We start from the raw sequence: 141085 nt of genomic DNA on the forward strand, positions 1-141085 counted from the left end.
CTTTCCATTTCTCTAGTTCAGCCACACATCTTTAGCAATAAATAGCTCTATATGAAGTGCCTACCAAGGGTTTAATTAAAAATACATGTCGGGCTGGAGAGATGGCTTAGCGGTTAAGCGCTTGCCTGTGAAGCCTAAGGACCCCGGTTCGAGGCTCGGTTCCCCAGGTCCCACGTTAGCCAGATGCACAAGGGGGCGCACATGTCTGGAGTTCGTTTGCAGTGGCTGGAGGCCCTGGCGTGCCCATTCTCTCTCTCTCTATCTGCCTCTTTCTCTCTCTGTCTGTCACTCTCAAATAAATAAATAAAAATAATAAAAAAAAAAACAAAAAAAAAATACATGTCATGGGCTGGAGAGATGGCTTTGCGGTTAAGCGCTCGCCTGTAAAGCCTAAGGACCCGGTTCGAGGCTGGACCCACGTTAGCCAGATGCACAAGGGGGTGCATACGTCTGGAGTTCGTTTGCAGTGGCTGGAGGCACTGGAGCCCATTCTCCCCCTCTCTCTATTTTTTTTGCCTCTTTCTCTCTTTGTCTGCCACTCTCAAATAAATAAATAAATAAATAATTTTTAAAAAATGTATGTCAAGATGGCTTCGCAGTTAAGGTGCTTGCCTGCGAAGCTTAAGGACCCAGATTCAATTCTCCAGGTCCCATGTGAACCAGATGCACATGGTGGCACATGCGTCTGGAGTTTGTTTGCAGTGGCTGGAGTCCCTGGTGTGACTATTCTCTCTCTGTCTCTTTCTCTCCCTCCCTCTCTCTCTCTCTCTGTCTCTTAATAAATAAATAAAAATAAAATCTTTTTTAAAAATGTATGTCACAACAGCATAGCATAGGAACTGACCAGTCAGTAGCTAGTGTACTTACAGCAGGCGACCCACAGGTACTGGGACACTATAAATCTGACGTCTAATCTTCACAGATAGAAAGATGAAGGTTCATTCAACCTCACCCACCTTGGAAGACTGGATTCAAATGTAGACTTGCCTCGACTCCATAATGTCCCCCTTTTCATTGCATGTCACCCTCCTCCTAGGGCACCCTTGTCATAGGCAGCCTGGGGGGAACAATTGTTGATGGAGCATGAAAGGCAGCAGAATATATGGCCACAGCAGCCCTGAGCTGGCAGCTGAGGGCTACAGAAGTCAGACCCAGGCTGCTCAGCTTGTAAGAGGCATAGATGGCACTGTGCCGGGCTCACCTGTAATTCTGCCCGAACCATGCAATTTAGGCTTTAATTACATGCTGTCTTGCATTGGTTACTAATTGTTGCATAGGTCAATCTTGTGTTTTCAGTTATCATTCTCCATTTAGTCAACAAATATTCTAGAGCAATTGGCACATTCCTTGTCCAGCAGCCCTTGTCCTCCCCAGCATGGAGAGGCAGGCTAATTCAGACAACCAGGTAGTGGCCTGCTAATGAGCAAATTGATGACGGCAGGTTTCCCTACTTTTTTTTTTTTTTTTGTTTTGTTTTTCAAGGTAGAGGCTGACCTGGAATTCACTCTGTAGTCTTAGGCTGGCCTCGAACTCACGGTAATCCTTCTACCTCTGCCTCCCGAGTGCTGGGATTAAAGGAGTGCGCCGCATGGGTTTTCCTACTTCTAAACCAATGGATTAAGTTATACTTTCGTTCTGAAACTCTTTTCAGATAATGCCTTAATAAATAAAGGCTTTACATATTCAGCAGTTAGAATTTTAAATCATAAAGTGGAATTCACTAAAATGTCATTTTTTTATACCTCTTATCAAGATAAAACACCTGTATTCACAACATTAGCTTTGAGATTAGGAATGTATACAAAATCCCATGTATTAATTAATTACGGTTAGTAGTGAAGTTTGGTATCTAGCCTTGAATCTTAATTCAAACATCAGAACTCTATCCTCTTACAATGTACAACCCTTAGACTCTAATATGAACTACAATTAGCAAGTTACCTAAGCCCTTTGAATGCACATAGATTTGTGTCCTTGAAAGACCCAATAAAAAAATTCCTCAATAGTTTGCCAAAATTCAAGCAGTTTCAAAACGTGCCTCTTTTTTTGTTTACTTTTAGCACGTGCGTGTGTGTATGTGCATTGCGTGCTTGGCTTTTGGGTTCGTGTGTGTGTGTAGAGGCACATGGGTATGCATGCCCACGTGGCACTTTAGTTTTTTTTTTTTCCAGGTAGAGCCTCATTACATAACCAAGGCTAGTCTAGAATTCCCGATCCCCCCTTCCTCAGCCTCCGGAGTGCTAGAATCACAGACATGTTCCACCACACCTACCATAAATGTACCTTTATTATTCTAAGAGTAGCCTAGGATTCATGAAACAGCTATGAGAAAATAGCACATAATACACTGTTTGGAATGAGTACCAGAATTGGTTGTTAGAGATCTCAGGCAAGTTACACAATTTTCCTTATCTGTAAAATGGAGAAGATTGAATCTATACCAAAGAGTTGTTATGAGACTCAAAACAGAATACATATACAGACTCCAGCTGAGGCTGGGAGAGGAAAGTGCCCAGTCACCATTAGCTTATTTCTCAGAGGGCTGTTGGAAAGGTTAAAGATCACAATCACAATATAATTGAGTTCTCCTAGTCAGCAATTATTGTTCAACTCTCACACTTGAGTGCTGTGTCCGCTGAATACTTGACACTTGTTTTCTTTAGCTGGCAAGTACAAGCCTCCAAAAAAAATGGATAATTCAATCATGTCTCCACTTGTGGCCTTATGTTCAATGATGTCATTGTTATTTTGATCAAAATAACCCAAGAGATGGTAACTGGCACCATTGGAGCACAGTTTTGCAATACCAACCCAAAGCCTTTAAAATGCTGGATCCTATCCATTGACCCAAAACTCTTTCTCTTAGAAATCCACCCTTAGGAAATAATCAGAATAAAAAAAGATTTATGTAAGATGTTTGGTCCACTTCAATGCAGGATAATATACAAGTAAGAGCTGGGAGTGGTGGCGTACCCCTTTAAATCCTAGCACTTGGGAGATGGAAGTAGGAGAATCACCATGAGTTTGAAGCCAGCCTGGGCTATAGAGTGAGACCACACCTCAAAAAAACAAAGCAAAACAAAAAAAAAATAACGCAAATAAAAGCCACTTAATGTATGGCAAAAGAAGAATAATTAGACAATATCTCTTTCTGTGTCTGCACATGTGAGTACATGTATGTATGCATGTTTACATGTGTGTGGGTACGTGTGTGTATCTGAGTGAGGAGGCCAAAGATCAAAGTCAAGTGTCTTCCTTAATTGCTCTCTACTTTTTTTTGTTTATTTTTATTTATTTATTTGAGAGCGTCAGAGAGAGAAAGAGAGAGAGAGAATGGACACGCCAGGGCTTCCAGCTACTGCAAACAAACTCCAGACGCATGTGCCCACTTGTGCATCTGGCTAATGTGGGTCCTGGGGAATCAAGCCTCGAACCGGGGTCCTTAAGCTTCACAGACAAGCACTTAACCACTAAGCCATCTCTCCATCCCTCCATTTGTTTTTTGAGACAGGGTTACAGGAGTGTGCCACCACATTCAGCTTTTATATGGTGCTAGGGATCTGAACTCAGCTCCTTATGTTTGTGTGGTAATCACTTTATCTCCCTAGCCCCAATAACCTCTCTTTTGGTAGAATAGTTCACAGCTGTTTTAGGCAAACTTTGAAGAAGATTCAAGGTAAAAAAGAAAATAATCATGTTTGAATGTTAAGCTTAAAAAGCAATATGTCAAAACATACTCAATTTGGAAAAATATAAAAGTACCAGATAAATCAATAAAGAAATTGGATCCTGCCTAAATTACCAAGTGCACAAGGAAAAAAAAAAACTAATATAGGGGCTGGGAAGATAGCTCAGCAGTTAAGGCACCTGCCTGAAAAGCCTTATGACCCAAATTTGATTCCCCAGTACCCACATAAAGCCAGATGCACAAAGTGGTGCATGCATCTGGAGTCTGTTTGTAGTGGCTAGAGGCTCTTGCTCCCACCCCTTCTCTGCATGCAAATAAATTTTAAAAATATTTTTTAAAAAACCAATACAAACATCTAATGAATGTCTCCAATTCCATTGCTCTTTAAATGTCTTCCAATTCTAATTAAATGAAAAATCATGTACTTAGCAAGAAGTATGTGTTTGTATTGGTGAGAACCAAAAGCAAGCAAAAAAGTGAGTAAAAACAGAAACACTTTACTGTGTTAGGCATTTTATCCTCTGACTGTAGGCTTCATGGGACTCTCCCGTCCTGCATCTATGCTGTTCTGCATCCTCTGAGCTGGCTTTAGTGCGCATGCTTCCTATGCAACAAAACAAGTTGATATTACAACAAAGGAAAAGTTCCTGTCCTTCTTTGTATACACCTTAGTAGTTTTCTAGGCACAATCTCCTGTAGGTATTCTGTTTATGTCACAGGATGTCCACAGTGCCCCCGAGAAGGGGCAACATGTTTTTTTATGTCACTTCCCAGAATTCTTTCAATTTATTTTGTACAGCTTACTGACAGTGACCAATAGAAACTGCAGTCCCTGCCCACTCTCTCCATTTCCAGAAGCATAAATGCAGTGGCAAGTTCCATATTAATTGCTTTTCTTTTTATCTGGGTGGGTGCCCATAAAGTCCCCCTCCACACACACACAACAGGATGTCAGAGGTGAACCACCGTGAACAAAATGGGGAATAGCCAAGAGTATCACACAAAGCTCATGTCCACCTCACTGTTCTGCTCCAGCTGGGGTGCTGGGGTAGCCACCCTGTGGGAGAGGATTAAAAACTAAGAGGAAGACTACGAGAGGGCAAGAAGCGTGATGCAGTGGGGAAGAGTTCTGAGGAACAGGTACGGTGTGCTTCTGACAGTTGTAATAACAAACACTATTGCATCCACACTAACAACCATAGAAACAACAAACAATCTGAGATGCCAACAGTGCTTGATGCTGGTGGCAGAATTGAATCCTCTCTGTTACACTGTGATGTGCATTCTGTCTCAGTTATAGTGTAGGCAAGCAGCCATGCTGATCAGAGGAGCAAGGGTCCCTCTCCTGGATAAGTAGCATTGATAAGAACTGACAGTGTGGACCTAAAGACCAGAGTGGAGAAAATGGGGAATCCAAGGAGAAAGACAATGTGAAGGAGTAGAGGACATCTTTGCCATGTTGAGCCACGAATCTGCATGTGTAGGATCTCAACATTGCCACTCAGAGTGGTATCTGGAAACCATCTTTAGAAAGATGGATCCCTCGCTTGAGGCTCTAGAGAGAGGTGGTGTTGGCACAACACTGGAAGACGGGCATACCCATTTCCTTGTGGAATTAAGAGTTCTGTGCCCAGGGTTGTCCCTGAGCCATGTAGTCCTGAATTGTGCCACAGAAGGAGGACCGACCGTGGGGTAGCAGAAGCTAACAGTTATCCTTGAATAGGGAGAAAAACCAGTCTCAGGATACTCTAAGAGCTGGTTGGAGATTCAAAACAGAAGGAAAGTGGAGGGCGGGGTGTGGGTGGGAGGTTCAAAGAGGGCATTCAGAGCCTCGATCTTGTCAAAAATATCCCATCATGGAGCTGGGCTAATGTAAGAGCGCTTGCTGTGTAAGCATGAGTTCAATTCCCAACACCTACCCTGGGGTGACTCCAGGGCTAACCGGGAGGTGCGTAGTGGACTGGAGGACTGGTAAGCCAGTTCAACTGAGAAACAGGAAGTTCCAGGTCCAGTGAGAAACTTTGTCTTAGGAAAAAAAGGCAGAAATGTGAGAGAGGAGGAGGGTGTCCGAATTCCTCCAGCTTCTGCACTCATCCGCACACATGGGCATACGCTACACCCACCAAATAACTATAACTATAACTATAACTATAACTATAACTATAACTATAACTATAACTATAACTATATATGTGTGTGTGTGTGTGTGTGTATGTATGTATATTCATCCACCTGATCCATTTTTGGCACAGGCAAAATAATCCAGGCACATGGAGTTGGATTTATCTGGAACGTATCAGCTAAATCAATGTAGAAATCATCTCCTGCTTTAGTTAACAAATGCAGGACGAACTGAGTGCTGTGAAGCACTGAGTAGAATGCATTCCATTCACCCTCCTTTTCTCCCTCCTCTGGCCTCTCTCCCTCCTTCTGTCTGATTCAATTAGAATCATATACTCAGCCTAAAGTTTGTATTTTTACTGAGGGGAACCCAAACAACAGAAAACAAAACCATTGCCCATGAAGGTTAAGCGACTTTTCTCAGAGTCACATAATAGCTTTTCCAAGTCCCACAGAAGCTATTTTGCCACACGGGGAAGGCAGCACGTCCATTCTTCCTTCCTTTGCATTCCAGGCCCACTCCAAGGGTGGCCTCCTTGGCGCTCGCTGACAGGGAACACCTGATATAACCAGTCTAAGTTAGCCCAGTGTAAGGGCTAATGAGCCTTCCCTAGCTAAGCTAGATGCCCATTTCACTGTCACCAACTTAGCATGTGCCTTCTCAAGACTTCTCTATAAAAGTGGGTTTAAAAACTATTTTATTTATTTGAGACAGAGAAATTGAGAGAGAGAAAGAGGGAGAGAGGAAGGGAGAGAATGAATGGGGCATGCCAGGGCCTCCAGCCACTGCAAAGGAACTGTAGATGCATGCACCCCTTGTGCATTTGGCTTACGTGGATCCTGGAGAATCGAACCGGGATCTCTGGCTTTGCAGGCAAATGCCTTAACCGCTAAGCCATCTCTCCAGCACCCCACCGCCTTATTTTATTTATTTATTTTTTTAAAGAAATGTGGACAGTTGGTTGACAGCAACTTCAGATCTCCTGGGAATTACACAAATTTTCGCCCAGCCTAGACCTACTGAATCAAAACATCACGACCCAGAAATCTGCATTGTAACAAATTTTCCAAAGAGGTGCTTAGCTATACTCCTAGTGAGAGTTCCTACATTGACTATTTTCTGCCCACGCCCTAACTTCTCTGTGTGACCACTGTCCCCTCTCCACCCTAACATGACGAATAGAGGTCAGCGCGCTGTCAGCCCAGGGTAAGTGGTCCTGGCAAACCCTCCCCAGCTGAGCCAGGGGCTCTGGGAAGCCAGCCTCGTGGCTTTGTTGAGATACGTTTCCTTATTTCTCAATTTAACCCTACCTCTTTTTTTCCTTTCTTTTCTTTTTGAGATGGAGGGTCCTGGGAGGTTAGTAAAAGTTTGCTCTTCCTGATTTACCCAATAGTTTGTTTACAAAAATAAAAGTGACGTTGAGAAGTGGGTCCCAGAAAGGGTGTAGGGAGAAGAGGCGACACCCCTAACCCCAGGAGGGAAGGGTCGGGTCCAAGGTGAAGCAGAAGTGGGTGTGGGGAGCCCCTGGAGTGGAAGAAAGACATTTTTGGGGTGGGGAAAGGAAGGAAGTTGGAGGAGATCGCGAGTGTAACACGCGCAGGAAAGTGGGTGACTTAGGGAAAAACCGTCCTAAAGTTGCGGGGGAGAATATAGTTGTTTTTTTTTTTTTTTTCTTCCCCAGTTTCCTTTCCAAGACTTTTTCTTTGCTCCCTTGCGCTCCTCCCCCTCCTCCCCGCCTCCTGGGCTCCCCGCCCCCCCTCCTCCCCCCCCCACCGCCTTCCCCGCGCGCGGCGATGGGAGGGCTCCGAGGCTGGAGAAGCAAAAGGAAGGAATTGTTTGCGAGCTCAGTCATCCAAAAAGGCTTCTTCCATATGGAGGGATCGGCGTCCCCTGCCTGGTCCTCCTTCTGCTGCCGCGGCCGCCGCGGCTCCCGCTTCCCGCTGCGGGGACCCTGAGCCCCGGCTCGCGGGTGTCAGCCGGGGGCGCACGGGTGCGCGCGCGCCCGCACCTCGCCCCACTCTCCCCGGGGCCCGGCAGCTTCTCGGGTCCCCCGGGCTCTCCTGTTGCTCCCGCCGCGGCCTCCCTCGGGTGCGGCGAGTCCCCCGCGTGTCACCGTGCCGCTGCGCGCGCGTGCGGAGCGCCGGTGCGGCGCCGGGCCGAGTGGCCACGCGGGTCCCCCTCCCCGAGCCCCAGCTCAGCTTTCCCAGCCGCCGGCTGCAGCCGAGGTGAGTCACGTCGCCCCAGTTTGTTTGCTTTTCATTAAAAAAAAAAAAAAAAGTTTTGTTTATTTGTTGGTTTGGGGAGAGGAGGGTGCAGGAGGCGGCCCGGGGCTGGGCGATGGCGAGTGCGCTCCGGAGAGCTGACGCTGCGGGGATGTGTGGCACGGGCTCCGGCCGGGAATCAGGGCTCAGGGCTCCAGAGGGTGATCGGGGATCTGGGCTGGGGTCCGGCGGGGATAGGAGCTCAGAGCTCCGGCCGGGGATCCGGGCTCGGGGCTCCGGAGGGGGATCGGGGATCCGGGTGCTCTGGGCTTTGCTGGGCCCAGGGCCGCGGCGCCGAGCTCCCTGGCCGGGTCTGGGTCGTTTCGCGCCCGCAGTTGCCGGAAGCGGCTACAGAAGAAGGAGGGCGCGGACACTCTCCCAAACTTGCCCCCCGAAAGGCTGACTCCGTGCCACGGCTCCCGAGACAGGCCTTGGGGGACAAGCCTGCCACGGGGGTCGGTGATTCCGTTGAACATTTAACACCCATTTGCCTCAGTGGGGTTGAAGTTTCTAATGACATTTTAAAAGGACAAACCTGAAACGAGGGGCCTTTGAACACCCTACCTCCCTGGGCGGGTAGATGGGCAAGGCTGAAGTGTCCAGTGCCCAGAGGGGTGTCTGTAGGTTTGGGGCGCATCATCAAGAGGGAAGGGGTGTGTGTGTGTGTGTGTGTGTGTGTGTGTGTGTGTGTGTGTGTGTGTGTGTGTGTGTGATTTCAGCATCCCTCTGGAAGGCTTATTCTCTTGGGGGTTTGATTTGTGTAACCGTGAGAAGGTTGTAAGTGACTTTCTGGGACAAGTGGGAAGGAGTTTTGTAGGGAAGGTGGGGAAGGCAGGCGGAGGAATTTTCTGCTGGACTTTTGAAGGGCCTGCTTGACTTTCAGGTGCTCAGAGTCCGTTTGCTTTTCTAGGTGACAGGAGAACTTTGAAAGCTTTATGGTGCTGGTGGTGGTGGGGGCAGGGGTGCAGGCCGACCTTGAGAGCCTCCAGGGGCCAAGGAGGTGGGTTATGTTGTGTTTTGAGGGTGGCAGAGGTCGAGTCCTTGAAACAAGAGTCGTGTTACTCCAGAGATGTGGCAGTTAGAGCTAAGAATACACAAACCACACACCAGCAATCCCAAACAGGCACTTTTGGGTGTGGTGAGGTGTTTTGCCATTCTCTGTCCCGTCCCTGCAAGCCTGAGTAAGTTCTGACCCCGAGTTACCTCTGCATGGACCAAGTTTTGGGGTCAGATCCATGGGCCACCTCCAGACACCCCTTACTAGCACATTTGTCACCTAGTGCTCTGTTGCCCAGAGCTTTGCAGGCACAGGCCATTTAGTGAATATAGTTTTAAAGACTCTTGAATATGTAAACACTTCCGTTTTTGTTTTTTTTTTCCCCCCCCTGCCACTATGTCTAAGCAGTGATGCATATAGGCAATAAATCTGTCTCCATTTTCTGCAGGATAGCATGGGAAATATTAGTCTACAACGCTGTTAGACCAAAGTGGGTGGGGGAGGCTGGGATGCTCATACAATCTGGTTTTCAGTGATTTCTGAGCACTACTTAAAGCAAGTCTGAGGCAAGAGGCTGGCCATTTTGAGGTGTGTAACAGGTTTCCCAGGAGCATTTCTGAGGTCTTATAATTGGTACTTTTTTAATGGTCACATAATTGAGACCCAGAAGGTTCCCATGGTAATCTTGAAGCACTTTGGGGTCAGCGGGACAGAGCCAGGATGGAAACAGCAGTAGGGTTAGGATTTTCCTTCCAGATGAGTTTTCGGAGTTTAGTTTTGTGCAAAGAGGTCAAAATGAAAGAAGTTCTGGCGGCCACCCTGTGCCTCCTTATTGACACTGACTGCCTGGAGATCAGTTAGGCAGGCTTTAGTCCTCAGGATGCTGGAGACTGCTGACACTTGAGACCTCAAACACTTCCCCTCTTACCCTCTTTCAAGTTATCTTAGAAACACAACATTGCAGGAACCATCACTCAGGAAAAGAGACTCATCCCATAGGCAGTTTTGGGCAGAGGTTGCAAAGGCCAGGATGGGCAGGTCTTGGACCATAGCTGGGGAGGAAGGGAAGGAAGAAGGGAGGAAAGGAGGGTGTGAATGGAGGGGAAACAGAGTGGACCTTGCTTAGCTGCTAATTGGCAGGCCAATTCATGATAAGTCGTGTTATTTATGTTCCTCTCCACCCCCCAAATGGGCCCAGAGATTTTACTTTCTTTGAAGTGCCTTTTCAACTGTAAGGAGATCCTCACTCTCCTGGGAACAGGGGGCTCTGAGGTCTCCATGGCCTATGTTGAATAGGAGATTTTACTCATGAAATCATTCTGTTGACTTCCTCACATACTTCCAGGGTTTAAGAAAGCAGGGCAAGAAGTGAACCTGAAGACCATAGTGTTCCAAAGCCCCTGCAGGGGGGAATCTGGGTTCAAATTTGAGCAGTCACTGATAGACTTAATGAATGGAGGGTTAGCTCTGTGTCTTTCAAACAGCAAGGAAAGATCCAAGTGCACCAGCTAATTGCTGTCTAGTTTTCACTCTCTGAGTCAGAAAGTATTAATTTGGCACCCAAAAAATATTATGCATTACAAGTTTTCTTTCTTTTCTCCAAACTCTAAGACCCCCTTATTATCTGGGAAGGGAATGGACATGGGGGAAGGGGGAGGAATGGCAGTGACATGGTGCATTTAGGAAACCTGCTTGCTCTTGCATATGGAACTTCTAGTCACCTCCATACTTCATCTCAACAGATATTTGTGGTGCGTTAGACACCAGGATGGGAGTTTTCCTTGTGTCAGTTCTCCTTTAATTTCCACTTATTAAACAAGTATTTATTCTCATTACAAAAGCATTTTTGCAATTATCCGTAATCCTATCCTATAACATACCTTTGTGTGGTTTATCCATGTGCACATGTACTCTTTATAAGCTATGATTTAAAAAAAAATGTAATCTGTAGTCATCAGATAACTCTGAGGTATCTCTCTAAAGACAGAAAAGATAAATATTTAACTTTGCTGCTGTGGGGTAGTGAGCCAAATTCTATGTGTGCTCATGGATAGAGTCCTAACATGTAGTATTTTCATAATTGGAACCCGAGTCACATATTTGGGGCTGAGGAATGTTTGGGTAGAGCATGCTATGTTTGAGTCTAGAAAACCTGACTTACAAAAGCTTTCCTAGCCGGGCGCATGCCTTTGATCCCAGCCCTTGGGAGGCAGAGGTAGGAGGATCACTGTGAGTTTGAGGCCAACCTGAGACTACATAGTGAATTCCAGGTCAGCCTGAGCTAGAGTGAGACCCTACCTGGAAAAACAAAAGCTTTCCTAGGGAAGAATATGGCCTCCTTGAAGCTCTTGGCATTGGTCATGGGTAGAGGAGGGAAGGAGCAATTCAGGAAGGAAGGTTGAAAGGATCCATTGCAGATAGCGATGTCCTTAGTGTTAGATTGGAGCACCAGTTCTGCCTCTGGTGTCCAGTCACACAGCTTCCAACCACTACACTCATCTATCCCTGCAGCCCCACGGAGTGAGACTCCTTCCCCAGACTTGCCTAGTCTTCCCCGCTTGCTATGCCGCCATCTGCACCGTCCTTTCCATTCCCACTACCACTGTGCTTAGTGATAGTGCCCTTGACAGTTGCTGCTAACACATGGCTGAGCCCTACTGTCCACCTGTCACCACCTCACTTTCTTCGTTATAGATACATCACATGGAGTCGTCACATTAAAAAAAAAAAAAAATCCAAATTTCTCAACCTTATATGTGGCTCCATCCCACTTCACAGTGACACTGCCTCAGTGTAAGTCTTCTGCTCCAGGGTGACCCACGTAGTAGGTGGCCTTTGATGGCTGATGGGTCCATTCCTTGCCTATTGCTCAAGATTCCTGCCCTCTAAGCCCACTTTATTGTATATGAGGGAGAGCTGTTGATGTGTCTTTAAGAAATATTTGGTGGATATTAATAAAGGTACACTGCTATAAATGTAATCCTGGTCCCTTTCTGTTTATCCCAGTTCTAGAAAGGAGGCAGGCATATGTAAAGGGGCCTATGATCATAGAAAAAATATTTTTTTCTTTGTTAATCTTATTCATAAAATGGATTATTAATAAAGGATTACTTTGGCTCATAGTAATACACTTTATAAAAAGCATGTACTTGAGAACTCGTTTATTTTGTTGTTCAAAAGATAAAATGGTTCTCCTTTTCTTCAGTCTTGGCACAGGCTTCCTGGAACCTATGACCAATGAAGTCTTGTCAACATTCGCACCAGCTGAGGGTAGCAGCAAAGAAATAGAAGACGTAGGTAGGTTTTCTGCTCAGTCTGCCATCTGCCTGTTGAGTCAGCTGTTGTTTCATGCTACATGTTACCACTAGAAAACAGTGTTTCTCATCCTCTAGTGTCAGAGGAGCCCAGCTGTGACTGGAATCTGGATGCTGGGTTGGTTCTAGAGGTGGATCTCCTTGTAGTCAAAGCCTGTGGTGGCCATGTAAGCCCTCATACCCCGAGGCAAACTCTGGCAGAGGTGTTGGAGACAAATCATTAACTAAGAGATTTGGAGCCTAAGCTCGCTGTGGAAAAGTCCTGCTTCAGTTTGAGCGAGGAAAGCCTAGTGTTTATGTCTCTTTCAGTGGTATTACAGCAAATGCCTTGTGGTCTGACGTACCAGGCATTGTTTATCTCACACAAAAAAACAACCGGAGGAACTCCACTTCTTACCGTCTTCTGAAATATAGCTGAGGAGTAACTTCTCTTCCTAATGGTGAATTTGGCCTTATCTTCAAAGAAAATGTTTTTGAGATTTTGGCTCATTTTTATTTATTTATTTATTTGAGAGTGACAGACATAGAGAGAAAGAGGCAAATAGAGAGAGAGAGAATGGGTGCGCCAGGGCCTCCAGCCACTGCAAACGAACTCCAGACGCATGTGCCCCCTTGTGCATCTGGCTAACGTGGGTCCTGGGGAATGGAGCCTCGAACCGGCATCCTCAGGCTTCACAGGCAAGCGCTTAACTGTTAAGCCATCTCTCCAGCCCTTCAAAGAAAACTTTTGATGTCTGGGATAGGATTACTGGGCAGTAAGAAGAAATCATAGCAGAAGGACCATAGCCAGCAGCACACAGTCGACTTAATCCAGTTGCCAGAGAAAATATTGAGAAACTACGTAGAACACAAGCAGGATAAGCGGCTCTGAAGTAGTACTAAGCAGTCTGAGGCCACAAAAGGAGCTCAGCAGTGGAAAGTATAGCAAGTGAATGCTAGTCTTCTAGGAGATGAGTTTGGACAGCGTTGGGCAAGATAAGAATGAAGTGTGTGTAGGCTGGACCCTTCATCCTTTCATCAGGCCTTTATGGAGTACATGCTGTGAGCCTGGCATCATGGCATGAGCTGGCAGAGATCAGTCCTAGAGTCCAAGGCATTCAGAATTCCATTGCTGCTAGGAAGGGAAGTGTGGGGCAGTACCATCCATGCGAACTCTAGTGTAAGTGTATTTGTGGTCCTGGATCAGTTGACAGAGACTTCCTGGGGCTGGGAAGCTGGCTCAGTCGGTCAAGTGCTTGCTGTGCAAGTGCAAGGGTCTAAGCTCACGTCTCTCACACTCATGTGGAAACTGGGCACTGTGGTGTGACCTGCTATCACAACACTAGCTAGCTAGTTTAGCTGAATCACTGAGTTCTAGGTGTAACAAGAAATCCTACCTCAAAAACATAAGACAGGGATAAAGAGATGGCTTAGCGGGTAAGGCGCTTGCCTGCGAAGCCTAAGGACCCATGTTCAACTCTCCAGATCCCACATTAGCCAGACACACAAAGGTGAGGCAAGCACAAGGTCACACATGCCCATTAGGTGGTGCAAGCTTCCGGGATTTGATTGCAGTGGCTGAGGCCCTGGTGTGCCAATTCTCTCTCTGTCGCTCTGTCTTTCTAGAAATAAATAAGATAGAAAGTAATTGAGGAAGACACCCAGTGTCTTCATGTGCACCCCACGCCAACATAAGAACATGTGAACATGCATTTACATGCATGCCCACCACATGCACGTTAAAAAAAAGGAGGAGGGCAGGAAGAAGAGAAGACTTACTGAGAGAGGAGAGAAAAAACTTAGAGCCACAGATGGAACCAGTGGCTGAATGTTCTTCTTGTTGGTGGTGTTTAGAGGTAAGGTCTCACTCTAGCCCAGGCTGACCTGGAACTCACTCTGTAGTCCCAGGGTGGCCTCAAACTCACAGTGATTCTCCTACTTCTGCCTCCCAAGTGCTGGGACTAAAGATGTGTTTGTTTATTTATTTTGTTTTGTTTTGTTTCCTCAAAAAATATGGAACACCTCATGAATTTGTGAATCACCCTAGAATTTCTTTATAAACATTTTTATTTGTTTACATGTATGTGTATTGTGTGTGTCAGCGTCTGTGGCCACTGCAAATGAATGCCAGGTGCCTGCACCTCTTTTTGCATATGGTTTTACAGGGTGCTGGGGAATTGAATCTGAGCAAGTAGTCTATGCAAGCAAGTGCCTTTAACTGCTGAGCCATCTCCCAGCCCCAAGACCTAGAATTTCCAAATACAATGCAGAATCTCAGAAGTCTGAGTCTTGGACACATTTCCAAAAACAGTTGTTGAATAGTTTTCAGAGGGAAACAGAACAGTGAGTGATTATTTTTTTCTTTTTCATTCGGCTGAAAATTTTAGAAACCCATGTCTGAATTCAGGCTTTATTTTATTTTTGCATTTTAATTCTATTTGTCCATTGTTCTATTTTTAAAGTTTAATTTAATTTATTTACTTGAGAGAGAGTCAGATAGAGAAAGAATTGGTGTACCAAGGCCTTTAGTCACTGCAAACAAACTCCAGATGCATGTACCACTTTGTGCATCTCACTTATGTGGGTCCTAGAGGATCAAACCTGGGTTCTTAGGCTTCACAAACAAGTGCCTTAAGTGCTAAGCCACGTATCCAGCCCACACATCATTCTTCTGTTTGCAGTACGTTTGGGTGGCTCTGAAATCATTCCTAGAGTAGCAGATGAAAGATGTATTTCAGGGGCAGTCAAGTCACGGAGCTTTCCAGTTGTCCAGAAACCTCCAAAGCTGCTAAGAGGGAAACACAGACTAAAAGCTGCAGGTAGGGAAGGAGGGCTTCTGGGAGACCCAACACCCATGCTAGGCTGGAAATGAATTTTTTTTATTAAAAAAAAATTTTTTTTTTGAGGTAGGGTCTCACTCTAGTGCAGGCTGACCTGGAATTCACTGCATAGTCCCAGGCTAGCCTCAGACTCACAGCAGTCCTCCTTCCTCAGCCTCCTGAGTGAGTGCTGGGATTAAAGGTGTGCACCACCATGCCCAGCTTGGAAATGGATTTTAAAAAGTATTTATTTATGTACAAGCAGATAGAGAAGAAAGAACGAATGAGAGGGGGGATGGGCGGGGCCAGGGTCTTTTTGCCACTGCAAACGAACTCCAGATATATGTGCCACTTTGTGCATCTGACCTTATATGGATTACTGGGGAGTTGAACCCGCACCATCAGGTTTTGCAAGCAAGCAAGTGCCTTTAACTACTAAACCATCTCTCCAGCCCTGGAACTGGATTCTTGAAGCGAGCCCTTCCCCACCCTTTCCTGGCTCTGCCAATGTTTTTCCAGAGCCAAGAGCCTTTACTAGTCTGTATTTTTCTAACATCACAGTCTCAGCAGGTTTATTAGGTGTGGGTCACAGTTAATTGGAGAGGAAAATTTGGGGGTTCTGAGTTTATTGGTTTTCTGTGAAAGCAGAGGCTGCTCTTATTTATTTCACAAATCATCTCTCTCACTCCACTGTCTTTCTACACTGTACAGTGGGGCTCTTCCTTTTCTTTTCCATAGCTTGGCCCACGCAGGGGAAGGTTTATTAACACATCGGTGAGCGCCTTGCCTTCTTTTGCCAGTGTGACTACATACAGTGGTGGAAATTCACAACTGTTTATCTTTGGCATAATGAAGCAGTGTTTTGTAGTGAGCAAGTTATATACTAATCTGCAAGCATTGGATTCTAATGCATCATCCAGTGGGCAGGTGCCTGCAACCCTTCCTTGAGACCTTTGGTGGTCTGGCATCTACCTGTGAAGGCTGAGTCAGCCCCAGGTGACAGCCCCAGCCAGGTGAGTTTCCTTCTAGTGACTTCTGTTGCAGACATGGAAGCTGGGAGTGTGGACTAGGCCCTCCTGGACTGTGGCAGATTGCCAACAAGTTTTAGTGAGTGGTCTTTGACCAAAAAAAAGGGGGGGAGGGGGTAGTGAAGGAGCTTAGCTCTCCTCCCCCAAAAGGGAACAATATGGAGCCTTTTTATTTTAAATATATTCTGTTTATTTGTTTATTTGAGAGAGAGGAAGAGAGAGAGAGAGAGACAAAGAGAGGGGAGAATGGGCATGCCAGGGCCTCCAGCCACTGCAAAGGAACTCCAGATGTGTGCGCCCCCATGTGCATCTGGCAAACGTGGGTCCTGGAAAATCAAACCGGGATCCTTTGGCTTTGCAGGCAAACACCTTAACCGCTAAGCCATCTCTCCAGCCCCATGGTGGCTTTTTATAGGTGGGTTTCTTGTCACTGAAACTCCATCCATGTCTGGAGTGCAGTTGAAAAGAGTGGAGAAAATTGCCTGCAGGTGACATTAGGGTGGGTTAATTTCTGTGCCCCTGAATTTACAACGAGGTGGCAAGCCTCCTTTGTCTGTGCCGGCAGCAGGTGACCCTTCATTAAGTGACAGAAAGATTGTCGTTCTGCTCGGACAGACACACCTCCTCCCCTAGCTTCTTACCTCTCTAGACCTTGCAGTGGGCAAGAGGAGGACAGGCCTTCATCTCAGTGTCTCCACCTCCTTCCAGAGGTGGGCAAAGTACCAACTGCTGTTGAGTGAGCACGCACTGTGTGCCAGGCCCTGGGTTAAGCTCTACAAGCATTATTCCCGCACCCTCCTAGCCTCACAGGCCCCATGAAGGTGGGCACCTTCACCCTACTCTGTAGATAAGGGAATTGAAGCCTATATATTTGTACTGATTTATTCTGGTCTCACAGCTGGTAAGGAGCCAAGGTTTCATTTAGTCTGCTGACTAAAGCTCCAGTCTATGAACAAACAAGTAGACAGGCTCTTCCTCAGAGCATAGCCCCTTGACATGGGAGAACTGTGTTGTTGTTTTTTATTAAAACTTTTATTTATTTATTTGAGAATGACGGGGGGGGATGGGCATGCTAGGGCCTCCAGCCACTGCAAACAAACTCCAGACGTGTGTGCCCCTTGTGCATCTGGCTAACATGGGTCCTGGGGAATCAAGCCTCAAACCCGGGTCCTTAGGCTTCACAGGCAAGCGCTTAACTGCTAAGCCATCTCTCCAGTCCATTTTTTTAAATTTAATTAATTTATTTGAGAGAGAGAGAATGGGCATGCCAGGGCCTCCAGCTACTGAAAACATACTCCAGAAGCATGCGCCACCTTGTGCATCTGACTTATGTGGGTCCTGGGGAATCAAAACCTGGGTCCTTTGTTTTCGTGGGGAAGTGCCTTAAATGCTAAGCCATCTCTGCAGCCTGAGAGCTGTTTCTTTTGCAACCAACTGTAAGAAAGGGGCAGGTGAGAGTCTTAATGACACTCTCCTTAAATGATATAAATATAGGGTTAGTGCTAGGAGGGTTTTGAATGGCTCAGCAGTCACAGCACCAGGAAAGCCAGGCTTTGTGACGCTGGCCTTTGTAGGCAGTGGTAAGAGGACATCCACCCGGGGTTTTATCTTAGAACATGTCTTTCGATACTTTTCCCCTCCTCTGAGACACTGTCCCATATCCCAGCTCCCAAGGCCACTGCCAGGTGAATCCATTTGCACCTGGGATCTGTGCAAGTCTGATCAAGCAGGTCCTCTGTGCCGCTGGCGGGGTGAGTGGAACGCAGCAGGGTGCGGTGGGGGAGCTGTTTGGCCCAGTGGATACATTTCCTGGTCAGGAGAAGTGGCAGCTTGTACAGAAAAATACCCTGGGGAAGGAAGTAGCAACTTTGACAGACAGGTAACTGAAGGGAGAAGCTTTCTCGCAGGCAAATACTCAGAAGGCAGCCAGCAGAAAGAGAGGGGCAGGTACCTACCTGCAGAAGCGTGAAACACCCCTCTCCCTCCAGGCTTGGGGTTATGTTGGAAGTTTAGTTCCAGAGGATGTGGAGTCACTCACTCTCGTCCTCTGTTTTTCTTCGCAAACACACGGAATGCCTGAAGCCAAGCTCTTCTGGTTCTGGGTTTAAGATGTGATGCTGTGACTAGACAAGGGAATCATAGAAGCAGTGTGTGTGTGTCCTTACAAGCGGACTTCTCATGGTATCTCTCGTGTATTCCGTGTATTCCGTGACGTGATGCAAAGGGAGCACTTAGATTGAAGATGTTCCTGCTGCCTGCAACATCAGTGCTCACCTACCATGCATTAAAAGAAATGTTCTGGGGGCTGGAGAGATGGCTTAGCAGTTAAGGCACTTGCCTGCAAAGCCAAAAGACCCAGGTTCAACTCCCCAGGACCCACATAAACCAGATGCACAAGGGGGCGCACGCATCTGGAGTTCGTTTTCAGTGGCTCAAGGCCCTGGCTGCCTCTCTCTCTCTCACACACACTCTCTCTCTCTCTCCCCCCTATTTCTGTATCTCTCTCTATCTCAAATAAATAAATAAAAAGAAAATATTTTTTTAATTAATTAATTTATTTATTTGAGAGTGACAGACACAGAGAGAAAGACAGATAGAAGGAGAGAGAGAATGGGTGCGCCAGGGCTTCCAGCCTCTGCAAACGAACTCCAGACATGTGCGCCCCCTTGTGCATCTGGCTAATGTGGGACCTGGGGAACCGAGCCTCGAACCGGGGTCCTTAGGCTTCACAGGCAAGCACTTAACCGCTAAGCCATCTCTCCAGCCCAAAGAAAATATTTTAAAAGAAAAGAAAAGTTCTAGGGTATTTGTCAGTGGTCAGACTCTGGGTAGAAAGGGATGTACCTGCTTCTGTGGGTGTGTTTTCCTTCCTTCTTTCTTTCTAATTTCATTTATTAGAGAGAGTATGGGCACACCACGGCCTTTAGCCACTGCAAACAAGCTTCAGATGCATGTGCCACCTTGTGGATCTGGCTTATGTGGGTCCTGGGAAATCAAACCTGGGTCCTTTGGGTTTGCAGGCAAGTGTCTTAACTGCTAAGCCATCTCTCCAGCCCGTGTTTGTTTTGTGATTGCAAGATCGTAGGTAGAAGGCGATTTGGTGGTGCTGTCAAAACCTCTACTGGCTCCCTCCAGACCACCTTTCTTTCCCTCCCTTTTGAGAAAAAGACAAGGAAGGGTCTCAAGGTATGGCAGAAGTTGGACAGGAAAAGAACCCTGGCAACAGAATTCTAGGTAACCTATTTCATTGAAGTTGGGTGGGGTAGGAGTCTAGCACACTTTTGGGGATCCTATCTGAGAGGACACATCTTCAGGAAATCTTATTAGAAGGTGATGTGCTAGAGAGAGGGGGAAAGATAGTTTGCAGGGGTGGACAGTGTGTCTGGAGTCACTCCAGGAGTGAGATTGTGTGGCGTCCTGGAAAAGGCAGCCAACTTGGGCTTAGCTGTGGCTTTGCCAATCGCTCAATGTGTGACCCTGCCTGCACCCCAGTTTCTCAAGGTTGGTAAAAGAAACACAAGGTGACCCATGTACCCCCATGGAATGTGGGTTGGAGAGATGGCTTAGCGGCCAAGGCTCTTGCCTGTGAAGCCTAAAGACCCATGTTCAACTTTCCAGATCCCATGTAAGCCAGATGCACAAAGGTGAGGCAAGTGCAAGGTCGCTGTGGTGGCTTGATTTAGGTGTCCCCCATAAACTTAGGTGTTCTGAATGCTAGGTTCCCAACTGATGGAGATTTGGGAATTGAATCCTCCTGCAAGCAGTATGCTGTTGGGGTCGGGCTTATGGGTGTTATAGCCAGTGTCCTTTGCCATTGTTTGGCACACTCTCCTGCTGCTATGGACGCCTTATGTTTGCCAGGGGGCAATACCCACCTTCTGCTTATGCCATCATTTTCCCTGCCATTGTGAAACTTCCTCTCACACCCCTAAGCCAAGATAAACCTCTTTTTCCCACAGCTGCTCTTGGTTGGATAATTTCTGCCAGCAATGCAAACCTGACTGCAACCGTCACACATGCCCACTAGGTGGCACAAGTGTCTGGCGTTCCATCGCAGTGGCTGAGGTCCTGGTGCAACAATTCACTCTCTCTCTTTCTCAAAAAATAAATAAGCAAAACCCCATAGAACAATCTGGAGCCACTCAGTAACAGTGGCGTTATTATGAGGAAAATGGAACAGAAGGAAAGGGGAGAAGGATGTCAGGTGGAAGACTGCTGCCATGGAGTCTGCTGACTACAGGTTTACTGAGGGGAAGGAATGAGGGTGATGAGAAAGAGGAGCGCAGTGTGGGGTCATGCCTGCTCACTGAGTGGATAATCCTCCCACCAGCCTTCCTCTCTTGGTCCTTTCCAACACAGAATGTCCCAGACTACCGATCAGCTATACCAAAAAGCTTGGCGTCATCTTTGACTCTGCTTTATCTCACACTCCACCTTATTTTTATTATTTATTTATTCATTCGCTGTCTATCTGCACTTCTGGGGATGGAACCTAGGGCCTCACACATGCTGGGGGAGTGCTGTACCATGGGGCCACATCCTCAGCCTTGATACTCCACTTCAATTTATCAAATAATCCCTTCAAGTATTCGTAGGATCCTGCAGACAAATACCTAATGGCTAAGCCATCTCTCCAGCCCTTTCCTCTGTTTTAAATACAGCTTTCTCTCTCTTTCTGGGCCCCTATGCATATCTAGCTAGGGAACGAGGACTGGAAAGGCAGGCGCTCAAAGCACTGGGCTTTGCAGAGGGATGCCTAATAGCTACTGAACTTGCCTGACCTTCATGCTACCGGCGTTTAACTCAGGCTGGTAAACTGTCAGGAGCTGCATGTGTTTGGGTTCCACATCTGGAAGGATCAGCTGTTCAGACCTTGCCGTCGCACGTGTAAACAGAGGGAGCGCATGGGCTGTCTTCTTCTTGGGAGTGTGTTTTCCTTACCTTGGAGCTGCATGCCAGTGTGGGGAAGCGCTAGTCCAATGCCCTTGCACACTAGCGTCCGTCAGCACCACCCAGGTTCCAGTTTTGTCGGTCTGCCCCCAGAGTGATGGAGCCTCAGGCCTCTTTTGTGGTTACTAAAGAGGAAGATCAACGAGACTCAACGAGGACATTTTTCCTGCTGAAAGGGACTTCTTCTTGAGTCAGCCTTGAACACTAGGATTCCTGGAGAGCAGAGCCTCCAGTATTCAGGACACTCAGCAGTTATTCCAAACAGTAAGGCTTTTCTGGGATTGATTTTTGTTTTGTTTTGGTTTGGTTTGGTTTGGTTTTTAGAGGTAGGGTCTCACTCTAGCCCAGGCTGACCTGGAATTCACTACATCGTCTCAGGGCAGCCTTGAACTCACAGCGATCCTCCTACCTCTGCCTCCCAAGTGTTGGGATTAAAGGTGTGCGCCACCACGCCCAGCTTGTTTTGTGTTTTGAGGTAGGGTCTCACTCTGGTCCAGGCTCTCCTGGAATTCACTATAGTCTCAGGGTGGCCTTGGGGCAGGTGAGCGGGGCAACGTGTATACTACCTGAAGCAGGCTGACACATTCCATGGGCCGAGGAGCCGAGATACACCAGGCAGGGTGAGTTCCAAGCCTGGGGAAGAGGGACTTAAATTTAGATCCTGGTTTGGCTCCTAATCCTGTTTGGAATGGACAGAGAGCTGATAACGGGCTGGTACTTTCTCATGTTGAAAGATGCCAGCCAGTGGGTCAGGTTCTGAACCAGGAAGTGAATAAGACTCCTGAATAAGTGAATAAGATGTCCTGGGAAGTCAGCTTTTAGACTGGAAATCCCATGCTGAAGATCTACACCCCCCACCATCCTCCTTCTGGTTTTCCTTCCTTTTCTGGTTCACATTCCTATCTATAGCTCGACCAGTGACTGCTTCCCGAAGGCCTCTTGTCCCGCAGTGCTCTGCCTAGTCGTCTCTTGTGCGTTTGGTCTAGTAAAACCTGTCCAAGCTCTGTCCCTGAGACTGCGGGCACTAATGCGGTGCAGCATGTGAAGTTATTAATTTTAGGCAATTCTCTGTGGTCAAACTGTCCTTGCTTCCTCTGATTGTTAATTATAGCTCCTGGACAGAGCCTCCTGGAATGTCTTCTGGGGTATAACTCCAAAACCAGAGAGCCATGTAGAAGCCCTGGCCTTTGCATCAGTTTGCCTGGGGCTGTAGAAGATAGATCTGTAGGCCTGAGTATATGGGACCACACACACACACACACACACACACACACACACACACACACACACACGCAGGGAGGGAGGGACAGTAAGAATGCTGAGACAGCATCCAGACTAGTTTCTGTAGGTATATGCCAGTTGGTCTGTGTCTACAAGCAGGAGTAGCCTTTTCTTTTTATTAAAAAAAAAAAAATTTAGTTGTTCACATATGTGTGTGCGCATGCATGAGTGTGTGTATGTGTGTGTGCAAGTGCACACATGTGTATGGGTGTACCAGAGCCTCTCGCCACCGCATACATATGCTGGTCCAGCTTTGTGTGGGTGGCTGGAGAGTCAAACCAGCAGGCTTTGCAAACAAGGCCCATTAACCACTAAGCTATCTTTCCAGCCCCCAAGGACTACCCTTAAGGACCCAAAAGAGTAATGCATGATTTGACAAAGCATTTGGTTTCTATTCTGACGTTGGTGTATGTGTGAGAGAGGGGAGAATCTCAGAAAGACTGACTTTATGAATTATTAGGTGATAACATTACAACTTGCCTTTAACACAAGGCACGGTGGGACCATTCCGGATCCTCTTGATGGTACCCTGTGGTCAGAGGTGCATGGTGGCACAGGGTGGACCTTCCTCCACACGGAGTGGGTATGGGAAGGATGTTTCTGGTGTGGTCTGAGGCTTCTCCCTTACTTGTGTTTTCATAGCAATCTGCAAAAATGGAGACCAAGCTCTCAATTTTACTTCCCATTCCCCACCCCTCTCCCAAGAAATCCACCCCCCCAGGACAATGCAACAGAGAGGCTCCTGGATAATTAAGTTAGGAAGTGAAAAAAGGACTTGTGTGGCCAATTGAAATGGAATCTTAGGCAGGCAGAACTAATTTTTCCCACACTTGAAATTAACCAAAAAAAGAAAAAACAAAAAACCAGGATAATGCCCCCCTGGTTTGGGTGGGGAAAGGCAGAAACCTTGATCTTCTTCGCCTTTCGGCCACAAAGAGGTGTGTATCCCTCCCCAGGCAGGGGCGTGCGTGGTGTGAAGAACTTATGACCCCCACGGTGGCCTCACTCTGCAGTCACTTGAGGTTTCCCACTGACTGAGCTGTGACCGCTCCCCCCCGTCCCCCGCCCCCCCCCCCCCCGCCCCGTGTCCACGAAGACTTCCCACAGCGCACACGTGCCCCTTCCAGTGTTCATCAGAGCGGCCTTCCAATTGTCAGCCAGCAGACCGTCATTGAGGAACTGTGTCTCCTGTCCGCCAGATGCTTACACCCCGTGCAGATTTCCGAGTCAAAACGGGTTTATTTCACATTATCCACCTTAGTTCCTTACAGAGTGCTCAGCGTGGTGCGTGAGTCTGTATTTGCTGTGACAAGATAGTTGACATACTTGCCGGGCGTGGTGGCGCACACCTTTAATCCCAGCACTCGGGAGGCAGAGGTAGGAGGATCGCTGAGTGTTTGAGTCCACCCTGAGACTCCATAGTGAATTCCAGGTCAGCCTGGGCTAGAGTGAGACCCTGCCTCTAAAAGCAAACAAACAAACAAAAAGAAACACTCAACTTGAAAGGAGAAAAGGTTGAGGGGGATTGGCTTATCATTTCAGAGGTGTCAGCCTGTAGTCAAGTGTCTCCATCACATCAGCCTACGGTGAGGTAGAATGTCGTGGAGGAAAATCTCTCACCTTGTGGTGGCCAGGAAGCAAGAAGCGAGTGGAAGCAGCATGGGTCCCAAGGTCCTTTTCAAGGGCAGGTGACCAATGACCTAATTTCCTTCTACTAGGCCTCAATTCCTAAAGGTCCCCCACTTCCTGCCAGCTCCACCTTTAGCATATGGGCCTAAGGGGAATTTTAGGATACCAACTGTAACAGACACTCAAACGGCCACCATTCTTCTTCATTTTCTCCTCTTCCTCCTCTATCATATCATCATCATATCATACCATATTGTATCATATCATTACTGCTTTGGCCTGGGATGGTTCACTAATTGAAAATGATCTCCCAAGAACCCATATTCTTGGAATATCTGGCTGCTTACAGAGTTTTGTTAGTTGACAGTTGGGATCACCTCAAACTAAAGCAGAAAGCCAACTGCACAGCAAAGGAAACAGCCAGCACAGGGAAGAGGCAGCATGCAGGAAGAGAGAAAATATTTGCCAGCTATTATGTGACACAGGATTAACCCAGAATAGGAAGGATGCAAAAACAATGATAAAAACAAACAATCCAACCTTTAAAAACAGGCACATGATCTACAATGGTAGAAAGAAGAAATACAGCTAGCCAATTGGTATATTTAAAAAAAAAAAAAAGGCTCAGGCTGGGGAGAATACACAGCTGTTACAGGCGTGTGTTTGCAAGCCAGCCGGTCTGAGTTCAGTTCCCCACAATCCATGCTTCTATGCCAATGAGAGGCAGAGCCAGGAGAATCCAGAAGCTCACAGGCCAGCTAGACTGTGAACGCAGCCATAGAACAAGAGACCCAACTCAAAACTGCAGGTGGGAGGGCTGGAGAGATGGCTTAGCGGTTAAGTGCTTGCCTGTGAAGCCTAAGGACCCCAGTTCGAGGCTCAATTTCCCAGAACCCACATAAGCCAGATGCACAAGGGGGCGCATGCATCTGGAGTTTGTTTGTAGTGGCTGGAGGCTGTGGCACACCCATTCTCTCTCTATCTGTCTCTCTTTTTCTCTGCTTCTTTCTCTCTCTCAAATAAATAAATTAAATTAAATTATAAAAGCCCAGTGTGGTGGCGTGCACCTTTAATCCCAGCAGAGGGGTTGAGGGAGGGCAAGGGAAGGAGGATCACCATGAATTCGAGGCCATCCTTAAACTACAGCATGAATTCCAGGTCAGCCTGAGCTAGAGTGAGACCCTACCTTGAAAAAAAAATTAAAATCAACAGTTTTGTTAGTTATGATATGCTTTAGAATTATATAGACAGAGAAGTGAAGGCCTGTGGAGAAGTGGCAGGCTCACGTGTCCCAACTGGCTGGTTTCCTCAGTCTACAAGGCGGGCCTTGAGGCCTGTAACTTGGTTCTGCAGTCAGAGCAAAGCCAACCAGAGATGGTGACATGTCACTGGTGAGGTCTTCTCAGGGTCCTGGGTCAAGTCCTGGCCTACACAGGGACACTCTCGAAAGGAAGAGTGTGTGCACGTGTCATGGGCAGGAGGCAGCTGGCTGTGGTCCAGGGCCAAGGGGAAATGGTTCCTCGGGGGCTCCTCTGGCCGTGGTCAGCAGCTGTGGTCCCAAGGGATGGATCTGCCTCTTGGCCTAATGTACCCCCGAAAGGTCAGAAAGGGTGCGTATTCTCCGCACCCCCCCAACACCCACACACCTGAGCCTGAGCGTTGGATGAAAGCAATCTGGCAGTGCCGTTTGCTTTAACTGAGACGAGAGGACACTGGGTGTGTGGGAGTTCCTAGAAGGCTTGAGAAGGCATGACAAGAGTATCTTGCTTAATTATCCGATTCATATATATATTTTAATTATTGTTATTTAACAAAAGACAGAAGCATGGAAAAGAGTTTCAGAGTTTATGACATGCCTCAGAGAACTAGAGGATGATACTCAAAGAGAGCTGAACCTTAGATTGTCACAGGTAAAAGGCCGTGGCTTCCGGGAGCAGGCATGGGCTCTAGAAGGCAGGAGAAAAGATGTGCAGCACGTTGACCAGGGGTGGTCTCATGCAGATAAAGTCTCCAGGCAACAGCCACCTGTGGTTAGCTGTGTCTGAGCAGATGTTAGACCCCAGCCTCTTCTTACGGGTGGTAGGAAGGGAATGGGTAGAATATAGAGAGGCTCATGCCTGCATCTGCCATTTACTGATGTAGACAGAAGCACCTCCTTTTACGAAGGGACAGCTTTGTGAGGCATGGCAGTACATACCTGTCATCCCAGCCCTCCAGAGGCTGAGGCAGGCAGATCAAAAGTTCTAGGCTTGCTTGGACTGTGTAACAAGGTCCAAGTTGTAGGCCACCCTGAGCTACACAATGAAGCAAACCCAACAAAAACCAGGGCGGCTTTGCAGAGCTATTTCTCTGTCTACAGATGCCCACAGTTTCTCTGAAGAGCTCACTTAAAATATACCAGGCATCTATTTTGGGGTGGAGTATCTTACTTTCCCCTATGCCTATCACCCACATTCAATAGTTATCAAGATGTAAGCCGGGTGTGGTGGCGCACGCCTTTAATCCTAGCACTCGGGAGGCAGAGGTAGGAGGATCGCTGTGAGTTCGAGGCCGCCCTGAGACTACATAGTGAATTCCAGGTCATCCGGGGCTAGAGTGAGACCCTACCTCAAAAACAAAACAAAACAAAAAAATAGTTATCAAGATGAAAGTTATTTTTTTTCCTTTTCATATATTGCTCTGTTGTTACTGTGTTCTGTGTGTGAGATGAGGCAAGGATGAACACGGGCTGTGATACAGTCTTTCCACCTCCTGACCTAGGAGCAGAGAGGGTAGAACCTCGCCCTAGGCCCTCAGATGGGATTCTATACCACTGGTTCATGCTAATGGTTCTGTTTCTTTGAAACATTTTTATTTTTATTTTTTTTTTATTTATGTGAGAGCGACAGACACAGAGAGAAAGACAGAGGGAGAGAGAGAGAATGGGCGCGCCAGGGCTTCCAGCCTCTGCAAACGAACTCCAGACGCGTGCGCCCCCTTGTGCATCTGGCTAACGTGGGACCTGGGGACCGAGCCTCAAACCGGGGTCCTTAGGCTTCACAGGCAAGCACTTAACCGCTAAGCCATCTCTCCAGCCCGGTTCTGTTTCTTAACAGAGGCTGAGCCTTAGCTGAGGCGAAACTTCAGCTGTGGGTGAAGGGTCCAGGACTTAACAGGTGACGTAGGAGCACTGGTTGACTTGTGAGGCCAGTAAATCCAGGAGATGGTGGGTTTCCTTTGGACAGGTATAAGCACAATGAAAATTTTGAATACCAGAAAGGTGAGGGAGGGCCACTCTTGCAACCCTACAACCATGGGGGATACCAGGTAGAAAGAATGGGACCTCAAAGACTCTTATGGTTCCCAGAGCAAAGCAGCAATTCTGGTCCTAAGATTCAAGTTGTCTGCCTCCTGGAGGAAGTGGGACAGGATCCTGAGTCGCGGCTCCATCTCCAGACCTGTTTTGCCACCTGGCCGCAAGCCGCTTGTACCACCGGGAGCCACGTGCCAATCCAGCACTGTCTCATTCGTTTTGGAGTAAGCAAGGAACAGAGCTCTTCCAAGTGCTGGGGGACAAAGATCTGGTTCCTGCTTGTGCAGGGCATGCAGCTGGGCTGCCCGGAGCCCCTCTTGGGCAGAGCTGGGTGGGATGGACAGTTGACGTATACAAAATGGGGGGTTGGAGAGGCAGGAGCGGGGGTCATACTTCAAACACCTCTCCTCAGCTGTGACCCTGGGATCTACACAGCAGGCAGAGAGCTCAGGCATGGTGTGCCAGCACCAGGACTGCCCTGAGGAGTCATCTCCAAGCCCTGGCTTTTAGCGACCAGCCTGTCCCTCCGCCCCCTGACTTGTCTTTTTCTGTTTAAAGCTCCAGCCTGATCCTCCCTCCCATGCATGTACGAAGTGTGTGTTTAAATTTTTACTCTTGGCAGGAGTTAAGACACAAAATGGATTTGGATGCAGATGAAACCAATCTGGGTATATGTTGGGCAGCAGGCCGCTTCTTTCTTGGAGTGGGAGGGCTTGGGGGGGTGGGCTGGGCTGCACGGGGCTCCAAACCCCTTATGGAAATGGGGACCAAGAAAGCCAAAGAAGCTGGGCGTGGTGGCGCACGCCTTTAATCCCAGCACTCGGGAGGCAGAGGTAGGAGGAATCGCCATGAGTTCGAGGCCACCCTGAGACTCCATAGTGAATTCCAGGTCAGCCTGGGCCAGAGTGAGACCCTACCTCGAAAAACAAAACAAACAAACAAACAAACAAAAATAAAACAAAACAAAAAAAAGTCAAAGAAATCTAAAGGCTGAGTTGTTAATTTTCTGGACTGGCAAGCCCAGTTCCAGGGGGACACATGGATAGCCGAAGCCCGCGGCACTTCTTAGGGGGTCTGTGGACTCCCTGGACAAGTCTCCTCCAGGTTTGTGAAGGGAGTCGTCATGGTTTCTTGGGCTTTAAAGAGCAAGCATTCAAATTTGCTTTCATATGCTTGGACACACATCCCTTCCCTTCTGAAGTCTACCTGGGTGCCAAGCCCCCATGCTCCCAGAAATAAGTAACTGAGACTGGCTTGAGAATCCCATCCTGACCCCAACGTGGGTACTCTTTGCAATGGTAGCATCTTCTTTGATATTTATTTGGGTGAATAAGAGACAATTAGGAGTCTGAAAGCACAGAAAATAATCTGGGGGAAACAAGGAGAAACTTTTAGAGTGGGGAGGAAACTTTCTTCTTCGCTGAAATGTATTGAGAAATTCAACTTGTGGAAGGAGAAAAAAGTTACTTTAGCTTTAAAGTTATACAAATTTCCTGGGCCTGGAGAGATGGCTCCGTGGTTCTGGGCACTGAACTGATGGCCCAGGTTCAATGGTGCCCAGAGTGGCACGTGCAACTGGAGTTTGTTTGCAGTAGCCAAAGGCCCTGGTGTGCCCATTTCACTCCCTCCCTCTCTCTCCTCGCAAACAAATAATAAATAAAACATTTTTAAAAAAGAGTTTCTTATCAGCCTGGAAGAGTGAGACCCAACCTCGAAAAGCAAAAAAAAAAAAAAAACCACAAATTTCTTTTAAACATTAAAGCAAGGAGCATCTTTGGTCAAAACTCTATGTCAGTCAGTTAGTCCAGTGCAACCAAAGCTTCTCTGGTATAGACATTCTTAACTAAAATGGCCCCAAACCCATGCCAGCAACACCAGCACAGGGTGCCCAACACAGGCTGCACACCGCAGTTGGCAAAACTGAAACCTCTGGTGCCACGGTGCCTCTCCCCTAGGGCTGGCATTTGCCTGAGGTGCTGCCCAGACAGTGCTGTGTTTTGTTTTTCTGTGTCCCCAAAGCTGCCACCGTTAGCTAGTGCTATGTAAGAACAGAATTAAGAAGAAATGGGAGCTGGAGAGATGGCTGAGCCATTAAGATGCTTGCAAAGCCTAAGGACCCAGGTCCCATTCCCAAGGACCCATGTAAGCCAGATGCACAAGGTGGCATATGTGTCTGGAGTTCCTTTGCAGTGTCTGGAGGCCCTGGTATGTCCATTCTCTCATTGTTTTTTCTCTCTCTCTCTCAAATAAATACAGTTATAAAAAGAATTGCATTGTCTGTCTTGTTACCTCCCTGGGCATATGACTTGGAACTTGGGCTCCACTCAGTGCTGTCAGGGTTTGAACTGAATCTAGGTGGGATGGGGAACTTTCAGATGGGCAGGTAGACAGCACAGATGCAGGAGTTTGGAGGCAGAGTGCATCATGGGAATCTGTCAGACTCCTGCATCCTGACATATAGTGGCTAGTGCGTGTCTCCAACTCAAATTTAACTTTGACCCCCCAACCACATAGCCAAGGATGGCCTTGAAGTCCTGATCCTTTTGCCTCTATCTGAGCGCTAGGATTACAGGTTAGCCTGCCTGGCTTTAGGCAGTGTTGGGGATCGAACCCAGGGCTCCATGCATGCAAGGCAAGCACTCTGCCCACAGAGCCATATCCCCAGCTCCAAAGACAGCCTTTGAGTGCTAATAGTCTCAGCCTGACCGCTTCAGGAAAATAAGTACTATATGGTATATTTCATACAGAGTAAAGGATCTTTAAAGTTGATCAGCAAAAGTATCAAGCAAAATGTTTTCACTTGTTGCAAAATCCATGGCCACACTGTGTGAAAGCAGTGGCATATTAGAATCAGGGAAGTTATTTTATAGTCAGAAAGAGCTGAATGTTGGAATCAGGCACAGCAAACTCCTTGATGTGACAAAAACAAACAACAACAACAAAAACAACGTTTTGTGATCCAACAGGTTATTGGGAAGAGAAGCCATGAGATCTAGGGAACATAGAAGACCAGTGATGACAGAACAGTATTTTACAATAGTTTTTTTTATTATTATTCTTTGATATTTATCTTCTTGGGGATGGAGAGATTACCCAGTGGTTAAGGCACTTGCCAGCAAAGCCTAATGACCCTTGTTCAGTTCCTTAGTACCCATGTAAGGCCAGATGCATAATGTGACGCATGCATTTGGAGTTCATTTGCTGTGGCTGGAGGCCCTGGTGTGCCCATTCTCTACCTCCCTCCCTTCCTCTTTCTCTCTCTGTTTCTCTTTGCTCTGTCATGGCCATTATCTCTGTGTGTGTGTCTCTCTCTCTTTCTCTGTTTCTCTTCTCTTCGTCTCCCTCAGCTTGCAAGTAAACAAATAAAATATTTTTTAAATGTCTTCTTAATTAAAAAGTGATAATACAAATGCACCTTGGCTATTTCTTTTTTTAAATGTTTGGTTTTTATTTGTTTATTTATTTGACAGAGAAAGAGGGAGAGGGCGAGAGAGAGAGAGAATGGCTGCACCAGGGCCTCCAGTCACTGCAAACGAACTCCAGATGTGTGTGCCCCTTGTGCATCTGGCTAATGTGGGTCCTGGGGAATGGAACCTGGGTCATTTGGCTTTGTAGGCAAGCGCCTTAACCACTAAGCCATCCCTCCAGCCCCACCTTGGCTATTTCTAAAGTGTTTGGAATGAAAAGTAAAAATCCTCTCATCTTCAGAGATAATTGATCTTAAAACTTGTGTCCTGAATTTTTCATGTGACATCCAAATGACTATATACAACCAACTCATGTGTAACTTTTTTTTTTTTTTTAATTAGGCTAGCATTTCCAAAAGTGTATCTGGCAAAGTTCTCATCACAAACGCTACTCGGGGTGGTTGGGGGGATGACACTGTCAGATGATTCCAGGCTCATGGGCTTGTAAGTTCAAGCTTGTGGTTACAACTCATGTCCCTGTCTTGGTGATTTGTGCAGTATAATAGCTTATTAAAGGATCCAAGAAGGACTGCAGTACTGAAAGCTGACTGGGTTTTCGTAACATAACATTTCCCTAAGTTATTTTTATAGCTCTGTACCATCTTTGAACATCTGGTAGGTTTTCTGAAGTGTTGTCTTAGGCAGTCAGTCCTCATTAACCCTCCCCACAACTGTCCCTCACCGCCCACCAGTTTGCAACCTCGTGGGACAGGCAGGAAAACAGCTCATCCAGTCAAGTCATCAGCAGATCCACACTGTGCTCCTGCCCTGTGCCACACACTGTGCTTGCGCTGGCTGGTCTACAACGAGACAGAGGCAGGCTGTCTGCCCTCCAGGACATGCACGGTCTGCCTGCAGCATGGAGATGGCATTAGTCACAGCCACAAAGGCTTGGTGCCCTGCCTACACCTGGGAGTGGCGGAACCTATGCAGGGGGGTCCTCTTTGCAGGTGGTGGAGCCGAGGTGCAGGAGGCTGGAGTTACCCCACCACCTGTACCCTTCCTTTCCTCACTCTCCTGGACCCAGCCAGTGAGATTCCTGTTTATTTTCACTCTGTGTGCCAGCCTTGCCCCAAAACCTCTAGAGGGACTTCGCCAGTTTGGGGAGAGCTTGGTGGAGGCTGGTGAGGAACTGAGGGTGACTGGCCGGCAGTCTGCAGCATGCATTACATTCACACTGTTATTTATGTAACTTTAAGGGGTGGTTTCAAAGTTTGGAAACTGAGAAAAGTAAAAGGGGCAGTGGGGTGGAAACTCTGTGTATTTGGGGTTCCGGGACGTGGTGAAGAAAGTGGATTTGAATGGGGTCAGATAGGAAGGTAAACTGTCATGATTCTAAAGCATACTTCCCAGCTGGAGCAACAGCTATTTGCCCTCCCCCCCCCCCCGTGTGTGTGTGTGTGTGTGTGTGTGTGTGTGTGTGTGTGACTACAGATATGTCTTAGAGGCAGTGGGTGCGCACATCCAAGATAGGATATTGCAGATGCTGGGCTATAATAATTTAAATGTTCCTCACTCTGGCCCTAAAAGGAGTTATTCAGACTTCAAAAGTCACTATTGGGGGCTGGAGAGATGGCTTAGTGGTTAAGCGCTTGCCTGTGAAGCCTAAGGACCTCAGTTTGAGGCTTGATTCCCCAGGACCCATGTAAGCCAGATGCACAGGGTGGCGTATGCATCTGGAGTTCATTTGCAGTGGCTGAAGGCCCTGACACACCCCTTCTCTCTATATCTGCCTGCCCCTTTCTCTCTCTGTGTCTGTTGCTCTCAAATAAATAAAAATGAAGCCGGGTGTGATGGCGCACACCTTTAATCCCAGCACTCGGGAGGCAGAGGTAGGCGGATCACCATGAGTTCAAGGCCACCCTGAGATGACAGAGTTAATTCCAGGTCATCCTGGACCAGAGTGAGACCCTACCTCAAAAAACCAAAAACTAAATAAATAAATAAATAAACATGAACAAGAAAAAAATATTTTAAGTCACTATTGGGCTGGAGAGATGGCTTAGCAGTTAAGCGCTTGCCTGTGAAGCCTAAGGACCTCAGTTTGAGGCTTGATTCCCCAGGACCCATGTAAGCCAGATGCACAGGGTGGCGTATGCATCTGGAGTTCATTTGCAATGGCTGAAGGCCCTGACACACCCCTTCTCTCTATATCTGTCTGCCTCTTTCTCTCTGTCTGTTGCTCTCAAATAAATAAAAATGAACAAGAAAATATATTTTTTTAAAGTCACTATTGGGCTGAAGAGATGGCTTACCAGTTAAGCGCTTGCCTGTGAAGCCTAAGGACTTCGGTTTGAGGCTCGATTCCCCAGGACCCACGAAAGCCAGATGCACAAGGGGGCGCACACATCTGGAGATTGTTTGCAATGGCTGGAGGCCCTGGCACACCAATTCTCCCTCTATCTATCTGCCTGTCTCTCTCTTATCTGTCACTCTCAAATACATAAAAATAAACAAAAAAATGTCACCATCATTGAACATCTACTTTATGCCAGTCTCATAACTCTACATGTTTTACTAATATAAGCTATATTTCCTTCAGCGTCCTAGAAAGAGACAGGCTCTGTGCTCCTAGCCTGAGCTGCTCCCTCTGTAAGTTCAGGGAAAGGAGGACAAAGGCTTACCCTGACACAGGGAGGTAGGGTGTACGCTCCCAAGAGTGGGAGCCTTCGGCGCCTTGGCCATTTTACACGAAGGCTTTGCTCTTGGTTTGAACGCACCAGATTCCCTGCACACTTGTGCACGGCCAAGTCTGCTCATTAGAATTGGGGTAAGGGGCTTGGGGCTTACTTCGCCTGGCATTTGATTGAATCTGCCCCAGAACCAGAGAGGTCAGGAAGCGGGACTGATCCTCATTCAGTGTGGGTCACAGAACCCGAGACCTCTCTGAGTCACGTGGAGGGTTTCAGTGTGGGTCTGGCACACTGGCTGCCTAATCACCATGAGGATGGGCCACTGAAAATGACTGCAAGTGACTGCCTAATGAGAACGGGGATCATTATGCTGTCTAAATAACAGAGTCGGCGTCTGTGATTCCCAAATCTCCCTGATTTTTCTGCTTCTGCTGAGGAAACGGTCCTTGAGAATTCGTCTTAGGGCCTTACTGGTTCACTCCACAGGTGTCTGCAAAATGCCTAGAGATGTTTCCAGGCTGCAGATGGCCTTGTGATTGACAGCACCGCGTCCACGGACGGTTAGTCTAGCAGGCAGGCAGACACGGATGACAACAGGCGTGGATGAAGGACTCAGGAGGAATGAAGGGCTGGGTCCCTCAACCACCTTCTGCACAGCACCTGACACAGGACAAGAACTCGGTTCTTGGGGCATACCTGTCCTCAGGCTCCTACTTCGCTTTCTTTAAATTTTTTTTTTTATGTTTATTTATTTATTTGTGAGCAACAGACAGAGAAAGAGGCAGACACAGAGAGAGAATGGGTGCGCCAGGGCCTCCAGCCATTGCAAACAAACTCCAGACACATGCACCCCCTTGTGCATCTGGCTAACGTGGGTCCTGGGGAATTGAGCCTCGAACCGGGGTCCTTAGGCTTCACAGGCAAGCGCTTAACCGCTAAGCCATCTCTCCAGCCCATCCTACTTCTCTTTATGTTCTCCTCTCCCCACTTTTTAAAAATTGTTTATTTTTAAATTTTTTTTGTTTTTTATTTATTTGAGAGCGACAGACAGAGAGAGAAAGAAGCAGATAAATAGAGAATGAGCACACCAAGGCTTCTAGTCACTGCAAAGGACCTCCAGACGCCTGTGCCCCTTGTGCATCTGGCTAACGTGGGTCCTGGGGAATTGCGCCTCGAACCTGGGTCCTTAGGCTTCACAGGCAAGCATGTAACCACTAAGCAATCTCTCCGGCCCCAAAATAGTTTGTTTTTATTTATTTATTTGAGATTGAGAGAGAGAAAGGCAGATAGAAGAGAGAGAAGGAATGGGTGTGCCAGTGCCTCTGGCTGCTGTAAAATGAACTCCAGACACATGTGCCACCTTGTGCGTCTGGCTTACGTGAGTCCTGGGGAATCGAACCTGGGTCCTTTGGCTTTGCAGGCAAATGCCTCAACCACTAAGCCATCTCTCCAGCCCTCCTTACTTCTTTTATAAGCCCACTCACCACCTGTCCTAGCTGATGGACTTGAATGACTCTTCAGTACCGGGGAAGGGATGAACATGGATAATAGAAAAGGGGATTCTTTCAGGATTTATGAACGTGGTGACGTTGGAGAGCTGTCTTGGCACATCTCTTCTTCCCTTCCTCCCGTGCTTTGCTGGTGGAGCTGGTTCCTGTGCTTAGAGACTAAAGCTGCAGTTTATCTTGTGACTCAGCTGTCCTTAAGCCGTACTGGACTTTAAATTTGACGAAAGAAAAAGAGGGCAGAGTTCAGCCTATGCTCTCGGGGAGCTTGCCCTGTGTTCCACCTCGGCCCTGGGTGTGCACACACCCGTGGGGGCTCGCTGTGGCTTCAGGGTGCCCACAGCGGGTCTGTCTCCTCAGCATGTTTACCAAGCAGGATGCCCTGGCTTTCCTGCTTCCTCCCTAAGCCACGCCCTGAGGGCCTTCTGGACAACTTGAGCGGAGCACCTTTTCTGGGGTCCCGTGTCTGGATGTAAGCAGAATGCTGGCTTGATGAACTCCAGATGCATGCACCCCTTTGTGCATCTGGCTTATGTGGATCCTGGAGAATTGAACCAGGATCCTTTGGCTTTGCAGGCAAACGCCTTAACCACTAAGCCATCTCTCCAGCCCAATATTGAGGCTTTAGAGGTCTGCCTGAAGTTCAGGTCTTGGACTAGTTTGTACCATCTACCCAGACTCTGAGATAATTCCTTTCTCACTGCTTGTTTTACCCACTCCAAACACCAGAAGGGTTGGAAGTATGCGTACCTCTTTCCTGTCCAGTCATGACCTAGTGATTTAATTTGTGTTTGCGTGATGCATGTGGGGACATCCCTGGTCACAGGTGGTCATTGGAAACAGGGAGGTGGACGAGGCCAGGTTTTTTTCCTCGTGGCTGTGGGCATTCCCTGAGTAAGGTCAGGATTGAGCTCCTTTCTGTAGCTGGGAGTGGAGTTGGGAGCAGTTACAGACATCTTTTCCATTCTGTAAACACTTCACCAGAACTTCTGGTCCCGAATGACTTACTCTTGGATGGGTTATCTTCCCCTTTCTCCCTGAACAAGTAGAGACACACTGGAGAGAAATTATGATCATTATTGTCATTATCATCATCAAGAGTGTGCTGCAGAAAGGCGCTAAGTGAGGGAGGAGGTCATTAGCTTAAAGTTATATTAGATGTTGACTAGGGCTGGGTGGAGATTGAGCATTAAAAACTAAGCCTGGCCACAAACTTGGCAACCCCATGGCACTCTCCAGGGATTCGAAACCAGGGTCCTGTGAGGTTCGGCAAACCGTATAAAATGTATTGCTTATCGTTTGGAGATCCCTCCTTGACCTTCAGGTACACAAAATCTGCCCACTGCGTAACTGTGCACCACATGCCACAAAGAGGAAACAGGACATTCCCCAGTGTCTAGAGTTGTTCAAACGCAACAGCGCGTCTTGGGTCTAAAGGGACAGTAATTGAAAAGCCCACCAGGTGGCAATGCCACTGCAGGAAACCAGATCTCCACTGGTGCTCAGTAGAAAGTTCACGACCCCACACTGATTGCACGGTGGCCGTGCCAGGTCGTGTTTGCACATTATCTCATTAACTCTGTTTAGTGGCTCATCAAAGTGCTCATCCCCAGAGAGTCAACCGAGGCTTGAAGAGATTAAAAACTCTCCTAAGGTTGTCTTATACAAAGGGCAGAAGCAGCAGAGCTCCTAGCTGAACCTAAGCGTTGACCACTGTTCAGTACTTGACCCTGCTGCAAACCAACTTTGTCAGTGACTACAGAAGTTTCCCTTACAGTACACATTGGAGATGAGACCTGAAGTCTTGCCATGGCAAACTGTCATGGAGGCTTTTATTTAGTATTATTATTATTAATTATTTTGGTTTTTCGAGGTAGGGTCTCACTTTTGTCCAGGCTGACCTGGAATTCACTCTGTAGTCTCAGGCTGGCTGCAAACTCACGGCAATCCTCTTCCCTCTGCCTCCCGAGTGCCGGGATTAAAGGCGTGCGCCACCACGCCCGGCTTCCACGGAGGGTTTCCGTGAAGCATCCACGCAGGCTGGAAGAGCTCCACTGGTGCTGGAGATGGATGTGAAGCGCCCAGGACTGGGGCTCAGAACGTTTAGCTCACTTTCCCACATCTCCGATCTCACCCCCTTTCCCTCCTCCTGCACTTTCCTGGAATTAACTCCTCAGGCCCAGACCTGTACTTCTCTGTCTGACTCAATAGCTTTCTTGTTTCTCTCCCTTCCCTCTCCACCAGTCTCCTTTCACCCATCCTGGAGCTGAGGGCGCAGGGCCGGTGGCACAAGCATGTGTCAGTCCTAGACCAGATTCTGCCTAGCGCTGCAACAGGCCCTAAGCTGACAAGGAGAGGACATGAGAGGGACGACAATTGAGGCTCCTTGAGGGAGGCAAGCCGCAGAGGGACAGTCTCTTTCCTTAGGGACTCAGAACCACCTGAGCACTCAGCTCCCTCCAACTATGGCCATACTGGCTGGAAACGATTGGTGGTAGAAAAGAATGGCCAGGGCTGGAAAGATGGCTTAGTGGTTAAGGCATTTGCCTGTGAAGCCAAAGGACCCAGGTTCGATTCCCCAGGACCCACATAAACCAGATGCACAAGGGGCACATGTGTCTGGAGTTCGTTTGCAGTGGCTACAGATCCTGACATGCCCATTCTTTCTCTGTCTGTCTCTCTTCTCTCTATATCTCTCACTCTCTGCTTGCAAATAAATAAATAAAACTTAAAAAAGAAAAAGAAAAGAATGGCCAGGTTGTCGTCATTTCCTCTCAGAAAAATCCCTTGGTTCCACCACTGCTAACAGTGTTTGCCTCTGTGTATCCATGTCCACGAGTCACATTAACTTTCTTCTTCAATCTCAGATTTCTTTAAAATGTTTTTTTTTATTTATTTATTTATTTATTTATTTATTTATTTATTTATTTATCAGAGAGTGAGAGAAAGAGGCACACAGAGAGAATGGGCATGCCAGGGCCTCCAGCCACTGCAAACAGACTCCAAACACATGTGCCACCTTGTGCATCTGGCTGACATGGATTCTGGGGAATTGAACCTGATCCTTAAGCTTCACAGGCATAAGCCTTAACTGCTAAACCATTTCTCCACTGCCTACCCCCCTTAAATCTCAAATTTCTAACTGGGCTCAACTTTGTCTTTCAGCAAATATGGACTATGGCTGCAGGAAGTACCAAGGGATATCAAGATAAATTGGACCCATTCTGGCCTTGAGGAGTTCATAGTTTTAGGTCAGGGGAAGAGATGTGCCAATGCATTAAAATGGAGTTTGCTGAGAATTTAGAGCAGATGGGAGGAAGTCAGGAGAAAGGTTGACTGGAGGTCAAGTATAAAGATCAGGAAAGGTTGTGCAAAGGCCTTTGAACTTTTTTAAATTATTCTCAATTGGGGAACTATCAATGGTGAGTCTGCTCACCCATTTCCTTTTGTTTTCTTCCTAAAATGAACTCAAAAGGGTAAAAACATCATTCATAATTCCTCTGCATCTTTTGACAAAATGGAACCTGTATCATTTTCCTGCCTCATGAATATCTATTTTCATGTTGCAACTTGGTTTCTTGATCTTTATAGTTATATTAATGGCTAAAATCATACAGTCTATGGATTCTTATGCCTTAGGTAAAGCTTCTTTAGTGTGAAAACAAGGCAGGCCTGGTTCGATCCTGGCAGTGAGGTTTACCATCTGGATGATCCTGGACAAGATATTTAATCACCCTGAGCTTGAGTTTCCTCATCAGTAAAATAGACTCACCATGCCCCTACCGCACAAAAGGCCATTCTCATGAGAATATCAAACTGAAGAAGTGCTGACTGTAAACTCCAGGAGGCACCTGTTTAACAAATGTAGCTGGTCATTTATCATCATTCACCGTTTGGGTGAGCTTGATCTTGTGGAAACAAGGTGGATGGAAGCAGAGGCCGATTAGATGGGGAGAAGAAGAGACAGCCAAGAGTGGTGGCACACGCCTGTCATCCCAGCGCGTGGGAGGCTGAGGCAGAAGGATCACTGAGCCTGGGATTTAAAAAAAAAAAAAAAGCTGGAGAGATGGCTTAGTGGTTAAGGCACTTGCCTGCAAAGCCAAAGGACCTCGGTTCAATTCCCCAGACCCACGTAAGCCAAATGCACAAAGTGGTCCATGCATCTAGAGTTCATTTGCAATGGCTGGAAGCCCTGGCGCACCCATTCTCTCTCTCCCTCTCTGAAATAAATAAATCAAAATATTCTTTAAAAGCAAACAAACAAAACAAAAACCCTGGCTCAAGAAAACAAAACAAACAGAAAGATGAGAAGAGAGATTCACGTAGCCATACTGCAGGCTCTAGACTTGAACTGAGCCACCAAGCAGCCACTTGACCGTGTGGCTACTGAACAGCTCAAAAGTGACTACGCTGCACTGAATTGAGTGCAGCAAATATAACAGAAAGACTGAGAGGACAGGATAAGACGTCATGTCAGTGCATTTTATTAATAAATTGTGCCTATTATTTATTGTAATGATTATTTTGGATATACCGTGTTAAAAGGTACTTATTTTCAGCTGTTTTTGTTTGTGTTTGTTTTGTTATCGAGGTAGGGTTTCACTCTAGTCCAGGCTGATCTGAAATTCACTATGTAGTCTCAGGGTGACCTCAAACTCATGGTGATCCTCCTAACTCTGCCCCCCGAGCCTGGGATTAAAGGCATGTGCCACCATACTCGGCTCAGCTGTGTTTAAAAAAAAATATTTATTTATTATTTATTTATTTATTTTTGGGTTTTCGAGATAGGGTTCATGGGCTGACCTGAATTCACTCTGTAGTATCAGGGTGGCCTCGAAATCATGGTGATCCTCCTACCTCTGCCTCCCGAGTGCTGGGATTAAAGGTGTGCACCACCACACCTGGCTTAATATTTTTATTTTTATTTATTTATTTGAGAGAGAGAAAGACACAGATAGAGAATGGGTGCTCAGGGCCTCCAGCCATTGTAAACAAACTTCAGATGCATGCGCCCCCTTGTGCATCTAGCTTATGGGAGTCCTGGGGAGTTGAACCTGGGTCCTTTGGCTTTGCAGGCAAACGCCTTAAAGGCTAAGCCATCTCTCCAGCTTTCAGTTGTGTTTTTAATATCAGAAGAAAAGTGCATATGTAAATGGAATGACATTTCTTTAAAAAAATACTTTATTTTTATTTATTTATTTGAGAGAGAGAATGCGTGTGCCCAGGGCCTCCAGCCACTACAAACGAACTCCGGATGCATGCGTCCCCTTGTGCATCTGGCTTATGTGGGTCCTGGGGAATTCAGCCAAGGTCCTTTGGCTTTGCAGGCAAACATCTTAACCACTAAGCCATCTCCCCAGCCCTGGAATGGCATTTCTATTGGACAACACTGCTCGTGATAGCTAACCATGATTGCCAATTTGATGGGATTGGGATGCACCAAGGGCTTGGTAAGGCACATCTGCTGGTGTGTTACGTTCTCTGACCAAAAACAACTTAAAACAGGAAAGGGTTTAACCAGGCTTACATTTTGAGGGAATCTGCTCCATTATGGCCAGGAAGGCATGGAGAAGAAAGTGCGGGCTCGTCACATTAGAGAACAGGAACCAGAGTGACAACAGGTCAGAGGGCCAGGTAACAAGCCTCCATCTCCTAAAGGTCCAGACTTCTCCAAACAGCAACGCCAGTTTTCCTACTGGTAACATGACTGCACGGTGAATGGTGGAGCCTAGCTGGAGACAGTAGCTTACTGGAGGGTGTCTCTTGCTCTTTCCTGTCTCCCCACACACCCCCCCCCCCCACACTTCCTGTCTGCTCTGCCCTGATGTTCTGCCCAAGTGCATGGGAGCCAAAACAAATCTTTTCTCTCTTGGGTTGCCTCTTGGCATTTTGTCATAGAAGTAGGAAAAATAAGGAGTACACTGCTCATGTCAAGAGTTCCGAGTTCAGGGCTGGAGAGGTGGCTTAGCGGTTAAGCACCTGCCTGTGAAGCCTAAGGACCCCGGTTCGATTCCCCAGGACCCACGTTAGCCAGATGCACAAGGGGGCGCCCGTGTCTGGAGTTCGTTTGCAGTGGCTGGAGGCCCTGGCGTACCCATTCTCTCTCTCCCTCTCTCTCTGCCCCCCCTCTCTTTCTCTCTCTGTCATTCTCAAATAAATAAATAAGAATGAACAGAAAAAAATTTAAAAAGGGTTTCTAGTTCAGATGGCTGATCCAAAACGTACTGGGGAGCCAGAGATAGGCAGGAAAAGAAGTGGGTCCAAATCCAGGTAGCTGAGTGGGGGGTGAGCAATGCTCTCATGACTGGAAGACAGGAAGAGTAGCTGAGTTTGAACACATGTTTGCACAAAAGCAGATCGTTAAAGACTGTTTCCCAGGCAGCGGCTTGTAGAAAGGCACAGATCTAGTCTAAACTAGAGACCCTGCTGTCCCCTCTAAGTGGCTTATTCTAGCTCCCTTCATATCATGGATTTATTCCGATACACTTGTTAGGTCCCCTTCACCCACTCCTGGTATGTTTAGGGTCCACATGGCTGGCATGCACGAGGTTCAGAGCATCCATACTTTTAGAGGAGAAAAGAAAAGAGAAGGAAGGGAAGATTAAAAATAAAAAGGGAGAGGAGAAAGGGAAGGAAGGGAAAAATTGAGAAGGAAGACTTCTCCAAGGATGGAAAGGCCTCTCTTTCAGAGTCCTTAAGACTGCTCCAATATATAGACCTTCATGTACTCTGGCTTTCCAGGATTCTGGAACTCTTCAGGGAGAGAAAAAGAATGGGGACCTAAGGTGGACATCTGAGTAAGACATTAGGTAATCCAGTGCTTCTTGGGTTTTGAAATTGTACCTAACCCTTGAAATATCCAATGTACCATTCCCTACCAGCTTGTCGAGATATAGGACCTTGAGTCGAGCACATTGGTGATGGCAGGAAGGTGAGTGTCTCCCGTAGGGACATTCCTGAACCATAATGGTGGCAGTTCTGCTACAGCTAAAGCCATCTGCACCCAGCCCGCACTGACTCTGGTTGTCAGGTGGTTTCGAGATCTTTGTTAGTAATCGTGAAACTCCATGTCAGAAGCCACCTTTTGAATTTCAATGATGGGAGAGTATACGAAAGTTCTGAGAGGTCTCCTTTGCTTTATACCTTGACATTTTGATTGCTTTTATAGTCATGGAACAAAAGGGTTTATGTATAATAGGAGAAAAAGTTGATGACATCAAGATGAAAGAGAGACTTGATTGAGAGGGGCAGGGAATATGATGGAGAGTGAAGGGGAAAGTGGGGGCGAGAGAGGGAATTATCAGGGTTTATTGTCTGTAATTATAGAAGTTGTCAATAATAAAATAAAATAGTAAAAAGAAAGCCTTGTGTTCTGCAACTTATGAAACAATCTTTGGGCAATTCTCCCGTATCATAGTTAGCACTTTTCTTTCTCTGTCAAATTAGGAGAAATGTGCTTTGTTCTTTTCCTACATTCCTCGGCCCTCCTTATTTGGGGAGCTCCAAGAGAAAACTCCTCTGACCTCTACGAGCTCCAAGCTCTTGGGGCAAGACATAACCTGCTGGCCCACCCACTCCCTCAATGCAGAGGCCCATTGGGCCCTCAGTTTGCCTGAGGAGGAAGTGGGCCAAACTTGGCTATGTGGTGAGCAAGGGACGCACCTGAAGGAGATTCATCCCACCACACCTGTGACCTTTCAAGGGAACCTTGGGAGTCAGCTCGTTCTGGACACCCTGACAGAGGCGTCATTGGCTTTAACGAGTTCAAAGTGATTGAGATTGCGATGGACTGGGGTGGGGGCTCGCAATACCTAGGCATAGGCAGCTGAATAGATAACCAAGGTTTCTGCCCTCCAAGGCCCTGACAGGTGAGTGAGCCTACATGCCCCCCACCCCTGCCTTACATGTGTGCACACGCACACACACACACACACACACACACACACACTCAGGCCCACACACATGTTCTCAGCCATGTCCATGGCAGCTCACCCCCCACACCATCCTCTAACTCACTCCTAAGCCGCCCAGCCTTTCCTGTAGCCCAGGCTTCTCCAGATTAGAGCTCTCTGGAGACCAGGCCTTTTTTTGAAAGGAAGAGAGAAAGAAAAAGAGAGGGGAAAAAGAAACCAAAAACCAGAAAGTGGGAACCCAAAGAATGAAACCAGAGAAGGGGCAGTGGTGCCTCCAACTCCCTCAGTACATCACAATGAATATGGACTCTATTAAGCTCCGTTCTGCCTGTTAGTGTCTCCCCGGGCAACCCAGCCCCCATATGGCAAGCATGCAGCAGATTAGGGGAGGCCCCCAGGCCGCATGGAAGGCCAGGGGCTTGACTGGCAGTTGAACCCCCTTCTCCTCACACTTGACACTGCCTGTGTTTATCTAAAGCAAGGAGGTGGGGGGGCGCATTGGGAAGGGTTTTGTCCCAGCTCTGAGAGATGGGGTGGAGGCCAGAGGCTGGGCGGGGCAGGAGGTGGAGGAAGGGAGGAGGGAGGAGGAGGGGCAGAAAAGTGGGGGGAAGCCTGAAGGAAGGGTTCATGAATATTCAGAAGGATCCCTGAATGGGGAGAGAAAAATAAAGCAGATGGAATCCATGTTAAAGAACAGCACAATCGCCCTGTTTTGAGCCCTCCAAAACAAAACAAAACAAAAAAAAAAAAGAAAGAAAGAAAGAAAGAAAGAAAAATAAAAGAAAGAAAGAAAAAGGAAAAGGAAAGGGAACGGCTTCTAGGAGTGTAGGCGCTGCGTTTATCCAATTAGCAGGGTTGTCAAATTGAATTTATATGGAATAGGGTTGGGGGAATTGAGAAGGGAGTGAAGAAAAAAAAAGTGGTTTTACTATCTCTCTTTTCCCAGTTTAGCAGTAAAGTCGCTTCCATCCCCCGCCCCCCATGCGTAGATATTTTTAAAGTTCTCTTTAGAGAAATGAGGCCATTTTCAGGAAGCAGTATGCGTGACAAAGAAATGGAACTCCCTGGTAACGTCTTCCTTTGGGCCCAGAGCTGGGAAACGGAGGCTTGCACCCATGCATCTTACTTATTACTTACCCAGAGCTCAGAGGACAAATCAAGAGATGGGCCCCTCCTTTCTCATAGGTGGGGGTGAGGGTGGGGGAGGAGGCTCAGTCTCTGGGGCGTCTCCCCAGAGACACCCACCCAGATGCCTTTGCTTTCTGCTTGCTGCCCAGAGTTTCCTGCCTACGGGGAAATCACCTCTGTTTGTGAGCAGCTTGTTATAAATTGTGGCCTCAGTAAGTGGAGCCCACGCACCTTAATCTCCTCCACCTATCCCTTAATTATATATTCTGTTGCTCAGAAAACCCATCAATAGCCTCGCTCTGTCTTCGTGTTAAATTCAGACTCTTTTCTAGAGTCTTCCATAGCGGGGACTCAATCTCACTGTCCCACCTGTCGCTTCTTAGTCTCCAAAATGGGGGTGCAAACTCCCAAGGGAAAATTCGAGCTCTTCCATGGCGGGGAAGGAGGCTGGAAGCCAGCAGTATGGAGTGCACATTTCTTTCTGTCCATCTTTGAGTCCATCTTTGCTTATACTTAACACAGGAGCGGGCTGCGGTGCCTTTGGTGTATCAGGCCAGCGTGAGTAAGGGCTCAGTAGCCAAGACATTTCCAGAGTCCTACTCACTCTTTCATTCACTCTCCCCATTTTTCCTGTTCTCCTGTAAGTGGATTTTCAGATTATATTATTTAATGAAATTAACTCTCACAAAAGAATAAGTGGCTTAAACTGGGTTGAAGAGACCTCTGATAGTCTTAAATTCATGCAAGCAGGGAGGGAAAGCAGAGCTGACCCTTTTAAGGCCATGGTAAGAGCTGAACGCTTTGACAATGGAATCACAACTCTGATGAAAAGTCAACAAAATAATTAACATCCAAGTGGACTGTTTGAAAGAGATTACATCCATACTTAACAGCAGTGATCCTAACCTCAAACAGACCTCGTGTCTTCTGGTATTAGCTAATGATTAGAAAACAATCATGATTAACTCATTAAAGCGCCTGCGGAGATGGCTCAGTGAATGAAGCGCTTGGCCTTACAAGCCTGAGGACCAGAGTTCTGACCTCCAGCACCCATGTAATTACTGGGTGGGTGTGGCTGCGTGTCTGGAATCCTGAAGGCAAGAGACAGGGGATCCCTCAGGTAAACTGGCCATCCAGAATAGGGAATCTGCAAGCTGTGGATTCAAGTGGAAAAACCCTGCCTCATCCAAGACACCCAAGTCAATCGCTCGCCTCCACACACATGCACAAGCACCCACACACATGCATCCACATACATGCACACATACAGGAGTCAAAAAGAAGCCATTGGGCTGGAGAGATGGCTTAGAGGTTAAGGCACTCACCTGCAAAGCCTAAGGACCCAGGTTTAATTCCCACGTTAGCCAGATGCACAAGGGGATGGACTCGTCTGGAATTCATTTGCAGTGGCTAGAGGCCCTGGAGCACCTATTCTCTCTCTATATATATCTGCCTCTATCATTCTCTCAAATAAATAAAGAAAGAAAATATTTACAAAGAAAGTGAAAAGAAGCCATTAATAAGATTTTGAAGTACTTTTTGGTTCAGCACAACATCAATTTAATTAGTAAATGAACAGTATTAGGAATGGTTGCTTCAAATATCTTCCCCATAAGAGAATATATCAGAAACACACGAGGATCGCTGTTGCAGACAGGCTTCTGCAGTTGCAGTGTCCTGCAACGTGACCCCACTTTCCCACGCAAGCAGAGCGACCTTCCTCCACACCTTCCTTCTCCCTGCGCAGATGCACCCCAGGGCCCAGGGCCGAACTCTCCATACAGAAAGCCTTTCCCGCTTCTCTTATCACTTGCTGCCTCCCATTTGTGACTGATTCTCGGCCACAGCCAAGCATGAGGATAGAGTGCGGAGGGTGTTAAATGAGAACAATCCCAAAACTTTGGAGGAAGGGTGATTTCTCCTAATCTCTTCCAATTTGAGGCTGCTTTCTTCCATTTTGTAGTTACGCCTTCAGAAACATGTTGACACGTGGTCACCAAATTGAGAGAGGGAGAGATGAAAGTGGCTTTCTAGTTCTTCGCTGGCCTGTGCCAAGAACTGACACATGACACGTGACTTCACTGGCCAACACAAGTCACACGGCCTCAAGTTAGCTGCAGTGGAGGCTGGGAAATGAAGAGGAACTTAGCGATGTTTGCTGTGAAAATATGTACTAGTGAGTTCATGTCAAAATTGGCTTTAATCTCCTAAGTAATAATATAATCTATGTTCTGTGACTAACAGTGTCTGTATATAGTCTTACAAGTGGTAGATCACAGTCATATTTTTTCTAATAATAAACCTTCATATATGTCAATTTTTAAATATTTTACTTTTATTTATTTGACAGAAAGAGGGAGAGGGAGGGAGAGAGAGAGAGAATGGGTGCTCCAGGGCCTCCAGCCACTGCAAACGAACACCAGACTCATGTGCCCCCTTGTGCATCTGGCTAACATGGGTCCTTGGGAATCGAATCTTGGTCCTTTGGCTTTGCAGGCCATAACTGCTAAGCCCTCCCTCCAGGCCCATGTCAACTTTTAATAGAAAACTTAGGCTTTGCAAGCAAGTGCCTGTAATCACTAAGCCATTTCTCCAGCCTCTATAGTGTCTCTTTAAATTAGCTCTGTGGATAAAGTACAACTTTTTAAGTAAAAATAAACTTTTTTACTATGTATTCTTAAGGGTACATATGTGATGTTTTGATAGTGTTTTAGAATTTCTAAATCCATCTAAACTCACATATTCACCTCGCCGAGAATTAAATTCATATATTTTCCTAATATCTTCCCAAGGGCCCCTGTGTGCAAGAGTTGCCCACTCTTGAGGCCTGGGGCTGGCAGCTCTTCACCCAGCCACTGGGCACCCTCAAGGAGTCTTCACAGACCATTGAGAGAAGGGAATCTTACTCTATAAAAATGGAAGCATGTAAAAACATGTTCCTTGAGGGGGCAGACATACTTAATTTTTTTTTAGGTAGCTGGCCTCTCCAAGCTGGTGGAACAAAAGGCTTGCCAATCAGAGGATGTTTTCGAGAAGGTCACCCCGCATGCTGCTCAGTTCATCTTGGTCCTTGGTTCGAGGGCGAGCTTTGAGGTCCACAGCCCCCAGAGCAGTGGCCTGGCAGTCCCAGGAGGACGCTGTGGACTTGCAGCAGGCTGCTCTCTCCACCATGGAGTCAGCCAGCCCAGCCCAGCCGGAGGGGAGTGGATGGATCAGGCTCCCCCCTGAGGACCAACTCTTGGTTGTTTGTCATTTTCTCAAAATAAATAAATAAATAAATACTCCAAGGCTACAATTTCTCAGGCTTGGTCTCAGCCCCAGAAGTGTGTGTTGGGCTGTTGTTTCTGGAAGGTTCCAGCAGTGTTTGTTTGCTGGCGATTACTTCAGTGGCAGAACATGTGTGTCCGCAGTGAAACATCTTGGACAGTATTTTCTTTTCCCTTTCCTGTCCAAATTACCCTTAAAAATGACAAGTACCTAGACCTCAGTGAGGCATTCATGGCAAGAATTTGTTTTCTCTTTGCTTTTTTTTGTTTTTATTTTTTCTAGGTAGGGTCTCACTCTAGCCCAGGCTGACCTGGAATTCACTATGGAGTCTCAGGGTGGCCTCGAACTCACAGTGATCCTCTTACCTCTGCCTCCCGGGTGCTGGGAATAAAGGCGTGCGCCACCACGCCCGGCTTTTATTTATTTATTTATTTTTGACATCTTCTCTTTTTCTGAGACAATGCAGAAGAAAATAAGGACTCAGGCATGTTTTACATCGCCAAGAAAAATACAACAGACCTTATTTTTGTCTTCGCCAACTTTGCAGTTGTACTTACATTCACTTCACTCTCAGAGTCACACTGTGACTAGACTGTCTGACTTACGTCTTGCCTTAAGCCTTTGGCAGGGCTGAAACAGGAGGATTGCTGTGACTGACTTCAAGGCTAGACAGTGAGTTCTCGGACAATTAGACCTACAGTGTGAGACCCTGACTCAAAGACAAAACCAAACCAAGTAACTCCAAAACCCTGTCCCCAACTAGTAAGTACCTTTAGTGGCATATACTTTTACATTTTATGTCTATTTTTTTTTTTAATTGTTGCCATACTACTTGACATGAATGAAACCCCAGCACGCTGCCTGGGGTCTCATCTTCCTGGGAGGTGGCAGTGAAAGGGAGTTAGCTCTCTGTTCCTGGGGGATATCTGCTTTCCCTGGCCTCTTGTCACTCTCCCGCGACGTTCTTTTCTCCTTGTTGATTTGGAAAGCAGGCTGGTGGCTGGCAGCAGTAAGTGCCATTTCCACTTGGAACCTTATAAATTACCGAGGGTGCCGAAGTAACAGGAATTGTTTGTGTTGCCCTCGTTAAGCAGGAGGGGATCTGGCCTAAATTTCCTCAGTAAAACCTTAGTTCATTTTACAACCCAAACACCTCTGCAGCCGCCTTGCACTCAGATGAGAAACAGCCCTCTCTGCCTTCCTTGTCAGCTCTTCCTCTTTTTGTGTCACGTTCCTTCTCCTTTCCCTATCTGTCTGCTTTCCTTTCACCCGCTCCTCTGCCTCTTTCCTAGGGGAGCAGGAAAGCTGGTATCAGTCTCCATAAGGATCTGGGGAAACTAGGGCACGTCAAGAGTAAAGAATTTCCTTAAAAAGGGGTAAAAAGGGAGCTGGTGAAATGGCTCAGTAGTTAAGGCATTTGCCTGCTAAGTCTAAGGACCCAGGTTCGATTCCTAAAGACCCACGTAAGCCAGATGCACAAGGGGGCGCATGCGTCTGGAGTTCGTATGCAGTGGCTGGTGGCACTGATGTACCCATTCTCTCTTTCTCTCTCCCTCTTCCTCTCTCTCTCAATTAAATAATTAAAATATATTTTAAAAAGTAATAGGTAATCCCAGCACTTGGGAGGCAGAGGTAGGAGGATCACCATGAGTTTGAGGCCACCCTGAGACGTCACAGTAATTCCAGGTCAGCCTGGGCTAAAATAAGACCCTACCTTAAAAAACTAAAAAACTGGGCTGGGGAGATGGCTTAGCGGTTAAGCACTTGCCTGTGAAGCCTAAGGACCCCGGTTTGAGGCTTGATTCCCCAGGACCCACGTTAGCCAGATGCACAAGGGGCGCACACATCTGGAGTTTGTTTGCAGTGGCTGGAGGCCCTGGCATGCCCATTCTCCCCCCCTCCCTCTCTCTCTCTCTCTCTCTCTCTCTCTCTCTCTCTCTCTCTCTCTCTCTGTGTCTCCTTCTCTCTCACACACACTCAAATAAATAAATAAAAATGAACAACAAAAAAAATTTTTTAAAATGCATCATCTCAATGGAGAAGAGAGTAAGAATTAAATCAAGTGTCTGGAACATTAAGAGGATGTCGGAAGCTTCCTTTGGGGCATAAATGTTTCCTCTGGAAATGACTGTCCTATCTCACCTGTATTCCAGCATTAACACCCACCGGGTCTAGATCCCTGGTTGATCAAGCACTGTTGTCTCTAGTGGCTAAAAGCACAGTGCTCTGGAGTCAGCCCAGCCTGGGTTTCAGTCCAGGCCCACAGTCAGTCTTTCACTCATGGACAAAATAACCTTCGGAACTCAGTTTCCCCACCCGTACAAGGGGGACAGTGACTCCCACATTGCAGGGGTAATGGAAAGTTGTGAGACACCTTGGGCAAATTTCTCGATGGGCAGAGGGCCTGTCTGTCTCACACTGCTGCCTTCCCTGGCTGGCTGGACTCGCCTCCTCTGTGGCTTCGTGGGGGTCATGTGGCTAGGAGCGCAGCCAGCCCTGCCCTGTCGGCCTATGGGAACGTGAGCAGAAGCTTTCTCTTCTGCCAGCCATCATTGGAATTGCCTGGGAGAACTTTTGAAAACCTTGTTGAACATTTTTCTTTTACAACCGAAAATGTCCCCTTGGCAGTTCCTAAGCTGATGAAGGGATGTTGTAAACCCTCCCAATGTCACAGTCATGAGGCAGAAAGTGGGATTAAAAATCAAAGGAGGAGCTGGAGAGATGGCTTTGCCTGCAAAGCCAGAGGATCCAGGTTTGATTCTCCAGGATCCACATCAGCCAGATTCACAAGGTGGTGCACGCATCTGAAGTTGGTTTGCAGTGGCTGGAGGCCCTGGCGTGCCCATTCTCTCTCTGCCTCTTTCTCTCTCCTGCCCCAGGCTCTCTCTCAAATAAAAATAAATAAGTAAACAAATAAATCAGCTTAAGGGCGGGAGGAAAGGGTTTTCTTGGCTTACAGTTCATGGTTACAGTCCATCACGGCTGTATGGTGACAGGAACATGAAAAGTCTGGTCATATTGTCTTCATGGTCTAGAAGTAGACAGAGAGAAATGCTAGAATTCAGCCAGCTCTCTCCTTCTATGCAGTCCAGGACTCCAGATCATGGAATGGTGCTGCCCACAGTTAAGGTGGGTCTTCTACCTCAATTAAACTAATAAGATAATCCTTTACTGGCAAGCCCAAAGGCTAACTTCATCTAGATATCCCACACAGGCATGTCCAGAGGCTCTTTTCTTAGATTAGGGCAGGTCCTGTCAAGTTTACAATCATACAAACATCACAGACAAAGAGTCTCTCATTGGCTTACAGCTCACCTAATTAAGCTAGACTGACTTGCCAGTGAATCCTAGAGATCTGTCTGCCTGTCTCTACCACCAACCAGTGCTAGGATTATAAGCACACACTACCTTGATTTCAGGCCCACATGTCTGTGAGGCAAGCACTTCACTGACTAAGCTATCTCCCTAGCCCAGCTCTAGGTATTCTTTTTTTTTTAATTATTAAAATATTATATTTATTGAGGGGTGTACAGAGCCAAGGAAAGGCATCCATGTGGCTAGAAATCCCATGTGGAGGGCTTAGAAAAACCATGGAAAGAAAAGAAAGTTCAAGGAGCTCCTGCCATGTGGGGATAAAGAACCCATGTGGAGAATGAGGGCTAAGGGGGTTCTCCCCTTGGCTTAACCCCACTGGGCCTGGGCCAAGCCAGCCCAGGCATGGCAGAGGGAAAATCTCACCCATAGCTGGAAGTTCCCAAGTGGTCAAAGAGCATGCCCTCCCCTTGAAAAGGTATTTATAGCCTTATAGTGGCGGGCTGTCTTCTAGCTCAGGTGAACTAGAGGGACAGCTGGTTGGTTAGGGCTAGGGGCTGTCTCAGGAAGAGATTAGCCCTGACACCAAGTTCCAGGGACTGAATTTGACCAACAACAATGTTTAAATCCTATGAAAGACGTCCCTCCCAGGAGAGGGTCCTGGTTGTTTATGAAAAAAAAAAGTCCAGGGAAGTAGGCAAGAGTTAAGAAATCAGATTATCTTTGATTTCTAGCAAGTGCAGACTTTCTTGCCTTTTTCCTTTCCGGGGCCAGTCACCCTAATTAACTATACCCCTCTCTCATGCGAAGACACTCTAGCTGCTGTTAGAGGAAAGGGGACGATGATGTAAGATCTTGAACTACTCCGGCTGAACAGGGGTGTAGAAATATGGCAGTTAGAGAGTCCCTTCCAGAGAGGGGAGGTATTCTGAAGGACCCCGAAAGTGTACTGACAGAGTGCAGGAAGATGGTTTTGGCCAGCATTAGCCTTCTTGCCACAATGAGAGTCACCTTTTAGCACAGGGTGTGGGTAACTTAAGATGAGGCTTTATTAGATGAGAAACGACATGAGATGGTTCTTTGGGTTTTCAGTGGTACATCCAGACCTCCACTTTGTTTGTTTGTTTGGTTTTTGGTTTTTCAAAGTAGGGTCTCACTGTAGCCCAGGCTGACCTGGAATTCACTATGGAGTCTCAGAGTGGCCTCGAACTCACAGCAATCCTCCAACCTCTGCCTCCAGAGTGCTGGGATTAAAGGCGTGCGCCACCACGCCCAGCTAAGACCTCCACTTTGAACTCTGCCAGAAGATGTAATGGAAGTGGGTTGAGGGACGAAGCCCCAGGCATTCTCACCACGGCCATTGTCTCCTTTCTCTCACAGCAGTGTTGCAGGGGACTGTATTATCTCTCGAGTGTCACCTGTGGCCTATGGGACATTGGCTTGGGACCCTTTCACACACCATGCTGCGTGGGACCATGGCTGTGCACAGAGGAGAGAGGCTGGTGGACACACTGCTTTGGATCCTCCTGGCCACGGCAGGCTGCCTTGCTGACTTGGGTGAGTGTCTCTTTCTGCTCTCAGCCTGCCTCTCCTAGAAGAGCCCTTTGCCTTCAGGTCCTATGGAACCTGAATCACCCTATATCACTCTTGAGAAAAGAACGAACACAAGATGAGGGAAGGGGTGAGGAGATGGTTCAGCACTACCATGTAAAGACTAGGCATGGCAGACGGTGCATACCTGTAATCCCAGCCTTGGGGAGGCAGAGACAAAAGGATCCCTAAAGATTGCTGGCTAGGCTGGTCTAGCCAAACGGGTGAGCTTGGAGTTCTAAGAGACCCTGTCTCTTGGGCTGGAGAGATGGGTAAGTGGTTAAGGCACTTGCCTGTGAAGCCTAAGAACCAAGGTTCGACTCTCCAGATCCTACATAAACCAGAGACACATAGGTGAGGCAAGAGCAAGGTCACACATGCCCACTAGGTGACTCAAGCATCTGGAGTTCGATTGCAGTGGCTGACACTATGGCACACTAATTTTCTCTCTCTCTCCCTCTCTCTTTCTCTGCCTCAAAAAAATTAGGTGGAGGGGCTGGGGAGATGACTCGCCACTTACTCTCAAAGTCTGCCAGCCTGGGTCAAATCCCCCAGTACCCACATAAAGCTAGAAGCACAAAGTGGCACATGCATTTGGATTTCGTTTCCAGTGGCAAGAGGCTCTGGCATGCCCATTCTTATTCTCTATCTCCTCGCAAATGATTAAATAAGCTATTTAAACAAGGCAGACATGGAGGCACATGCCTTTCTTCCCAGCACTCAGGAGGCAGAGGTAGGAGGAACGCCATGAGTTTGAGGCCACCCTGAGACTACAGAGTGACTTCCGGGTCAGCCTGGGCTAGAGTGAGACTCTACCTCAAAAACTAAAAAAGGAAAAAAAAAAAAAAAACAGTGATCAGCACAACATGATATTAGCTACATTTCTGTATCTTAGCCATTTAGAAATGGAGGAGGAATAACAGTTCCCTTTCCGTTTGTGCATTTATCATATGAGACCAGAGCAGGCCATTCACACACACGGTAAGCCTCAAAGCCACGCTGTGACTCCAAGCATAACTACTTTCAGTTTATAGATAGATGAAGAGGCCAGGGTTATATGGCTCAGAAGTAGTGGCCCTGTGGTTCATCCCAGGTCTGTCTAACTCCGGAGCCTGGATGGAGCCTTGACAGCACATTACCTCTACAAGTTGACTTTCTGGAAACAGACCTGACAGGGCATGGGCAAGGGCCACTGAGATACTGGGAGGAAAACTGACTCTCCTAGCAGCTCCACTCTGGAAGGCTGCCTGGGTACTGTGCTTTTCAAAAGGTGTCCTTGGTTTCTTAAGGGCATAACTTGCTACTTCACTGTTTCCTTCTGCAGTTGAGGTCCCTCAGGTCACCGTCCAGCCCGCATCCACTGTCCAGAAGCCCGGAGGAACTGTGATCCTGGGCTGTGTGGTCGACCCCCCGTGGGTAAACGTAACCTGGCGCCTCAACGGGAAGGAGCTGAACGGATCAGACAATGCTCTGGGTGTCCTCCTGTCCCACGGGACCCTTGTCATCGCTGCCCTTAACAACCACACAGTGGGACGGTACCAGTGTGTGGCCCGGATGCCTGCGGGAGCTGTGGCCAGTGTGCCAGCCACAGTGACACTAGCCAGTGAGTCACTTAGTCACTTTGTGTGGTACCTTCTCACCTCCTATCTCTCACTTTCTCCCCCCTCCCCATTATTCATACCCTTCATTAGTCATACCATAAAAGGGGACCCTAATTGCTAAAACTTCAAATCAGAAGGTGGCAGCTACCCAAGGTCCCCAGTGGTAGGGGACACGGTGGTGCCCTGGGGAAGCTCCGGTCTGAGCAGAAGTGTTGGATGTCTACAGAGGGTGAGCTGTCCTAGGGTCCAGAGCTGGCCTGTGCCTCACCTCTCCACTTGGTCAGCTGTGTTTTAGGTGAGGTGTGCTGGCTGCCCTCCTGGTGCCAGCCACCTTCTTGTTTGTTCTTACATTGATTTCAGTCAGCGAATGGAGGAGAGTTATGAACAGAGCCTGCCCACCCCAGACCAGACCTTAGCACATTCCAAACACCAGGGACATACATTTTTGAACTCAGTGGAAAGGAAGCTGTGTGACAAAGGGATAAAGAGAAACGAGGAAGAGATTAGGTGACAGTGTAATCTAAGACCACCCCTCCCTCCATTGTGTCGTTACCCCTTTCTTCTTTCCTTCCTTTCTCTCTTTCAAGTTTCACCTTCCTTTTATTTATATTGTTGTACTCAGCCTCAGAGAGTTTAATTGAGATCCCTGTACATACAGATTCGGCTTGTGATACAGAAAGTGTTATCTCATCTTTATTTTATCTGATTATCGCATAACAAAGAACATAAATCCTCAGGCCAACATATGGAAACCACAGGCCCAGTGGCCTCTAGGGTCCCTCCCAAAGGGGTAATTCGGGTAGATTCAATTTCCTGGTAACTTCCTGCCAGATGGTCTTCATAACCTCTGTATTTCTCTTATGCCTGTGGAAAGAGAGGTATGGTTTTGACAAAATCATTTAAATATATGAGGATCCAAGAACCATGTGGCTTGACATGCACATCTGGAAGAGGAACCTTATCTGGGGCAGATACTTCTAATGCCACTGTGTGTACCCTTCTCCACCTGTTATGGTCGGCCAGGTGGGAGTGGACCACGTGACACACTACCTTTGTATAATTGCCACATGGTGTGCAATGTCCCATGCACCACAGGCTCTGCATGATCTGATTTTCTGTTCTGACGTACGGGAACTTGAGACCACCTGATCCAACATTTCACTGAAGTCTATAGAATAGTCCCTGCTCTCAATCTTATATGCTGAGCTCAAAGCCAGGAAATGCAAAAAAAAAAAAAAAAAAAAAAAAAAAAAAAAAACCCTTCCAGCTTTGAGCCTGAAATATAGGAAATAGAGAAAACTCATCAAGACTTTAATGGCATTTGGATATAAACTTTGGATGACTTTCGGGCATTGTTTTCTCATGACTTAGTTGTGTCCCCTGATCTCTGACAGCCTTTTTTTGGGCAGCCATGTCACCTTCATCACCAGCCTCCAAGAAGGGTGCCAGGAAGCAAATGTCCCATGTCGCAGGTCCTGGGGTGGCAGCGGACTTATGCATTATGCTTCTAGCTGCAGTCTCTGGGGTGTGTGAGATGTGAGTCCCAAAGGAGAGTGGCAAGCAAAGGGGACGTGGAAGAGCAAGTGAGGAAAGCCCTCTCTGTCCTAGATCCCTGGAGGAAGTTCATTCAGAGAGAGACAGAGAAAGAGAGAGGGAGAAATGGAGGCTGCAGCCTGCTCCTGCTTTCTGGGGAGGTGTTAGGCAGCTCTGCTCTTTCCTAAGGGGATAGGCAGAGCCACCTTCCTCAGGCGTCAGGGGGAGTCTGAGGTGCAGCTGGGGACCAACACACTGGAAGCCAGTCCTTCCCTCAGGGCAGAAGGAGCACCGTTGAATCCGGGTGCCAGACCTCTGAGGACCATGGCAAGCACTGGCAGAAGGCAGCTGAGTGCTTCTCTTTAGACCTGATACTGGGAGGCTCCCGAGAAGAGGCTCAAGGTGGGGAGGGCTCGTCTCATCAGGTCAAGAAGGCCTGAGGGCAGAATTGCCCTTCCTAACATCAGGGACTTCCTGCCTCTATTGATATCAATTTTGGGCTGTGTGTGTGTGTAGTGTATCTGTGTGGGTGCAGATATATGTACCCCACAAGCACATAGGTGGAGAAAGATGCCTGGTGTCCTCCTCCATCACTCTTTTGCCTTCCTTCCTTGGCCCAGTGTCTCGCAGCGAACTTAGAGCTCTCCGGCTTTCAGCCAGGCTGTCTGACCAGTGAGGACCAAGGATCCTCTTTGTCTTTGCCCCTTAGTGCTGAGTTACAGACACGCACAGTCACGCCCAGCTTTTGATGTGGGTGCTGGGTTCGAACTCAGGTCTTCATGCTTGCTCAGCAAGTGTTCTTACCCACTGAGCCATCCCCCCAGCGCCTCGATTTTTTAAAACTAGAATCACACGATAGAAAGCTTAGGCTTCTATACACAGCAATGTCTCTCTTAAGTCTGCCATCCAGGCATTGCCCACACCTATATGTTTACATTGTTCTTATGATGCTACTGATGTTTCTAATTTTATTCTCTGTCCCCCCAGTGGGAAAGAATTTTATGATAGGCATTTTCATCAACTATATGATAAGTTAATTCATCTCTTTGGATGGGTACAAAGTGCAAAGTAAAGCACAGAAAGTGTGTTCATCTCAAGTGAACAACCCAGCGGGTTTCTCCATATGCACATCGCGTAACCGTCACCCCAGTGCGTCCCATCATGCCCCTTGCTAGCCAACCCACCCTCGGCCCCCAGCAGAGCATGATCATAATGGCTGATGGCCCCAGAGCATCCCCAAGTGGATGTGCTAAAAGCTCTTCCCACTGCTGGGCAGCTAACTCACTTTTGGTGCTTGTTATCACAAACACAGTGCACATTTCAGCACCTTTAAAGGCATCCAGTGGAGATCTCATCTGTGGGGGTTAGCACATGTCTGTGGAAGCTCAAGAAACTAGCCGGGCGTGGTGGCACACGCTTTTAATCCCAGCACCCGGGAGGCAGAGGTAGGAGGATCACCATGAGTTCGAGGCCACCCTGAGACTCCATAGTGAATTCCAGGTCAGCCTGGGCTAGAGTGAGATTCCTACCTCAAAAAACCAAAAAAAAAAAAAAAAAGAAACTTCACAAGCACTCGTTCATCTTAATGAGGAGCCAGGCTGCCCTGCTCATGATCTGGAGAAGGAGGAGTTGGAGAGGGGCAGGCTGACTTTGGATCCCAACTTTTGCTTCAAGGTGTATTTGTGCAAGGAGAGACACTTTATGGCCTTTATTTAAACAAAAAGAAATTCCTGGCTGCTGCTTCATCTGGCGCTTGAAGGGATGCATGGTTGGCGGAGAGGACAAAGGAAGGGTTTGGTCGCAGCCCATGAAGGCACCGTGTGAGAAGGAAGGTGGGCAGGAGGGGAGTGGGTCTCGTCCAAAAGCCAAGAGCTCCTGGCTTGTCATTCAGACATGAATCAGGAGTGGGCTGCTCGGGCCTGACTAGAAGGGAACTGGAGAGAACAGGCTGGTGGGGAGGTCCCCCACAGAAGAGGGAGTTGGTGGAGTGGAACTGAAGTCTGCAACGCCCAGAGGAGGCAGCGCTAGAGTGGCGGGAAAGCAAGAGAAAGGGGTGCTGTCTTTGGGCTAATGCCACTGGCGGATTTGGCCCAGACTCAGCAGTTAGATTAAGTTTCTGAGAACACATTCCTGAGCAGAATGGGGCTGTGTTTTGCTGGTTGGCTGGCATACAAGGAGGCCACTTGGTAGATGGGATTACTGAAGGCACGGTCTGCATTTAGAGGAAGGCTGGGCAGCAGCATGCCAGTGCACATGCATGCCCACCCCACACACAGCAGCCAAGGCCCGCTTTTTCTCTGCTCTCTCTTGCAGGCCTTTTTTCATGTTCGTCTAATTGCTGCGTGGTCTACCTGACAATGTGTCGCCTCTGGCCCAGCCCTAGTAATTGCTAGTAATTGCTGGAAGCTTTGGGTTGAGGACCTGGCTTGGGGGTCGTGTGGGGAAAAAAAAAGGCCCTGGAGAACTTCCGTGGCCTGTATTTATTCCAATGTTGGGACTGGGAGAGACATGGGAACCTTATCCTCACCTGGTATTAACAAGTCAAGGGCCACTAGATGACTCACCTGTGCCCTCTCCCACCTCCACCCAGCTGTTTCTGCCAGGAATAGGGTCATCCTCTTTCACTGTCCTCTATGGACTTTTTCTTTTCTATTTAAAAGAAACTTTTTTCTTGGTAACTCGCTCTTACTGCTTGCGCCTCACTTCAGATCATCCTGTGGAAAGGATGCTTCCCCTTCCATCTTCTTCTCATTCTTTTCTTCTCACAAGCTTGACATCAGGTGGTTCACACGTGCCCACTGTGCTCCTTAACCATCAACAGATGCCACCAAAGGGTCCCCAGACTCCTTACCAAACCCCTGATTCTACCTGGCAGGCTCTCAGCACAGCAAGTAGTCATGGTGGCTGCTGGGAGGAGCCAACGTGCCCCATGAAGGCTTCTTTCTATCCCTTTCCTTAGTAACCTGCCATTGAAATAAACTGATACAAACCTTTGCTTTCACCATATTCTGTTTGTTTGTTTTTAAAATTGATTCTGCCAATCCTTCCATCATCCTTAGCTCCCAATATAGTTGGGAATGAAAGAGGCAGTGTCTGGGTCATTACTTAGCCTATAATTCTTTTTTTTTAACTTTAATTTTTTTTTATTTATTTGAGAGAAAGATACAAAAATAGGCAGGGAGAGAGAGAGAGAGAGAGAGAGAGAGAGAGAGAGGGAATGGGTACACTAGGGCCTTCAGCCACTGCAAATGAACTGCAGACACATGTGCTACCCTGTGCATCTGGCTTACATAGGCTTACCTGGGTCCTTTGGCTTTGCAGGCAAGCACCTTAACCACTAAGCCATCTCTCCAGCATCCTATATGTGGGGATTTTTAGTGTTCTAGCTGACACTAAGTCTTAAATTGAGGCTGAGATAATTGAGAGGATACTTGTAGCCCTCCTTAAAGCCTTCAGGCATGAAGACTAGGCATAGACTGCCACACAGTCCCTTCTGTGGCTTCAGAGATTAGACTGTAAAGAAGCTGACAGGAAAGGGCTCCACTTAGGCAACTGTCGCCATGATTCTGTGACTTCAAGGAACGGTCAGAAGAGGAGGGTCCCTTTGTTACCACAGTTAAATTTAATCCACTTATAAAATAAAAGAGTAGGGCTGGAGAGACAGCTTCGTGGGTAAGGCATTTGCCTGTGAAACCTAAGGACCCTGGTTCGATTCCCCAGGACCCACGTAAGCCAGATGCACAAAGTGGCACATGCGTCTGGAGTTCGTTTGCAGTGGCTGGAGACCCTGGTGTGCCCATTCTCTCTCTCTCTCTCTCTCTCCTTATTTTTTTTTCTCTCTCTCAATAAATAAATAAATAAATTTTTTTAAAAATAAAATAAGAGTAAAACTGTAGTAAGGCACTTAATCTCTAGGGTTGCCACAACAGTAACTATTACGTCACCAGGCTCTTTTTTATTTGTTTTTATTTTTGGTCAGATGAGAAAATACATTGGTAGCATTACCCCAGAGCATTTTCGAAATTCCAGGCTTTGTTTGTTGGCCCATTTGTTGAGCAGATATTTGCAAAGCATCTGTCTGCAGAAAACTGTGGGCCCTTGATCCAGTTCTGTGCCACCCACTCCACCCTGGGGACAGCCCTCAGAAGATACCAGTCCAGGGCATTGACCAATGTCTAATCATCACCACAAATAAGAGAGAAAGAGAGCTTGCCCACTTCCAGGGAATTTCTCAGCTGCCTGGACTTGGTGTTCTCCAGCCCAGAGTCCCACCTGAACTGCTTCAGGACCAGCTGCACTGTCACCGTGGAGACTGGTGTACCCCCAGAGCTGCCTCTGAGCTCTGTGCTGCTCTACTCCGTCTTTAGCACTGCACTGAACAGCTGAGCCGACAGCCGACATGGCCCTCTTACAGCAACTCCTACAGACAAGCCAGATTTCTCGGCTGAGCACTCTCAACTCTCATTCCTAATGACATACTTGTAGACAGCTGATATAGTACATGATATACAGTTATATAAAGAGAGGATGTTGTTGTAAAGAATTGGCCCACTTACACTGGAGATCCAGGTAAAAAGGTGTGGAAATCTTGGATCTGAAGGCTAGAACACTTGGACAGATTTTTCTAGGAAACCTCACGTTGCCTTGGATGAACCCCCACTAGGGAAGACAACCTGGTTCGCTTGGTCGAATGATGGTCACTGCTAATCACACATCTAGAAAAATTCCTTGGGGCAGGAGAGATGCCTTAGTGATTAAGGCACTTGCCTGCAAAGCCAAAGTACCCAGGTTTGACTCCCCAGAACCCACATAAAGCCAGATGCACAAGGAGGTGCATACATCTGGAGTTCATTTGCAGTGGCGAGAGGCTCTGGTGCACCTGTTCTCTCTCTCTCTCTGTATCTGCCTCTTTCTCTATCTCTATTAGGTAAATAAACAGACAACTAAATAAAGGATTTTGAAAAATACCTTGACAGTAATATCCAGACTAATGTTTGACCAAACGCTAGTAATCATTGTCTATTGAGGTTGACACATGAAGTCACCCATCAGAATTGCCCACTGACCACGTCAAATACACTATCTGTCTGCCATGGTTTGGGAACATGTCTCTTTTAAAAAAAATTTTTAAATCAATTTTTTGTTAACATTTTCCATGATTATAAAATATATCCCATGGTAATACCGTCCCTACCCCCCCCCCCGCCACTTTCCCCTTTGAAATTCCATTCTCTATCATATCCCCTCCCCATCTCAATCAGTCTCTCTTTTATTTTGATGTCATGATCTTTACCTCCTCTTATGATGGTCTTGTGTAGGTAGTGTCAGGCACTGTGAGGTCATGGATTTCCAGGCCATTTTATGTCTGGAGGGAGCACGTTGTAAGGAGTCCTACCCTTCCTTTGGCTCTTACATTCTTTCCACCACCTCTTCCGCGTTAGACTCTGAGCCTTGGAAGTTGTGATCGAGATGTTACTTGGTACTCCAGTCACTTTTTTCCAGCACTATGATACCTTCTGAGTCATCCCAAGGTCACTGTCATCTGAAAAGATTCTCTACCCAAAGTGAGAGTAGCATTAATATAAGAGTATAAATATTAAGAGAAGTGCTTACTGGGCAGTTTGATAAGCCTAGTATATACATTTTCCAGACATCAGCCCATGTTACACCTCTAGGGCTCATGACTACCCCTGATTTAAGTTTTCAGTATCAAGGATGTGTCCCCCTTGCCATGGAACGGGCCTCCAGTCCAATTGGAGGGCAGTTGGCTTCCACCATGACAGACTTGCCACTATTGGGAACATGTCCCTTGAGAGGCATTGTAAAGAAATTAGATTCCCTTAAGTGCAGCTGCCAGAATCATAAATGGCTCTTTCAGACCAAGGTGTTTTCGCTCTGCCAAGGCAATGGACATTCCTTGATCTTTATTGACCCGTGAGCCTCACTCAGCACGTGGGGGATTCTGGATTTCAGCCTTGGGTGCAGATGAGTTGGACCATCAGATATACAGTCTTAGAGACCCTATTTTTTCTGGTCCCCCCCAGAGGTTGTGGGCACCAGCTTCGTGCAAGCCCCCTTGCCTTGGCACCTGTACTTTGTCTGCCTTCACGGAGAGGGACAGTGACAGCTCCTCAGGCAAGCCAAGGGTTGGAAAAGGAAAGCTGGCTTAGTTTGAAATTTAATGGTTTTAGTGATAAATTATGTGTATTTTGCTTGGCCAGGTGGGCAAGAAAAATTATTGGAAGACACATTAAAACTGAAAGAGGCTAAGTAGATTATATATCTTAATATAAAATGAACAAATGCCTTATAACTTTAGGTCAAAGTCACATAAATCCTGTCTTCTATATGCAGCAGAAGTTCATAGTCTCCTAATACTCTGGAGACATCTCCAAATGGTGCCAGCAGCATTAATTCTATCAGATCTGGCGAAAGAACCTTCACAGATCTGTGGTCTAAACTTCACAGGCGCCTTACTTAGCAGTAAATATCTGCCCCAGCCAGCCAGGGGTCCAGTTTTGTAGTGGCAGTAGACATCATTTATCAAGTTTGTGGTCTTTCTTCAACCATGGACGCATCAAAGAACCCAGCTCCCCTCCTCCATCCATTCTTGGCACACAGTCACCTATTTACATAGATCCTAGGTCCATTTTCTTTAAAAAGAAAAAGGTTTTATTAGCATGTTAATTATATATAATAATGGGTTCATTATGACATTTGCATACATGTATATAAAATGTGCTTCGAGCATATACATCCCTGCCACTAATCTTTCTTGTCCCTCTCCTACTAATAAGATCATTTTATAAGGTAGGAAGAAAGGGGAGGGCAACTTAGTGTGCTTACTGGAAGAGTGGGATGAACCTGTTGTACTGAAGATGAGGGGGAAATTGTTTGGATTAAAATCACTGGACCAGCCAGGCGTGGTGGCACACCCCTTTAATCCCAGCACTTGGGAGGCAGAGGTAGGAGGATCGCCGTGAGTTTGAGGCCACCCTGAAACTACATAGTGAGTTCCAGGTCAGCCTGGGCTAGAGTGAGACCCTACCTCAAAAAACCAAAATAAATAAATAAATAAAGATGAAAAGAATTGATGAGTGTCTTTACTCCTCATTTTGGCATGCATGCAGAACAGTTCAAGATTCCTGCATTAATACTGGTTTTAGACTTTTGGCCATTTAGGGATCTAGTGCTATTCCAAAGAACTAGAGAATACATCAAAATTAAAGGTCAGAGCCGGGCATGGTGGCGCACACCTTTAATCCCAGCACTCATGAGGCAGAGGTAGGAGGATTGCCGTGAGTTTAGAGGCCACCCTGAGAATACATAGTTAATTCCAGGTCAGCCTGGGCCAGAATGAGACCCTATCTTGAAAAATAAAAATAAAAACAAAAGCTGGGCATGGTGGCGCATGCCTTTAATCCCAGCACTCGGGAGGCGGAGGTAGGAGGATTGCCTTGAGTTCAAGGCCACCCTGAGACTCCATAGTGAATTCCAGGTCAGCCTGGGCTACAGTAAGACCCTACCTCGAAAAAACAAAAAAAATAAAATAAAATAAAATAAAAAATAAATAAATAAATAAAATAAAATTTAAAGGCCAATCACTTAATAGTGAGGAAAAACTGTAGGAAGCAGAAGGAAAACAAAGAAACCCCAAATTCCACTCATCTGCTGAGACAAACCCAGCGTTATTTATTTTTCGTTTTTTAAAATTTATTTGAGAATGACAGACAGAGAGAGAAAGGGGCAGAGAGAGAGAGAGAATGGGCACACCAGGGCCCCTAGCCATTGCAAACGAACTCCAGACACGTACGCCCCCTTGTGCATCTGGCTAATGTGGGTCCTGGAGAACTGAGCCTCGAACCGGGGACCTTAGGCTTCACAGGCAAGCACTTAACCACTAAGCCATCTCTCCAGCCCCAAACCCAGCGGTTTTGTACAGAGAGAAGCTGGTGCTTCATTTAGAGTGACTCAGCTTCTTTCCACTTATAAACCATTTAGTGACTCCAGGAATCAGAGTGTTCGTCCCAAGCTCCAGGGCGGGGGGGTTCCTGGGGGGTGTCTTCCGCATGTCAGCCCGGCTTCCATGTGGCTTTTCCTTCCCATTCCTTGCCTATCTCCATGAGTTTATTTTTAAGATGATTGTCAAGTGTCTCTCTAGGAATCTTTCCTTAGCCTCTTCACCTTCCTCAACTTAGGACTGGGTCTCCTCATCCCATTTTCCTCAGCTCCCTGGGTTTACTTCTAGAGGCTTTTGATCCCATGGTCTATTTTGCCCAGAGGGTAGCAAGTGTCACGGCTTGCGTCTGTGTTCACAGAGTTGTACAAAGTATGCCCTTGGTGGAGGTCTGGAAAAAGGAAGTCTCTCAGATCAAGAGGGTGTGACATATGGAAGGCTGAAAAGAGCATGCAATGAAAAAGATGTCGAGATTTCTTCACCAAGTTCTGATCTAGGAAAAATTATGTGCGATCATATGTGGAAATGCCAGAATGAAACCCATTACTTTGTCAGCTAACTTTTAAAAAAGATAATAAAAAAGGAGCTGGGGCTAGAGAGATGGCTGGTGGTTGAATGCCTGCCTGTGAAGCCGAAGCCTAAGATTCAAGACTCAATTCCCCAGGAGCCAAGTAAGCCAGATGCACAGGGTGGCACATACATCTGGCCTGTGTGTGCAGTGGCTGGAGGCCCTGATGTACCCATTCTCTCTCTCTCTCTCTCTCTCTCTCTCTCTCTCTGCCTTTCTTTTTCTGTCTCTCAAATAAATAAATAATTTTTTAAAAAAAACTTTGAAGATAAAGAAAAAAGGATGGAGAGATGGCTTAGCAGTTGAGGCACTTGCCTGAGAAGCCTCAAGTTCAATTCCTCAGTACCCACATAAGCCAGATGCCCAAGGTGGCATAGGCATCTAGAGTTTGTTTGAAGTACCCATTCTCTCCATCTTCCCCCACTCTCTCCCTCTTTCCTTCAAAATAAGTAAATAAGTAAAATATTTTTTAAAAAATATAATAAATTGCTGGGCAGGAGAGATGGCTTAGCGGTTAAGCGCTTGCCTGTGAAGCCTAAGGACCCCGGTTCGAGGCTCGGTTCCCCAGGTCCCACGTTAGCCAGATGCACAAGGGGGCTCTGGAGTTCGTTTGCAGAGGCTGGAAGCCCTGGCGCGCCCATTCTCTCTCTCTCCCTCTACCTGTCTTTCTCTCTGTGTCTGTCGCTCTCAAATAAATAAATAATTTAATATATATATATATATATATATATAATAAATTGCCTAACTCTAGGGAAAAAAAGTGTTTGGGAAATAAGAAAGAATAAAGAAGGGAACTTACATTACAATACAGAAGGACTTAGGAAAATTGACAGACCTCAGAAGAATGAAAGCCGATTTAAAGGAAATGGATATGTTCATTGGAACCTAATAGTAGCAGCCCCCAGATGTGTGGGTAGGGAGAGTGCGGAACCCTGTGAGCCCCCTTGGCCCTTGGACAGAATTCCTGCCTCTCCCACCTGGACTTCTGTTTACAGGGGTCATGCCAAAGATCCCCCCACTCGCCCCCTGAGCAGCTTGGCCTTCATTTCTGCCGTCTCTTCCTGTGCAGGCCCCCAGCCTTGCTGAAGGCCATGCTGGGATCCAGCTTTGGCCCTGATGAGCCTGGACCACCAAGATTCACACGGCTTTTCCCATTGCTAAGTTTATATTTGTATTTATATTTGGATGATCAGAGAAGGATGTGTGATGTGGGTTGTTGGCAAGTAAGTCCTTTTTTTTCCCCCCCTTCAGTGTTTTTTTTTTTTTTTTCAAACTGTTTCATTCCTTCTACAAGTCCAAAAGAAGCTGCCAGGCTTTGAGAACAAGCCCTCAGAGTAGTAATGCATTCAGATAAATGAAATGCTCACAGACATCTCGGCTCATCTGGCTGCCAGACTCGGTGGAGACATGGCTCCGTCTTCGACTTGTCTTTGAGGATTAATCACATTTCTCATTCTCTTATGTCTCAAAAAAAAATTTTTGTAATTGGCTCAAGCCAAGAAATTCCTGAAGCCTTAGGCCCATTTATTGCAAATCATTTAATGGCATTGCAAAATGGATTCTTTTTACTCTTTCCTTCCTTGCACACTCCTCCTTCATCTCTTCTCTCTTCTCCTGTCCACTCCCCCTCCCTCTTGTCTTGACTTTGATTTCCCTGCCTTCATTCTTCCCATCCAGGCTCTTTCTTTCATGGCTTTTTCCACCTTTAAAATCCCGGCAAAAACCTTAACCTCAACCAAAAAGAGAAGAAAAAGACATGATTTGACAACTAATGTGTTTGGCAGAAGCAAGGCAAAGTTTGTTGTTGTTGTATTTTTTTTTCTTTTTTTTTTTTCACCCTCCCCATGGAAGCTGTTTTTATTTAAATGAAAGACAGCATGCATTGCTTTCATCAGCAAGTGTGCTTGTGAAATTTCATGTCATGTTTCCGTGGCTGTCAGGAGAGAGCTTTGTTCGGAGCCAAAATTTATATTTTTGCAATTCGACTGGTTGGGGCTGAGGAAGAAATCCCAAAGAGAGCAGACATATTTCCTGTCCTGGTCTACCAAGTGAGTTACAGAGCTTACTCCCCCCAAACTTCCTTCCTAAGTTCTCTGCAGCTTGTGATGGCCTCGGCTTACCCATGGTGGAGGAGGTGAGAACTGCCCTGGGGGCTCTGCTAAATGGCTGTGTCCTGCCTTGCATTGCCCTTACCTGTCTTGTCTATTGTCTGTTAGGGGTGAGTGTGTGTGTGTGTGTGTGTGTGTGTGTGTGTGCGCGCACACACGCGCGTGAGCATGTATGTGGAGGTCAGAAGACAATCTTGGGTATCAGTCCTTACCTTCCATGTTCTTTGAAGAGGTTTCATGTTCACCATAGCATAAACCAGACAAGAGGGCCTGAGAGCTTCCTGGAGCACTGGGATGGCAGCCAGTCATATTGCTGCGCTGGGCTTTGCACGGGTTCTGGGGATCTGAACTCAGGTCTCCACTCTCATGCAGCACTTTGACCCTTGGAGCCAACGCCCCAGCCAGGAGCTGTGGGCTTGTTCCTTTATGTCTCCTGTGGTGCCCAGTGCCATAGAAAATTCTGCGTCCCAGGACGGCTGAGGGCCAGCGTCAATGGTGCCTGCAGGGATGGTACTACATTGAATACCCACAACATAATACGCTGGTTTTGACCCATCTTTGTGAGCTACAGTTAGGTTTGGCTTTAGTGGGCTGCGTACCATGGCTACTGGCTGGGAAAGGCCTGGTCATTTCCTGCCCAGGCCATGGGCACTCCATTGCTGTCCAGGTGCCAGGCTCTCTGACCTCATCAGCTCTGCTGTGCCATTATAGTTGTCCCCCATCCTTAGCAGATGATTTTTGTGGTTTTCTACTTGCAGAGCACTTTGCTTCAAGGACAAGCGTGTTGTTCCAAGCTATGGGTTCCTGCGTGATGTGGACGTTGAGGGCAGTGTGTGGACCTATGTCCAGGGGCACAGGAAAGCCCTGCTCTGCCAGAGGCCACTGAGGGAGGCAGTATGAGCCCCTTTACTTTCTTACACTCCACATTCAAGTCCTTCATGGAGCTGGGAAGCAGGGGTTCAGCTGGAGAAAGGCCTCAGGAGCTCTAAATTGCTGCACATGGGCCATATTCCAAAGTGACCGAAGGACAGGGAAGACACACAGGCTCGCCGTACCGCTGAGCAGTGCACCATCAGCAAAACATGGTATCTTCCAGAGTCTGTAACCTCAGCAAGCTGCCACAGGGACAAGTTGAGACTTGGAGGTCCTGAGAGTTGGGGAATCAAATTAACAGTAAGCCCAGAAACTTGCTGATGGCCTCAAGGCTACTGAGCCATCCTGGCACCATTGCCAAGGGCTCCCTCCCCATGCTGAGCCCACAATCTGGTGGATCCTGTCCAAGCCTCCGCAGATGAGTTCAGGCTTATCCTGTCATCTCCAAAACCATGGAATGACACTTGCAGATCCAAAATATCAAAATTGTTTTGAATATTAGCTTGGATCATGAAGATGAGGATGTTGATGACTCCCACAGCATCCAGCAAAACAGCCATCTTTCACTGGGCGTGGTGGCGCACGCCTTTAATCCCAGCACTCGGGAGGCAGAGGGAGGAGGATGGCCGGAAGTTCAAGGCCACTTTGAGACTGCATAGTGAACTCCAGGTCACCCTGGGCTAGAGTGAGACCCTACCTTGAAAAACAAAACACAAACAAACAAACAAAAAAATCTTTCTTAACTTCTTACCCAAACCAAAATCGCTTGGATGTTCAGTCTAAGGGAGGAGTCAGGGAGAAGACCCGAATGAGGAACCTTTCTGAAAGTGGGGTTTGCATAACTTTAGTGACATTGCGCTGAGACCACATGTACCCTGTAACTGGACATGTAAGGGTCACGGAAATGGGGAGCTAAGCCTTCAGTTGAGATTTGGCATTTGAGAGTTTGTCTTGAGGTTGTGCAGGCATTTACCGCATGTTGCCATTTAATTCACAGTTCTACTGAGATTCTTACCGAGCAACATACCATGGCCTCTAGAAAGTGGGCAGAAAAAGCGCAAAGGGACTCAAAATGAAATCTGTCCACTGGGCTGGAGAGATGGCTGAGCGATTATGGCGCTTGCCTGTGAAGCCTAAGGACCCAGGTTCACTTCCCCAGGACCCACGTAAGCCAGATGCACTGGGGGTGCACACATCTGGAGTTCATTTGCAGTGGCTAGAGGTCCTGGTGTGCCCATCTCTCTCTCTCTCTAGTAAATAAATAAATTATTTTTAAAAATCTGTCCATGTGTGGTTTGACATCTGATCCTGGTGAGGGCAGCCTTATCAGAGAGGAGTTTGCTTCAATAGTCTCTTATATTTTTCTTTTTTTAACTCATGGCCAAGAAAATATGTGCCTAATGTACCCTTCACATGGGTACAGTGGGAGGAGGAGCACAGAGCACCACGCATGTGTGTTTGAACAAATCCCTTTAACTTGTGCGTCTAAGCACGCTGCAGAAGCCATCCACGTCTTCCCTTTGGAAGTTGAGCTCTTAGGAGGAAGGAACCAGGCAGCACTCTGTCTGGGGTTTTTCAGGCAGTACAAAGTTTCATTACAAGAAGGCTAGTAACTTCAGAGGTGGCCCCAAAGACCAGGGGCTTCTGACCTGAGGCAACAGTGGGTCTATTGGCATTTGATTAATGTGGACAAGTTCATGAAGTAGCTGGAAGAATGCAGGAAGAGAGGATGCAGATGGGTGTGAGGGAAGGTAAAAAGATTAATAGTGGAAAAAAAAAAAACACTCTTCTAAATGCATTTCTCAAACACATCAGGCAACGGGCAAGGGCAGGTGTTCTGCCAAACCATTTTCCATGAAACCCGACCCATCCTTCTTCAGCAGAGACCTGCTAACCCCATTTGTAACTGAGGGGCCAGCCCCCTTGTTCCCAGTGAGGCACTGTTGAAGGCCCCTGGACTCAGCCAGGAAACTGATTTGCAAAGCCAGGGCCTGGGAACTGGCTGCACACCTTCATATGCCGCCAAGCTGATCGCGGTTATTGATCACCAAGTCTCCTCCCCCCTCAGGTTTCCTTCCTGCTAGAACCACTATGAAAGGGGGCCCTGATTTTTAGATCATTCATCACTTCAGTACTCTGCCATCCTCAATGAAACTCAAGTTTGGCTCCAGCAGCCAAATTGGGAGTGTTTGTAGCTAAGGCTTAAAGCCTAGGAGGCACCGGGAGGCGAGAGGTGGAAAGACCCAACTGGCTGCTTGTTTTGAAGCCAGGAAGGCTGCCAGTTGGCTCTTGTGGGGAGCTGGATGCCCAGCTGGGGTGTCCTGGACCCTGCCTACACAGGCTGTGGTGCACATGTTGGCATCAGGACAGAAAAGTTGAGCTTGCGTGACTGACCAGGGTTCAGTTTCCTGCCTCCCCTACTGCCCAGCCTTCTGTCTCCACCCTAGCAGTTGTCAAAAGAGCTGTGGGAGCCACAGGGGGCTTAAGGAGGCCCTGGACTTTAGCTGTCAGTCAGTGACATGGTGCCTAATGGTGAGCACACTCCACACCTGGCTAAGCCCTCAGTTACAGTGGGCAGGAGCCCGGGGCCATTGAAATGGAGACGTGAGTTTCAATGCGTGGCCAACCTCCTTTTGCATGCTCATAGCCTCCTAGCACAATTATCTGCTAGCTTTAAGTATATTCTTGCTGGAGGCTAATTTCCTTAGAATGAGGTAAAGAAAAAGAGAGGGGGGAAAAAACAGTTCTTGGTGGAGCAGTTTTGGACTTATTAGACCGTGGAAGAGAGTGCTTCTCAGTGCCTGAGGAATTTTCCAGATGCCCCTGAGGTACACAGTTGCTCACAGCTCGCTTTGTGGGGAGCCTCCTGACTTGGCAGGTACAAGGCGTCCTGGCTTGAAGGAGGATTAGGCCCTTTGCCTTTTTAAAGTGAAATACTTCTTAAAAGCATTTACAAGTTATCGATATTCAGCCACAGTACTGAGCTCAGGCAGTGCTTTCCCATAGTTCACATGCTCCTCTCTTCAGAGAGAATGCATACAGTCTTGTTAAGAGGCCCGGGCAAGTCTAGGCTGTATCATTTACAGAGCTCAGAACAAAATGAAAACATAGGATCCTTTTTCGCAAGTGATTGGGCTTTTTTTTTTTTCAGTGCTATTTTATTTTAACAGATTATGCCCTCTCCCCTTTTCCCTGGGACCCTCCTCTGTGGGGTTAAGGGTCTCACTGTGGGGTCATGAAGGCCTCAGTCAGTCCCAATGGGATAGTGGGGGGACCGTGCCTCTGGGTATTTCCACCCACTTTGTGGTTCTTAGAATCTTTCTGGCCCCTCTCCCTCAGTGTGTCATGGGCTGCAGCATGCCTGTTGGCATTCTGATTTAGTGTTGAGTTCTCTGTGCCCTCTGGATTTCTGCTTTCACAGGTTGTGCTTGATCACTGTGTCTGTCACCCCCACCCTGGAGCTAGTTGTCAGGTTGGCAGTAAGAGCAGTGTTCATGGCACAGCTTCCACTGTAAATTCTCCCGAGCCCTGGCAGGTGTGGAGGAGGGGGCAAGTCTTGTGGTGGGCAGTCGGTTATCTTCTTATCTTACAGCACAGCACAAAACAAGCTCCTTCCAAGGACAGAGGCAGGTTGTTCATGAAGTTGGCTGTGCTCCCCAAATGAATTATTCTGAGTGGATTTCTTTTCTTTTTGAACCATTTTTTAATCTTCATTTTTTGTTTTGTTTTGCTTTTATTTATTTGTTTATTTATTTACAAGCAGAGAGAGAAAGCAGATAGACAGACAATAGGTGCACCAGGGCCTCCATCCACTGCAAACTAACTCCAAATGCATGCACCCCCTTGTGCATCTGGCTTATGTGGGTACTAAGGAGTTGAACCCAGCTCCTTTGGCTTTGCAGACAAGCTCCTTAACTGCTAAGCCATCTCTCCAGCCCCATTTTTTAAAGCTTTTAATTTTATTTATTTATTTATTGGGGGGGGGGAGAATGAGTGCACCGGGGTCTCCAGTCACTGTAAAGGAACTCCAGACAAATGCACCACCTTGTGCATCTGGCTTAAGAGGGTCCTGGGGAATGGAACCAAGGTCCTTTGGCCTTGCAGGCAAACACCTTAACCGCTAAGCCATCTCTCCAGCCATCTGAGCAGATTTCAAGAACGCTATATACTGTGGTGGGGGCTTGAGGTGGGGGTGTAGAGTACAAAATAAATAGTTTTCTCATTAGAAATGTGTATCTTAGGTTTAGATTTCACATGCACAGATTGAATAATGATAAAATAAGTAACTGAAAGCCCAGGAGCCCTACACCTCCACAAAAGGAGCACTCAGTGAGCCCTCACTTCAACCCACAGGCCGCTAGTGAATTAGCCAGTGTGTCGCTGCTTTTGTTACGCTGCTCAGTGAGTAGCATGCGTTTTATTTCTTACTCCACATTAACTTGATACAATTCACTTCTTTTCTAGAATCCAGATAGTCATCTCCCAAGAAACATTCTATTTGCAAAATAGTTTTCCTGGGCCATAAGCTGCTCATGGTGCTAAGTCCTTGCACCTGAGTTCACAACATACGCCACACTCAGTCGAGGAATTTGCTTTTATAGTTTGTTTAAATGGACATCTCACACCTAACTTGTGGAGCTGAGGTTGCCCAACATTTCCTGCCTACTTGGGTCAGGATCTGAGTTAGGCTCAGAGGATAGCATAACAGGTCTTGGCCTCTGCCCCTAACAGCACACAGCCTAACACTGAAATACAGGGACAGCGATCCTGTCATAGAAACAGCACGGATTTCTTTCTTTCTTTCTTTCTTTTTTTTATTAGTTCTGGACATATTTAGTATGTAAACAATACATGTTGGTACTGTCCTTTCCCTCCTCCCTACCCCTTTTCTGAAGGGACCCTTCTCACTGGGGATGCTGGTCATCTCCATGGGGATTGTGGGTTGTGCATTGTGCGGGCAGCTGTCAGTTATGGGGGAGAGGCAATGTCTCTGTACATAACATCCCAACTTGTGGCTCTAACAATCTTTCCACCGCCCCCTTCTGCAAAATTCCCTGAGCCATGCCAGGAACATTTTAAGTCTACTTCAGTGATGGGCTCTTAGGATCCTCTGGACCTCTGGTCTGGGAGGTGTTGAGTGTCCTCAGTGTCTATCTCCTTCACCCTTGTAAAAGCAGGGATTTCCTCCCTGCAAGGCCCGAGAGTTTCAGAAAGTTCCACAAAGTAGGCAACATGTTGACCTTGCGGAGTACCTTGATCATCAGGCTCTCCTGTGGTGACAGTCGCTTGTTTTTCCACAATTATCTCTTATCTTCTGTGGGAAACCTGATGCCTGCCTATTCCTGTTACCTTCTCTGGGTCGCCTGTGGAAATCACAATACAGGCAGGTGGGGTCTTGCAGTGAAATTGCTAGAAGCCCGATGCTATCAGTCGTTAGAGGTTGGGCAGAAGTTGAAGTGGTCAGCATTCTGAGCGTGTGCCTCCCAGGTTTCCTAAGTGCTATCTGGATAAAGTGCTTTCATCCCTCTTACTTTATATTCCATTAGTTTTATTTCTTCTCCTAAAATAAATCCAGCTACAATCCCAAAAACCAAATTTCCGGTTTGGAATGCAGTTTTGTTGTACATATGGCCCTTGGTTCTCAGCAACATCAGTTATTTGGCTCATATAAAGAGAGGTTTGTTTTCTGGTCTTGGGTTGCTTTGGCAAAACATCCTGTTCTTGCTCCAGATGGGTCTCCATCCTCTCTAGTTTGGATCTGCTCTTCTCCCTACAAAGCCAACAGAAGAAATGACCATGAGTTTTCCAGACTCTGTAGCCCTTGGTTCCCCCAAGTTTCATACTGTGCTGTTGTCCTGGGAGAACCATTAGAGCATGTGCAGGGTCCCGCCCATGTCCCCAAGGGAGGATTAGTGAATTTGGAGAGTGTGTGCAGCAATTGGGTAGCAGGAGTTGGCCTTTTGGTCTTAATCAAGGCTAGCAGTTGAGTGGAATCCCAAACCTGTCATTTTTAAAAAAATATATTTTTTAGCTGAGCATGGTGGCGCACAACTTTAATCCCAGCACTCGGGAGGCAGAGGTAGGAGGATTGCCGAGAGTTTGAGGCCACCCTGAGACTATATAGTGAATTCTAGGTCAGCAGGAGCTGGAGTGAGATCCTATCTCAGAAAACCAATGTATGTATGTATGTATGTATGTATGTATGTATGTATGTATGTAGATAGATAGATAGATAGATAGATAGATAGATAGATAGATAGATATAGATATAGATATAGGTATAGATATAGGTATAGATATAGATAGATATATATATATTATTTTTTGAGAGAGAGACAGAGAATGTATGTATTAGGGCCTTCAGCCTCAGTGAACAAACTCCAGATGTGTGCACCCCCTTGTACATGTGTGCATCATTGTACATTTGTGTCCCTGTGCATCTGGCTTACTTGGAACCTGGAGATTTGAACAGGAGTGCTTAGGCTTTGCAGGCAAGCACCTTAAGCACCTAAGCCATCTCCCCAGCCCAGGTCTGTCAAGTTTTACCATGGATATCTGAGAAGAACCTGTGAGGCTATAAGAAGACATCACCATTCCCTCTCATCATTCTCTTCAGTCTCTGTTAGCTGAACCTTCTAGAAGCTGTGACAGAACTTTGTACCCCGAACATGGCTTATATCCAGGGAAGCTGGGCAAGGCCAACTATCAGGTCTCAATGTCACAGAAGAGGTTGGTCTATGGGAGGGAGCCAAGCTTATGTCCTATAGACATGCCACGTATATAAGACATGCCAGCCATCCTTATCAACCCTTGTGGACAGCCAGGCGCTGAGGAAGGTCTTTGCACCCTCTGATGGACCCAGAGTGAGCCCTGAAGCTGCTTATTGTGACTTACAACGCCAAACCCCCTGAAATATCATAGTGCCCTTCTCCATCCGGGCTCAACCCACACCTTTCTTTCTCTCCGCAGACCTCCAAGACTTCAAGTTAGATGTGCAGCACGTGATTGAAGTAGATGAGGGGAACACGGCTGTCATTGCCTGCCACCTGCCAGAGAGCCACCCGAAAGCCCAGGTCCGGTACAGCGTCAAACAAGAGTGGCTGGAGGCCTCTAGAGGTGAGAAGTAGGTAGGAGCCTTGAGAAACTGGCTTGTGACTGCTGCCAAATCATGCCATGTGGTGCTGTCTCCCGGAACCCCACGATCACATGGGCAGCGCCAACCTCAGGCTGGCCAGCTGTCCCCTACCATGATATTTAGTCCCGAAGGATCCAGGGGAGGGGCAGTTTCCTTGATGGAGTTCTCTCCCCTGTGTCACGGAGACTCTTCATTCTGTGAGGCCCTGGAAGATGCCACTGAGCTGCTGCTGTTTGATCTGGCCCCTCAGCGCATGGCACCAGATGCCCCCTGTGCACTCTCCTAACAGCACAGTCTCACACAGAGAGGCTGCCTGACCACCCGAGTGTCCCCAGAGCTTCAGCATTCCCTGGTGGCAGGGAATCTTCCCCAAATGACAAAGCAATCTTTTAGTTGTACCTCACTGCTCTCCCTGTTTGCTGGGAGACTGTGGTGATATCAGATAGGACAGCCTCATGCTCAGGCCATCATGGATGTGACAACTGGCCCAAGGGAGGCCACGCTTGGGTCCACAGAGTGTCATGAAGGAGAAGAAAGTCCCTCAAGATGAAGTTAGCCTCCCCCACGACCGACCACTGCACGTGAGGCAAAGTTGACCTGACTTCTTGTGACCCTGCAGCTCCACATGTCTACCGGTCATTCTATAGGGTTTGTTTTTTTCTGGTTATTTTTTGGTTGTGAAATTAATGTACATTCACAGTAGAAAACTTAGTGGCGAACTTTCCAAGAGGCCAACACCCTGATCTTACCATTCAGAAATATGGAGAGGAGAGAAGCTCTAATCCCTGTGCCCCCAGCAGAAGCCTGGCAACAGCCTTGCCTGGGGGCTTGCTCCATCTGGCACTTGCCTAAGCAGCTCACACCTGGGTGGCCCAGCAGCAGGCAGGCACCAGGCTTGGTGACACCACGAATCCCGGGGGAAGCCCTCAGGACAAAGCTCCAAGCTGACTGACAGCCAGGGTTATTATTATTATTTTTTTCATGCCAGGGAGCTGAAGGCCACCCCAGTTGCTGGGCTGTCTAGAAGCTCAGAAGCTGCAAATCTATTTATTTGCTGCCTAAAGAACCTGAGCTCCAGGCCCCACCCACAACATTCCTGGACCAGAAGTAGACAAAGCAAGATAAGGCAGTGGTCCACAGCTCAGGGTTACCATTGCAGTCATGGCAATGGCGGTGGCTGGGGGCGGGGGACAGAATATTTCTCTCCAGTAACAGAATTCAGTAACGAGGTGGCTCCGAGCAGTGACTATAACATAGATGGGTGGGAAACGCCAATCAATTCCTTAGGATCGGATCTCTCCCATGTGTATGGGGGGGGATATGGGTCCCTCAGTGCTTGAGACAGCAGGAGCAGCATGCTTTATGCCTTTTTAAAAAAAAAAATCTTAGTTTTTAAGATTTATTTTTAGTTATTGATGTATTAGAAACAGCGAGAGGGGTAGGAGGGAGAAAGAGAGAGAGAGAGAGAGAGAGAGAATGGGCGCTCCAGGGTCTTCAGCCATTGTAGACGAACTCCAGACACATGTGTCCCCTTGTGCATGGGGCTAACGTGGGTCCTGGGGAATTGAACTTGGGTCCTTTGGCTTTGCAGGCAAATGCTTTAACTGCTAGGTCATCCCTCCAGACCTTAAATCTTTAAGATTTATTTTAATTAATTAATTTATTTGTTAGAGACAGAGAGAGGGTTAGGAGGGAGAGAGCGAGAGTGTGAGAATGGGCAGGCCAGGGCCTCTAGCCACTGCAAACAAATTCAAGATGCATGCACCACCATGTGCATCTGGCTTACATGGGTCCTGGAGAATCAAACCTGGGCAAGCGCCTTAGCCGCTAAGCCATTTCTCCAGCCCCCTTATGCCTTCTTACCAGTGAGGCAGTGGGATCCAAAAAGGTCGATTAACTTGTTCACGATTACATAACATCCCGCAGATCTAGAGCTCAAGGCCAAGGTCTGGCTGATCCCAAGCGTCGTAGCCTCTTCACTCTCCCTGGGCCCTCTTGAGAGTAGCAGAACGCACCTCGCAGACATATGCTAACTCAGGGGCAGTCTGGTCAGCCAGTGGAGTAGCCAGTAGGCAAGTTAGTCCCTCAGCCCCTGGCACTCTGTCCATTTGGTGCAAGGTGTTAATGAGATCAGCATTTTAGGCTGGTTCCCTCCAGGGCCCCACACTCTGTGGGAACTAAGCGGTACAGTAATCTGAGACAGAGTCCAACTTTATCCCATCTTCCACCACCACCCCTGCCTCCTTCTCCATAGATAACTACCTGATTATGCCTTCGGGGAACCTGCAGATTGTCAATGCCAGCCAGGAGGATGAGGGCATGTACAAGTGCGCCGCCTACAACCCAGTGACCCAGGAAGTGAAAACATCCGGCTCCAGTGACAGGCTGCGCGTGCGCAGTAAGGCCCGGGCCCCCTGGGCATGGGGTTGTGAAGAGGGCTCAGCAAAGTGGGCAGGAGATCTGAGGACACCATACATCAAGCTTGGAGTGGCAGGGGTGGGGGTTCAAGGCAGTGAGATAACCTCTCTCTACCCGAGGCCCACACAGGCCCCACTGGCTGGCTGTTTATGTGCAAACAAAAGCCACCTCTTCTGAGCATTCCCCCTCCCCCAAATAATTGGTGGAGTGACACCACAATAAGCCCTGTGCCCAGTGAATACCAGAGGTGGAGTTTCCTCAGGTAAGGAACCTAAACTTCAGTGCTCCCTCTCTGGCCTAAATTTTTAAAAATTTATTTGAAAGAGAGAAAGAAGATGGGCTTGCCAGGGCCTCTAGCCACTGCAACTCCAGATGTATGTGCCACCATGTGTATCTATCTGGCTTACATGGGCACTGGGGAATTGAACCTGGATCCTTAGGCTTTGCAGGCAAGTGCCTTAACTGCTGAGCCATCTCTCCAGTCCTGGCCTAACTTTTTAATCTATTTTTTTTCTTTTTTTCTTAAAGACAGTCTTCCAAACTGCTTCAGGGTTTATAAAACCTGGCCTTAGTCCCGATGGGCACATAAAACAGAGTCACACCCTCTACAAGCTCTTTAAGGGCCCTGAGGGAGGCAGCAAGCTGGAGAATACAGCCACTGTGCAACCTGCCCCCCCATCTTCATAAAGATGGCTTCTTCCTCCACTGAGCACATGATGAAGGCACTGACTTGCAATATAGGAAATGTGTATCTTTAAGTGAAGAATTCCACGGAGCTCAGTGGGACGCCCAGGACACCCCGTGGTGGGATTAGAACCCGGCAAAGCTTTGTCTCCCATCTCTTCCTTAGCCTCAGAGTCCTGTGTGAGGTCAAGCAGGAAAACTCCCTCCTGGCAGTTGCTTCAGACCCTTTCTGTCTTTACACTCATCTCTCTGCCATACCTAGAGTTAAAAAGACCCAAGTGTTTCCTCTGCAGCAGAAAGCTTTATTTATTTATTTGCAATCAGAGAGTGAGAGATAGATAGGAGAGAGAGAGAGAATGGGCACGCCAGGGCCTCCAGCCACTGCAAACGAACTCCAGATGCATGTGTCCCTTGTGTATCTGGGTGGGTCCTGGGGAATCGAACCTGGGTCCTTTGGCTTCACAGGCAAGCGCCTTAAACCGCTAAGCCATTTCTCCAGCCCTGGAGAAAGCTTTTAAGTAGACTGTTGTGCTATAGACACATTGTAAGCCTCAGAAGGGCTGTTGGACCTCAAGTCTGTGCTTTCTCGGACTCTCTAAGGCCTGGGTCACCTGAGGAAGAGTGGAGCAAACACAGTTCTCACCTTGTGTGTCCCACCCCATCTCCTTTCTCCAGGGTCCACTGCAGAAGCTGCCCGCATCATTTACCCCCTGGAGGCCCAAACTGTCATTGTCACCAAAGGCCAGAGTCTCATCTTAGAGTGTGTGGCCAGCGGGATCCCACCACCTCGAGTCACCTGGGCCAAGGACGGCTCCAGTGTCACTGGCTACAATAAGACCCGCTTCCTGTTGAGCAACCTGCTTATCGACACCACCAGTGAGGACGACTCGGGTACCTACCGCTGCATGGCCAGCAACGGGGTGGGGGCGCCCGGCGCAGCTGTCATCCTCTACAATGTCCAAGTGTTTGGTGAGCATTTCTGCGGACCTTCTTCTTAATCATCCCTCTGACCTTAGAAGCATATAATCTGGGTCAGAATTACGTCTGTGAAAGGCCATCAAGGAGGGAGGCACACTGGAGGGACAGTGATTCTCAGATCCCATAGCTAAGGGCTTGAGTCCCTGGTGTAGTCTTTATTTAGTCCCTTTCCTGTTGGGACTGTAATGGAAGCGACAGTTTGCCCCCTCCACTCCACTCCTACCCCTGTGAAAAAAACCAATAGCCAGGTACAGGAAGGAGCCACCCCATGCTGTGTCCCCTGACAGCCAGTGGTGGAAAGATCCAACCCCACTCACTGCCACTCTGGTTTCCTCCATAGAACCCCCTGTGGTCACTGTGGAGCTGTCCCAGCTGGTCATCCCCTGGGGCCAGAATGCCAAGCTCACTTGTGAAGTACGAGGAAACCCTCCTCCCTCCGTGCTGTGGCTAAGGAACGCTGTGCCCTTAACCGCCAGCCAGCGCCTCCGGCTGTCCCGTAGAGCTCTGCGCGTGGTCAGCGTGGGGCCCGAGGACGAAGGTGTCTACCAGTGCATGGCTGAGAATGAAGTTGGTAGTGCACACGCTGTGGTCCAACTGAGAACCTCACGGCCAGGTGAGTCCAGGCAGCCCAGGAGTCTGGGATTCCAGCTGAGCAGGTACATAGCCTCCCCCCCCCCAAAATCCATCTTGGTGACTGTTAGTTTTAAGTTCAAAATTACTTGCTTCTCAATAAATGTACAAGTTTTTCTTTTCTTTTTTCTTTCTTTTTTTTTTTTTTTTGGTTTTTCGAAGTAGGGTCTCACTCTAGCCCAGGCTGACCTGGAATTCACTATGGAGTCTCACGGTGGCCTCGAACTCATAGCAATCCTCCTACCTCTCCCTCCCGAGTGCTGGGATTAGAGGCGTGAGCCACAAGTTTTTCTTAATGAGAATCACCTCACTTTTTAAATGAACTTATGCATTTGCAAATCTTCCCACCTCAGCCTCTTGAGTGCTGTGGGACTAAAGATGTGCACCACCACACCTGACTGTAGTCTGTCACTTTTTTTTTTTTTTTATAAATCATTCTTTTGTTATTCCCTTTAAAAAAAAACATTTTATATTTATTTATTTATTCGAAGGGGGAGAGAGAATGGGCACTCCAGGGCTTCTGGCCTCTGCAAACAAACTCCAGATGCACATGCCACCTTGTTCATCTGGCTTTATGTGGGTCCCGGGGAATTGAAACCTGGGTCCTTTGGTTTGGCAGGCAAGCAGCTTAACCACTAAGCTATCTCTCCAGCCCTCTTTCACTTTTAAACTGAACCTCCCACAAACTCTTAGGGGATGGACTAAGTATAGACAAAATGTAACATCCATGGTTTCTAATCCAGTTCCCAGTAGAGGTCTTATTTTCTGAAACCTCTTCTGCAATCTTCACTGTCCCATTCCCTGCAGCATTCTGGCCTCCTGAGATCCCACCTGAATCACACATTACGTCCTACTGACCCACAGCTCTCTGGGGCTTCTTGACCAGTCAAGGGCAAACTTTTCCAAACTCCTCCCACAAAGCAGTTCCAGAGGCTTAAGAACCATGTGGTGGGTTTAGTCACAGCCATGACACCACTTCTCTGGTATCAATTTTCTATTAGTTACTTTTTCCATCACTGTGACAAACAAAACAGCTTCGAGGAAAAAAAAAAAAAAAAAGCTCAAGAGGAGAAAAAAACAACTTCAGGGAGGAATTATTTAGTTTGATTCATGGTTCCAGAGGTTTCTATCCAAAGTTCTTAGTTCCATTGATTCTGGGCCCATGGTGAGGCAGCGTGTGGCAAAGGCTCTTCGTTTGATGACAGACGGGCAACAGAGAGAGGGAAGAAGGAGCTGGAATCGTGCAGAACCTTCAAAGCATGCCCTCGGTGACCTATTCCGTCCAGCTAGCCTTCACCCATTTGCTCAAGTTTCTACCGCCTTCCAAAATCGCACCATCAGTTGGGAACCAAGCACTCAACACACAAGGGAAGATTTCATATTTAAACCATAACATCACTCAAGACACCTGAGAGACAGATGGACAGTGAGCAGGTGACCAAGAGCTTGTCTGCTGCCTCCAAAGATGAATCAAGGGGCCTGGGCCCAGTGCCCAGGCTGTCTGAGCCTCCTGGTGGGGCAAGGACACCAGCCTCCTCTCTCTTCCGCAGAGCCTGGCTCTGTGTGTCACCGACTGGGTGGAGGTGATCGCGGGTCTCTCTTGACCTTGTTCTCAGTGTTTTCTCCCTGGAGAATGACCCAGGGTCGCTAACACCTTCTTCCTTCCCTTCTCCCTCCTGCTTGGTCCTCAGACACGATGCTGAAATCCTGGCAGGATGCTGGGCCCCTCGCCGCCACACCTCCCGTGCCACCCTCCAGACCTGGCAGCCCTGACCAGATACTGAAGGAGCAGCCCGGGCTCGCCAAGCCGCCGACGTCAGTGCAGCCTGCCTCCCTAAAGTGCCTGGGAGAGAGGGAGCAGGTGGCCCCTGCTGAAGCTCCGGTCATCCTTAGCTCACCCAGGACCTCCAAGACCGACTCATATGAGCTGGTGTGGCGCCCTCGGCACGAGGATGGCAGCAGGGCGCCCATCCTGTATTACGTGGTGAAGCACCGCAAGGTGTGGCCCTGGTATTGGGGTGCTGTCTCCCTGAGTGTCTGATTTGTAGGTGATATTGTTTCAGTTTGTTTCTATATATATTTTCTTTCTTTCTTTCTTTCTTTGAGAGAGAGAAATAGGCAGGGAGAGAGAAAGAGAGAGAATGGGCACGCCAGGGCTTCCAGCCACTACAAACGAACTCCAGACATGGGCGCCCTCTTGTGCATCTGGCTAATGTGGGTCCTGGGGAATCGAACCTGGGTCCTTTGTCTTTGCAGGCAAGCGCCTTAACCACTAAGCTATTTCTTTTTTTTTTTTTTTTTTATAAATTTTTTTTATTTGAGAGCGACAGACACAGAGAGAAAGACAGATAGAGGGGGAGAGAGAGAATGGGCGCGCCAGGGCTTCCAGCCTCTGCAAACGAACTCCAGACGCGTGCGCCCCCTTGTGCATCTGGCTAACGTGGGACCTGGGGAACCGAGCCTCAAACCGGGGTCCTTAGGCTTCACAGGCAAGCGCTTAACCGCTAAGCCATCTCTCCAGCCCCCACTAAGCTATTTCTCCAGCCCTCAGTTTGTTTCTTAACCAAGGCAAGCTCTGCGTGGTGTATACCTGCAGGAATTCTGGCACAGCAAACTGTCCCTCCAGCCAGGAAAACAAATATCTGTAAACAAGTGTTCTCCCTGTGGACTATAGAATTGCTCCTCAGTTCTCAGACCTCCTGTCAACTCCAGTGTGACACGCAGGCTTCGGAGATCCCAACCCGTCTTGGAGTTTAGACCTCAAGTATTTCTTCTTGACAGAGGGGAGCTTGTCCTGGGGAATGTTGTGGAAGCTGTTAGGGAGGGGATCTCTTGGGGCCATGATGTGACACTTCTGCACACACTGTTCTGTGAAGTGGGCCAGGGCCTCTAGGCTGCCACGCTCCTTCACAGCTGTGCAGAGATGATGATGTGATAATCCCTGCACCAAAAACGTCCTTGAAAGCATTTCTGTTCACCTCAGGTGCATGCTGTGTTCTTTCTAAGGTCATTAGATAGTAGGAAATTACTGGTTTCTTAATGGATTAAAAATTTTTTGTTGTTTATTTTTTATTTATTTATTTGAGAGCAACAGACAGAGAGAAAAAGAGGCAGATAGAGAGAGAGAGTGGGCACGCCAGGGCCTCCAGCCATTGTAAATGAACTCCAGATGCGTGCGCCCTCTTGTGCATCTGGTTAACATGGGTCCTGGGGAACTGAGCCTCGAACAGGGGTTCTTAGGCTTCACAGGCGAGCACTGAACCGCTAAGCCATGTCTCCAGCCCTGGATTAAAATTTTTATTGTTTGTTACCTTCCATAAGTTCCTGAGTTTTATGTTGAAGTTATGTTGTTTTTGCTTTTTAACTATTTTATTTATTAATGGGTGGGGGAGTGTGTGTCTGACAGAGCGAGCATGCCAGAGCCTCTAGCTACTGCAAATAAACTTCAGACGCATGTGCTATCATGTGCATCTGGCTTACGTGGGTTCTGGAGAATCAAACCTGTGTCCTTAGACTGCAGGAAAGCACCTTAACCAATAAGTCACCTCTCCAGCCCCAGGTTTGCTTTTTTTTTATTAAAACTTTTTTAGGTTTATTTTTATTTATTTATTTGAGAGTGACAGAGAGAGAGAGAGAGAGAGAGAGAAATGCCAGGGCCTCCAGCCACTGCAAATGAACTCCAGATGCATGCGCCCCCTTGTGCATCTGGCTAACGTGGGTCCTGGGGAATCGGGCCTAGAACTGGGGTCCTTAGGCTTCACAGGCAAGCGCTGAACCGCTAAGCCATCTCTCCAGCCCCCATGTTTGCTTTTTAAAGTGCTAGGTGCACTTGGTAGAAAATGCATGAAAGTGGAATAAAAGTCTTCATCCACTTTTTCTTCTCCAAAAGCAAACAATGTCTCCCTTGCACAGTTGAAGGCTGTGCAAAAGCCATGTCCTGGCTGTAGACCCCACTCACTCCTCATGGTCTGTCCTTTTCTTTTCCTTCGTTTGGCCTACCAGATGACTTGGGGATGGCACAAGTTCACAGAGAGCTAAGGCAGAGCCATCGCCCCGTTGTCCCTGGAGTGGGCCAAAACTCAGCCCTTAACCTGTGGGCTGCCTTCCTCACAGGAGAGGCACAAATGGCATTGTGATAAGAAACAGCCTGGCTCAGCTATGTTCCAGGGCACGACTGGGTCCCATCCTTATTTTCCCCATGTAACAGGACACCACCACCCCAAGCTGTAGACAGATCAGGAAAGGGCAAAGCTCCACAGTCCCCAAGAGACAACAACCAGCGCAAGAGCAAGAATAATATTTGTCAGGCCAATAGGTGGCCACAAATCTACCCCACACAAGTTGCAGGTTGGCAACGGCTAGGCCGGGGCAATCCGGAAATGCCAGGCTGAGGTTGTATTCACCCTCTCGGTGTGTGTGTGTGTGTGTGTGTGTGAGAGAGAGAGAGACAGTGACTAATTACCCTTACATTTCTTGTTTTCATTTTTTGGCCCAGTGGAAGTGGGAGGCCAGTGCTGGGAGGGCAGAGGGAAGAGGGGGTGCAGGGAAGTGAGAGTCGGGGCAGAGCCCCTGCTAAGTCTGGCTTCCATTAGGCTCTGGCCTGTGGGGTGCTTGGAACTTGGAGTGGACGCTGCCAGGCAGAAAGTGTGTCTGGGAAGTTGTTCTTGCTTGCGGAACTAACACATCATAACTATTCTTATCCAAGAAGGATATTTTTTTGAAAGCAAAAGTTAGCGTCTGCATTGTGTGTGTGTTTCTTCATCCCTTCTTTTGTGGGAGATTGGGAATTATCCGGCTGATTTTCACATGCACAAAGCAAGTTTTATTTCCCGGTCCACTGTAGACCCTGGGCTACTGTGTTTGGGTTTCCAACACCACTGGGGATTCTCAGTTTGTGAAAGACTCTCCCCTTGGAACAAATCCTGGAAGGCTGACATTAATGAGCCCAGACCATCCCCTTGCTTTGAATGGTAGGTTTTGTTCTAATTTGGAATATTGTGCTTGGGGAGAAGAGCTTTCCCCACCAGCTGTTCTCTTCCTTCATCAAACCTCAGCTTCCTGTTGCAGCAGAGTGCTGAGATGCACAAACCAGGCCCCCAAGTCCTTGTCCCAAAAGCTGGTGGGTGAGTTGATGTCATCTCCCACAGTCACCTGTATGGATCCGGGAGAATTCTTATTTTTTTTTCTTTAGATTTAGAAAGCTGCCCATTAAAAATTCATTTATAACATTAACATTCATCCCATTTTTAAGTTCTAAGCAAGGACAGAGGACAGGAGCAAAGAAAAGGAGAAGTAAAATGAGAGAAATTGGGCTGGAGAAATGGCTTGCACTTTATTTAGGTACTTAACTTGCAAAGTCAGAGGACCCAGGTTTGATTCCCCAGGACCCACGGAAGCCAGATGCACAAGTTGGCACATGCGTCTGGAGTTTGTTTGAAGTGGCTGGAGGCCCTGACATGTCCATTCTTTCTCTCTCTCTCTCTCTCCATCTCATTTTGTCCCAAATGAATAAATGATAAAATATTTTTAAAAAGAGAGAGGGGTGGAGAAATTCCTCAAGGTGAAGGGTAGAGCAGGTCAGGGGAGGGACCAGGACTTTCTGCTCCCAGACTGCCCTTTCTCGAAACATTCTGAGCATGCTCATTGGCGCGCTTGGGATTCCCGTGACTCTGTAGCTGTGAGCGGGTTCCTCATGGCTCAGCTTAGCCTTCGTATCTGTGATGTGGGCGCAGCAGAGACACGGACCGCTCGGGAAGCTGTGAGCGCTGACGGGGAGAAAACGGCTTCAAACACGGCGAGTTGGCCCTGTGCCTCTCACATATGTGAGCGCTGACGCCGTTCCAACCGCCACAGCAGCGTCATTGTCACCTTGGTCTCAGAATGTAGAATACCGAAGCACCGAGAAAAGCAGGCGTGGAGATGGGGGGGGGGTACAACAGAAGAAGGGGCTCTGGCAGTGTCATTCAAGCCTTCTTCTTTAAACTGTTGGATCACTACCCGAGGGACCAGGAGATAAGTCAGAGCTACCTGCCCTCAACATGGTCCAGGCCCCCCCCTCCTGCCCCATCAGGCTCAGCTCTGCCCTGCTTGCATGCTAAAGTCCACCCACAGCCCTGGGGGGGGGGGCAGGGGAGACATTCTGGTCCTTATCCCAGTCACCTCCCCCAGCAGGTCACAAACTCCTCTGACGACTGGACCATCTCCGGCATCCCAGCCAACCAGCTCCGTCTGACCCTCACCAGGCTTGACCCTGGCAGCTTGTATGAAGTGGAGATGGCAGCCTACAACTGTGCCGGCGAGGGCCAGACGGCCATGGTCACCTTCCGGACCGGTAAGAAGAGAGCCTATGCTCAGCTCCGGTTTTCCATGGGCCTAAGCAAGGGATTCCAGGTGGAGATGCCGCCGGTCCTTCCTCCTACTTCTGCCTCCCCAGGCTTTGTGTGCCACCTGTCACCAGAAAAGGGATTGGCAGGCCCTTCGGCATCGCTTTGCCCATGCATGCTTGCACAGAGGCCAGTGACACCACAGCAGAGCTGGGCACTGGCTGGCTTGTATCGCATTGGCCGAGGCCTCGGCAGAAAGACTTGGGGATGGGAGAGCGCTCGTGCGTACTCTCTTCCTTGCTGATCTCAGCTCACTGTCACCCAGGACGACGGCCCAAACCTGAGATCATAGCCAGCAAGGAGCAGCCGATCCAAAGAGATGACCCCGGTGCCAACCCCCAGAGCAGTGGCCAGCCGGACCACAGCCGCCTCTCCCGTAAGCTCAGGGGCAGTGAGGGGCAGGCCAGGATCAGAGGCTGGTGCTTCAGGTTTTAAGGATTAGGGGTTCTGTAGGTCCAGACATCCTGATGACATTGTCTTGGCATCTCCTCAGTGAACCACAGTGAGAAAGCATAGATTGAGTTTTTCAAATAAAAGCCTGGGAGTGGGCTGGAGAGATGGCTGAGCAGTTAAGGCACTTGCCTGTGAAGCCCAAGGACTCAGGTTCGATTCTCCAGGTCCCACGTTAGCCAGATGCACAAGGTGGCGCATGCATCTGGAGTTCGTTTGCAGTGGCTAGAGGCCCTGGTGTACCCATCCTCTCTCCCTCTCTCTGTATCAAATAAAAACAAATTTTAAAAAAGATGTTTTAATTTAAAAACAGAACTGTGAGTCAGACCCCAGAATTAGTCCTTGGGTCCAGGAGAACAGCTGCTCTCCACTTTCTGCCTTTGCAGAAGTGCAGATCAAGAGGTGTTAGCTTAATGCTTTCTTCCCAACGGCGGGGGGGCATTTGATGCAACCCGCAAGTGGGGAGGTATGGGCCAGCTCCAGACAGAACACAGCATCCCACCTGACAGTGGCCCTTCCTCCTTGACCTTGTATCACCATGTACTGTCTTTCTAGCCCCAGAAGCTCCAGACAGGCCCACTATCTCCATGGCCTCTGAGACCTCAGTCTATGTGACCTGGATTCCCCGTGGAAACGGTGGCTTCCCAATCCAGTCCTTCCGTGTGGAGTACAAGAAGCTAAAAAAAGAGGGAGACTGGATTCTGGCCACCAGCGCCATCCCTCCCTCGCGGCTCTCTGTGGAGATCACAGGCCTAGAGAAAGGTGAGGGTCGGGCCTCATTCCTGCCTCATCCTTATTTTTGGAACAAGTGCAGAAGAGGGGAGGTGTGCACAGGAGGAGAATGAGAAAAACCAGAGGAGAAGAGGAGGAGGAAGGATGTAGACCTTTCTGTCCATTCGCTCTCATACCCACCAGGGGTCCTCAGGCTTATGCAGTTCATGGACTTGCCTCAGCACCCCCTGGCCGCCACCCCACCCCAGGTCTCTTCCCCGCTCTCTCCAAAGAGAATCCTGGACCACTTGCTGGGTGGCTTCTCTCTGATGAGGACAGACAGGGGTATTCTTGTGAATCCTAATGGGACTTGCTTTGGGGAAGAGCTGACCAGTCTCTAGGGTGGTCCTTGGTGGCCAATGGAGGAGAATCAAAAGACATGTTTCAGGCTGGAGAGACTGCTTAGTGGTTATGGCACTTGCCTGCAAAGCCTAAGGACCCAGGTTCGATTCTCCAGGTCCCACACTAAGCCAGATGCACAAGGTGGCGCATGCGTCTGGAGTTCCTTTGCAGTGGCTAGAGGCCCTGGCATGCCCATTCTTTCTCTCTTTCTGTCTCTACTAATAATAGTATATAAATAACAACAATAAATAATCTTTCTGTCTGTAATAAATAAATAAAAATAAAAACGTTTTTACAAAGGCAGAAGAAGACATGTTTCTTGAGAAAGAATCTCTCTCACCAGGCACCTCCTATAAGTTCCGAGTCCGTGCTTTGAACATGCTGGGGGAGAGCGAGCCCAGTGCCCCATCCCGGCCATATGTGGTATTGGACTACAGTGGCCGCACGTACCAGAGGCCAGTGGCTGGCCCTTACATCACCTTCACTGACGCAGTCAATGAGACCACCATCATGCTCAAGTGGATGGTAAGTGACCTTGCCACCGACACCATGGGAAGACGGTGCCCAAGGCTCCTGTTGGGCAAGGAGGAACCATTTCCCTTGCCTCTGTCTTCCCCTATGAGGCCTGCCAGGATTCTCCCATGCAGTGCACAACCCCCCGTCAGCCCCGGTCTGGTGGATCTTGGAGGCTGTTGGGAGCCAAAGTTGCAGTTAGTAGTCTCTCATAACCTGAGGGAGCCCCCCCGCCAAGCTGGTGCCCACTTCAGATGACATACCAACTGTCCTCCTGCCCTTCCCCAGGCACCACAGGGATTTCCAGCAGAGCCAGACATATGATCCTCATGCTTCCAGGGAGGATCGTCAGGGTGTGGTTCCTGGCTGCCCTGGGGCTACTGCGCATTGGTCTCCCAGAGGTGTCCAGGCATCTGTGGAGCAGGGCCTTGAGTGGCCATGAATACGTCAGGAAGAAACACCCGGGGGGCTGTGTCAGAGGACAGCTCGTTTGTTTGTTTGTTAGGGGAATGGGCTTCTAAGCATTCGTGTAGTGGAGGGAAAAGGTACAGGTCAGGGTCACAGGGGGATTGGCTGTGTGAAGGCTGCTGGCTGATACCTCATTAACATATAGGGACCTTCCCGGTGAGGGTCACATGGCCACTGGGAAACCAAACCTAAGTCTTACCAGGCCGTCCAGGTGCCTCAGGCGAAGGGAGGGAGCAGCCCATTCCTGCCAGATTACTGAAGTCTAGGCCTGCTTCCACCTCCTGTGGCCTGGGGCCCTTAGCAGTGGCTGACAGCTCAGGCCTGTTTAAACCTCCAGTGACTGGGGCCCTCAACTGTGCCTGACACAAGAGGACAGTCTTTGAAGAAATATAGCTTGTTTCTTGTCTCCACAAGTTTGGGGTCCCTCCAGGCAGAATAAAGCAATGCCTGATCTCTGAAACCTTCTAAAGAGAGCCTCAGGGGCATCTTGAATGTCTGCCAGGGGCCCCCACGAAATTCAAACTGTGGACTGAGGACACACTTGCACAGCCCAGCAGTTTTGCTTCGACGCTCATTTCTCTGCTCCGCTAGCAACGTGTCTGTCTCTCCTCCATTCCCCGTAGTACATCCCAGCCAGTAACAACAACACCCCAATCCATGGCTTCTATATCTACTACCGACCCACAGACAGTGACAATGACAGCGACTACAAGAAGGACATGGTGGAAGGTGAGCAGAAAGATGATACGACTTCCCACTCTGTGAAGGGGTTCTGGGTGTCGGTGAGATCTGGGGACTTATGAAACCTGGCTCCAGTTTTAACACAAAGCATTCTGTGCCCCATGTCATTGGTTCATTCATGACACACCTGGAGCCATCTAGTTAGAATACCCACAGATGGGCTGGAGAGATGGCTTAGCGGTTAAGGCACTTGCCTGCAAAGCCTAGGGACCCATGTTCGACTCTCCAGATCCCATGTAAGCCAGACACACACAGGTGAGGCAAGCTCAAAGTCACACGTGTCCACTAGGTGGTGCAAGCGACTGGCATTCAATTACAGTGACTGAGGCCCTGGCATGCCAATTCTTTCTCTCTCTCCCTCTCTCTAAAATAATAGTAATAATTTAAAACAACACAGACTTCTTTCCCATGATCATGAACTGGACTATGCGTGGCACCTAGAAACTTCCCTCCCATGTTTCCCCCGCCTTCTCACCCTAGTGTCAGAGTGTCAGCAGCTTGGACAAATGGCCCTGCCTGTGTCTGATTGTGTTATGCGGGGGGGGGGGGGGGGGGCAAGCACACAATGTGTGCATCACCATGGCAACTCCTGCTGTTCCTCCCAGGGGACAGGTATTGGCATTCCATCAGCCACCTGCAGCCAGAGACCTCCTATGACATCAAGATGCAGTGCTTCAATGAAGGAGGGGAGAGCGAGTTCAGCAACGTGATGATCTGTGAGACCAAAGGTGACCCTCCCTCCCTTCCTGAGAACCCCCAAAGTGGAGGGCAAAGCCAGTCTTCTGCACCATGCTAGTATCTCTTTTCCAAGAAGACCTCTTATTTCCCAAGTAGCCCAGACTTCACCGTTTGTCACCCTTGGGTGTGTCCCTCGTGTTGACGTGAATGGGTTGCCACTGGGATGGCTTTAAGGACTTGGACATTAACCTACCCATGAATTCATTAGGAACAGTACCTATTCTTTTTTAATTTTTAATTTAATTTTATTGTTATATTGTTATTATTATTTTTTTTTTTTTTGAGGTAGGGCTTTGCTCTATCCCAGGCTGACCTGAAATTAACTCAGGGTGGCCTCAAAATCACAGTGATCCTCCTGCCTCTGCTTCCCAAATGCTGGGATTAAAGGTGTGTGCTACCACACCTGGCAGAACCCATTCTTAAGCTGGAAGCATTCTCTATGTGCTTTATTCCTTGGTGTTTGGTACTTACGCTAACTCAACTACAGCCTCATAAGATGGGGGAAAACTTGAGCGGCAGGAATGATGTATCTTGGCCAAGCCTACACTAGTGGTAGAGCCTGCTTTGGACCAGGATCATCCAGCTACAAGCCCAGGTCATTCTCTGCACTAAAACCTGTCACACGTATGCATATGATATGATAACTTGTTGATATCTGCACACTGGTTACATGGGCAGGCATCATTGTTTCTAATTCTTAAAATGCTCCAAGGCTCATTGCCAAGGACATAATCTGAAGCTCACAGAGGAACTGAGAGCAAACAGATCTCTCTTGTCACTGGGGCAACACCATTCACACCCACTTTGCACTGCTCTCAGTCACGTCCTGGTAAATACAGGGGGTAGGGGTGGAAGGGGCGTGGTGGTGGAAGGTTAGCAAGCTCAGGGAGGAGGGTGTGAAAGAGTTAACCATGCAGGCACACTGGCAACAGCAAATGCCAGGGAAGGCATGCAATTTAATTTATAGCTTAGTGGTAGATCATCTGCCTGGCATGCGCAAGGCCCCAGGTTTGATCCCTAGTATGGGGAGAAAGAAGGTGGTAGGGTTAACTTTCCATCTTTGAATTTGCATGTGCCCCTTATTGTCTGTTCCTCTGAGTCCTCAGATGTTCATCTTCTCTTCAGCCAAGTTACTGGTATACTTCACGTCCCTTAGTCTGACTAGGAATAGAAAACCCGTGGGTACATTCTTCCACTCCCAGTTCTTTTGCTGGTTTCACAACTATATTTTCTTTCCCATGTCCAGCAGTTACTCTTTCAGAAAACACTGTGCCACCTCTTTCCAACCCAGCCCAGTGCTTGGCTCACAAACATCACTACAGAGTCTCAGGGTGGCCTCGAACTCACAGCGATCCTCCTACCTCTACTTCCCGAGTGCTGGGATTAAAGGCATGCACCACCACGCCCAGCCCAAACATGTTTTATTTTGAGGTATAAGGTTCAGGTCACTTCAACAACCACCAAATTTCACATTAGATACCAATCTCATGCTGAATGTGGCCTGGATTCAAATAAAGACCCTGTCTTGTGCATTTGGCCGCGGTTCCTACGCCGTGGTATCAGGGTATTTTGTTTTTCTATCTGCTGTGAAGAAAGTGTCCAAGAAATAGACATTGAAGTGAGTTTTGTCCATAATTGCAGCTCGGAAGACTTCCAGTCAGCCTGGTCGAATCCCACCCCCAACTCTGGCCCTCCCACAGCCACCACCTCCAGAAACCATGGAACGGCCAGTGGGCACTGGAGCCATGGTGGCACGTGCCAGTGATCTACCCTATCTGATTGTTGGGGTCGTCCTGGGCTCCATCGTTCTCATCATCGTCACCTTCATCCCCTTCTGCTTGTGGAGGGCTTGGTCTAAGCAAAGTGAGTATCTCTCCGCAGGGCACAGGGAGAAGGGGTCCCAGCCCACCTTGGAGGCCTGCACCCAGGGCAGGGCTGGAGAGCCAGTGCCGCACCCTCAGCTGTTCAAACTTCTGGGAACCTGGGGTTTCTCTGAGTCACAGAATCTGCCAAGGGCCCTTCCCTCCTGGTTCATGCCCCTCCGTCAAGGGCAAGGCAGAGAAGCAGATGCCAGTCTGTCCCGCAAATCTGTGGAACTTGGTGCATATTTGGCTCCATCCTCTGACGTCAGAAGCTGCTTCTCTGACCTCATGTTCAGACTGGAATTACTCCTTCCTCTTCCCTTAAGCACCTCCTGCTCTTCTCTCCCTGAGGATGCCTTGAGTGCTCCCCGCATTTTAAGCTAAATTGACTTGCTCACTAATTTCATATTTCTCTCTCTTTCTTTCTTTCTTTCTTTCTTTCTTTCTTTCTTTCTTTCTTTCTTTCTTTCTTTCTTATTTGCGGGGGAAAGAAAGAAAGAGAGAGGCAGATAGAGAGAATGGGCGTGACAGGGCTTCCGACCTCTGCAAAGGAACTCCACACGCTTGCACACCCTTGTGCATCTGGCTTATGTGGGTCCTGGGGAGTCGAACCTGGGCCCTTTGGCTTTGCAAGAAAGTCGTTTTAGCCACTAATCCATCTCTCCGGCCCTTGCTCACTAATTTCTGCTTCAGATGGCAACACCTCTGACCAACTTCCCTCACCCAAATAACAACCCTTGCACTCACTACCTGTCCCCCAAACTGTTGCCCCAGCATGTCTAGGGGCACTGGGTGACAGGAAGATTAAGAGAAAAAAGTCTCCATCGCTTTGACAGTGTTGTCTCCCTACCTACCTCCTGGGCCCTGTGTGGTCAGGAGAGTGGGACTTCTTCAGCTGCTTGCAACTTCCTTTGCCCAAACATCCCTCTGCCCTTCTGTTTTTTTGTTTTTTTTTTTTTCCAGAACATACAACAGACTTGGGTTTTCCTCGAAGCACCCTTCTATCTTCCTCCTGCCAGTACACCATGGTGCCATTGAGAGGACTTCCGGGCCACCAAGCCAACGGCCAGCCCTACCTGGGTGGCATTAACAGTCGAGCCTGTGCCAGCCGGCTGCATGGGGGCAGGGGCTGTCCTGTGGCTGCCATGGGCTGCCCAGGTGCAAAAGCTCAGCAGCAGTGCCCACGGGAGCTTCTGCAGGTAACATGCGCCGAGGCCTGGGCCCCTGACGCAGAAGAGCGGTCGGCCACTTCCTGGGGCTTCTCCCGTCTTCCCCCCTTGGGTTTGTGGGTCAGCTACTTTGAGTCAAGAGGCCTGAAGTGTTCCCCGGATCTCTCACGTGCCTTTTTCATCTCTCCGTCCTTTGAGCAGCGGGACAACACCTACAGCCCGTTGAGGAAGACCACTGTTGCCAATGGATGTGACCCCCAGAGCCGCCAGGTTGCCAGGTGACCACGCCTCTCCCACCTGCTTTCATTCCCAAGCCCCAAAACCTTCCTTCTCTTGAGCTCCTTTCACCCTGAGGCGTGTGACCCAGAGCTGAGCAATGCTTCACTCAAGCGTCCCCAAGCATCCCAGCTGCGTTCCCCAGGGCCGTTACCATACAGGCAAGGTGCTCTGTGTCGCTTCTCCAAATGCTCACCTCACTGCGTGGCCCAAACCACACGTGGCTCTGCCGGCACGCCCCTCACCATCCGATCACATCCTCCCACACGGAGCAAAGCCCATACTGGGTGTGATGGGTGGGAGAGAACTTCTCCACGCTCACAGGGTCGCTAGCAGTGCCTGCCCTGAGCGCTGACCTGCACGGATGCCCTCAGACAGAGGAGATGCCAGGGCAGCAGGAAAGTCCAGGCCCACCCTTGCCTCGCCTCACTTCCCCCCAACTTATCCCGTGTTATCACAGAGGTCCCACATCCAGCCCGGACAAGGGCTCTTGCTTGTACACGCTGCCCGATGCCTCCACTCACCAGCTGCTCCAGCCCCAAGACCGCTGCCACCTGCAGGAGCCACCTTCAACCACGTGCCAGGCAGGACCAAGGAGGACGCCTGAGGGTCCTGGCCTCAAAGCTTCATGGGACCCCCCGTTTCACACAGGTCAGCCGGGGGCAGGGTGGGAAAATGACACCCATAACCCCGTAAGTAGTCTTTGAAGGAGGTGTTTGAAAGTGGGGGTAAACTGCTGAAAGCCTGCAGGTCCGTGGGGGTGTCCCAGACTGCTGCCCAACACGGCAAGGGTGGTCCTGGAAGGCTGAGAGAGAAGACCCCCTCCACTTGGGAAGAAGTTCATTTGGTCTCTGCATTTCATAGCCACTTACAGATTCATCGCACTAAGACATCTCTACGCCCTTGCATTGCTGGGTCTTGTCACTCAGTTAGACAAGAGTCTCATCAGCCTTCAGGGATCCAGTTTAACACGTCACGGCATGGCTGTGCTTTCATAGCACTTGTTTTCCCAGGGGCTGGGGACCCTCAGGGATCAGCAGCGTCCTAGTTGGGGCACAGGCCAGTTTTCAGATCCAAATCCCAAGGTACATATGTCCATCACATGACCTTGGACACTGACCCTGGGGTCATTAAATTCTAAAAGATAGTCACTCCTAGAGCATACCCAGCATTATGAGAACTGGATTCAATTGGACCAGGAGAATCAATTGTGATGTGGACTTGGCAGCCTGAATCTCGAAAGAGCCAGGCTTGTTGGGCATAGCGGGGCATGCCTTAAATCCCAGCAGTCTGAGGCCACCCTAAGACTACGTAGTGAATTCCGGGCCAGCCTGGGCTACAATGAGACCCTACCTCAAAAAACAAACAAACAAAGGAACAAAGCAAGAGCCAGGCTCCCTTCATGGGCACAACTCATTTCATCTGCCTCAGGGCACAAGGCAAGTTGTTGAGAGAGTGAGTTCTCAGGCCCTGGCTCAGGCACTAGCAAGGGACCCTCCCACCTCAGCGGGGCCCCTCATCCTGGGCCAGGGTGAGCAGCGCCTACACAGGTAGAAGAGATGAACCCGAAGACCACGTTGTCAGTCTGAATTTTTAACATCTTCCACTTTCTTTTTCCCACAGGGCCCCAGTGCTGCTTGGGCCTTGTTCCGGTTGAAGAAATGGACAGTCCTGCCTCCTGCCAAGTGGTTGGAGGAAACTGGTGTCCCCAGCACCCCACGGGGACCTACACAGGACAGGAGCCTGGGATACGGCTCTCTCCCAGCCCACCAGCCCATGCATCTTTTGAAACGCCACCTCCCACAATTTAGGTTGAAGCCGATATCCCAGAAAGACTATATATTGTGTTTTTTTTTAAAAAAAAAGAGTCAGAGAAAGTTGGTATTTATTTTTCTATTATAGCCATATTTATATATTTATGCATTTGTAAATAAATGTATATGTTTTTATAATTCTGGAGAGACACACAGAATCCTCACATTTGAGGTTCAAAGAGGGAAACAAGTGCTGAGGAAAAGAGTCCAGCAGGAAAGAAGAGCCAGCTACAGGCACCGTGCACAGAGCCTGCTGGAAGGGAGACACCAGGCCTGCTGTTCGTGAAGACCAGGAGGGAAGAGGCGGAGGCTGTGGCATTGCAGGCCGAATACGCCCCTGAAGACGGCCGGGTCTGGTGGCACAGGACACATTTTCAAGACGGCATGGGGCGGACCCACATGTGAACAGCACTATAAGCATTAATGAACCTTCCAGAACCAATATCCCATGGCAATATATCTCTGTACAAACAAACACTGTAACTTATAAATAAATGTTTAGTCTTCCCTGTAACCTCCAACTTAGTCATGCATGAGTCAGCATTTTCTTTAGCCATTAAACCAGTCAGGGTAGCTTAAGAAAATAGCCACTTGTGATGTTTTCATATCTATCAAGCGATAAAATGAAAGCAGATTTTTTTCCTATATATTTTTTGTTTTTTGTTTTGTTTTTTGTTTTGTTTTTCAAGGAAGGGTCTCACTCTAGCCCAGGCTGAACTAGAATTCACTATGTAGTCTCAGGGTGGCTTCAAACTCATGGCAATCCTCCTACCTCTGCCTCCCGAGTGCTGGGATTAAAGGCATGCGCTGCCACGCCTGGCTGCAATGTTTTTCTTTTTTAAAACATTGAACATTCTCGATGTTTGGACTAGTGTAGAATTCATTAATGACTTTAACCCGAGAGGGAGAAAACATGCAATAGACAAAGAAGAGCAGATGTAAAGTTCCCTGACTGCACTTAAGGTGAGCTTTGATCATAACATAGGAATGAAACTATTAGCGGTGTGAGTGTGTGTGTGTGTGTGTGTGTACATGCGCGTGCATGTGTAGACCAAGTATTTCCTCCCACAGACTACCTGGTTGTGATATACCTGAACTTTGGATGTCTGATGAATTCACTTCCCTTCATGCTGAAGATATCTCACCATTACTAGAGTAGTTGACTCACTTAAAACCAACATTTATTTAGAATTGTCCCATCAAAGGGCCATCCCTATCATCCATAGTTGTTTTTTGTTTGTTTGCTTTTGTTTTTTTTTCTCAGTTGAAAATCTAAAACCTTCATGTGTAGAACAGGGCCTAGAAGGAAACTGAAGCTTACAATGGAACTCTTCACACACTTTGAACTTTTGAGTGTGTATTGGGGGAGGGGGTGATGAAGGAGGACAAGGAGGAATTTTATAGATTTCAATGACGTTGAGAGTTGAAACGCCACTTTAGACACTTGATCTCATTAAGCGTCCCTTTGCTTCTATTCGTAAATTGAACAACAGATTGACTGGGATAAGTCTACCCCCTACTGGCCACAACGGGTACTGCACCCGCTCTTAGCTGTGCAACTTTTGCCATAAAAAGGTGATGTGAGAAAGAACTGTCATCAAAACACAACGTGGTTTTTAGGAAAGAAGTATATTTAAAATATTTATTGAAATATCTGCAAGGAACACAGAATCATAGGAAAGGAGGAATGGGGCCGGGGAGAGAAGGAAGACTGATTTCCAACCCTGGCATTCGATGTCTGGAGGTGACTTCCGGGAGCCGGTGGAGCTAACATTCCCCATCTTTGCTTTGATAACCCTCGTATCTGAGCTGTAGCTCACCTCTCAGTTGGTTAGAAGCTTTAAAAAAAAATCATTTCTTTTTGGTGATGATCAAAGTGGGTTTATATAACGTATAAACTACCTACCTTTTACACAGTATTAGAACTGTAGTTACACTGAACAACCTTATCTGTTTAAAAAAAAAAAAGGGCTGGAGAGATGGCTTAGCGGTTAAGCGCTTGCCTGTGAAGCCTAAGGACCCCGGTTCGAGGCTCGGTTCCCCAGGTCCCACGTTAGCCAGATGCATAAGGGGGCACACGTGTCTGGAGTTCATTTGCAGAGGCTGGAAGCCCTGGCGCGCCCATTCTCTCTCTCTCCCTCTATCTGTCTTTCTCTCTGTGTCTGTCGCTCTCAAATTTAAAAAAAAAAAAAAATTAAAAAAAAAAAGTTCTGGTAGTGCGTGGTTTAAAGTCTCAAACATGCTATCAAGTGGGAACGTGGGCCTTAGAGATGGCTCTGAGTAAATCAATGCATGCAAGAAATAGATACAAAGACAAACCTCTTGATTTTGCATATCTGGCATCGAAATATCCAGATTTTAAGCAGCATGTTCAGATCAATCTGAATGGAAGAGTAAGTCTTAATTTTAAAGACCCTGAAGCAGTCAGAGCTGTGACTTGAACTCTCTTAAAGGAAGACTTTGGACTTTGTATTGATATTCCACTGGAGAGACTAATTCCCACAGTTCCCTTGAGACTTAACTATATTCACTGGGTGGAAGATCTGATCGGTCACCAGGATTCTGACAAAAGTACTCTCCAAAGAGGAATTGACATAGGCACCGGGGCATCCTGCATCTATCCCTTACTTGGAGCAACCCTAAATGGCTGGTATTTTCTTGCAACAGAAGTGGATGATATGTGTTACAATTATGCCAAGAAAAATGTGGAGCAAAATAGTTTATCTGATCTCATAAAAGTGGTTAAGGTGCCACAGAAGACACTCCTGATGGATGCTCTTAAGGAAGAATCTGAGATAGTCTATGACTTTTGCATGTGCAACCATCCATTTTTTGCCAACCAGTTGGAAGCTAAGATTTCCTGTGCCATGTTATCAAGACAGAAAGCATAAAGGAAAAGCAACAGATTGGGCTATATAAAAAGGGGGTAAATTCTCGGAATCCTCGAAGACCTCCACCTAGTTCTGTAAATACAGGAGGCATCACAGAAATAATGGCAGAAGGAGGTGAACTAGAGTTTGTGAAAAGGATTATCCATGACAGTTTACAACTTAAAAAAAAGATTAAGGTGGTACAGCTGTATGCTGGGGAAAAAAATGCAGTCTGGCTCCACTGAAAGAAGAGCTTCGCATCCAAGGGGTTCCTAAAGTCACCTTCACTGAATTCTGTCAAGGTCAGACCATGAGATGGGCCTTAGGTTGGAGTTTTTATGATGATGTCACAGTTCCATCACCTCCAAGTAAATGCAGAAAACTATAGAAGCCAAGGAAACCCATTACATTTGTAGTGTTGGAATCTGTGATGAAGGAATTATCCCTCAAAGCATCAGCTTTAGGTTCCGAAACACTGGAAGGCATAGTAGTTGTAACAACATGGATAGAAAAAATTCTCACTGATCTGAAGGTCCAACATAAACGAGTTCCCTGTGGAAAAGAGGAAGTTAGTCTTTTCCTGACAGCCATCGAAAATTCTTGGATTCATCTAAGGCGAAAGAAAAGAGAGCGAGTAAGACAACTGAGGGAGGTTCCTCGAGCTCCTGAGGATGTCATCCAAGCCTTGGAGGAGAAAAAGGCCACTCCCAAAGAGTTGAGTGGTAGCCAAGGTGTGGCCCAGAGACCCCAGGAGAGCACCTTGTGTGGGCCTACTGTGCTTGAAGGCGAATCTGTCACTGTAGGCAGCCAGTGCCCAAGCCAGGAATTACTGTCCCAAGAAGAAACCCCGGAAGCTATGGAGGATGAAAGGAATGAGGAAACAGGAGGGGTGGACAGCATGGAAAATTGTAAAGGTTCTAGCAATGGAGCCCAGGATGGAGAAGCTTCTGAGCAGTTCAGCCACTCAGTGGCTGAGAAGGGGAAGCACCTGCAAGGAATGGCTGGACAGTACCTGTTCATGTGTTTGATCAATGTTAAGAAGGAAGTGGATGATGCCTTGGTGGAAATGCATTGGGTTGAGGGCCAGAACAGGGATCTGATGAACCAGCTTTGTACCTACATACGTAACCAAATTTTCAGGCTTGTTGCTAGTTAACCTTGAACTTTGTTCAGTCAGAAAAATGTCTATACAGGGCTGGCAGTGTAGCTCAGTGGCAGTGTGTGTGCTTGGTATACAGGAGGCCCTGGGTTCAATTCCTAGTATCAGAAAAAAAAAATCTCTAAACCTTTTGCTTTGGAAGCTTCTGTGAGGCAGCAACAGGAATTCAACATTGTTCCAGTAATAACATGTGGAATCATCTTAAAAAGCAAAAACTCAGTTGGCCATGGTAGCTGTTTGTACTACCGGTGCTCAAGGTCAAGGCTGGAAGATTGCTGTAAGTTCAAGGCCAGCCTGAGCTACATAGTGAGATGCTGTCTCAAAATGAAAAAGAAGAAAAGAGAAAAAAAGAAACAGAAGCAGAAGTGAATCCAAACTAATAAATAAGCCCCAAACTCCACCCCCTTTTAAAGTTGCTTGAAGTTGTAGTATAGTAGGAGGAATTCAGGAGAAGGAGTTAAGGTTATCAGCAACAACAAAAAGCCATTGGTGAACTCAGGAGGAAATTAAAGCTAACTGAAGGTCGTCACCTAGCTTAAGGGTGATGCTCTGAGACCAGAGGTTGTGGCATCTATCTGGGTCAATGTTGCCTAGGGCATCATGGGTCTCTCACCCAGTGTTGCATGGTGAGGAGGTTAGGGTTAGGACTCGTCCTCCATCAGAGGCAGTACAGCTGAGCAGAGGCCTGGAGTTCTTTTTTAGACTCCTTTAAGACTTAACCTGTCTGTATTGGGTATCGTTGATCAACCCAGTCCCCAGAAAGAAACAGGCCTCAGGGTATGTGGCTGGATAGTCAGGGAGAGAACTCTTAGAGCCATGGACAAGGGCCAGTGTGGGGAAGAGCACACTCCTGACTCAAGGCTGTTCTGATGTCCATCTCAGAAGCAGAATTAGGTAAGCAAAACTTTGAGATATGGGTGAGACACAGCAAAATGGACCCATACCAGGGAAGAACAGGACACGGGGGGTCGGAACTGGGGGCAGCTGGGAGGTCAGTTGCTGGCTCACAAACCTGAGGGTGGGTGCCCTCTGATCCCATGGGCTGGCTGTAAGAGTGTGAAACTCCTTTTACTGTTAGGTGATGGCCAGAGGGCGGGACTCTGTGGTGCTTTTCCTCCAGTGCTGGGACGGATGGCGCTGTGGGCAAAAGTTAAAATGGCCAGAGTCCCCTTGACCATTGGTCCCCAAGTAACTCAACATGGGTCAAGTGTGGCCTCGCGCTCAAGGTGAGGCTGCTTCCCCTAGTACAGTGAGGGGAGAGGCCAAGAATGCCCACTTGGGAGCAGGACTGGCTTCTCACAGCCACCTCCTGCCCAAGCAGCACCCTGGTGGGCTTACTGTGTGTATGTGAGGTGTTTAAATTCCCCAAGACTCAGTATGTACTCTTATCATAGATCCAAGACTGTATCTATAAAAATCAAACAGAACTGAAGCTAAAACTTTGGGCCCATGCTGTCTAAGTCAAGATGAAACAATGGAGCGTTAGCTGTGTTGTCAAATTCCAACTCAAGTGGTGTGGGTTTAACTATGGAGTCAACAGACTTAATCCATACTTGGGAAGAAAAGTCCTTGTTGGTTTTACTGTACAGTGAAATCTGCAAAAACTTATTGAGTGGGTTTTCTGTCTCTTCACTCTTGTTGCAATCAGAATCCTGGAGTTTCAGACAGGGAAGGAGGCTCTGGGCTTAACCAGTTGCTTACTCGTAAGATAATACAATGAAGATTTATGTAACCCCTCTGGCTCTCACACCTAAGAAGTGTCTCCTTATTTCCAGAAACCAAGCACTTTAGGCCTAAAGTGATTGCTGGAGACGATCTCTCAGAGACGTAAATCTGTCTCATTTCTCTCATCTGTATCAAGACCAACAAAATGAATCAAGTACCACCAGACAAAGGCCCAGGTCACTGGAAACCATGAAGAATGCTTAGAATACTGATGGAGTTGCAACACATATTCAGAGAAAAGCCTCCTTACTGACTGACTTTGCAAGATGTGCTCCTCAGAACAGACTGTGCAGAAACTGTGGGAGACTCAGGAAGCTTAAAGTGCCGCCCTTAGCAAGCTAAAGCGAGCTGCTGTGCTATGTCCATCTGTGGTCCTTGAACCTTCAGCCCCTACGTCCCTGTTTTTTCTTGGAGGGGCGTTGTTTTTCTTTTCTTCTTTTTTTATTAATTAGTTTTGTATTCATCAAATACAGTCAGTTTGGTATCATTATTAGGCTCATCTGTGACCTACCCCCTCCCCATTGGCCCTTCCTTGTTGAGGTATATGGGTCATGCATTGTGGAGTTAGCCCACAGTTATTGATACGATACATGTCTCTGCATATCATGACCCAACATGTGGCTCTGATATTCTTTCTGCCCCCTCTTCGGCAAAATTTCCCTGATCCATGTTGGGTTCATTCTTAGTCTGCTTCACTGATGAGGTGTTGGCCTACGTCCCTGTTTTGTTAAGTCAACAAGAACAGAGTTACAATCTGCATTTCTTTCCTTGTTTGTTTGGTTGGTTTGGATTTTTGTTTTTCGAGGTAGGGTCTCACTCTAGCCCAGGCTGACTTGGAATTCACTATATAGTCTCAGGGTGACTTTTTTTAATGCAAGAAAGAGAGAGGGAGAGGGGGAGAGAGACAGAGAGGGAGCAAGAAAGAATTGGCACACCAGGGCCTCTAGCCACTGGAATCAAACTCCAGACACGTGTGCCACCTTGTGAGACCTTGCGCATTTGCATCGCTTTGTGCGTCTGGCTTACGTAGGTACTGGGCAATCAAACCTGGGTCCCTAGGCTTCATAGGCAAGTGCTTTAACCGCTAAGCCATCTCTCCAGCCCCCAATTTGCATTTCTTATTCTAAGATAATGTTGGCAAAACAGTTTGTCTTTTTCCCATGTTCTCAGAATTTTTAATTAAAACAATGTTTATTTTCTAATGATCCAAGAATTAAGAAAAGGATGTTTTCTCATGGATTGCTGAATAATAGTTTTTTTTTTCTTGCCAATGGCAAAATATTCAAAATACCAGAAAAACAAAGTTTCCAAAATACAATACTTAACAGATGTTTTCTTACAATTATGAGATTCAGCCTACTGCTCCACAATAATTAGGTGGTGAGTGATGCAGACAGTTCTAAAGATAATCAACTTGGAGAAAAGTTGGTAAAGCTATATGATGGGATCTGGTTTTATGCCCTCAGTTAAGCTCACTTTAAAGGAAGAGGACTGTTGTAGATGACAAGGAAACAGAACTGGTGAAATATGTCAGAACTCAGAAAAATTTGAGAACACAACTATCCTAAAGATCTGGGGGCTTCACTTCATTCATTTCATTCGTTTCATTTGTTTCATTCATTTCATTCATTTCATCCACTTCATTCATCTCATTCGTTTCATCCATTTCATTCATTTCGTTCATTTCATCCATTTCATTCATTTCGTTCGTTTCATCCATTTCATTCATTTCGTTCGTTTCATCCATTTCATTCATTTCGTTCATTTCATCCATTTCATTCATTTCGTTCGTTTCATCCATTTCATTCATTTCGTTCGTTTCATCCATTTCATTCATTTCATTCATTTCATCCATTTCGTCCGTTTCATCCATTTCATTCATTTCGTCCATTTCATTCATTTCATTTGTTTTGTTCATTTCGTTCACTTCATTTGTTTCGTTCGTGTCACTGGTTTCGTTCATTTCACTCATCTCATTGATTTCATTTTCTGGTGTAGACTGGATGGGTGGAAGGACAAGGCCTCCTTTCTTCCGCAAAAGAGCAATCTCTTCCTTTAAGGCTACAATCCTTTCCGACTGAGCTTGGATCAATTCGGTGATCTTCTGTCTGGCCACAATATCTGTTTTCTGAGGGCCCTGGAAGGCATTGCCCTGTTGGAAGAAAGCACCTCTCTGCTGTAAGCATCATTTGGAATAGAAAAGACACCCTGCTCTCTCACTTTTTGTCTCTTAGGAGGGCCCATTTTACAGTCAACTTAGACAGCCTGTGCACCTTAGTCCCATGCTTAGAAATGTGTGCCTAAGAACTTTTGAGATGTAAACCCATTTTAGATAATATGGTGAGAACATTGCCAAGTTACAGTGTGCTCATATATTAAAGTTCCCATTAAAAATGTTAAAAGTGAGCTGGAGAGATGGTTTAGCACTTAAGGTGCTTGCCTGTGAAGGCTAAGTACTCATGTTCTACTCTCCAGTTCCATGTAGTCCAGACATACAAAGGTGAGGCAAGTGCAAGGTCACACATGCCCGCTAGGTGGCACAAGTGTCTGGAGCTCAATTGCAGTGGCTGAGATCCTGGAGTGCCAATTCTCTCTCTTTCTCCTCTCTCTCCCACTTGCTCTCTCTAAAATAAAAAATTAAAATTAAAAAGAGCCAGGAGTGGTGGTCATACACCTTTAATGCCAGCTCTTGGGAGGATGAGGTATGAGGAACACCATGAGTTCAAGGCCAGCCTGGAGCTAGAGTAAGTTCCAGGTCAGACTGGGCTAGAGTGAGACCCTGCCTTGAAAAAAAATTTAATCAATTAAATAAAATAAAAAGAAAATTTATAACTATAGTACAAAGCAATAAGAACTTTAATTGAAGAAAGAGTAACATGTCACCTGACCTAATCAAGAGACTTAAAAAGAAGAGCTAGGCTGGAGACATGGCTTAGCGATTAAGGCATTGCCTGCAAAGCCAAAGGACCTCAATTCAACTCCCCAGGACCCACATAAGCCAGATGCACAAGGTGGTACATGCATCTGGAGTTCGTCTGCAGTGGCTGGAGGCCCTGGTATGCCTATTTTTTTCTCTCTTTCTCTTTCTGCCTCTTTCCCTCTCTCATTCTCTCAAATAAATAAAGAAAATTAAATATACATATATAAAAAAAAAGAGCTGCCTATTTTGCCTTGATTTGTTTTCTTTTGAAACCTCCAAATAGGACTAATTTCTAGAAACGCCCCCAAAGACACCCTGCATGGAGCACCGTTTGTGCAGGATTCTCCCTGGAAGAATGCAGAACCATTCCTTCTCTCGTGCCTTGATGGTGGGGATGGATCGACTCGGTCACTAAGTAGAACATCTTAGAGTGATTTAGGGGCTACGACGGCACATCAATTTGTGAAAGAGAAGCGGTGATGTTCATTAAGCATTAACTCTTCTACTCCAAAACAAGTAAGTTATATAGATCAATAAATCGATTAAAATAGCAATAAACCAAGTTTACCCCATCTATTAAAGGAAATAGACTATACCCACATGTGGCAAGATGTCTTCTTAATGAGTGCTCCAAACAAGCATGAACTGTATGTATTATTCTAGTTTTCCACAAAAGTAAACAGACACAAGAGATTGGCTGGCTGGCTTAGCGTGAAATTATTAAGGACATTTAGTTTAGGTTTAGAAACAGGTTGCTGAAACCAAAGTCATGGTTTTTCTGTACTCCTATCTACTGTGGCAGACCTTCAGAGCAAGAACTACCCCAAATAATTCTGCCTCTTCTCCCACATGCAACTTTCTTTCAGAGGCTAAAGAGCTAAACACTGGCTGTACCCAGCTTGTCTTCCAGCAAGGGCTAGCTAAGTGGATACAAGCAGAACATGCCTAATTTTATAATTTTTTTGGCTTTTGTGAGACAAAGTCTCGTGTAGTCCAAGCTGACTTGGAAATCTTTTTTTTTTTTTAACTTTTTGTTGTTTATATTTATTTATTTGAGAGCGACAGACAGAGAGAGGAAGAGACAGAGAGAGAGAGAATGGGCGCACCAGGGCCTCCAGCCACTGCAAACAAACTCCAGACGCGTGCGCCCCCTTGTGCATCTGGCTAACGTGGGTCCTGGGGAACTGAGCCTCGAACCGGGGTCCTTAGGCTTCACAGGCAAGCGCGTAACCGCTAAGCCATCTCTCCAGCCCCTGACTTGGAAATCTTGAACTTGATATGTAGTTAAGGATGACCTTGGGCTCCCTGATCTCCCTGCCTTGCCTCCCACATGCTGGGACCACAGGCATGTGCTACCACACCCAGTAACTTTTCCTTTATTAATAAAAAGATTAATTTTTTTTTTAAAGCCAGCACATGGCAGCAAAACAGAGCTGAGGCAGCTATCTTATGAGTGGGAAGGAAACAGAGAATCACCCTGATACTGACCTGATAGACCCCTTACCCCTCAAGCCAGAACCTTCAGTCACTTCCCTCCAGACTTATGGTCACATGAGAAAACATATCTCTTGTTGAAGCTTCTTCTAAAAACCTACATGATCTGCCAACCCAAGCCCCATCATTTCAGCAGGCCACTTGGAAGTTACCATCTTTGCTCATCCTTTTCCTCACCACACCCAATCAAATTTGGATTCTTCTTACTTTGAAATGTCCCTTGACACCCACTCTTTCATTTTTACCAACTACCTCTTAATTAAGCCCTAGGTCTTTGGAGGCAAACACACCAAGCTAACTGTAGTGGGCATGAGCTTGAGAAAGTTACTTCACTTCTCCAAGCTTTGAACTGTTCTGCGGGGTTTTTGTTGTTGTTGTCCTTTGGTTTCTTGGTTTATTTGTTTGTTTGTTTGTTTCAGTTCTAGGGAATTAAACACAAAACCACATGCATGCTAGTAGGCGCACAGTCTACCACTAACAGTCCAGAACCATCATGTCTTCAGGATTAAATGAAATCTCCTATGCAGAGACTGTCAATGGGAAGATACGCTAGGGTGAGCTGAAGTTCTCTGAATAAGCCACATCCTACACACGCTAGAATGGTGTGATTGCGGAGTGAAAAACCGTTGCAGCTCAAGAGCCAAAACCACCTGGGGCTATTTTTAGCCCCCTTAAGATCATTAATATTATGTCCAACCTCTATATCTTACATCTTTGTAACTGTGCTAAAAAAGTTTTAAAATTCATTTACTTAGCAGACTGCTATCCTCCAGCAAATCTATCTAGAGCTAAGAAAACCCTAAGATAGCATCTGAAACCTATAGAAGAGATCAGTGTCATTACTGTAGCTTCCTGATGTCTCCATCAAGGGAAATGCATAGATTTATGGCTTTTCTTTGTTTTGTAACTACAAAAGTTCATATAACCTTTTCCGTGGTGGGACGCAGTATTCAGAGTAAACTTGATCCATGTCCCAGGCCATTGTCACTCACATGTGGCTCTGAATAAACTTACTCACTTTGGTGAAAGAGCTTTGTTTTACACTAAGTAAAGCTATGCTATATAAGGGGTCATAGACTACTGTTCCCCCTCCCCCTTCATTTAATTGATCTCCTACCTCTAAGCTCTTTCCTCTTCCATGTGTCTGGAATTATCAAAATACAGAAAGTCAACCAATGTCCACTGGCTACTAATTCTGTTTAGGCTTTCACTTTCTCAAATGCTACGTCGATGCTCCACTCAGCATTTTCCCAGTAGACAAAGGGGCTTTGATACTCAGCATTCTAATCTGCCTTTCATATTTAATCTCTACGTATGATCTTTCCAAGCCTCTCAAGCTATTCATTCGTCATGTAACAAATCTTTCTTACGATGGGGTTTTACCTTAGACCAGTGATTGCTGAACATACATCAAAATCAGCCTGGGAGGGTTGTCCAGTGTGCAGGCTGCTTGGCCCATCCCCGAGCAGACCTGGTCACTCTTGGGCAGGATCCCCGTTTCAATCAGGTTCCCACATGATGAAGATGCTGTTCCCTAGGGGACCACAGTTTGAAAACGCCTGGCTTTTGCTATTTCCAGGGCGCTTGAAGCAAGAGGCTGGGGGGATGGCTCTGCAGCTGAAATTCTGTTGTACAAGCATGGCAACTGGATTTGGGTCTTCAGAAGGCATGTGAAACCTGCACACACTCACAAGCTTCTATAATCCTCCTGCAAGATGGGAGGTCGAGGCAGGAGGGCCTCAGAAGCTCACGGACCAGCTAGCCTGGTGTACACTGCGTTGAATAACAGAGAGAGCCCGCCCTAGACAAGGTGGAAGGTGAGGATCATTCCCAGTGCTGCCCTGTGACCTCCACACAAGCCCTGTAGCACACAGGCATCCACACTCACACACAAACACACACACACCTCATACACACACAAAACAATAAAAAATGAAGTGAAAATATAAAACAATAAAACAAGACCAAGATAAACAACTGGCCTTCTTTCCATTCTTTCCTTTCCTTTTCTTTCTTTCTTTTCTCTCTCTCTTTTTTTTTTTTTTTTTTGGTTTTTCTAGGTGGGGTCTCACTCTAGCCCAGGCTGACCTGGAATTCACTATGTAATCTCAGGGCGGCCTCGAACTCACAGCGATCCTCCTACCTCTGCCTCCCGAGTGCTGGGATTACAGGCGTGTGCCACCACACCCAGCACAACTGGCATTCTTGAAGATACTAGAGGAGGTGCCAGGTTCCTACAAGGAAAGGCTCGGTTTGGATAAACACTTATTAAGCAAGCATTATTAAGCTGGGGCGATGGCTCGGTGGTTTAAAGGCATTGGCTTGCAAAGTCGGATAGCTCAGGTTTGATTCCCCTGTACCCACATAAAAGCCAGATGCACAAAATGGCACATGTATCTGGAGTTTGTTTGCAGTGGCAAGAGGCCCTAACACACCCATTCTCCTCCCCCCGCCCCGCCTCTTTTAGTCTCTCAAGTAAATAAATTATACTTTTAAAAAATGCTTATAAGTAAGTATTATCCATCACATGCTATGTACCAAGTACAATGTTCGGCTGTATAAGAATTATATAGCAGAAATTTGAAAAATTTGCAAACATTTTGACAAGTTAACATGTAAGATCCCATAATTCAAACGAGACAAACATATTGGAAATGAATGCCCAATACCAAATTCAGGGAATTAAACTTGGCACCATCATTTATACCTAAATAACCTTTCTCCTCAAAGACCAAGGAAAACCCCTTAGCTGAGGTTTGATTTGAGTCAAGGGTACCCAAGAGGCATTTAATTAAGCTAGCCCCCCAGGAGGCCCACTCAACACGACCAACACTAAGTTAGTGTTCTTAGCGAAAGATGGTCTGGAAGCCGTGCAAGATCAGGGGCTGTTTAAACACTGGGACTTTCATTCATGGGACCGGCTAGCTCCCTTCATACAGAACTTCAGGACCTGAAAAAGGTCTGAAAGAAAAGGAACGTACCTGCTGGGTCTGGAGTGTGTTCAGCCGAGAATCAAGTTTCTTCTTCTTGATGTATAAACCATCCATCTGATGCAGCTTTTTGGTGTGCTCCTTAGTCTTCATCATTAGCTCCCAGCGCATCTGAGCAATCTTTTCCTACCAGGCAGAGCGGGGAAATGGATTAGGTGAACAAGATGGAACAAAAAATGTAAGTGTTCAAATTTGGTCAAAACCACCATGTTGGGCTGTTAATCATTTAAAGTGCTTGCCTATGAAACCAAAAGACACAGGTTCGATTCCCCAGGACCCACGTAAGCCAGATGTACAAGGTGACACATGAGTCTGGAGTTCGTTTGCAGTGACTGGAGGCCCTGCAGTGTCCATCTTCTCTCTCTTTCTCTCTAACTATATCTCAAATAAATGAATAAATAAAGTATTTTTTAAAAATCAGGCAGCAGGGCTGGAGAGATGGCTTAGTGGTTAAGCGCTTGCCTGTGAAGCCTAAGGACCCCGGTTCGAGGCTCGGTTCCCCAGGTCCCACGTTAGCCAGATGCACAAGGGGGCGCACGCGTCTGGAGTTCGTTTGCAGAGGCTGGAAGCCCTGGCGTGCCCATTCTCTCTCTCTCCCTCTACCTGTCTTTCTCTCTGTGTCTGTCGCTCTCAAATAAATAAATAAAAAATTTAAAAACAAATCAGGCAGCAACTGGCTATATAGCTCAATGATAGAGCCCTTGCCTAGCATGTACAAGGTCTTTTGCTAGAAAAGTAGTGAAATTTAAAACCAATCATGCAGGGGCTGGAGAGATGGCTTAGCAGTTAAGGCGCTTGCCTACAAAGCCAAAGGACCTCAGTTCAATTTCCCAGGACCCATGTAAGCCAGATGCACAAGGTGGCATATGCGTTTGGAGTTTGTTTACAGTGGCCATAGGCCCTGGTGTGCCCCCCCTCCCTATCTCTCTCTCTCTCTCAAATAAATAATTAATTTTAAAAATAAATGCGTATACCACCATGCCTGGAAAAAAAAACAATCATGCAAAAAGAGAACAGACATATATGTAAATTGAATCAGGAGCCTACATGAAAATGTTAAATTTTTAAAAAGTAAGCTCAAAGATAAAAGTAGGTAAATATAAGATATAGCTAGGAACCAGTCCCTCATTGAGGAATAACATCAGTATACATGCTGACTTCTGGCACTCATTATATAAAAGAAAGTTGACGATAACTTGGGCAGCAAATTTCCATTAGGGCTCTTACCCTGTCTTGGATTCAAAGTAGGTGCCTTGAGTGGCCATACATTTACATGGTCGCTTTCTTTCCCTCTCAAATGAGTCCAACAGATTATTGTAGTCTGCACATTTCCCTAAGAAGGACAGTTCTATTGACATGAACACTTGGTGATTTTTTTTTTTTAGCAAAGTGGTAAATCTTGGATTATTAAAGATGAGATTGGGTCCCTGGTCAAGCCAGCACCAGGAACCTTTCCTCTAACCGCTTTGTTGATGAGAAACTGGAAAGGTGTCTATCTCTGAACCCGGCTGGATCTGGCCCTGTCTCATCCCGCAGCTCAGGGAACAAGGCACAGGCCGTAGCGGCTTCACAGGCTCTCCAGCCACATAGTCTGTGCCTTGTTGGAAAATTGACATAGGACATAGACGTGTGTCCTAAGTTCCAGGTTGGGATAGAACAGCAAAACTATTCAACAGTGCTCAAAGGCCAGTGACTCCATGTCGCTCTGAGAGCATTTATACTTTAATGAAGGCCTCTGAGAGGAACCACTCTGTGGTCATTCATTCATTCATGCTATTCCATGTCACATTATATGCCCTAGGTTCCAAAACCCAGTGCCGTACTGTCATTTCAGGATAGACGAGTCCCTCCAAGTCAGCAGTAAAGTGACACAGAACCCCACCTCCAGCTGCACACACATTTCACAAGAGCCACCGAAGGCTCACCAAGATTCCAAACCCACCCAGACTGATTTACCAGATTTACCCCTTACCTCCCACATCTTCATTTCCTTTGCATTCATGAGCTCCTTTCGAAGTTTTTTGATCTTCAGTTCTTCAAGTGTCGAATTCACAGAAAGTGTCTGAAGGGCCTCCAGGTTTACCACCCGACCAAACTTGCTAATCATTAGCTCGCGGACAGTTTGTTCCATTTCTAAAAGACAGTCACCGTGTCAGGCTGCAGCCACACCTCCCATGGGTGTCAAATAGATGACGCTGATGACAGTAAAACTCTAAGGAACAGCGTTTGCGAGATGGCAAAAGATGCTCTGTCACCAGCTGATTTTTCCTCTGCTGCTTTCAATCAAAATGCCCATTTGTGTTCTTGTCAATTTCTGAGCTCTGTCTGACACGACTCATTTCTCCCAAGTGGCTCTGATCTGCCCCTCCTCACACAATTCAGGATTCATTATTACTATTTTGCCCAATTTTTGAAATCATTGCACTCTATATAATATCTTGTGCTAAAACCTAGAGCAGGAACTGTATAGAACTTTCCATCTTGCTCCAAACAAGAGGGTCCTCGTGGTGGTTCTGCTCTGTTGTTTCCCCCACTTCGTTTCCACACTTCTCCTTTATTTCACCCTACATCTAAACTTAGAAATTAAGTGAAAGAGCATGTTTCAAAACCCATATATGGCATCCTATTTTTATCGTGCTCTAAGGTAACGGATTACTTAGGAATACATATATATGTGTAAGAACCATGTTTATTTTTGTTTATTTACTTGAGAGTGACAGAGAGAGAAAGAGGCAGAGAGAGAGAGAAAGAGAGAGAGAGAGAGAGAGAGAGAGAGAATGGGCACGCAAGGGCCTCCAGCCACTGCAAACAAACTCCAGATGCGTGCGCCCCCTTGTGCATCTGGCTAATGTGGGTCCTGGGGAATTGAGCCTCAGATCGGTATCCTCAGGCTTCACAGGCAAGTGCTTAACCACTAAGCCATCTCTCCAGCCCAAAACCATGTTTTTTTGTTTTTTTTTTTAATAATGAGACACTAAACACACAATTGGAAATACGAGTTCTCTCTGGATATGAGGAGACAGAATGTACCACCCACAGGCAGGTGCTACAATACAGTATTGGTAATATGAATGAGTTAGGAGGTGAGTTTGTTGAATCAATTTTGTTGGAATATTTCATAACTTACAGGTGTTTCATATACCAAACATAAATAGTATTTGAAAAGTTAGTTATCTTTACATTGCACATATTACACATTACCTCAGTTCCAAGTAGACTCAGAACACAAAATAATAATAATGGAGAAAACTATAGACAACCGTTTTGTAAAAATCTGGCAAATAAAACTAGATACACTCAGCATGCATGAATAGTTACTTTGAAATATATATTCATAGAAGGGTCAAACAGCCCATTATATGCACTTCCTCAAACACTAAAATATTTAAAATTTTGTTTATTATTACTTAATTTCTTTCTCTCTCTCTCTATGTATGAGAATACTGTGGTGTGCATGTGAAAGTCAGAGAACCCTAAAAGTGTCTGTGTCCTACCTTCTTTGAGACAGTCTTGTTTTGAAAAAAAAAAAATTGGGGGTGGGATTTGAGGTAGGGCTTGCTCCAGTCCAGGCTGACCTGGAATTCACTATGTAGTCTCATGCTGGCCTTGAACTCACAGCAATCCTCCTACCTCTGCCTGCTGTGTGCTGAGATTAAAGGCATGCACCACCATGCCTGCTAAAAATTTTTTTAAATATTTATTTATTTGCAAACACAGAAAGAAAGATAGAGAGGGAGAGAGCCAGAGAGAGAGAATGCACAAACCAGGGCCACCTGCCACTGCAAACAAACTCCAGAAGCATTCACCACTTGGGGCATCTGGCTTTATGTGGGTGTTGACAAATCCAACCAGGGCCATCAGCCATTGCAAGCTAGCTCCTTAACAGGTAAGCCATCTCCCTAGTCCTGAAACAGTCTTGAACTGTAAATGAGCTGCCAAATTGCAAAGGAACGTTAGCTATGTGGCCTGCTCACATCAGCATCCCCTGGCTCCCCATCCCGCTGTCACAGGCCCACTGGGATCATAGTGTCACACATGCCACTTCGCATCCAGCTCTGCATGGATGCTGGAACACTGGCTGGTAGGCTTTGCAAGTAAGTCCTTTTAACCTCTGAGCAAAACTCCTTTTTTTTGGTTGTTAGAAGACTTAAAAACTATTCTTGTAGCAATTTTCAATAATACAATACATTGGGGCTAGAGAGATGGCTTAGCAGTTAAGCGCTTGCCTGTGAAGCCTAAGGAACCTGGTTCGAGGCTCAACTCCCCAGGACCCACATTAGGCAGACGCACAAGGGGGCACATGTGTCTGGAGTTTGTTTGCAGTGGCTGGAGGCCCTGGAGCGCCCATTCTCTCTCTGTCTCTCTCTCTCTCTCTCTCTCTCTCTCTCTCTGTCACTCTCAAATAAGTAAATAAATAAAATTGTTTTTAAAAAGAATACAATACATTGTAATTAACTAGTCACCGGGTTATACAAGATCACTTCTTTTTTTAAAAAAATAATTTTTTGTTTACTTTTATTTATTTATTTGAGAGTGACAGAGAGAAAGAGGCAGATACATATAAAGCGAGAGAATGGGCGCGCCATGGCCTCCAGCCACTGCAAACAAACTCCAGACGCATGCGCCCCTTTGTACATCTGGTTAACGTGGTCCTGGGGAATCGAGCCTCAAACCAGGTTCCTTAGGCTTCACAGGCAAGTGCTTAACCACTTACCCATATCTCTAGCCCAAGAGTACTTCTTAATTTACTCCTCTTGTCTCACAAATTTTATACTCAGACCAAATTCCCCCAACCTCCTATCCCACCCCACAGGCCCCTCCTCATTAGGTCAGGACAAAATGGAGTCACCAAAGACAGCAGGGTGTCGACAGACACAAGGAAGTGGATCATCCACATTCCTCAAGAAACTGCCCAGCCATCAGCCCTTCCTTGCCTAACAATGCCCCAGGTCTAGGTTTCCTGCCCCCTTATGTTGTGGTCACTGTTCTGGTGTCACAACCTGGCTTTCTTAGAAGCTCCCCTAAAGAAACCCTTTTTTAAACTTTTCCCTTCCTCACCTTCCCCCAACCGAAGAGCTCTATATAGCCCGCTATCTGGAATCTCAGGTTGGCTGTGCTCCGCTCTTGAGAGTCAGTCCTGGCATCTCACATTTTTCGCAAATAAAAGCTTCCATCTTTGCCTCAGAGTGGTCTCCGTGGTCTTGGTCACTCCTGAACCTGACACTGCTAACCACCACATTCTACAACTTTTCCATGCTTTCTCCCTTCCTTCCTCCACTCTCTCACCACTCCCCTCTTTCTGGCCTTGTGATGTGACCCAGACTGGCCACAAATTTGTGACCCTGCTACCTTAGCCTCCCAAGCTGTTAGGATTACAGGTGTGTGCCACCTCTCCTCACAGCTTCATTTTTATACTCCAAGTAGTAGAGATCACGTGGTGTTTGTCTTTCTATCCCTGACTTACTTTCCTTGACATCATGTTTGTCCCAAATGACAGAATTTCCTTCTTTTTAGAGGCCGAATAATATTTTTTTGTGCATAAGTTTCACATTTTATCTACCACTGGTCGAAATGGGTTGAGTCTACATTTTAGCTACTGTCAGTCAACACTGCTACATTAAACATAGTAGACTCCCGTTGATATACTGAGCCCATTTCCTCTAGATACATAGCCAGGAAGGCTGTTGGATCAAAACTCATCATTAGCCAGGTGTCACAGCACGTGCTTTTAATCCCAGCACTCGGGAGGCAGAGGTAGGAGGATCGTCATGAGTTCGAGGCCACCCTGAGACTACATAGTGAATTCCATGTTAACCTGAGCTAGAGTGAGACTCTGCCTCAAAAAACAAAACAAAACAAAACAAAAAAAACCTCATCTTTATGACCTCTAAATAGCAGAAAGTTTTCTTTTTAAAAAATATATATTTTATTTATTCAAGAGAAAGAGGGAGAAAGAGAGAGAGAGAGAGAATGGGCATGCCAGGGCCTCCAGCCACTGCAAACAAACTCCAGATGCATGCGCCCCCTACTTGTGCCTCTGGCTTAGGTGGGTCCTGGAGAGTCAAACTAGGATCCTTTGGCTTTGCAGGCAAGTGCCTTAACCACTAAGCCATCTCTCCAGCCCAGGAAAAAGGTTTCTTAAACAAGACATACATAGTATATATACCATAAGGAAAACAGATAAAATTAACCATATTAAGGTTTAAATGCTTTAAAAAAAAACTTTAAAGTAGCTATGCTACACAGTTAGCAAAAATTAAAAGTGTATTTAATGGACAAAAATAGTAATGAGCCCGGCGTGGTGCCACACGCCTTTAATCCCAGCATTCGGGAGGCAGAGGTAGGAGGATCCCCATGAGTTTGAGGCCACCCTGAGACTACAGAGTGAATTCCAGGTCAGCCTGAGCTACAGTGAGACCCTACCTCGAAAAAAAAAAAAAATAGTGATTCTTTAAAATCAATACAAAAATAAATAAATAAATAATAAAAAGTAGAAAGAAAAAATGGACAAAGGAAATGACAGCAAGTTCCAGAAAGGAGCATGGCAGAGAAGTGTATTGAGATGTTTGACTTCACCAGCAACGTGAGACATATGAACAAAAAGCACAAGGGCTGGGGAGATGGCTCAGAGGACAAGGGGCCTGCCGGGCAAGCAAGAGTGTGTGGGCTCAGATCCCCAGAGCCCACTAAAGCAGACTGTGCCTATAATTCTAGCTCTCCTGTGGGAAGATGGGTAACAGAGATGGGAGAATCTTCTGGAAGCTCATGGGACAGCTAGCCTGGGGAACTCAGTGGTGAACAATAGTGTGAAACACTGTCTCAAACAAAGAAGAAGGTAAAAACCAACCCCCAGAGTTGTGCCCTGAACTCCACACACACACCATGGTATGTATGCAATCACTTTCACACACACACGCAGATACAGAAAGAGAGCCACAATGAAATATGTTAGCATCTAGCATTCTGGCAAATATATTAGAGCCCAGGAGTATCAAGTACTGATAAAAACACAAGGCCTAGGCCATTCTTATTCTCTGTCAGAAGGAGATAAATTGGTCTAGCCATATGGGGAGGAACTTTGGTAGTATCTAGGAGAACTAAAAATGTGCAAATGTTCCTGTAACCCACAGACTCTCAGCATTAATGATTTGTCTTCCAACATGTGTGCAGAAAAAGATATGTAAAAGAAGGTTTGCTGAAGCATTGTGGGTAACAAAGAAAAGTTAGAAATCCTCATCAACAGGAGATTGCAGAAGAAAATATTTTTATATTCATATAATGAAATATTACAGTAATAGTTAAATACATAGAATAAATTGTGTGAAATAATATGAATAATAAAAGGTGGTCTAATAAAGTGAACCACAAAATCTGAATATCTCTGCACTTAGAAAAGTACAAGGTAGTTCTATATAATATGTGAGAATAAACACCTATGTGTGCATACATACGTGTGGGCTAGTCCTGGGGAAAGAACAACAGTATTAGAAAGAGAAGGGGCAGGGCTGGAGAGATGGCTTAGCAGTTAAGGCATTTGCCTGCAAAGCCAAAGGATCCCGGTTCGACTCTCCAGGACCCACATTAGCTAGGCGTATGGAGTTTGCTTGCAGTGGCTGGAGGCCCTGGTGCTCCCATTCTCTCTCTCAAATAAATAAATAAAATATATTTTAAAAAGAAATGGGCTTTCTATATCATAAGTGCAGCTGTGGGTACATAGGTGACGATTATTATTCTAGATTTTATCATACCAAAAGAGAAACAGACCCTATGGTCAAGGACTTCCAGCTTTAAAAGAAAGTGTTCCCCCCCCCCCCCGCCACACACACCCTCAGATATCAGAAGGGCTGGTAAGTGGAAAGATAGAAAGGGTTTCTGTTTCCTCTCGATGATGCTGACTCTGTGATTGCCATGTGTAAAGATGGAGACTGGCCCCTGCCAGTTCCCTCTTCCACCAGTAAGTCTTGGAGGGGATCCCCTAGCCGAGACACTCACTGTGGATGGTTTTCGCCATCTCCCTCTTCTCTCGGATGAGCATTCTTCGCCTCTCCCGGCATTCTTTGTTGAGTTTTTGCTGCTTAAAGTTCTCCTCCTGGAGCTGTACGATGCGATCTTGCAGCCGTCCCAGGGAGCGGTTGGAGAAGACCAAAGTCCCAGAAAGATCACGGGGAATTTCTCCGAATGCCACATACTCTATCTGCAGAAACCAAGCAGAGCAAAGACTCACTGGAGACCCAGGGGTATAAACACAAGGTGGGTAACTCCTCTGTCTCACCTTAGCTCCTCGCCTGGGGTTCTCTCTCAACTGACTGACTGCCAGTGCTAGGACAACAGAAAGTGTCATCAAGCAATGAAGCACACTGGGTGTCTCTGGGGGCAGCAAATCTTCCCCCCAGAGATCCCGTCTAGGATCTACTGTATAACAGTGGGACCAGAATTTCAAGGAGGGCATGACATCCTGCTACAGTTTGTCCTGGTAAGCAGCTTACACAAGCTATATAAAAGCTATCTTTTCAGGGGGGCCCTCCTCAAAACAGCCTATTCTTTTAACCTGACAAAAGAAAATGCAATGAGCCTTGTCTTCTCATTGAGACCTATTTTCATAGCTTAATGTAAGTTGCACTTCAAGTCGACTGCGCAAAGAACACAGAGGGAACAAGGAAACTTCCCTGTCAACCTCACCTTCCTCATTAATGGAATTTAGCCCATTGGTCCACAGCTAGTTAAAGACACTATTGAAAATGACCCATGTGCAAAACCCATGGCCCCAACATCTGGGCCATTTATCCATATGGCATCTCTCCAGCCCTTGAGTTACTGAACCTGTGATGTGATAACCAGCCCACCAGCAAATGTGTATGCATAAGGAAAGTCAGGATGCCTTCCCACAGACCACCTTCCTCCTCAGCCATAGGCAGTGATCCTTCCCATGGTACACCATGCATCTTTCTCTGGAAGTGCCTGGTGTGAGACCCAGACAGCTTCTGCTCAGATGGTGTGGGGCGACGGGTCTCACAGGGCCATCACCTGGTGCAGTTTGAGGGGGATCACCACCAGCAGTTCATTCAGCCGCTGCTGCTTCTCCCGCTGGTAAGCCTCCAGGGCCTCCTCCGCTGCATTCAGATTTGCCGCCACACCTTTGACCTGTGTGAAAGCACAAACGAGAGATGCTCACGTAGAGCAATGAAAGTCCATGTGAGGTGGGAAAAGAGGCTTCTGGGGAGGAGGAGCAGTGTGAGCATGTCATACCCTGTGGGACTGTGACTGGGGGTGCGGCCCAGGCTATAGCCCAGGAGCATGTATGATTTTCTTTCTGCCACGTTAAGATAAGCATCACATTTGCCATCATTCCCATATCTCAGATTTATAAAAGTATAAATAAGCTATTCCAAGAAATGTCTCCAAAACACCTTCTCATCTCCTAAAAAGCCGGAAAGTGTTTTAGACTATTTCTTACATACAAGAGAAATAATCTATCACACCATGTTTAATTTTTTTTAAGAGAGAGAGAGAGAATTGGCACACCAGGGCCTCAGCCACTGCAATAAAACTCCAGACACTTTCACCACCTAGTGGGCATGTGTGACCTTGCGCTTGCCTCACTTTTGTGCATCTGGCTGACGTGGGGTCTGGAGAGACGAACATGGATCCTTAGGCTTCGCAGGAAGAGCCTTAACTGCTAAGCCATCTCTCCAGCCCTATCACAGTATTTTTTATATCCAGGAGACGTAATCTATCAAAAGCATTTCTAAACATAAGTCACGTGAAGTGATGCTGTTCTGAAAAAAAGCATCTACGAGAGAAAGCCAACATAAAGGGAAAAAGAAGCAATATGCCTACTGAGCTTTGTGGTCTCCAACATCCAGTGCATGCACCCCACATGACACCAGTGTGGCCAGCTGGAGTACAGAGGGAGAGATATCAGGGTTTCTATTTCCACTTGTGTTCATCTCGTGTGCTTCAAAATGAGCAAAATATACTAAAGTGATTTTTCCCAAATATAAATTTATAAATACATAGACATTGATTATGGGGGTAAGGGTTGTGATTTCTCTTACTCATAGAATTACACAATGAAAAGGCTTGGAAACAAATGATTCTGATAGAGATAAATGAAATGTGCCCACCAAGAGTGATGGCCCTTCCATCCCACAACACTGTGCATATATCTGACATGATTTTTCTCTGAGAAGTCTTAACAATGTCATTGCTATAATGACAATATCATAGCTCGGAATATGCAGAGCATGTCAGGAGAAGACAAATAAATAAGCAGACCACCATACTTTCTTGGACAACACATCATATTCTTTTTTGAGGTTATCAACAATTTTCTTTTCTTCAACCAAGGCCTCCTCAATGTCCAGCCTCTTCTCTCGAAGTTGGAGGGCCAGTTCAAAGAGAGATGGGTCACAATCTGAAAACAGAGTTAACAGAAGACGGCAGCCCTGTTTGATAGGGAACGTGGCAGTACTAGAACAGACACCAACTATTCAGAGACCCACGCAAGGTAGAAATTACTGTGCTGCACATGAAGACCTTAATTCTGAGAGAAGTGACTTGTTTCTTATAGGACACAGTCGGCTTCAAGTGCATTGTCTCTATTACTTGATCGTTATTAATTCAAGAGCCATATTTGTGCACTGAGTTAAAGACTTGCACAATGTGAAATTACAGTACTAAAATGGAGTCTGGATACAGGGGGCCCAGCAAGCCTCGGGGGTCCTCCCTTCTCTGCCTCCCCAGGGCTGGGATTACAAGTACATGTCACCATACCTGGCTTTTTAAATTAGTTTATTTATTTATTAGATATAGAGGGACAGAGGGAGAGAGAATGGGCATGCCAGGGCCTCTAGCTACTGCAAACAAACTCCTGATGCACGCGCCACCTGTGCATCTGGCTAACATGGGACTTGTAGAATCAAGCCTGGGTCCTTGGGCTTCTCAGGCAAGTGCCTTAACCACTAAGCCGTCTCTCCAGCCCCATGCCTGGCTTTTACATGAATACCGGGGATCTGAGTTCACACTTGTACAGCAAGTACCTTAACTGAGTCACCTCCCCAAACCTTTACTTTATACATCTTAAACCACTCTTGCCTTAAAATTCCCTATCAGACACTCAAAAGCCAAGAGCAACAACAGCAAAAGACCTTCCCAGCACTGAGGATCCATGCTTGCACTTCACAGAGAACACGGGGCTTTATCCAACTCACTTGTCGGGCAGAAGGAGTCATCAAACACCTCGTCTTCACTCCCTGACTCATCCTCGTCGCTCTCTAAGCTGGATTCTTCTTCACTTGAGTCCTCACTCTCCTCATCCTCGTCTAAGGAGAGAGGAGGGTGCGGTCAGTGGGAAAGATACTGGACTTTCCAAGTGTTTTTTCAATGATCCATTCACTGTTTCATAAACAAACACACCAAGGAAAAGTTACCACTGTTATTAGAAGAGTTTAAACCTGTTAAAGACACAGACTTGGTCCTTGGTCCGTTTAATCATGGCACAAATCCTGCCAAGTTGAGTTAGTGTAAACCCCAAACCCTTGACATTAGATCAAATTCCTCACATCTACTCTTTCCTAAACTTTTTTTTTTTTTTTTTTTTTTTTGAGGTAGGGTCTCTCTTTCTCTCTCTGGTCCAGGCTGACCTGGAATTAACTATGTAGTCTCAGGGTGGTCTTGAACTCATAGAGATCCACCTACCTCTGCCTCCCAAGTGCTGGGATTAAAGGCATGCACCACCATGCCAGGCTTTATTTTATTTTAAATTTATTTGAGAGAGAGAGGCAGATAAAAAGAGGTGGAATGAATAGGCATGCCAGGACTTCTAGCCACTGCAAACAAACTCCAGATGCATGTGCCACCCTTTGCATATTGGCTTATATGGGTATTAGGGAATCAAACCTGGGTCCTCAGGCTTTGCAAACAAGCACCTTAAGTGCTAAGCCATCTCTCCAGCCCTTCATTAATACTACATCAGTGTTGCAGTTACCTTCTCATTAGCGGGACAAAACACTTGACGAGAAGCAGCTAATGGTAGGTAAAAGTTTATTTCAGGATGAAAGGGTTTTTCTTTCTAATATTTTTATTGTTATTTATTTATTTATTTCAGAGTGAGAGAGAGAGATAGAATAGACACGCCAGAGCCTCCAGTGACTGCAAACGAACTCCAGATGCAAGCGCCACCTTGTGCATCTGGCTTACATGGGTCCTGGGAAATTGAACCTGGGATCTTTGGCTTTGCAGGCAAGTGCCTTAACCAATAAGCAATCTCTCCACCCCCAGGCTTGCAGTTTTGAGGGGAAGTTTCATCATTATGGAGAAAGGTTGTCACAGCAACAGGAGAAGGAAGTAGTCCAAGTGACGAGCTAGAGAACATCTAAGTAGGGCTGGGTTAATAAACTTCAAGGCCCGCCCCCAGTGACATACCTCCTCCAGCAAGATTTCACCTCCCAAAGGCTCCACCAGGAGGATGAGGCTTAATCACAAACACACGAGGCTATGGGGAACATTTTCTACTCAAACCACTATAATTACTATATTTTCCACTGCTCTATCAAGGCTGAGCAATGTATAAAGAAGAGTTCTAATTATCTCACAGGTTTGGAAGCTGAAAGTCCATATCCGAGAGCCCCATGTATTGCGCTTTAGTGAAGGGCTCATGGGGGACTGCACCATGGTAGAAGCATGGTGAGAGAGAGAGGTCATGTGGTGACACAGGATGCAGGACAGACACTGAGGAGGAGCAGCGTTCCTTCTCCCAGGAATGGACTCGGATGCCATGAGATCTGTCTGATCCCTTCCATGGAGGATACAGCAAGAATGTCAGCTTTCAAGAAAACTTCAACATGTTTTATCAATGTCAAAAAAAAAAAAAAAACACAAAAGAAAAGAAAGGAAGGAAGGAAGTTACAGACCAGTAAGAAATAAAACTGTTCACATTTGCAGATAAAATTATTTTGATCTAGAAATTCCCAGAACCTCCTAACACTAATAAGTAGATCATGGAATATGAGACAAACAGGTGAATAAATCAAGCACATTTCTATATACTAACAATAAGCATGAAGATGCTGAGGTGAAAAGTATAGTTCCACCTAAAATCACTCACAGAAGGGAAGCGCTTTAGGTGTAACTAACAGAATATGAACATGAATTGAATATTGAAACATATGACATGCAGAGTCACAGGCAGAAGCCTAAGATCTGGGGCTGGGGAAATGGCTTAGTGGTTAAGGCATTTGCTTGTGAAGCCTAAGGACCCCAGCTCAATTCCCCAGGACCACGTAGGCCAGACGCACAAGGGGGCACATGTGTCTGGAGTTCATTTACAGTGGCTGGAGGCCCCGATGCACCCATTTTCTCTTTCTCTCTGCCTCTTCCTCTCTCTCTCAAATAAATAAAGAATTTTTTTTAAAAAGCCTAAGATCTGTATAGAGACATAACCAAGTTTGTGCTCTGGGAGGCACAAGGTTGTTGTAATGATGCAAGGTCTCCCCAAATTAATATAGAAGCTTAACACAATTGCTATAAAGACTTCAGCAGGACTTTTTAAATAGATACACACAAGATTATTTTAAAATCTGAAAAGAGGAACTAGAATAGCTAAAACAATTTTGAAAAAGAAGGCTAGGTTGGGAGGAACCAGTCTAGCTGACTTCAAGTCAATATGTAGTTACTGTCACTGAGACTATAGGTCAATGGAACAACATAAGAAACCTGGAAATAGATCCACACATCTGTGCCCAAATGATTGTGGTCAAGGTCAGAAGCAATTCAAACGAGGAGACAATTCCCACCCACCCACCAAGAAACAGTGCTATAGTAAATGAAAAGACAAGGTAGAGATGGGGAAAATATTTGGAGCCAAGGATTAGACAAAGGACCTGTTTCCAGAATACTTAAAATCCACAAAATGCAATACCAAAGAAAGCAAGCAATCCTATTCAAATATGAGCAAAAGATGAGAAGAGACATTTCGCCAGAGAAACATGGTACAAATAACCATGATGTGCTTGTGTGCCTGTTAAACTACCCTCTGTTAACACACACACACACACACACACACACACACACACACACACACACACACTACAAATGTTAAATATTGAAGCATTACAGCTTCTCATTAACCCCCATGGTGCCTCTATATTTACTACCTGGGTTGTAGTGGGGAAGTAAGTGGCATCTACTAGACATCTTAGTTATTTCTCTTTCAAGTTACTACAAGAAAACCAGGTCAATATATGAGAAGGGACTACTAACCAACATCTCCTTCAACTTCCTTTTTCTTTACCCTCTTGATCTTCTTCTTTAAGACCTTCATGAGGAAGTTTGCAAACTTATTGTTTTCTCCAATCGCTGCTTGGAAGCCAGCGTAGAGCGCCTTTTCCTGTTCCTGGAGCTTACTGATTTCATTCTTTTTTTCTTCCATCTCTTTAAGAGTTTCGTTTATTTTCCACTAAAGGAGAAAAAGCAATAACAAGTGATAATTAAAATGGTTCTAATAAGTCATATGCTTTCAAATGCAAAATTAAAGTCTATACTTTTTTCAAAAAGCTTCTTAATGGAAATATTTATCTTTACAGAATCCTCTGTTTACTTGGTGAAACTTACATGTCTTTTACTAAAAATCATTTAAGCAGCTGGGTGTGGTGGTGCACATCTTTAATCTCATCACATGGGAGGCAGAGGTAGGAGGATCACTGTGAGTTCAAAGCCACCCTGAGACTACAGGGAATTCCAGGTCAGCCTGGGCTAGAGGGAGACCCTACCTCAAAAAACCAAAAGAAAAAAAATCATTTAAGCTCAGATTTTTAAAATTATTTTTAAATTTATTCATTTGAATGGGTACACAAGGGCATCTAGCCATTGCATACAAACTCCAAACTTGTTGCAAAGCCTAATGGCCCACGTTCAATTCCCAAGTACCCACATAAAGCCAGTTGCACAAAGTTGTACATGTATCTGGAGTTCATTCACAGTGGTAGGAGACCCTGGCATGCCTAGGTACTTTGGACAGTTAATCCCAATAGTTAAGATGTTATGAATAAGCCATATGAAAACCTACTTATTCATTAGATAATGTATGCATGCATGTATGCATGTATGGGCAGAAGTATATTGTGTAGGTGGACAATGTGCCCAGAAGCCATAGATTATTATCAGAAAAATTTCAGTGCCAGGGATGGGATACCTTCCAGGGAGTTGTTGACGAAGGAGGCCCCTAATGACCCCAAAATCTTATAAGTCAATGCCAAGTCTCTTGGCTTCCCACTAGAACCAAATAGTAAGACTGTGTTGCTGAAGACTCCACATGCTTGGGCTGCAAATCTTTATGAAATCAAACTGGGGCTGGAGAGATGGCTTAGCGGTTAAAGCATTTGCCTGCAAAGCACAAGGAGGCGCATGTGTCTGGAGTTTGTTTGCAGTGCTTGGAGGCCCTGGCACACCCATTCTTTCTGTCTGCCTCTCTGTCTCTTTATCTATCTCTTAAATAAATAAATAAATGTGTTTACAAAAAAAAAAGAAAAAGAGAGCCAGGCGTGGTGGTGCACGCCTTTAATCCCAGCACTCGGGAGGCAGAGGTGGGAGGATTGTGAGTTCGAGGCCACCCTAAGACTCCATAGTGAATTCCAGGTCAGCCTGGGCTACAGTGAGACCCTACCTCGAAAAACCAAAAAAAAAAAAAAAAAGAACGTCGACACCGAGTGGCCTTGACATTCATGACCTTAGGGGGTTCACACTACCTCCACAAGACCTGCATAATAGGAGGGGAAATGATGATATCAAAATAGAAGAGAGACCTAGTTGGAAAGAAAATAGGGTTCAGTGGAAGGGGGGACTTGGGGGGTGAAAGGGAGAATCATGGGACAGGATTATAAGCATGGTATATTGTCTATATTTATGGAGATTGTTAGTAAAAAGTTACTTTTGAAAATTTGATTTTCCTCCCTTACAAAACACTGGATCAAATTCACGGGAAAAAATCCAAGTCATTTCTTTCTGCTCAAGGGTTTTGTCTAGGGAAAACTGGAAGAGGGAAGACAGAAGGCAGTTAGGACAAGAGGGGAGAATAAGGCAGGAGGGAAAAGAAAGGAGTCATGATCCGGGCACGGGTGCTGACTGACCTGCATGTCCTGCTCTTCCCCGTCTAAATTGTTGACACGCTCTTGGAGTATGTTCTCCTGTTTCTCGAAATTCTTGAGAAGAAGCATTTCTTGAAATAAAGTGACATGGTGTAGGTCAGACAATTTCATCTGCGTGTCTAGCTTCAGTTTCTGATGTCTCAGGAGACGGAGCTCTGCATCAAAAGTGACCATCAGTTCCTTGATCTGAGGTATGGGAAAAAAAAATTTTTTGAGGATATGTAGGTTAATAAGAATAGACGAATGTGCTCTCTAAACCTGCAGATGCTATTAGCTTGTCTACATCATTATTGTTATTATTACTATTTTGAGGTAGGGTCTCACTGTAGCTCAGGCTGACCTAGAATTCACTATGTAGTCTCAGAGTGGCCTTGAACTCTCGGTAATCCTCCTACCTCTGCCTCCCGAGTGCTGGGATTAAAGGCGTGCACCACCACGCCTGGCTGCCTACATTATTTTCTCATGTGCCTTCGTTATAGATGGAGAATTATATGTACTCATGTAAATTAATTAATGACATTAAATTTGTAAAAAATCAATTTATTAACTGGTAAAGATTCTGTAACCCCAGCTTTTAAACCTTTCTTCAGCATTGACTAAGCCATTGATCAGCAATGCCCTTCTTGCTGCATTGCATAAACTACAAGCTATTTGCGGGCAGTGCTTATGTTTGTGTCTTCCTCACCCACCACAGGCCTTACTCACAGCATATGTGAATATTACCTCTAACCTCTTATTATTTGTTTGTTTATTTGTTTAGAATCCCATCCCTCCCTCCTCCTAGCTTCTTGTTTTGAAAAAACTTTCAAACTTACAGAATGGTAAATACTTCTAAATAGATAAATATCATAATGGTGTCATTAGCTGTTCAGTCTTCTTACATACAAATGAAGAAATGAGGCCAAATATGGGGGATTTTTCCTATAATCAAGGCTACTTTATCACAGAGGAAGAAGGAGAACCCAGTGCCCCATTTCCCAGTCTGGACTTTATTTCATGGAGATCCAGGTGACTGAAAGTCTTCAGTTTTGCTCTGATTTTGGTACAGCTCTACCTAAGTCCTCCCAAAGCGTGTGAAGAGACCAGGAGAAAGCCCCAAGGATTGGTTCTGCTGAAGAAGAGGCAAAGTACCTGATGTTCTTCATTAGGCTGCATGGTACACATTATAGGACACCTCAGCTGTCAGAGACCTGGTATATGTGAGGCCCCAAGCTAGAGGCTGAGGAAGGGCTGAAGAGTTCTGTGGATTTGTGGCAGGGAGATCACTAGAGAATTTTAGAGGGCTAAGATGTAAAAAAGCAAATAAGCCCAGAGAGAAGAAAAGAAATTAAACTTTTAAATAAGCATGACTACAGTACTTTGAATATTCCTAAGTTTCTTGGAAGGCAGGACAATATTTATTTTCTTCATCACAGCACCATTCTGAAGCTGAACCACTTGGGTCCTCTGAGTGTGTAAGGATCACTCTGACCTGTATTGTCTTTCGTCTCTGATCGCCTGCACGTTTTGTGAGGATAAAGACTGTATTTTTCTTGAGTATTATCCTATCCCTACTACCTAGCTAACATGTTTCTGCACATTGTATGGCCAATAAATATATTTGTTATAATAATAAATGAGTTGTACTTAAATCAAAGCTTATGACTAGGTATCTATGATATGTCAGGCATTGTCTAGAAGAGAATCAAAAGTTTATGTAACAATGCCCTGAAGAATTGTCTAATCTAGGGGTGGGGAGATGGCTCAGTGAATAAAGGCACTTGCTTGCAAGCCTGCCCCCCAGATTTAAATTCCCCGGTACCCTCATAAAGCTGGAAGCAAAGAGGCACACCTGTTTGTCACCCCTACCTGACTATGGCAATGTGAGGCAGAGCCATGAGAATATAAAAGTGCCACAGCCACCCAGTCTGGCACATGCATCAGGGAAACAAGAGACGATCTCAAAAAAAAAAAAAAAAGAAGGTGGAAGAAGAGAACAAGCAGCCTCACACCATTCTCGGGGTTTGATCCAGGTGTCCCCCATAAACTCAGGTGTTTCTGGATGCTAGGTTCCCAACTGATGGAGATTTGGGAATTGACACCTCCTGGAGGTGGTGTATTGTTGGGGGCGGGCTTATGGGTGTTACAGCCAGTTTCCCCTTGCTAATGTTTGGCACATTCTCCTGCTGTTGTCCACCTTATATTGGTGAGGAGGTGATGTGCAGCCTCTGCTCATGCCATTGTTTTCCCCTGCCATCATGGAGCTTCCCCTCGAGTCTGTAAACCAAAATAAACTCTTCCCCCCCCCCCCCACAAGATGGTCTTGGTTTGGTGATTTCTGCCAGCAGTGCGAACCTGACCGCAACAAGCGTTATGTAACTTATGAGACAAAACTAACACACGTGATTTGAGACACACAAGTGAAAAACATCAGTCACAGTGGAGTTCAGAGGCAGGGACAGCGTTTGCATTGAGGATGGAAGAAGTTGGTTTGGAGCTGGGCTGTGCCAGGGACGATGACTCAGCTTTGGACAGAAGTCAATGCAAGTGTAAGGAAGTAGTAAAATCAAAGCCAGCCGCCAGCATTACACAGCGATGGGATGAGCCTGGGAGGCAGCGCCACTGAGGAGATAAGCTGCATAAAGTAGAGATAATTCTGAAAAAGAAGGTGGTGAGACACAGGGACTATCGTCACAGGATGGAGCTGAAAATACACCAAGGAAAAGCTGGCAGCAGGCAGCTATCCAAGCCTGAAAGCTGCTTTTCCTTTCATATTTGTTTACTTTTCGGTTTCTATTTATTTGCAGGCCGTGTGTGTGTGTATGTGTGTGTGTGTGTGTGTGTGTGTGTGTGTACCAGGGTATCATGCCTCTGTAAAGGAGCACCAGACACTTGCATCACTTTTGCATCTGGCTTTATGTGGATGGCTTGGGAACTGAACCCAGGCAGGCAGGCTTGAGTACAAGCGAGTGCCTTTAACCACTGAGCCATCTCCACAGCCCTCCTTTCATGTTTAAACCATCTCTGCACATCTGGCCCCATGCTCGTCCTGATTTTTTTTTTTTTTTTAAGAGATAACAATACTTGTCATTCCGGCTGAAGAACAGGTTCTTTCTGTTTGTTTGCTTTTTGTTTTTTTGAGGCAGGGTCTCATTCTAGCCCAGGCTGACCTGGAATTCACTATGTAGTCTCAGGGTGGCCTCAAACTCACGGTGATCCTCCTACCTCTGCCTCCCTAGTGCTGGGATTAAAGGCATGCGCCACAACACCCAGCTTTTAAGAACCATTTTGAATCCAATCACTGCCACACTGGTGCAATGACGGCATAAAGGAAAAGGACAGTATGAAAAGTAGGGGCGGGTACACCTTGCCTCCAAAAGGCTGTCAACTATGCCCCATTTCTTTTCTTGAAGTGGCTCCTCCACTGTCTTCTACCATGACTTCACTCAGATGCCAACTTAGCTCTTAGTGTGCTTTTCCTCAGGAAACGTTACAAAGCTCCCAAGTTCTAGGAAAAGCACCAAGAGTTTTATTTAGGTCAGTGACATTGAGCGGCGAGCTGGTCAGGGTTTGGGAAGGGTTAATGTAGAGAAATTTAAAATGCACCATGGAGTCAGGCATGGTGGTGCATGCCTTTAATACCAGTACTCGGGAGGCGGAGGTAGGAGGATCGCTGTGAGTTCGAGGCCACCCTGAGACTCCATAGTGAATTCCAGGTCAGCCTGGGCTAGAGTGAGACCCTACCTCAAAAAAGAAAACAACAAAATAAAATAAAATAAAATGCACCTTGGGGGGGGTGGTGCTGGGAAGATGGCTTAGAGAGCAAAGCACTTGTGAAAACATGAAGCCCTAAGTTCACACTCCCAGAATCTGTGTAAATGCCTGGCTTGGTTGTGGATGCCTGTGATCTCAACACTGGGAAAGCAGAGACAGAGAGACAGAGGTCCTTAGACTCACTGGCTAGCTAATCTAGCCAAATCAGAGAGTGCTACGTTCAGCCAGAGGCCCTGTCTCAAAGAATAAGGTAGAGAGAGCCGTGGAGCAAGATACCCGACATCAAACTCTGGCTTCCACACGCCCACACACAAGTACATGTGCACCCTCCTCCCACTCCACATGCACATGAATATGCACACACATATACACATTAAGCATATATACACACAAAATAAGTGAATAGATCACAAAATAGATCTGATTCTCCATCTGCTTTCCATTCTTCTAACTTTATTTTTTTTTCAATTTTTTTAAATTTTTATTAGCATTTTCCATGATTATAAAAAAAATCTCATGGAATTTCCCTCCCTCCCCCCCACACTTTCCCCTTTGAAATTCCATTCTCCATCATATTACCTCCCCATCTCAATCATTGTACTTATATATATACAATATCAACCTATTAAGTACCCTCCTCCCTTCCTTTCTCTTCCCTTTATGTCTCTTTTTTAACTTACTGGCCTCTGCTACTAAGTATTTTCATTTCAATTTTTATTAACAACTTCCATGACTATAAAAAATATCCCATGGTAATACCCTCCCTCCCCCCACTTTCCCCTTTGAAACTCCATTCTCCATCATAACCCCTCCCCATCTCAATCAGTCTCTCTTTTATTTTGATGTCTTAATTTTATTTTTTAAATATTTTATTTATTTATGAGAGAGAAAGAGACAGAAAGAGAGAATGGGTGCGCCAGGGCCTCTAGCCACTGCAAACGAACTCCAGACACATGTGCCCCCTTGTCATCTGGCTTATGTGGGTCCTGGAGAATCGAACCCAGGTCCTTAGGCCTTGCAGGCAAATGCCATAACCGTTAAGCCATTTCCCCTGCCCCCCATTCTTTTAACTTTAAACCAAGCGACAGCTCCACCACTTACCCGGTTGGTCAAATACTGCTGCATGTACAAGTGTTTAACCTCATCTCTCTTCATGATCTCCAGCTCCACCTCCGTTGGCTCGGCCTTGTCAAAGTCCAGTGGCTTTGGCTGTTCGAGGCTGAAGGTGGACGCCCTGGATGACCGAGATAATGAATCTCGTGTTGTTATCTCTCCATCCTTCCCAGAGGACAGCTTGAAGAACCCTCCACTGGAGAAGCCAGAAGGCCCCTGTTTTATTTGGTCCGTCTTTTCCTCCTGACTTCTCATCTGCTTGCGCTTAAACTTTAAGAGAGTGGCCTCATCGTACTGAAACCTCTTTTCGGGGACTTCTTCTGGGTGTATCCTGGGGACTAGAGGGATGGAGCTGTGCTTGGTGATGGGAAGGATTGTCTGAATATTCTTCAATTCTTGTACCAGGCACTGGATTTCCTCAACAACAGCCAACTTGAGATCCCGGAGGGAAAGGATACATTTGTTCATGTATTTTTTCTTTGTGTAGACCTGACACAAAGAAAGAGGGAGAGAGAAAGGAAGCAAGATGACAACTGTCTCACAGAGGAGGGTCCGAACTGTCATTTGCTTTGTAGCTCTCATAATAACTGAAATTATAAAGGTGGGTCAGATTGGCTGCTCAGTGCTATAGTTTGCTCTTCCCTAGCTTTCTGGCTTCTCTCATTATGACCCCTGGAAGCCCTTTCCTCAGTCTGTTCCCTTCTGCTGGCTTGCAAGGCTGAGTTCCCTGTCTTCCCTCATCTCACGCAAGTCTCTCCACCCCAAAGCCTTGTGCTCAGCCACACACCCTCCTCAGGAGGGAAGGCCATTAGCTGGTCAGTCCCTTTTAGTCCATCTGGCTTAGTCTCGCCTAGGCTGGCCACCTAGTGTTAAATTACAAGCCAGTCTGTTTTCATTCACTGCTTGGGTTACATGAAGACTGCTATTCCAGATTCGGAAGTTCAGTATCATGTCACACCGAGGGAGAATTTCTTGGCTCCTTCTCCATCCTTCTAAGTCAGGACACGCCTGTGCCTCCAAGTGCTGCACACATCCACTGCTCCCTCATTCCTGGTGCCACCTGTGGTCTGGCTTTCTTGCCTCCCATGTGAAGTGAACCTGCTAACTACATTAAGAGTTACTTTATGAGCTGGAGAGATGCCTAAGTGGTTAAGGTGTTTGCCTGCAAAGCCAAAGGACCCAGGTTCGATTTCCCAGGACTCACAAAAGCCAGATGTACAAGGTGGTGCATACATCTGGAATTCATTTGCAGCAGTTGGAGGCCCTGCCAAGCTCATCCTATCTGCCTCTTTCTTCCCTGCTCTTCAGATAGACTTACATTAAAATTGTGATTATAACAGTATTTGTCTATTGATGAATAAAACATAATGGTAAATATGAATTACCTTCTTTAAAAAAACTAAAATAACCATCTAAATGGTCACTAGCAAAATGTCCAAAATGTTGGTTGTGACCAAAGAGATCAAATTATGAGCTATGAAAAGTTGTGCGTGGATATAAACTGCCATGTTGGGCTCCACGTACCACTGGCATAAACAAGGCCTTCAGACACACTTTCTTCAGAATACCCTTACAACCTGATGCCCTGAACTGTGCAGCCTGCCTAACCAACTACCAGATCCTCTTCACGATGGTAGCTAGGTGACTTCTGAGCCTCTGAATGTGAGAAGTCACGCACCACTTCACATAGTGCATGAGGAATTACCATGGCAGGAAGACTAGCAATGAGGGCGTGAAGCCAAGACCATAGCCAGTTTACAAAAACACAGAAGGGAATATATTAATAATGAGTTTCCTACAAAATGTTGGAAGTCTTGTGAATAAAGATTAAACAATGACCTTTTCTCTAAGTGCCTGACCTATGACAGCCAACACCAAGGATCTGTCCACAAGTCCACAAGGTGGCAAGGTGCCCTCACCCCAAACCTGGCATTGAGTCACGTAGTTAACATAAAGTCTGACTCTACGTAGTAATCACATACAAAGCTCTTGTCCTTTTTGGCCCCTGGTTTCATCATTTATTTAAAAAGAACAAAGACAGGGGCTGGAGAGATGGCTTAAGGCGCTTGCCTGTGAAGCCTAAGGATCCAGGTTCGATTCTCCACGTCCCACATAAGCCAGATGCATAATGTGGCACATGCATCTGGAGTTTGTTTGCAGTGGCTAGAGACCCTGGGCACCCATGTTCTCTCTCTCTCTCTGTGTCTCTAATAAATAAATAAAAATAAATCTTAAAAAAATAACAAAGACGGCATTTTCTAGCTATCTGTAAAAATATTATCAAGTTTTAAGTTTATGTGCTATGGGCTGGAGAGATGGCTTCGCAGTTAAGCGCTTGCCTGTGAAGCCTGAGGATGCCGGTTCGAGGCTCGATTCCTCAGGACCCACATTAGCCAGATGCACAAGGGGGCGCACACGCGTCTGGAGTTCGTTTGCAGTGGCTGGAAGCCCTGGCGCGCCCATTCTCTCTCTCTCTCTGACTCTTTCTCTGTCTGTCACTTTCAAATAAATAAATAAACATAAAACAAAAAAAGTGTTTTAAATTTCTGTGCTATATAAACATATTGACCCAATAGAGACATGAATGGCTGGGCAAAATTCAACAAAACACCCAAGATGCTTCCCCACTGCCATGAACCCTAAGTACCATTGAGTCCAGGTGCCCCAGTTCCTCCTCCTTCTTGGCAGCATTGATTCTCATGTGCTCAGGGATCTTGTAGTCTGGGGCTGTCTTCAGATTAAAATCTCCCATGCACACTTGGGCTTCTTTGATGGCTTGAACGTCTTTGGGGTCTTCATAGTCATCATTCGGTTTGCTCTTGTATCTAGCAGAAGCATAACCCAGTCATACATGCAGAACAATAAGGTCCAGTTTTATCAGGTGCGTCTTGAACTTTCATCATGAAACAAAACTAGTTCTGAATCGATGATGTCACTTTTGTCTGTAGGGAGCAAGCTTTTTTTTTTTTTTAATTGAAAGTAAATAAATGATTATGCCAAACAAAACTAATCATATTGTGAGAAGAAAGAAAAATCCAATCACAAATCAGCAATAAGGGAGAAATTGATTTTGTAAATCAGTAATACATAAAGCAGATAATTATTTTAGATGTACAACCAAAAGTAAGATTTTAAAAATAATACCAATTAATAGTTATTTTTTTAAGAGAGAGAGTATTGGCACAGCAGGGCCTCAGCCACTGCAATTGAACTCCTGATGTTTGCGCCCCCTAGTGGGCATGTGAGACCTTGCACTTGCCTCGCCTTTGTACATCTGGCTTATGTGGGATCTGGGGAGTCGAACATGGGTCCTTAGGCTTCACAGGCAAGTGCCTTAACCACTAAGCCATCTCTCTAGCCCCCAATTAACAGTTTTGATTTGTATTTGAATTGCCTAGTAGGAACACTGCAAAGTCAGATGGTCTTAGGAATAACTTCCATCAAATAATTAAGAAGGATATAACAGCAATCAAAAGAAAGGATAGAAATCATGTGTTCATCTCAATGCAACATAAAAATGCTTCTGGCCAATTCTATGTCTGTTCATGACACAAACTGTCAACAAACACAAAACAGAAAAATCTAAAAAACTGCTTCTCTGTTACAAAGGCCATATGTCAAAATCTCACAGATAAAACCCTTATCAACAGAATCAAGCACAGGGTAAGATTATCTACTCTCATCATTTTATAGATCTGATAGTCCTAGCTGGAAGAAGTTATCAAGAAAGTAAAATAAAAGATCTTCCAACAGAAAGGAAGAAGTGAATAGTCACTATCTGAAGATGACATGATCTTATACACAGTAAAGGGGAAGAATAGAAAAATCAACATGCAGAAAGCAATTGCCTAAAATCTGGTAATGAACTGTCTCTGGTAAACAATGCAAGTTAATAATATTGCTTACAACAGCATCAAAAAGAGTAAAATAGCTTGGAATAATCTTAATTATGGTGATGAAAAATCTTATTTACTGAAAAATGTAAAACACTGTTGAGGGGCTGGAGAGATTACTCAGTGGTTAAGTCACTTGCCCGCAAAGCCTAAGGACCTGGGATCAATTTGCCGGTACCCATGTAAGCTATATTTACAAGATAACACATGCATTTGGAGTTTTTTTGCGGTGGCTAGAGGTCCTGGAATGCCCATATTCTCTCTCTCTCTCTCTCTCTCTCTCTCTCTCCCATTCTCTCTCCTCAACTCTCTCCTTTCTCACACTCTCTCTCAAATAAATAAATAAAACATTTTTAAAAACACTGTTAAAAAGTTAAATAATACCTGGGCTGGAGGGATGGCTTAGTGGTTAAGTCATTTGCCTGCAAAGCTAAAGAAGCCAGGTTCAATTTCCCAGGAACCATGTTAGCCAGATGCACAAGGGGGCGCATGCATCTGGAGTTCGTTTGTAGTGGCTGGAGGCCCTGGAGTGCCCATTCTCCCTCTCTCTTTCCAAATACATAAAATAAAATATTTTTTTAAAAAAGTTAAATAAGACTCAAACAGATGGAAAGGTAATTTACACTCACAGATTGAAATTTTTCTGATTAAATGCAATCCTTTCAATGGCTTTTTCTTTTTTCAGAAATGGAAAATAAAAAATAACTATCCTTTGATTCATATGGAACCACAGATAACCATAAATAGCCAAACCAATCTTTTAGAAAAGCATAATGGTGGAAGGATGATCACACTGGTTGTAAGATTTTTTTTTACAAAGTCTCTAGGGCACTAGCATAAAGAAAGCACTCAGGTGAACTGACTGAATACAAAGCCTGGAATGAAACACACACACTTCACTGACCTTCAATGTTACAGCATGCAGTAAGAACAGGATAGTGTCTTCAGTGAACAATGCCGGCAAAAGTAGACATCTATAAGCAGCCTAATACAATCAGACTCTTAGCCAACAAAAGAATCCCTTCCAAATAGAGTAAGAACATATAGTCTTGAGATTGTAACACATCTGGCAGAAAACACAGGAAAAAAGCTTTATGGCCTTGACCTTGGCAGTGATTTCATGAAAGCCACAACAACAAAAGGACTAAGTAAAACTGAGAAGAATAGAAAACAAACAGCAGAATAAGGAGGGACCCTTCGGGACAGTAGAAAATATTTGCAAACCAACATATGTGATAAGGGTTAATCTTCAACATACATAAAGTCCATCAACTCAATAGAAAAAAAAAAAACCTAATCAAAAAAAATGGGATAAGGACTTGAATAGGCATTTCTCCAAGAAGACATGCAAATAAACAATGTGTGTGCTTTTTTAAAAGCTCAACATCACGAGTCATCAGGTAAATGACTTCCCACCTGGCAGGGTGACTGTGACAAAAAAAGGCCCTAAGGGAGTGGAGAGATGGTTCAGCAGTTAAGTGCCTGAAAAGTCTAACACCCAGATTTGATTCCCCAGTGCCCATGTAGGGCCTGATGCTCAAAGCGGCACATGCATCTGAAGTCCATTTGCAATGGCTAGAGGCCCTGGGGACCCATTCTCTCTTCTCTCTGCTTGCAAATAAATAAATTATTTATTTAAGTGAGGTAAACCAGGCCCAGAAAGCCAAACATCACATGTTCTCTCTCATATGTGGGTCCTAGCTACAAATGTGTGTGAGCTGGAACCAAAAACCAGTAACAGAGGCCCATAAACTAGAAGAAGGCTATAAGAGAGGGAGAAGAGGGAAGGTCTTAAGGGGATGGCATTGTATATATGTAAGTAGAGGAACAGATTACAGGGAGGGGAAAGGCCTAAGCAAAGTCAGGAAAAGAGATTGTATGAGAAGGGTGGAATGGGTCAATCAAAATTCAAGAAATTATGAATAAGACATATGAAAATCTACTTTCTTGAATAATGGTACATCCAGAGCCATAGATTATTACTAGAAAATTTTCAGTGCCAGGGATGGGATAGCTTCCAGTGAGCTGTTGGCCAGGGAGGTCCTTATTGCCTCCAAAACATTATATTACCAAGAGCTATAACCAAGGCCCTTGGTTTCCCGTGAGGAAGAGATGGTAAGACCCTATTGTTGGATATTTCACATGCCTGAGTGGCAGAGTCACTGGGAAATCAAGCTGGTGCTGAGTAGAAAACCTTCTCCCTGGAGCCCAGCCAACTGAAAGCTGGAAAAAGCTGCACTGTATGCAGTCTTATAGCAGACAGAAGTCACCAGTGGTGAAAACAGTGGACATGGAAAACCTCAAGTTTGGCCAGACAGGCCAAATGACTGAATGAGTGCAATAGTGGCCTGTCTGCTCTGGGGAAAACCAACTGCTCTCTAACTGGACTGAAGGCCCACTCTATGGGAGGGAAACATGCCTGGTACTGAAAACCTAATCAAAAACCTATGGCAGGGGAGGTCATGAGCCTTAGGGGTATAAGGCCTGCTCTTATCTGGATAAATGCACACATTACTCTCACCAAATTTCCCTGAAAGCATTACACTTAATGTTCATACTTATATATTAATGCTACTCTCACTTCTGGTTAGAGAAGATTCTATTTTCATATGTCAATGACCATTGGAATGACCCAAAAGGCAACATAGTGCTGAGAAGAAGGGACAGAGGATTGTCCAGCACTGAAATATCTCTATCACACCCTCCAAGGCTCGGGGTCCATGGCGGAAGAGGTGGCAGAAAGAATGCAAGAGCCAAAGGAAGGGTACCACTTCTTACACACAACTGTCCGGACAGAAATTGGCTTTGATATTCAAGACCTCGCAGTGCCTAGCAATACCCACACAAGACCCTCATAATAGGAGAAAAAGATGACGACATCAAATTAAAAGAGAGACAAATGGAGAGAGGGAGAGGAAATGACAGAGAGCAGAGTTATGAAGGGGAAAGCGGGGGACGGGAGGGAAATACCATGGTTTGTTGTCTGTAAGTATAGAAGTAGTCAATTATATATATAAGTTTTTAAAAGAGAAGAAAAAGAAACAGCCAGAAGACAGCCAGCACTGGAGAGATATGAAAAAGGAATTCTCACACAGTGTTAGTACAATGCAAATGATGCCGTTATTAAGGAAGACAGAAGAAGAGCCCCTCAGAAATTAAAATGTAATTATCATATGACCCAAAAGTCTTTCCCCTGGGTTTTGTTTAAACAACTGAAGTCAGGATCATTATGGTGTTAGAATTTCTTCCATGAGTTTTAAAACTCATTCCAAGAGTCCGGAAGATGATTCAGTGGTTCAAAGTGCTTGCTTGCAAAGCCTACCAACCTGGGTTCAATTCCCAAGCTGCCCACATGAGCCAGATGCAAAAAGTGGCACAAATGTAGCATTCACTTGTAGCAGCAAGAAGCCCTGACATGTCCCTACTCACCCCACAACACACATGCAAATAAATACATAAATTTTAAAAATCATTCTGACTATACCAGCAAAATGGAATTTTTAGACCGGAAACTAAGTATCATAGAAGTTCTAACAGGAAATATGCCCATTTTAAAGGGTCCAACTAACCTCTGTTTCATATTCCCACCCTCTTTTTTTACACTTTTTAGTTTAAATAATAATAATAATATCAAGAAATATGCGCCTCTAATCCCAGCACTTTGGAGGCAGAGGTAGGAGGATCACTGTGAGTTCGAGGCCAACCTGAGAGTAAATAATGAATTCCTGGTCAGCCTGAGCTAGAGTGAGACCCTTCCTTGAAAAACCAAAACAAACAAATATGTATGCATACATATATATATATATGTGTGTGTGTGTGTGTGTGTGTGTGTGTGTGTATAAAGTTGTTAAAAGATAAGTTTAAGGATCATATATTAAAAATATAAGAATTTGGATTAAAAATTTAAACTCACAGTTCCTCCCATTCTTTTTTTCGCTGTTGAATCTTGTGTTGGGCTTGTTCAGCTTTTTGCACAAGTTTCTTCGTCTTCTCAATGTGATTTTCTATCATAATCTCACTTAGGGTTCTAGGGCGGAATTTCTTCCCTTTCTCTAGCAGTGACTCTTCTGCTATGCTAGTCATGGCACCTGTGCAGAGAATCATTTGTTTTGATATTTTTGAGACAGAAAAACAAAACTCAAATATTGTTTTCAACCTACCACATGAAAGTGATCCAGAGACATGAACTCAAGGGCATACGCTGCCTGACTTCTCATTAGGAGTTGTATCCTGATAAACACATAACGGAAAACTGAACGTGACCTCATTGACAGCACAGGGCTCAGCAGTAAGTGAGACGTCTCTGGCACACCTTTCAAGGCTCAGAGCCCATTGCTGAAGAAGCGGTGGAAAGAATGTAAGAGCCAAAGGAAAGGAATGACTGCTTACAATACGATCCTCGGACACAAAGTGGCTTTGGTATTTATGACCTCACTTACAGTGCTTGACATGACCTACAAAGGACTTTCCTAAGAGGAAGAAAAACAAAAAACCACAATGACATAAAAATAGAGCAGAGAGGGCTGGAAAGATGGCTTAGTGGTTAAGCGCTTGCCTGTGAAGCCTAAGGACCCCAGTTCGAGGCTCGATTCCCCAGGATCCACGTTAGCCAGATACACAAGGGGGCACACGCGTCTGGAGTTTGTTTGCAGTGGCTAAAAGCCCTGGCACGCTCATTCTCTCTGTCTCTCTCTCTCTCTCTGTTGCTCTCAAATAAATAAAAATAAATATTAAAAAAAAAATAGAACACAGAGTCCAATTTGAAAGAAAAAGGAGTTCAGTGGGATGGGCAGTTTGGGAGAGGAGAATGGTCATAGTATATCATCTATACTCATGGAAATGTTCAACAAGTTTTTTTTTTTGGTTTATTTTTATTTATTTGAGAGTGACAGACAGAGATCTCTATCTCTCCAGCCCTCTCTGTTCTCCTGTACAACCTGGAAAGGAGAGCTCTTATTCTATTAAAAACAAGATTTAAAAATAAAATACTTAAATCTTTACAACCAATTTGAGATTAAGAATAAAAGCCTGCTTAACAACTGTTCTGTAAAATGTTGTTAAAGGAAAAAGAAACTAATCATTTTACTTTATTTGCAACAAAATGCAACATGTTAAACAACTGTGCAGTTTAACATTGGGAGGCTGCCCCAGTTTAAAGGAGGCACTGACGGTGACAGACCCTGAGGGACACACACCACGGTCCTCGGGCTCATGGGTCATAAGAGTCACCTAAATAGGGCTGAGAAAATGGCTCAGCAGTTAGGAGCACTTGTCATTTAAGCATGAGGGCCTCTTAGTCCAGAAACTGCCAAGTCTAACCCTCCAGAACCCACCTAAAAATCTAGGCATGGCCACGCATGTCTGTGGCCCCAGTGGAGGTGGCAGAGACTGGAGCACCACTGCGGCTCACGAACGGACAGTAGCTCTGCTTTGATGGAGGGACTCTGTTTCAAGGACAGAAATATGCAGATGAGGGGCTGGAGAGGTGGCTTAGCAGTTAAGGCAATTGCCTGCAAAGCCAAAGGACCCAGGTTCAATTCCCCAGGACCCACATAAGCCAGATGCACAAGGGGGTGCTTGAGTCTGGTGTTCATTTACAGTGGCTGGAAGCCCTGGCACACCCATTCTGTCTCTCTCTCTCTCTCTCTGTCTCTCTCTCTCTCTCTCTCTCCCTTTTTCTCATTCTCTCTCTCAAATAAAAAAAAATTAAAAATTAAAAAAGAAAGAAATATGCAGATGAGCAATAAGAGAAGGACACCTGACATTCTCCTTTTGTCTCCATACACAGGACATACATATGCATCTGCACACACACACACACACACACACACACACACACACACACACACATGCATGCACCACACATCACACATACCATACCACACACATACTCTATACACACACAAAAAGTTACCAAAATAGCATTATTTCTTTTAAAAATTATCTTTGTGTGTGTATAATGTGTGTCTGTATATGTGTTCTTATATGCAAGTTCAAATATATATATATGCCACATGCATGTGCTGTGGTATCCGTGTGTAGATCCAGGGACAACCTGTGTATCAATCCTTGCCATCACCTTATTTTCATTCCTCGCTGCTTATGCCAAGCTAGCTGGTTCCAAACTTCCAGTAGTTCTCCTCCCACCTTGCCATACGAGGGCTGGCATTATAGGCACTTGCTACTGCATTCAGATTTACTTGGGGTACAGACATCCAAAATCAGGCTGTTGCACTTGCACATTAAGTGCTTCTGCCCACTGAGCCATGTCTTCAGCCCAATAAAATGTTACTGTCGGTGGTGGTGGTGGTGGATGCACACCTACTTTTAAAATATTTTTATTTATTTTCATCGTCGTGTGTGTGTGTGTGTGTGTGTGTGTGTGTGTGTGCTTAGTTGCACCAGGGTCTGTCGTTTCTGCAATGGAACATCGGATGCATGAGCCACTAGAGAATTGAACTCAGGCCAGCAGGCTTTGCAAGCAAGTTCCTCTAACCACTGAGCCATCTCCCCAGCTCAGAAGGTCTGTTTTCAAGAACAACTGAACAGTTTCTCCAGTCATCACACTCAGCGTTAAGTGGTCATGTAACAATGGCGAGACTTTCCATTGAAAAACTGATTCATGATAATTTGAGTTTTATAGCTTCTCACAAATTCAGGAGGCAATGTCATTTATAAAAGTAGTAGGCAGATGTGTAACTTTTTTAATAACAAAAACTCATGATAAAATATCTCCCATGACAAAGTACATGTCATACTCAGGCCACCATAAAAATTAGTCTCAAAATTAGTCTCACAATTAGAAAAGACAAGCTAAATTTTTGAGGCTAAAGTTCAGTGAATGACTCAAATTTACTTTGAAATACAGACATTCAATGAGAGGCTCTTAGTTTCAAAAATAAAATCAAATTAATAGTAATATATACCAATGTTTGCTTAAAATGAAATATTCATGTAATTTATTTTGCTACTGTATGATCTATTCACACACAGAAAAGTTAAGTTTAGCACCGCAATTCATATTTTCTAGAATAAATATTACTTTCTTCAAAAATTCAAAACTGCATTCATAGGAAAAGGACTAAAGTGCTAAAATTTCAATTTCTCATGATCACTCAAGATAACTAATATACTTGGCAAATTCCTAAATTATCTTGTAGGATTATGAGTTTTCTCAAACTCAAAAAATGCCTTTTCCAGGCTGGAGGGATAGCTTAGCAGATAAGGTGCTCGCCTGCAAAGCCAAAGGACCCAGGTTCAATGCCCAGGACCCACATAAGCCAGATGCACAAGGTGGCACATGCATCTGAAATTCATTAGCAGTGGCTGAATGCCCTGGTGAGCCCATTCTTCCTCCCTCCCCCTCCTCTCTTTCATAAATAAAACAAGTTTTTTTAATTGCCTGTTCCCACTTCTTGCTTCTGTTCACTTGGCTTCACACACATCTGCGGCATGTCCCAGAGGTTCCAGGACCATTTTCCTTAGCATTTTACATTTCCATAAATAGGCAGGAGTTTGTACACTGCAAGGTACAGATCTTTGATATATTTTCTGCACACCCAGGAATGAATCTTGCGGGGGGGGTGGTCTGTGTGGATGAGTTATGTGAGTCCAGTCTGCTGCCTGCACTGGGGGCAGTGGGCTAAGGCTCTGAAGTGGTCAGTAGGAGCTGGGCTGTCTTTCATGCTGGGGTCAAGGCGTTCTGAGTTCTGGAAGCTAGTCCAGCATCCTTTCACTCCAGGGCCATTTGCATTTGCATGTGACAGTATTTCTCTGTGATCAACTGCCAATGACAGACGCTGCCTGGGAGCGTTTATATCTGCTTGAACTTTCAGTATAGCTTCTAAAGACATCCTAGGGTCTTCTGCTTTTGCTCCTTGACAAATTTATGGAGATTTTCAACTTCCTCGCAGATGACAGGTGGTAGATTTTTATCTTTCAGTGCTTTATTTTATTTGTTTGTTTTGTGAGACCAGGCTGACCTGGAACTCACTACCTCAGCCTCCTGAGGGCTTGGGTTATAGGGATGTGCCTCCACGCCAGGCTGATCCTCCTTGTATTTCATACACTGCTGAAATTTATACCTGCAAGACCTTGGTTGTCTGCAGTCCAAGGCTAGCTTAAAGCATTCTTCCCAAGACCTAATGGGGTTCACATTCTGAAAAAGGGGGCTTCCAAGCCCCATTAGGGATCTCTCTAAAGAAACCCCTGTGCACTCAGTCACAGCGCTGCAGCTGCCCCCACTCTACTTAGAGTAAATCCGTGGATGTTGCCTGTTGATGTCGGAGAAACCACTCAAGAGTGAGGCCACTGGCGGAGGCAGAATTAGCAGGCAGTGGTGTGTCACCTGAGATAGGATCAGAGCCTGTGTCCTGGCAGTCCTGACAAACCAGGCCACATGTTCTCAATAAGTCAATTAAAGGGGCCAAATTAATATGAAAAGCAAGGGGGGAGAAAAGAGATTTATTCAATGTGGCCACATTAGGAAGAGGGACAAAGTGATTCAGCAACCACCCACCGCTCTCTTCAGAGTTCTGACATGAGGCTTAGGTTGTAGTAGAGGGCCAGAGGCTGGCCCAAGTAGTGGCAGTGAAATCTCTTTCCAAGACTCATTTCCTGTTTGGCTTGGACCAGGCTTCAGCCTTTTCTTGCTCCAATATGAGATTCCTAGGAGAATTCTAATTCTTTTTTTTTGTTGTTGTTGTTGTTTCTTTTTAGTTATTTGCCTATTTATTTGAGAAAGAGGCAGATAAAGAGCGAATGGGTGTGCCAGGGCCTCCAGCCACTGCAAACAAACTCCAGACACATGCGCCATCGTGGCATCTGGCTAACGTGGGTC

At 46.3% G+C, this 141085-nt stretch overlaps 1 protein-coding gene and 1 pseudogene across 3 annotated transcripts; both read left to right on the forward strand.

Annotated features, from left to right (window-relative positions):
* The first annotated feature begins 7934 nt into the window (after positions 1 to 7934).
* Positions 7935 to 94712, forward strand: Boc (BOC cell adhesion associated, oncogene regulated). 3 transcript variants are annotated; one of them, XM_045148021.1, is made up of 20 exons: positions 7935 to 8035; positions 12274 to 12365; positions 51966 to 52142; positions 53500 to 53778; positions 73785 to 73931; positions 76205 to 76348; positions 77728 to 78021; positions 78371 to 78643; positions 80352 to 80659; positions 84829 to 84991; positions 85309 to 85419; positions 86049 to 86255; positions 86950 to 87131; positions 88211 to 88316; positions 88934 to 89056; positions 90708 to 90929; positions 91892 to 92127; positions 92299 to 92375; positions 92834 to 93024; positions 93997 to 94712. In XM_045148021.1, the coding sequence occupies exons 2-20, from the start codon at positions 12299 to 12301 to the stop codon at positions 94182 to 94184; spliced, it is 3495 nt and encodes a 1164-aa protein (XP_045003956.1). In that variant the 5' UTR covers positions 7935 to 8035; positions 12274 to 12298; the 3' UTR covers positions 94185 to 94712. The 3 variants fall into 3 exon arrangements, with proteins under 3 accessions (XP_045003956.1, XP_045003957.1, XP_045003958.1); XM_045148022.1 differs by having other exon boundaries at positions 84832 to 84991; XM_045148023.1 differs by having other exon boundaries at positions 51969 to 52142.
* A 1723-nt stretch (positions 94713 to 96435) lies between these two features.
* LOC123460173 lies at positions 96436 to 98213 on the forward strand (annotated as a pseudogene).
* Positions 98214 to 141085: the final 42872 nt, after the last annotated feature.

Source organism: Jaculus jaculus, chromosome 4 (assembly GCF_020740685.1).
Source record: "Jaculus jaculus isolate mJacJac1 chromosome 4, mJacJac1.mat.Y.cur, whole genome shotgun sequence".
Lineage (NCBI taxonomy): Eukaryota > Metazoa > Chordata > Mammalia > Rodentia > Dipodidae > Jaculus > Jaculus jaculus.

What these genes read in the sequence shown, in the direction of transcription:
- Boc (XM_045148021.1), top strand. Translation starts at nt 12,299, where the DNA reads ATGACCAATGAAGTCTTGTCAACATTCGCACCAGCTGAGGGTAGCAGC. An exon ending in CATGGTCACCTTCCGGACCG is followed by an intron (nt 84,992 to 85,308) that starts GTAAGAAGAGAG and finishes ACTGTCACCCAG; the next exon opens with GACGACGGCCCAAACCTGAG. An exon ending in GGACCACAGCCGCCTCTCCC is followed by an intron (nt 85,420 to 86,048) that starts GTAAGCTCAGGG and finishes CTGTCTTTCTAG; the next exon opens with CCCCAGAAGCTCCAGACAGG.